The 144,179-nt window shown below is 37.6% G+C and overlaps 1 protein-coding gene and 3 long non-coding RNA genes across 7 annotated transcripts; 2 read left to right on the top strand and 2 right to left on the bottom strand.

Annotated features, from left to right (window-relative positions):
- Positions 1 to 25,913: 25,913 nt before the first annotated feature.
- Positions 25,914 to 78,574, top strand: PIK3C3 (phosphatidylinositol 3-kinase catalytic subunit type 3). Of its 2 annotated transcripts, XM_015848239.2 has the most exons (26): positions 25,914 to 26,088; positions 27,667 to 27,855; positions 28,378 to 28,521; positions 30,494 to 30,623; positions 35,187 to 35,273; positions 36,678 to 36,773; positions 39,662 to 39,733; positions 40,167 to 40,256; positions 40,856 to 40,960; positions 41,447 to 41,539; positions 42,131 to 42,316; positions 43,499 to 43,653; positions 44,381 to 44,468; positions 45,595 to 45,662; positions 47,512 to 47,617; positions 48,399 to 48,515; positions 50,204 to 50,335; positions 52,016 to 52,144; positions 52,494 to 52,563; positions 53,183 to 53,247; positions 54,782 to 54,866; positions 56,361 to 56,435; positions 61,585 to 61,753; positions 65,463 to 65,553; positions 74,311 to 74,436; positions 77,797 to 78,574. In XM_015848239.2, the coding sequence occupies exons 1-26, from the start codon at positions 26,021 to 26,023 to the stop codon at positions 77,809 to 77,811; spliced, it is 2,751 nt and encodes a 916-aa protein (XP_015703725.1). In that variant the 5' UTR covers positions 25,914 to 26,020; the 3' UTR covers positions 77,812 to 78,574. The 2 variants fall into 2 exon arrangements, with proteins under 2 accessions (XP_015703725.1, XP_015703726.1); XM_015848240.2 differs by lacking the exon at positions 40,167 to 40,256 and having other exon boundaries at positions 25,915 to 26,088.
- Positions 27,484 to 41,430, bottom strand: LOC107305729. Of its 2 annotated transcripts, none has more exons than XR_001551878.2 (3): positions 41,225 to 41,430; positions 28,371 to 28,481; positions 27,484 to 27,568 (listed from the first exon to the last, which is right to left on the bottom strand). It is a non-coding gene; the product is annotated as an uncharacterized LOC107305729 (long non-coding RNA). The 2 variants fall into 2 exon arrangements; XR_001551879.2 differs by having other exon boundaries at positions 41,150 to 41,234.
- A 3,649-nt stretch (positions 78,575 to 82,223) lies between the features above and the next one.
- On the bottom strand, positions 82,224 to 87,670 carry LOC107305726. 2 transcript variants are annotated; one of them, XR_004305566.1, is made up of 3 exons: positions 87,270 to 87,670; positions 83,693 to 83,799; positions 82,224 to 83,007 (listed from the first exon to the last, which is right to left on the bottom strand). It is a non-coding gene; the product is annotated as an uncharacterized LOC107305726 (long non-coding RNA). The 2 variants fall into 2 exon arrangements; XR_001551876.2 differs by having other exon boundaries at positions 83,732 to 83,799.
- A 25,515-nt stretch (positions 87,671 to 113,185) lies between these two features.
- On the top strand, positions 113,186 to 126,850 carry LOC107305727. Its single transcript, XR_001551877.2, has 4 exons — positions 113,186 to 113,407; positions 121,689 to 121,774; positions 124,082 to 124,198; positions 126,672 to 126,850. It is a non-coding gene; the product is annotated as an uncharacterized LOC107305727 (long non-coding RNA).
- Positions 126,851 to 144,179: the final 17,329 nt, after the last annotated feature.

Below are 144,179 nucleotides of genomic sequence, written 5' to 3'. Positions count from 1 at the left end.
ACTTCACCTTGCAGTTGTGAACTGAATCTCTGCTCTCTGTCTGCTGCAGCCCCACATAAAATGAAAATTGTTTCTCATAAATTACTTTGGAAGTGCACATTGCATGTTAATTGTAAAATAAACAGTTTAAATTCATTTCATTGAGCACAACATCAGAAAGAAAATGAGCCAACTGCAGTAGATTATTTTTGTTGGATAGGTTTCAATCATCTTTACTGATGCCCTTCATTCTTCTCCTGATTACCATCACTAAAAACCCCCATAGCAAATTTCATCTGAGTATCTAAAAATAGAGATATTTATAACTTGGCTGTTTTTGTCTCGCATCTCTCCTCCCCCTTTCCTCTTTGCATTTCTGATCAGACTTATTTCAGACCCTGGTGAAATATGTAAAGCATCCATACAAGGACTATATATGGAGGAGAATCTGGGGGCTTCAAAAAAAGAGGTCTGTACCATAGTTGGCCAAAGGAGTAGCCACAGTCATCCCATGACAATTGCCACCTCAGCTGCTTGTGTGAATTCTATCATCCTGACTCAGCCAGGTGAGCAAAGCTTCCTTAATTAGCCTAGCTAAAATAACCTCCTTTTTCTCTAAGGAGAGGTGGAAGTGTCCACCCAGCAGGCCAGACAGGGCCGAAGTGAATAGAAAGGGCTGTAACAGTAACTTCCTCAGCAGAAGGAAATAAAGTCACCAACAATGCACGATCTAGGCCTCAGTCCTCATATGGAAGAGAAGCGGCATATTTCTACTGCTGGAGTGCCAGCTGAAAAGTTGGATACAAAACCAGCAAGTTTCATAAATCTCAAAAAGATGAGTTGAATGTCACCCTTCTGACTTTCTCCTTGACCTCTGAGTTGACATTTTAAACAACTAACACTTAAGCCAGGAGTCTACATGCTGGGCCTACACAGTCATTTCTTAGGTTGTAAGTACTACCTCTAAGCAAAATATAACTTGAAACATAGCCAAGGCTTGTTTAAAATTCAGCTCATGTTCAACAAAACTATGAATCACAGAGAACCTTATGTGAACTTGGCTCACTTTTAGGGTTTGAGTAGTCCAGTTCAGATCACAATGCATTTAAAATAAATACGCACAAATTTATTTTTTATTTTATTTCATTTTATTTCATTTATTTATTTATTTACTTATTTCCAAGAGGAGCCTGGGCAACAACTGAAAGCCTTGGGAAAAGTTCCCCTGCATTGGAAAATAGCTAATGCATCAAGTTATGGTTTCTTAATGGCATTCAATTAACACATCACCGTTGTTAGTTGATTAAAAATTAACTGTGAATACACATTTAACATTTAGTACTTACAAATGTTCCTTGATTTATTAAAATTGTCAGGAGTTAAGGAGTCTTGGGATAAGCAAGGAATATTTTCTTTGCCTATTTTGGTAGCTCTGTAATGAAGCAAGCAGCTTTTAATGGAGAATTCAGACTTGCTGAAAACTTTTCTGCAAAGCACGCTATAAATCATTCTTCACATATTAAATACTCACTTAGCTCAACTCACGTTGTTTGTGAAAGTCTGTATCAGCTAGAAGCAATTGCAATGGAAGAAATTTCCTTTTCCAGGACTGCAGCCGACTTTTCACTTCTCCTAAAGGGGAATCATCAGAACAGTACCCTTGGAATAACTTGATGCCTAATTCCTGGGTCAACATCAGCGGAGTGGCACTGTGGAGGTTTTCCACAGTGGCTTCTTAGGCTTCAGTGTGCCACTAAATGCCACCTTGAGCCCTTTTCTTCTCAGCACACCACTACCACTGCTGTCAGCAGGGTTAAAGATGCCACCCACAGCCAGCAGTTGAAGAGTGGGCAGAAAGCTCTGCTCAGGAGAAGCACAGACACATGCCAGACTGTGATGTGCATCTTCTTTGTGGAGGATTTTCAAGGGACTGGTGGTCGCAACCAACATCTGCTGTTATTTGCAGGACCATCTCAGACAGACCTGTTGATGTAGGCAGACAGTATTTCCTATTCCCTCTGTAGTTCCTCCTCTCATGCATGATCTGCCTAAATTTGGACATGTCAGCACTGATGTATACAGGGCTGATTCTGACTGCACATGTGGTTACTGCAGTCACGTGTTCAAATAGACATTTAAGCCTCTGAAGAAATATTTGTACTCTCAGATGTGGCTAATGTGTTTATTGAACCAGGTCCAAGCAATGACAGGCATGAGGACACTGCGGAAATAGAAACAGCCCAACCAAGAACTAGCAGTATGAGTGTAAGTGCTCAACATTTCAGCTAAAGAAGGCAGGAGAAAGAGGGCTTTCTACCTGAGTACTGACATTTCAGATCTGCCTGCTTTATCCCACAACTATGCCTCCCTGATTAAGTGTGTGACATATGGATGCAGATCATGACAACAAGACCCCTACAATGTGAGCATTTGATTACCCTGCTCATGTGATGCTGGCAAAAATCTTTTAACCATAGAAGCTGGTTTCCAGCACTATTATTTTTATGCCACTACCCTCTCAAATTGCTCTGTTCTCATTATAACATAAACACATACACACACAAAGAAAAAAAAAGACAAATGAGGAAAAAAGCTTGGGAACACTTCATGTCACATCCTTCTCTGACTCACTCCTGGGGACTGCAGCAGTGCTTTTCCTTATTTCTACACTTAACATAAGTCTTGTTGTGATGGAGGGATTATTCTGTTTATTTATTATTTGCCTTAGGACGGTACCATCTGCCCAACCCTTTCCTCTCTCCTTCCCTGCGTGATTAGGGATCTGTTGTGTTGAGCAAGGCAGGTACCATGTTAGAAAAGGTTGTTATCCCTATTTCAAGGAATGGAATTGAGGTGGGGAGAACTTCATAACTTAGGAGGAGGTTGCTGAAGCATTGCATCCTGTTTGTTTCTGGGTGCTCTGGACCAACCTTTCAGCATAAACCTGTTCTGTGTAAGACAGCACTGTGTGAGTTTTAAATTGGCTCCAGAATAGCTGGGTGTCTGCACTGCAGCACTGCTGTCAGAAGTAGTGCTAGCCCATGCTGCAGAGAAAGAATGGTGATCCCAACTTTTTATTGGTAAACTGAGGTTCTTTGGCCTCCTCATTCAGAGATGGCTCAGTGTAAAGTGCTACAAGGTGTACTGGGAAAATATGAGCAGAGATGCCCAGGATAACCTGCTTAAAACCACCTAGGAGGTAGTAAAATAAACAAAACAAAACAAATTTTTCCATTCATAAGCTCTTTATTTTACCACCGTGTGTTTAAGCACATCTGCCACACAGGTGACACAGTGCTCAGGATGAATCCAAAAGCAAGACACAGCTTTTGCTTTTTTTGCTTCTCATATCTTCTGTCATGTTTAATGTGTCCTCCATCATACCCAAGAATCTAGTTTAGCCAGTAAGTCAGTGACTAACCATTCCCCGGAGAAAGGATAAGCATTGCATTATGATACTGACAGCATAACACCTAAACACTCTGGCAGAAATATTACTTTGTGCTCACTTTTAAAACGAAGAAGTTTCTATCTGAAAGTTCCCAGGGAAGTTTCTAAAGACATCTAGATACTTAAGGATATTCATAGGTGGCAGCTGAAGTTAGAAAATAACGCTTATCTTCTGCTGAAGTTAATAGGAATGAAATTCATAACAACTTTTGAAAACCCCCCTCACATCTGCTGATCTTTAATCTAAGCATCCTTGAAAATCTGTCTTGTGTGCACTTAAAAATGAGGTTTCAATATTACTGGTGGCTTGCATGTCTGGCACTAACAGCGTAAGTATTTTGCTAGCATTACTTACAACCTCTGATGTCACAAGAGAAAGCTAGCAGTAATATCCCCTTTTGTTAAAAGGGGATGCTGACTTTCATCTGGTGTGAAGTCCATGAGCTGATGACAGGACTCCCAGGGCTCCTCCAGATACACCCTGCTGTATTTACTAGACCTGTCTTGTCTCACCATCTTCCCGCAAGAACCACATTTCTGCTACTACCAGCATTCACTGCTTAAGTCTGAACCTGACATTTTTCAAGAAAATGAAGGGAAAGGGTTTACTCACCCTGATGCTCTTCATGTAATGAGTATGACAGAGCTTATGCGCCTCTGAGACAGAGCAGGACTGAGGCAGGCAACAAAAAATCTCACAGAAAGCAGATATTTGTCAGCTATTGAGATAAAAGGCTCATCTCCATGCACACAGAGGAGCAGATAACCCAGCAGTGGGGGGTGGAGGGAGACAAAATAACCTGAGGAACCAAAATCCTCCTTCATTCAGATTACTTAACCCTTTAGGTTTTGCTTGCAACAAGGCTGGGACCCAGGAGCAGCAGCTACTGGGCACACTGAACTTTTGAGTCTAGCTACTAGTAGCTATCTATATTTTATATACATGTGCCTGCAGATACATAGGTTGCTCCAAAAGTAATGCCTCCTCTTTATTTCCATGGAAACTACAACAGCTACAAAGAGCACAATAATGCTATTTGATAGAGTAGATTCTCAGATACAAAATACTAATTTTTTTTTCAATGTAGTCACCACCATTAGCTCTGCATTTTCACCAGCAATGAACAAGAGCTTGCATGCTGCACTCATAAAAATCTGCAGCACCTGAGCTGGACCACTCTCACTGTTACTTCTGCTGAAGCACACCACTCACGTCCTTGCCATGATGATACCCATTGGTTGGTCTCCATAAACATTCAGAAAATTTCAGTGAATGTGCAGGTTTTCCAGATGATGGAATTCAGTGGCAAAACTTTGCTTCACACACACTTCCATGTCAGACACCATTCTGTCAGACTGTCCTTTTGCTGCAATCTGTCACACAGCAACAAAATGTAGTGGAAGGCTCAGTCTCTGGTGAGATACCACCAACATCCACCTCTGGCATCATGGGCCAACACAATAAAATAGGAGCTATTACTTGTGTAGAAGCCCTTGTATACATACTTACATACATGCATACACATATATATTTGTATTTTTATTATTATGCACTGACAGACTTTCAGTCTCATCAGCCAGATAGAGGACAGGATGAAGTGGTTTGTACAGGCTGTTTGTATGAGTGCTCTCTGTGTCTACTTGTGACCTATGTGGATGTGTATATATATTCCTAAATGCATATATGCTGCATATGAGTGCCTGTGTGTGTATCTATAGGCAGGATACTTCCAGCATCAATAGTGGTTGGATATAAGGCACAGAGCTAGCTACAACACACTTGGATCTGTCAGACTGTCGGATTCAGTCTTTCACTAACAGTGCTCTCAAACAAGTGCCATATGCTAACCTGCAACAGATTCAGTGATCTCTGTATTTGGGGTCAGACTTTGGAGACTTAGAGAGGCTATGACGTTAACGCTCTGTTTGATAAGCTTTGCCAGCCAGATCCAAGAAAGGGAATGAAAAAAGGAGGTACCTTTGAACACGTTTGCCAGGAAGATGGACAGGGGAGCCTTTCTTTTCAGTTGAACGATTCCAAGCACAATTGCATGGAACAGTTGATGGTGCAAAAGGAAAGATAATAAGAACCTAATGTGGGGGAAATTTTTAGATAACAACTGCCTTCTCTCTCTCTAAAGACAGATATTGCTTGATACTTTCATTTTCTGATGCTCTTTACAGCCAAGTTGACTTTAAGCTCTGTTAATATATGTGGTGGGACAAACAGAAGTTGGGTGCCAAAATATCCGCGGGTCTAAATATCTCAGTGGATCTAGCTCTGAAGACCCTGAACACCTGAAATTCAAAATGGAGTGAAGTTGCTCCAGCTGCAGAACAATGACTCTCACAGTGTTTCTCCAGATTGACTAAAAGTCTACAATTTGAGACCTTAAAGGAAAGCTTAGAGTAATTGAGGTATCTTGTTTCATACTCTTTTGAATGCCTATAGCCTGGAACTTAGGAAATCTCATCTTTTGGTTATATCTAGAGTTGTTTTTTCTTTGAAGGAAGACAGAAACAAGGCCATGCATTGATCCTGAAGACAGTGAAGATTGTTCAGCTTGTACTTATCAGATTTAGAGGCTTAACTTTGCCTAATTCCAGGATCTCGCAGAGATTAATGTCGGAGTTAGCCACTTGCTTTCAAATTGAGGGTTCCCTAGGGTATATTTTCAGGGTAAAAACTTACATATCCAGAGAGTATTTGCTTCCCTTGGATCAAGAAGTTAAGAGTAGGTGTGGTTTGGATGACAATCTAAGGCTACTTTCAAAGCCAAAGTCCGTCTTTTAGATTGCTCTTAAGATGCACTTGTCTTCATTTCACGTTGTTTTGGTTTTTTTCCCCCCCCCCATTTCATTGGCTAGAACTGATCCTAAAGTCACCTGGGACACCTGGAGTCCCTGCAGTGATAGAAGTAAGCAGTAGTGCCTCCCTTCTATTAAATCTATGCAGGCGACCTTCATAGTTCTGCCTCTCTCTTTTGCCTGTGAAAATGAATCTGGTAATTTAGTGAAGGCAGCACTTGACTTCATGTAACAAAGCATAACACCTGAATCTTGCCCTACACGATGCTCCTTCCTCCCCGTATGTTTTCTGGATCCAACACTGAGTGTGAATCAGGAAGAACTTTGGGAATTGACTACTCTCTTCAAAATCGTACTGAATAAGTGGAAGATGTTCAGTAGAGTAGTACAGCTTGTTCATTATGAACTATTAAACACACAAGATCACATTTTGATATCTTGACAGTGGTGGCAATCTTGTATACTAATAGTCCCGCAACACAAAATTGCCCATTAGTGCAATGAGTCCTACCCAAGACTGCGAGTGACTCAGTGTGAATCCAAATCTGACGACTGATATTTATAACAGGAGACTAGATGACTCAGAGCTTTGTAACAAAAGAGAGTCTTTCAGCCTCTGGCTACCTGCTTTAATCTCACCACTGTCAGCTGTGACAAAAAGTCAGCACCACATGACAGCTGTTCAGAGACATCCTAATGAGCGGGTGATGTTGGAGGCCCTGGTGGACATCACCCAGGCAAGCAGCACCATGCCCAGACCTCCATGCTGACAGCCGCTGGGCAGCCAGGTTGGGATCAGAGCATGTCGAGTGGTACAAAGAATCCAGCACTGCCTCCGCTTGAGGCTGCTGGAGGAGAAAGGCACATCCTGAGGACAGCACTCCCCATCAGCATGCATGACAAACAAAAAATCCCCCCCCACACACACACACAGCTTTGGCTCACCAGTGAGGCCTAAACTGTGTGTTCTTCAGGGAGCACAGCAAACCCAGAGACCATAATTAAAATATGTTAATCTACACTGGGCACTTACCCATGGATAAATACTTCAATTTGGCACCATTTCGTGCAGTCTTCTTCTGAGATTTGAGACTGATCTCAGAACCCCACTCCTTTCCCTTTTGACATTATTTTTGGTCTTACTTTTGATCCGAAAAAGAAAGAAATAGGGAAAAACAAGTAAAAAGAAAAGAAAAAGATAGAGGGAAAAACAAAACAAACCAAAACCAAAACAAAAAACAAAAAACCAACAAACGACACTTGTTTTCTTCATAAGCTTTGTAATTCCAGTTCATTTTACTGGGGGTGGGAGACTGCTGTAGCTAAGCTGTGTGTTCATTACAGCCAGGGGGAAAAAATGAGGTTGGCTCCCAGTTTTGCTTATGTTGTTAAAAGAGCCTCTGAAGCTGCAGTTCTGGAACAGGTCTCCTCTTTCTTTGAAAGCATGCTGTTTGATAGACTGTCATTTGTCCCCTCCTTTCAGAAGAGCCAGCTGGCAGCTAAGTGCTAAAGCCAGTGACTTGCATGTGTTTTTCTGACATTTAACAAATGGGAACAGCTTGCAAATCTGCATTAACTCACTCTGTCTCACAAATAATCATCAGCTACGCGGTGTAGACATTCGGAACATTAGCACAAACACAAAAGGGAGCGGGAATCTGTGGGAAAAACAAGTTGGCAAATAAAAGATGTTTTACTAAGGGACAGATACAGCTTTTTTTTTGTTCAGATGCAGGGTTTGGATATAGATGCTGAAGGAGGGGGTGGGAGGGGTGGAGACAGGAGAAATGTGTGGCAAAGGGACCTAATCCTCTCCCTCAAACTGCGGGGGAAGATGTTGGATTTGAACTTGAAATGAGAGCCTCTTTCACCTACCTCACAAGTGTTTATCAGTCGAGCATTTTCATTTTGCAGCCACCACCTGAGATAGTCTGAGAAAAATAGAGAAAGCACACCCAATGCTAAGTTGTTTCCTTATCATTGCTTCTATGTGAGAGCTTATGGATGTCCCTGAGATTTTCTTCTTGTGAATTAACATAGAGTCTGTTACCAGGAAAACAATTATCACGGGATGGTTAAGGTAATAGAGGAGCATGGATAGCATAACATGTAATTGGTTCTGAGGCTAAAATACAGAAAACAAAACATTTACCCTATCGGCTCAGGTCAGAGATTTTGGACTTTTCACTCGAAAAAGGAATGGATATTTAATTCCCCTAGCCTTTCTGAAAACCACAGCCACAGCCTTTAGAAAACAAAAGAAAAATTCAATTGGTATTTCACCTTAAACAATCTTTTTTCCTCCTCTGGGGAATGAGATTGACACATCCACTGGTAACAATGGGCACATTTTCCCCTGCTCTAAAAAAACCTTTCTTTGTAGGCTCATGCTCTTATAGGTCATGTGTGGATGCAAAACATATGCAAAACAAATGATGGGAAAGCCTCACATACAGGCCATGTGAGTTTGGGGTTCCCTTTGTAATTGCACCCAGCCAGCAGGAACACCTAAATGCCTCTCTTGGTCAAGTTGAGGAACAAGTCCTGTCCCCGAGAGGGCCTAGTATCACCTGCAGGCACAGCTCCTGCAGGAAGGAACGATGAGTTGTAATAGACTTGGACCCCAGTTAGGGCAGAAGAAAATAATCACAACACTGGAATACCTGAGTGGAAGCTGAAGCAGGCCATGTGGTTTTCAGGCAGTACCTGATGGGTTCGAGTCCCATTAAAAGCTGTTTTGCAGAGCAGTGCTTCCTATTTCTGGTGCCTCAGTAGCCTCTGTGCAGTACACTAACATTTCAGAAAGCATCACTCAGTGTGAATGCAGTCATATTTCTGAGATTATATGATCAAGAGGACATAAACTGTACACTGCATCACTTTGCCCCTGAGTTGCTCTACCCAGCACTAATTAGCATTTAAAATATAGACTACATGCATGTTTTTAGCTTGTCTCACTAATGCCAAAAGCTCTGAATCAAAGTTTTTGCCAGCTTTCCCCTGAGGTGTTACTCAGCAGCCCCAAACACCATTTGAAGACACAGCCCTTCAGGGATATGTCCCTGTACATTTGCAGCCACAAAGGAATGGGTCTACTGCTGCTGTTTGGATCAGATAGCACCTAGTGAACACTCTTTCCACCAGCACCAGTATCTATCCTGCTCCGAGCTGGAAAGCTCCAAAGGCTTTCCAGTGCAAGGTGTCATCCTCTCCTGGCACAGCAATGTGTAGGCAAAACTTCAGTTCATACCTGAAATTGTAGGTGTCCGGGCTGTCCTTCCATCAGCAGTAAAGCAGCCTCGGTACTTCTTGCAGTGTGAAATCTGTCTCAAAAGAATTTCCCCCATATCAGGACAACTCCAGGCATGTCTTTTGTATTTTATGGGTTAAAAACAGAGGATCCTGGGTAAATTAGTTATTTTTTTAATGCTCTTCTCTGTTCAAACCACACTCCCCACCTCAAGCACTTAGTCTACATGTACAAGTCATCTGGTCATCCAAATCAGCTGCACGAAGTTCAAGACTACGAATGATAAATTATATGCACCATCTCTAATTACTCTGTCAGCTGTTTTCCCATAAGTATTGGGCAATTTCAGCGAAGCCTTAAGTAGGGAACGCAAGTCACACTTTCTTATCACGTGTGTTTGCATTATCACTGTAGTGTTTGCATTTCTGAAATATAAGAGATGCCATTTTTCCTGCAGCACCTACACTCCTTTTCTCTGCATCCCTCCACCTCTTTTTCTCTCTCTTTCCCTCTCTCCCTCACAGCACTTGGCAAATTTCTCCCTGACAAAATGTCCATCTGTAAAAAATAAACAAAACAATAACACCTTGTAGATATGATGTAAGTGTTGCTTGGGTTTTATTTTTGTATGGATATTTATATATTTAATTAAATACAGTCCTGGCAGCTTTGTAATTGCTTAAGAGTATTCTAACAAAAGCTTAACTGCTGAAGTGGGCAGAATTGCATGTTCCTTCATTTTTCTTGTTCTCCTTTAGCACATTCTGTGCATTGCAGCAATGAGTGCATGATTTTCTTTTGTCCTGGAACAATCTCTGCAAAACCTTAACTAGGATTCCCCTCCCCAGCTATGGCTGTTCATATGCAAAGACACACATTTTGCAACTGGAGTGGCCCTCAAGGAAGGCTGTGGATCAAAATCATCACTTATTAAATACTTATACGTATATGTATGAAATTCTTAAAGTTAATGAAGTTTCCCCATCACAGATGAATTTGGCCCCCTCAGGAAAAGCTTTGTAGATGTTATATGAACATCTACAAAGAGGTATACGAAACAACCTAAAAGGCAGTGCCTTCCAAACTGCAGAGCATCAGAACAGACAGATGGAGCAACAGACAGACAGAGTTAGATAAGATTTGCTCAGAGAAGAAAGGAAATAAGAGAATACTACCACAGCTAAGTTTGGAGTTGTGCAGTTCAGGATGTAGTTCTGAAAAGAAATTGCAGAGGTTTGGAGACAACTTGCAACTACTACAGCAGAAATTACCAACTGGAACAGAGAACAAAACATCCTGACCCTGGTTGGGTCACATACTTGGACATCCTCCATGCCATAGGACACATCTGGCCAACACATACAACCAGTGTGTGACTTTTGAAGATGCCTGGACAGCTTTTTTTTTTTTCTGAAAAATGCAAAATGAAACCTGCCCAGAAGTTTATTTCCCAGCAACTGAAAAGAGAAAATAAGTATCTCCTATCCAGAAACTACTCAGGAACTGCGCGGTAAACTGTACGTTCAAAGCTTTCACACATAGACTCATTACCAAATCCAGGTCATCTGTTGCAAAGCTATTACTCAAGAGTAAATCTCAGTGATGAGATCAATGTTACAGCTATTCCTAAAGCAGTTGTAGTGAAAGAGAAAAAAATAAAAAAATAAAAAAAATTACTGCTCACAGGGGCTGCCATGAAGCTAACAAATGGACTTTGTCCTCAGGGAGAACTTGTCCCATATCAAGTAGTTTTGTATCAGGCTCATGGAAGTTGCTTTTCTGTGGTCACACTTGTCTTGGACCAGCAAAGAATTATGGAAATGCAGACAAGGCTTCATCTTTTTCCTAAAGAATATTTAGGCCTGGGTAACCAAGCCATTCTCTATTAACTAACTGGGCTTTCTAATACTTAATAATGTTTTTAGACTCGTCTTTCCAACCTTGATCTCATTCACAGCTATTTGTAGAAAGATGCTGTAGAATTGCTTATTCTTTTTGTTTTTATTATTATTTTTAATAGTCAGTGATGCCAATCAAATATTTGGAGGTTTTTGAACTCGATGACACAGAACACCTCAGAGACACATCCCTGAGATAACTTTAGAAATGATCCAGTGTCGTTTTTTCAAAGAATAAGTACCAGACTAACCTTTTCATGTACATTAAGCAATAGTATTGATCTGCATACCTCCAGGCACAATTTATTGGCAGAAGAGGCTAAGACGAAGTGCTCCAAGTTGCACAGCAGGGTGTTTGATAGGAGGAACTCCAGGAAAATATTTGCTATTCCCAATTTTCTGGAAAATCTTATTGATCTTCCCAGTGTTCTTCCCTGCTGTAAATATTTAGATGGAGAATGAACCCAAAACAAAGCATTAGAATAAGCTGTTGAGGCTGGGAATGGGAGAGGTCACTCACCACAGAAGTGAATAACAGTTTTGAGTGCTAATGTTTTGATGTTGGGAACGAATGTTCAAAATATGAAGTCAAAGTACATTTTCAAATTTCTAGGTGTCCATTGAAATACTTTTCTTTTGGAAGGAAACATCTTCCCTAGTCAACTTTTGAAATAGATTGCCCTCCCTGGAAATAGGAGATGGGAAAAAAAAATGAACACCTGTTATTGAGCTATCATTTCTTTAGATCCTGTACCCTATTTCTTCCAGCCTTTCTCCCTGAAAATATAAATACTGCAAGAGGTCAAAAAGTAACCCATAGACAATTATGGGCATGAGAGCATGTGGTTGCATGCATGTCAAAGAGAAAGATGGGGAGAGGATTCTTGCCCAAATGTGTGATTAAAACCGAAGAAGGTTGATAAAGGATCTAATGTAGTAGAATTTATTAAAAAAAGAGAGTTATTGTATCTTCTGAACTGATCAAGGTGATAAAGTAACTGATCACAGAGAGGAACTGCTGGAACTGCACCCAATTCTACTATATGAGTAAACAGAGTCCTGTGGATCATTCAAGAGGCTATAAATTTAAGCTTAGTATTTCAGGTCTATATCTAAAGCGTGACAGAACCTCATATCTCCTGATTCATCCAGAAAGAATGCATCATCTTTTTGTACCAATCTAATCAGGAACACTTTTGCCATGTCCATTTTTCTTTTTAAGTCAAAAAAGGCACAGAAGAGATTTAGACTTCCCCCATCACTTCCCCCCCATCCCACCCCCCCTCCACTCCCCCACCCCTTCTTTCCTTTCTTTATTATTTATTTATTTATTTATTTATTTTCCTTCTACGTGGATACTGGGAAAATAAAACCAACCTTGACTTCGCTAAGCCTCTGACATAGGCACCCTGACTATACGTTTCACAGAGCAGCAATTCATTTCAACGCCGTGCTTTAAGTACCATCTAGTGGTTGGAAATATATTTGCAGTTCTGCCGGAGGATTTATTACTATTATTATTATATAATTTTTTTTAATTCGGATTTTGGTATCTTTCAGGCACAAAGCAGTCTCATCATTTTCTAAAATAAAGAAAAAGAGACACGTTTCTGCTTATTAATCTCCATTTATTTTACAGCGAAAATATTGATGTCTTTTTAACTGCTTTGCTTGTTTTATCAGGAAAACTGCAACATTTAGCAATTAGACAGAAAAAAGGGCTCAAGAGAAAAATGTAGCTGCATTTCTTTTTTTTTTTTTTTTCTTTTCTTCTTCTTCTTCTTTTTTTTTTTTTTTTTTTTTTTTTTTCCCTCTTTGTTTCTTTCTTATTTTGAGGATGGATATCAATCTAAATGCATGATCCTTCTTTTACTTATATTTTTCAAAATAGCTGATTTTTTCATTAAGCACTGAACACATAACTCTCTGAATACACATTTGAGAATTGGCCTTCAATTTGATCCACTTATTACTTTTTGAAAGTATTGCTCCATCTATCTGTCTGTCTTAAATTAATATCTCTCTTTGTGTGTTCCCCTTTCCATATTGTCTGCCATCTGTTATGCGATCACTGAGAGATTATGCTTGTTGATTATTTATCTTGCTTTCTGTTTCAGTGGACATTGTTCAAGAATACCCTCAGCATTTCTCTCCTGGTATTAAGTTACACCACTGCCAGGTAAAGGTGACTCCCTCCTTTTCACCAATTCTATGTGATTCTTCTCTAGCATGAGGATCTCATTGTTAGTTACGTAAGACTCAGCTTGGCACATTCAAATAATCATTTGGAAGAAATTAGATTTTGTGTAGACATTTTAGGTAGATTAAACAAAAACCCTGCTGAAAGCTCCTGCCTTCTCACTGCTTACAAAAGCAGCTTACAGGTGCAGTCTGGGTGATCATCATTCCATTCGTTTCCTCAATATCAATGGGCTGTGCAGGATGTGTGGGGCATGGGTGAGCATGAAACACACTGCGAGAGATCTGGCCTCTCCCTGACCAGCAGTCCAGGCTGGGCACGTCTAAATGAGACAGTTTGGAGAGGGTCCCTGTGGGCCTCGACTCCCCTGATGTGCAGGGGAAAGTGGTCAGAGCAGATCATGGTGCCTGGGGATGATGCTGCTAACACAACAGTGGGCACCAAGACAGATGGCATAGCAACCTAGGTGGCCTCAGCAGCACTGAATGCCTCTGTGCCAGCTGTAATAAATACCCACCTGAACATCAGCATCCCTAGGTGTCTAAATTCATGTTTCTCTTGTGTACACCATCTCACTCAATGTTTTATTCAGCTAAAATTTGGCAAGACAAATTCCACCTCGGAAGGTTACTAATTTCACCTTGTAAGTCTAACTGGCAAGCGATGTGAGAAAAATAAAGACAATAAAACATTTATCATTCTCAAACTGCCTCAACACGGGTTATTACCCTCTTGGAGTTTGTCCCCACAAACATTCAATTTGGCGTTTGTCACAAGTGATGGAGCAGGATCCCATAAAGAAGGTACCGCCACTGATGGAAAATGTTTCTGTCCCTGGTTTTTGGTCCCTGAAGCTCATTCCCTCTCCCTTGCACTGGAGATTTCCAGCTGTATGTGGTCACGGTCTGACTCTGGAGACAGCAAGAATGTGTGCATAGGAGAAATTCTTACATGACAGCTAAAAAAAAGTCAATTAAGTTCCAATTGGGAAAAGCAAGAATCATTTAACTACTTCCAATTTGACAAAATTTAGATTACCTCTTTTCCTGTTAGAATACTGCTCATGCTGCCTGGATCATATATCATCAATTGCTGCCTAATGTTGAGCTGCGAAGTTTCATCCTAGAAATTCTGCTGGAGACGTTTTGACACAAGCACAAGATTTATTGCTGGGCAGCTAGTGGATTTGAAGTCTGTGATGATAGATATTCTTTTTCTTTCTTTCTTTTTTTTTTTTTCTCTCTCTCTCTTTTTTTTTTTTTTTTTTTTTTTTTCTCCTTCCAATTGAGTATAATGATGCTGAAAGGAACAGGATTAACCTTAAAGTCTCTGAAACCTTTTTCTGCTATGCGCTGTGGGTGTACATACATGCAGATTTCTGAGGAATCCCCATCAGCAGAAGCACTGCATGTGGAGCAAGAAAAAATACATGTTTCTGTTCTATACAGCGAACACATTCTGCCTTCAGGACTGGGGGGCATGTGGGAGGGATATGAGATAGCCAAGTGGGGAGATGCTATCTTGCTCTTAGACTGGAAGATACTGCACATGTGGGCACTAAAACACATTTCTGTTACGTTACCTAGAGCGAATAGTTTATTACGTATCATTACCTCTGAACAACAGATAATCAATTTGGATGTGTCCTTATTTACCTGGACAAACACTGGAAGGCTTTGCAATTTAATGGCCTAACTGTTTGTTAGAACAAATAGACCTATTCAATTCTGAGATCACAGTCAATCTGACGGTTTATAGCTGGTTGGTTTCTGCTTTCGAACTGTGAAACCCTGATTTGTTTTCAGTGTGTAAAATTAGCGGTAACATTTTCACTTGCTAACGGATAAGTCCCTTATTGAAACATATGACTGCACTTGCTCACTGCAGAGTGAAAATATCCCTGCTCAAAAACCCGGCACAAAGCCTGTGGCCCGTCTGAATTTCACATAAGCCCTGGTGTGATGCCAGGTGTGAACTGGCCCAGACACTGTCTGTCTGCACAAGAGTACATTTCAGCTATTAATTTACAGGTTGAAGCAGGAGGGTTTTGATTCATTATTAAGTTGTACTATTTGTATACACTCTGTAGAACAGCAATGAGGTGCTCAAACTGAACATGGGCATTTAAAACCATAATTCTTCATTTCATCTCCGAAATGACTAGCCTTGTTTAATCATTCCAACACTGAAAATGAATGTCAAATTATGTTCTCTTCATTTATGTATTTCACCTTGTAATCATACTGGTGTAAACAAGAGTGAGGTTAGAAGATGAAAGGAAATCTGGTCCCAAATCCCCGCCTCCAGATGTGAGAAGATGAATGAGACAGAACAATATATAAAGAAAAGCTACAAGAGGAGAAAGCACATTCTACAGCATTAATGGTTTGGTTTTGTTGTTGTTGTTCTTTTGTTCTGTAACCAAAATTAAACACTCAGAATCCGACAGCCAAGGTAAATTTTGGTAATCAGTGAGCATCAGTGAGCGGTTTCAAGATGGAGAAGAAAAGAATGGCAAATGGGAGAGGCTGCAAAAGCAGCAGCTCCACTGGAAAGCATTAACCCTATAAAACTGCTTTTCGGCCAGTGTGGGATGAGTAGCTGTTTCCAGCTCAAACAGAAATATCCTAGCACTAATCTCCTTGGAAAACTTGCTGAGTTTGGTCTTCTAAAGAAGAAATGTATTAGGACGCACAGATGTACATTTGCAGAGTGCATGTTAGAAGGTGATACTCTAGTACACACAGTGGTGTTACATGTGGTATGTGAATTTTCCAGCACTTCCCACCCAGAGGATAGATATATCCAGCCATCCTGTTTATATTAATTTCTCTTCATTTTCTGTTGCTTTTCTTTAACTTCAATAAATTATCCTCTTTCCAGGGATTTGCTCCCATGAGGAAAGGCAATTGTACAGTAAGAGTATTACTTCCCGGTTTCCTTCCCTTCCTTTGGTTTAAAAACCTATTTTCTTTAAATCCTTCCTCATAAAACAGCTTCTCTGTTTCGTTCTTCATTCTTCCTGCTCTGTGCCTGCACTTTGGATTATTCTGTTTTCTGTTGGTGTCTCACGGTTTGTCTCGGAAGTTACTTGTCTTTCTGGTAGTTGCAGCTTTTTAAAGTCCAGGTCATTGCCCTGGTAATAAAACAGAGAAACTTCTGGGTTAAAATGTCACCAAAGCTCATAGATGATAACACAGTACTGTTTCAAAAGTGGTCCTGTCAGCAGGTCTAAAGTATGTCTCACAAAAAGCCAGGTACAGCATGCTTTGACAAAGTCCATGTACAGTATGATCACCTTACGCTTGTCCACACAAAAATGGATTCTTTATCCAATAAAAGTTCCCAATCGAGTCATCTAGAATGTAAATGTTTAATGAACCGGGTGTTACTTCAAAGGTACAATTCACCAATCTGCAGAGAGTGGATATCTTATTAGAGACCTGACAAGCGTCTCAGGAAAGTGAAAAGCAAAACTGCAAGGAACATGGAGTGCGCAGCTATACCAGCAGCTCAAAGTCAGACAGAGGCATTAATGAATTTAGGACTGTCTTACTGCCAAATAATAACAACTGTCTTATTACTGAGTTACATCTAGTAATACCATTAACACCTCTGTTTAAAGGGTCCACCCACAGATGGTGGATGCACACTTCGATTTCCCCATCATGGAGCTTCAAAAGCACCCTGAATAAATGGTATTCTGCTTACACTTTAGAAGTTATCATATTTGACAACCTTTAATTTACAATTGAAGGTTTTCATCAAACTGAAGAAAAAAAGAAATTTCAATGTGAAAACTTCTCCCTCTTACAACCAGTATTGCTGGTATTATCCTTGTGAATACCAGTTGCAGGCATAAGATCTTTAGCTTCTTTTACTAAGACTTGTTTCCTCAGAATATCTGCAAGTGCCATTAAAAGGCCGTTATTGGAGGTCCTGAATAAACTTCCAGAAATATTTTTTGGCCAGCGTGCTATGAGGATTTATTTAGTTATTGCAATGGATTCATCTTTAAATTAACTGTGCCTTTATGGTACTAAAATCCTCCTTTTTCATTAGTGACATAGCTTAATTGCTTCACAATCAGAGATTAAAAAAAAAAAAAAATAGAAAGGAGAAGAATGAAAAAAAAAAAAAAAAAAAAAAAAGAGTAGCAAATACCTGGCTGACTTAACCACATTAAGCAGCATGGTGCAGAATATAACTTAACAGTCCAGTGAACTGTCAGCGGCAGAAGTAATTGGAAATTGGTGGGATAGTTCTTCATGTGATGGGGATGGGAGTTTTTCATGCCTATTTTTAATAGGCAAATAGCTCTCAGGGCAGCTTCATATTCTTTCATTAATTTGTGAAGATCCTTTATAATGTAGAAAAGTTGAGATAGGAAAAAAAAAATTCCAATTACATGTTTAATGACTTGGCATTTGTGGTAATGCTATCTAGCACTAATTCACCTGTTAGGAAACAGTCTATCTTTTAGCCCCTGGGGTTAATAGAGTGCAAAAGCCTAGCCTTATCAGAGGGTGGGAAAAAAGTGATTAATTTTTTCCTACAAATAGGAAAGAAAAGCAAGAATGACAAAATTGATTATGAGTTTTTAACTTGCTTTTTGAGCTTTGACTATTTATTAAATATCTTTTTAAAGAAAGTAACAAACTTTTAGCTGCTGGTGTCTGTCTAACCTTCTTCTTTTCAGGGAGTCCTGGGGGACTTCAGTCCCTTTGTACCCAGCGTAAGCACCCACTGCTTTGAGCCATATATCCATACTGTATTTGCAGCCATGACGCTGTATAGCCTGGGCCTGAGATCAAGCCCAGCCATGCCTCTCTATGGAGATGGGATTTGTGAAAGAATATGTAGTCCGACCAGTCAGTAAGTGGATGGATGGGTTTATCCTGTCCTTAGATGGCTGCTTATAGCTACACTGAAATCAATAGGAGAAGCTTAAATGCAAGTGCAAAAATTCTTCCACAACAACAAATAAACACAATTTAGGCAAACATCCTATTCGTTCACATGTCTGTTGTTATCAGTCACTGTTGGATTTGCATCTCACTCTGGACAAAAAAGTTAGCAAAGATATTTGTAATGAAATCTTACACTTAAAATATATAGATAGTCCATAGCATAAACCACATTGCAATTGGCTGCCCAATTTGTGAATTTCTGTATCTGCTTAAAGGAGAGGCAGCATTTACTGTGTTTATGCAACACCTTCCCTTGCTTAAAGTCACATTTGTCTGTGTCAAGGCTAAATCAAGATTAGCAACAGAAATATAAAACTACGATAGAATTCATCCTGTTTCGGCCATTCCAGGCAGAAACACAGAGATACAAGCAATATTAAAAACAAAACAAAAGAAGCAAAACAAAACAAAAGAAGCAAAACAAAATGAAAAAGAGCAAACAAACAAGCAAACAAAACCAAATGATTGCCATCAGTCCAATCTATAAAACTAGAAGTTTCACATTAAAGGTAAGTGTTGTCTAATGGCTGGAAAACAAGCCTAGAAATCAAGGCTTATCTCCCCTGTTCCTAACTCAGCTCTTGGTTCATCTGTCAGATGCTAATGAAGGCTGAATACTGAGCACCCAGTATGCTGAAATCCTGTGATGTCATCCAAAATTGTATAAACTTGGATTTCCTGAGCAGTCAGTCCATCAGATTTGTTACTAACCTCTGTAGGGTCAATAACAGTTTTGTCATTAAGTTCAGATGGGAAAAAAAACACTGAACATTATATTTCCTGTATCTCAGTATCTTCCATCTGTGGCACAGAAGCAACAGGATGGAAGCTCATCCTGAAAGCCCTGGATGGGTCTGGTGCTGAGAAAATTATCACTTGTAATATACCATTTAGTCATCTATTGGTTACAGAGAAAACACATGAATCACAACCCTAAGGGTAATATTATTTTAAAAATCTTATAAAAGCAATGTTTAAAACAAGTAGGTAATCTAGGCCCCCTTTTAAATTTTTGGAAGAAAAAAAAGAAAACAAAACTGTTTTGGAAATTGTGGTGCATCCTACATTCACAAAATTATTGAAGGTAAATGTGATTATATTGATCTTAAATGTTACTGTCTCCTTCCACTGACTCTAAAGCAAGGTGAGGTTAACGTAGATGAGATAAAATGATGCACCATGCACTTGCAATCTAATTTAAAAGAAATGAACAATCTTTTGTTGATGACCTAAAGTTTTATTTGGATTCAAATGCAATGAAAATGTATGCCAATATTAGTGGATGGATGAATGGAAGAATACGTAGGTTAAAATTTGCCATTGTACAATCACAATTAAATTCATTTTAATTGTTTTAAAAGTTACTATTCTTGTTTCTTGTATTGGGCAATACTAAAAGAGATGTTCAGCTACTTTTGGAAAACCAGAGGTCCAAGTTAAAATACAAAAGAGTTAAACTTGTTTTCCCTAAGTTAGTTGAAAGTGATATGCCTTCATTCTCATGGCAAGAAACATTTCCTTTAGTGCAGCTGACGAGGTTTTCAAGGTGTTTCTGCACATCATGTAGGGAAAGCAAATTGTCATCAAAATTGAAAATTCAGAATATGTTAGGTTTTTTTTTCCCCTGAAGGTCCTTAGGGCTCTTGAAATGCTAAATAGAAAACTGAGCTCAATGCATATGGAGGAGATTTTCATATTTTAAAAGACAGACAGTGTCAGCCGGCAGACACAGCAACTCCAAGAATCTTCAAAAAGGCAGAAGCAGAAAAGTTTACTGCTTGTTCGGTGGACATGTTATTTTAGCCTGTGTTCTGCAGATTGAGAGGCAGATTGCCTAGGGTCAGAGGGTGAGTCTGCCCTGCAGCATGAGCATTATTCCTCCTTTTTTTCCTTAAAGTGTAAATTTACATTTGTCTGCAACCTGCCTCCTTAATGATGGATCAGCCTTTTGTGCAGGTAGAAGCTCTGATTGATGGGGCACAGGGATAGGAGAGGAGAATGGAGAAAACAAGTTTATAAATTTGACATAAGATTTGAATCGCAGCAGGAACTCTGCCAGTCTCCTTATGCATAAAATTGGACTGGCTGGAGATATGTACTGCATGTGTGATGTTTCAGCACTTATTGCTTTCATTATATCTTTACTTACTCAGTTAACAGACTACTGAACTTGCAAAATCTAGCAGCCTGGATTTTTATTTATTTATTTTTTAAACAACTTTTGTGATATAAGAGGAGGATGGGGGACTTGGGGAAAAAAATAAAATACATGGAAGATCGTCATCTGGCATAATCCAATATCATTTACTGAAGTTACACTGATCTTCTCTACCTGATGATCTGATTAGTAGTTTCGTTCTGCTCTAGCATTTATTTATTTACTTGTTTATCTTCTGAATGGGCTTCACTAACATTTCATGTTTCCTTTTACTATTATTCCTTTCCCTTCTTTTTTCGAGAAATTATACGGTTTATTCATTAAACACTATTAGACAATTAAAGGCAGTGGGCCAAACTCTAACCCTAACCCTGCCGCAACTTTACTGACTTCAAGTTATACAGGGATGAATGAGTTTAGAGACTCCTACAGAGAAGGTTACTGTAGAGGCTGACTCCATAATAAAGGGGAAGTCTACAGCTTTGTTGTCATTTCAATGGAAATTATATGTTGTAAGAAGTCTATTGCTTTCAGCTTCAACTAATATAACAAAACCTGAGGATAATGCCCCCCCGAAAAGTTAACATATATGTGATTTTAATGGATTAAAATCTAAGAAGGTACCTAACAATACTGCTTTTCATTTCTACCCATACAGTTACCCCAGGGCTCAGTGCTGGAACCACTTCTGTTTAACATCTTCATTGGTGATCCTGATGAGAGGATTGAGGGCACCCTCAGTAAGTTCACAGACGACACTAAGCTGGGAGGGAGTGTTGATCTGCCTGAGGAGAGAAGAGCACTACACAGGGATCTGGATAGACTGGATTGATGGGCCAAGGTTAACGGCATGAGTTTCAATAGAACCAAGTGTTGGGTCCTGCATTTTGGTCACAACAACCCCAGACAACCCTGAACGTGTGGAGGTGTGGCTGCAAAGCTGCCAGATGGAAAGGGACCTTGGTGTGCTGATGGACGGTTGGCTGAATATGAGCCAGCAGTGTGCACAGGTGGCCAAAAAGGCCAATGGCATCCTGTCTTGTATCAGGAATGGTGTGGTGAGCAGGACTAGGGAAGTCATCCTGCCCCTGTACTCGGCATTGGTAAGGCCTGACCTCAAGTACTGTGTTCAGTTTTGGGCACCTCAGTACAAAAAAGACATGGAGGTACTGGAGCAGGTCCAGAGAAGGGCAACGAGGCTCATGAAGGGCTTGGAGAATCAGCCCTATGAGGAGAGGCTGAGGGAGCTGGGGTTGTTTAGCCTGGGGAAAAGGAGGCTGAGGGGAGACTTTATTGCTCTCTTCCACTATCTGAAGGGTCCTTACAGTGAGAGTGGGGCAAGTCTCTTCTCACTAGTGACACATGACAGGATGAGGGGAAATGGCCTCTAGTTGGGACAGGGTAAGCTTAGGTTGAATGTTAGGAAACACTTCTTTACAGAAAGGGTAGTTAGGCACTGCAATAGGCTCCCCAGGGATGTAGTTGAGTCACCGTCCCTGGATGTGTTTGAGAGCCGTTTGGATGTGGTGCTCCGAGATATGATTTAGCAGAGGGTTGTTAGAGTTAGGGTACTATGGTTAGTCTGTAGTTTGACTTGGGGATCTTTGATGTCTTTTCAACCTGGGTAATTCTATGATTCTATGATTCTATAATTCTATACCTTAGAGTACTCTGATTCCTATGGTCAAGCAGAACGGCTATCTTCTATACCATATTTACATCAGTAGTAATAGAAAGAAAGGGTAATGGACACGTTCCATAAGCAAAGCTTTTGCAATTTAGGACAAGAGGAAATAGTTTCAAGCTGTGGCAGGGGAGATTCAGGCTGGACAATAGGAAGTATTACTTCTCAGAAATTGAGAAGTAATACTTCCTAATTGAGGTCAGGCATTGGAATGGGCTGCCCAGGGAGGTGGTGGAGACACTGACCCTGGAGGTGTTCAAGCAACAACTGGGTGTTGTGTTGAGGGACATGGTTCAGGAGAGCTATTGGTAATAGCTGAACAGTTGGACTGGATGATCTTCTAGGTATTTTCCAACCTTGGTGATTCTATGATTCTATAAATACCGTGAGGTTTTGGCTACTGAAGATTGTAGAAATGCAGCTCCAGTCTGGATTGGGCACATGGATTGGGCACATGGATGGGAAGGAAAAAAAAAAGTTTTCAAACCAGGAGAGTTCTGGAACATCATTCTCATTAACTCAGTGGAGACAAAACACTGTTTTGCTTGTAAAATGGAACTTGAAGTGACAGATTTGAACAGTTGAGGTTGGCAGTAGTAAATGACAGAACTGAACTTGCAAAGAATATTGTAAGTCCAGTGTTTCTCTAAGCACAAGGAATGGTGCTGTTGTGCTTGGGCAGAAAGCTGAGAAAAGAAGATTTGGAAAAGTTGTTCAGTGGCAGTGTCACTGATCAGGGCCAGCACAATTTTTAGTGATTGAGGGCTGTAAGGGTAGATAACTTCTTCAAAAAACTCCAACCTAAATCTAATAGTCTTAAATTATGGAATGATGTATAGTCATCTGGAAAGATAACCACTTTAAGTAGAATATCATTTCATAAATGTAACCTATTGGTGCACAAAGAGCTTTATATCTGGCTTTGTGCTATGTAGATGACAATCCACAGAACCATGTTTGTAAAAGCCTCAGCTATCTACAAAGGTACATATAAGCTTACTGTCCAGACAGCGTCTGTTATAAGTTGGGCAGCTGCTGTCTGCTCTACATGTTCCCTGAGTACATTACAGGCATACTTTTATCCCAAGGCTAGAATTGTGAGAAGGGTCCAGAATGACACTCCTAAATTTGAATTTAATTCAGAATTATACATACATACATACTTATATATATATATATATATATATATATATATTTAACACATAACTATGTTTCTGCACAGATTCTCACAATTACTCATTATCTACAGTATATGAATCACTGACATTTTAATGCATCTATAAATAAATGTAAAGCATATGTTTAAGGAAAAGAAAGATATGTTCTTTTCTTAAACCCCATTCTTACCAGTTTTTAAAGGATATCTGATAACTGTTATGATAGCCACTACCCCACTGTGTATCTGCAGACCTGTCCATCATAGTGGTATCTGAACAGAAAAAAACTCTGTCACATACATATTCAGTATGTAAAGTCTTTCTCAGGATATTACTAGAGGGAAAAAGGCTGTTGCCTGTTCAATTTTGTTCCAGTTCATTAGTGACTGAAAGTCATTACTATCTGACAGATGTATAAAGGTTTATGTACAGCTTTTAGTTGTCTCAGTTTGGTTTCTAGTGGACAGATGTCCACATTTAGAAAGGACAAAACAAAGTAAGACTGAAAACATAGATAAATTTAGGAACTTTGATAAAAGTCTTTGCCAAGAATGTGAGACCTGGCTGAAAATCTGAACTGATCAGTCGCCATGCTTATCATAGTAGTCCTAGTAGTAGAAGATGGATGGTATATATAGAAGCATGATTTTCCCTCACAGTTGGAATGCATTTCTTACTAGGCCTGAGAGATGACATATTTATCTATGGCTATTGATAGAATATGGACTGCAAGTGACACTTTTGCTTCAAAACAAGGAAATAGAACCATCCCCTCTAAAGAGAATCATGTTAGCAGCAGTGCTCTCTACTGTTCCCCATATTTTCTTGATGCTTCACCTCAACATGCCTCAGGGACTTGACAAACCATCAGGCTGAGAAACAGAAAAGGGTTGAGGAACATTTTAATGCATGAGCAAAGCAATGAAGAATGTCACTCTTGTTATTTTACATACTTTGCTACAGTTCTTCCAACAGAAAGTTTGCACAGTGCTATGGCAGAAAGCCAAGGCCTGTCCAACCACTCAGCCATCAGGCAGGACAGGCTGGGGCAGCCAGAGGAGCTATGGCCACCCTCTATGGAGACAAGTCTGAGATATCAGCCCATGTGAGGCACCCTGCAGGACCCTATGGCAGTATCAGGGATCCCTTAAAATTGGCCAGAAGAGCAGTCCCTGAAGCCTGGAGGAGGATACATGCTGTTACAGTTGAGATACAGAGGATCCAGTCTGCATGGGCCAGGTACATATATGGTAGATGTAAGCCACACACGCTACCTGACTTCACAGGCTTGTAGGTAACATCATTCCTAAACATTTTTTTTTTCCCCCTTTTCTTCCATCAAACAGACGTAGTTCACTTATCTACTTATACACAACAGGATCTGAGAAAACTGAGAAATACACCACTTCAAAAACTCTTTTTTTTTTTTATTAAAACTCTTTTTTTTAAATGAATGCCTGTTCCAGAGGTCTTTTATATATATATATATATATATATATATATATATATATATATATATATATATTTTTTTTTTTGAAAGCAACAAAACCTGAACAGTGACCTAAAAATATCTCTGTAGTGGTGAAATCGATGGTGAGATTACTTAACCGATAGTACTAATGAGGTTAAATTGAAAATGGATCAAATTCTTCCTGAGATAAAATCATATGGTAAGGATATGTGGATGTCTGAATACTTTTAGTTTGCACACACACAGAATTGACCAATTGCTTAGCTTTAAAATTATGAAATTGATGCATCTTTTAAATTTTTGCAGGTCTTTTTTAATGCTTAGGTTTAGTATTCCCCCAGAACTAAGCAGAGTGATAAGTTTATTTATATTTCTTCTGGCAAGCTGAATTTTTATGTAAATAACTTTCCAGGAACTAAACTAATAACTGTCCAGGAACTGCCCAGGGAGGTGGTGGAGTCACCGACCACGGGAGTGTTCAAGAAACGCTTGGATGTTGTGCTGAGGAATATGATTTAGCTTGGAAGTATTGGTAATGGTTGGACTAGATGATCTTCTAGGTCTTTTCCAACCTTGATAATTCTGTGATTCTGTGTAAACAGGGACTCCTGCTGGAAAACTGCACGGGATTCCCTCAGGGATATAGCTTCAGAAGTGGGACAGGTAGCCATCTCGCAGACAGCAAGCAGCCATCTTGCCTTCCCTCCTATGGAAGCGGCCATCTTGAGTGCCGTACACACGGGGGCCGCCATGCTGTTGAGAGGACCATGGGCGCAGCCATCTTGGGACCGCCTCCAGGTTAGCGTCATGTCGGCGGCCATTTTGGTGTAGGGTAGGGTGGATGTATCCCTTCTCTTTCCTCCCTTAAGCAAAATGGCGGCTCGGGCGCATGCGCGGAAGCAGGGGGGGCCCAAGCGGCGGGCTCGTCATCTGCCCCGCGGGGTGTTGCGGTGCGGGTGTCGCTGAGGGGCGGGGGCACCGCGTTTGTGGTCGTCATGGGCGAGACCGAGAAGCTGTATTATGTGTATAGCTGCGACCTGGACATGAACGTGCAGCTGAAGATGTGAGTGAGAGGGGCGGGGGTTTCAGTGCTCCCCTGCTCCGCTCCGGATGGCCGGGGGTGTGTGCGGGGTGGTTGTATGCGGGAAGGAGCCGGGTCCCCGCTGTGTTGGAGGTGGCTGGGCCGCCCGCTCGAGTCTGTGTGAGCTGGGGGTCGATGTGACGCCGCGCCTGGAGCTCCGCGGGGTCCTGGAGCCGGACGGAGGGGCCGGGGCCTGCTGCAGGCTGCTCTGAGTGCTGACAGATCCGTGTCCTTACGTCCTGTCGTGCTGTAAGGCACAGGTTAATTCACTTCAGCCTTAATGTCTTAATTCAGCCGCTGGTAGCACAGCTTTCTTCTTAGCTCTTATCTCAGGATAGAGAGAAGCTGAAGGTGCTTCTTCCCACTTGCTTGCATGCATGTTGCTCATAGGATCTTCCCAGGCAGGCCCATCTGCTGCAGCACATAATTGTGTTTTGGGGAAGGTCAGGCACTCTGTTCAGCCTCACGTTTGCACATGCTGATGTATTTGCTGGTTCATATTTTTTGAAGTTTTTATTTCCTTTTTTCCCTGTCACATCACAATATAAATTCATGTGGGATGGATGTGATTTGTCCTAAAATTTATAGCTAATGTAGCTACATTGAGGTATGTTGCACTGATTTTCAAAAGTAACTAAGGGAAGCCTAATAACGGGCTTATTTATGTTTTATCTGAGTAGAGTATAGCAAGTAAATTCAAGTATGTGTCTGACCTCTTTGCTAACATACCAAAAATACAAACAAAAGTACAGGTTTTTTAAGTTCAGTTTGTATCTTCCTAGAATGTGCTGTGCTTCTTTCTTGCAAGAAACCCCTTTTTCCTATTTCTGAAAGATTCTTGTTTGCTGAAAGGTGCATCATTCCTGTCTGCACAAATGCTGTGATTCTTTTTTTGTTTTTATATGTCAAGCATTTAACATTGCAGTATCACAGAATCATTAGGGTTGGAAAAGACCTCTGAAATATGTGCAGGTTTGTCTTTCACCACTGTATCTCTAAGGCCTATTAAATCTGGCACTAGAATTCTACACATTATTACAGGGCTTTAATCAAGTTTGGTTCGAATATTTTGATTTTTGGCATCCAAAGCCAATTATACACTTCAGATTTCACACAGTTCTAAAATAAGACTCATCTTTTTTTCTTTATTTTCCTTTTTCAGGCAAGTTTATGCTAATGCTTTAATGTTTATAGTTGGTATTTCTTTTAATTAAGATTGCAGTGTGTATCATCTCACTGTTGCCTTGTTTAGCGTACCTTATTTGATGCATTCTATGAATCTACAAGTTTTACTCGAAGTTTTCTCAAGTGAGTAATTCTTCCATTTCCTGCTTCTCTTTTGCCCCTGGATCAGTATTTCAGTGAGTTCTGTTATTCTTTTCAAATATAGAATTTATTTTGGATGTTTGGATTTCACTGCTTGCTGGTTATTCACAACAGAGGTATCTGCGTTCCATGTTGTCTAAATATAAGAAATGGAAATAAAATTCTCAGTGTGGATTAAAAAAATCAACTTTTCTCTCTCTCTCCTTTTTTTTTTTTTTTTTTTTCTTAATGCAGAGGAAGTCTGGAAGGGAAAAGAGAACAGAAGAGTTACAAAGCTCTCTTGGAAGACCCAATGCTGAAGTTCTCAGGACTGTATCAAGAGACTTGCTCTGACTTGTATGTAACTTGTCAGGTGTTTGCAGAAGGGAAGCCTCTTGCTCTTCCAGTTAGAACTTCCTACAAAGCGTTTAGCACTAGGTGGAAGTAAGTCACTGCCTTTTATTCAATTTATCTGTTAGCTATTGAGGCTTTTAGTTAAAGAAGTAATTTTGTTTGTTTTTTGTTTGCATAAAAAAAACAAAAACTCCTATAGCATCTTTTCTGTTGTTTTATTCAAGTAGCTTATGTTTCTGTGAGTCTCTGTGTAGTTAAGTTTTTCCCTGTCAAGCACAATACCAGTCTTTCTGTGTACAGATTAAGTAATAATGCAATTATTTGTATTTTTGCGCATGGCTCGGTATTTAAGTAATTTTCACAGCCTAAAACAGCACTCTTTTTTTTGCTGTGTACTGGACAGTGATTTTTTTTCTTTTGCTGGCCTTTTAATTGTACGTTCATGTAATGACTCAAAGCAGCACTTAAATGTTTGAATAATTAAAGCCCATAGGTAGATAGTTAATGTGCCCTTCAAAGTGCATAATTTAAGGAGAACTTAGATTCTGTAAACTACTATAGGGTAACTTGAATTCTGAGGTTTCATGACTAATATAAAGTATTACCTTGCAGCTGGAATGAGTGGCTGAAACTGCCTGTGAAGTATCCAGACTTGCCTCGCAATGCTCAGGTGGCTCTAACCATTTGGGATGTGTATGGGCCTGGTAAAGCAGTTCCTGTTGGAGGAACAACAGTCTCACTCTTTGGGAAATATGGGTATACTGCTTTTTCTTTTGTGATGCTGACATGAAACTCACTTGTGAATCGTAAAGTTCAATAGGATGTACATAGAGGAAATCAAACCACAGGGTTTTTTTGTTGTTGTTTTTGTTTTGTTTTGTAATATAAGCTTACATTTTTACATAGCAAATTCTGAAATAACTTTCTTCTTTACTTTTGTAATGTATGAATTCCAGTGTCAGTTTATTTAAGCTAACTTGCAGTTGGACCCTTAAGACAGCATTATCCATAAGGATTAAAGGGTAATTCAAGGAACAAGAAATCTTTAGGATTAATAATCTGTCTGATCCAGTAGAGAGTGGAATCAGTAAATTACAGTAGGTAACAGGGAGCTGGGAAGAATTACAAGTTAACTGGAAGGTGGCAATGCATGAAAGGATCTTAACCAAGTAAAAAGGAGACTGAAAAAAAACACAGGATACAGTTTAAGTATGAGGTAGTGATACTCTGTATAACTGTACACTCTATGTGATTGTAGTCAAATCCAGAAGAGGGAGGACCTACCCACGAAACCTGATGAAGTGATTTAGGTTTTAGAGTGTATCTTAAATTTTGCATGAGTTCAAATATTCAAAAAACTGTGAATATCCAAACAGTCTCCAAGTATATACATCAGGGACAATACTATATCCTGCTGCTCATTTGAGATGTGTCCCAGAGCTACTTTTCTGCTCCTCTGGGATGTGTCCAGTTCTATACAAGTAATTTCAGATAAGTTTCTCACAATTGAGAGTCCAGGGGAGTAGGCATTGAATGTCTAGCAAATAGGTGTAGTGGAGGAGAAGTAAGTATAAGTGGGGCTGAAGAAAAGACCATGAGAATATTTTTTCTAGTATGTAGGCAGTGTTTAAAAATGGTGAAAATCCCTTTGTCAGTGAATGTGGAATAATAAGGCTAAGCTGAGCCAGGCTAAGCTTAGGTTAGCTTTCGGAAGTTTGTCTTAGTGATACTGAACGTGGAAGATATCTGTAAAGAGAGGTTAATTTTCTGTCATTAAAGATCTTGCTTTGACAAAGAGATGGATGTTGTCTTAGATTAGAAAATTGTATTGGACAATATTTGCTTTTATTTCTAGTGTTTTGGGGAGGGGTTCAGTCAGAAATAAGTATTTCAGATTTTTCTATTGGTTTGTAAACTGATAATCTACTTGCAGGGTAGTACCATACTTTCTACAAAACTATCTGATTTTAAGTTTAGTTGACCCTTCTATAGTTAGTGTCTTTTATTCTTAGTTGTGTGACTTCTGAGTGTTCCTTCTGGTTGTATTTGCCCAAAGTTCTTGGTTGATCCCCTCTTATTTGCAGAAATAATGCATTTGATTTCCTGCAGCTTTTTTACAGATGGATGAATGAAAATATGCAAGGGACACAAGGGTCTGCAGTAGAGAGGTGTAGTGAGTTTTGTTGCAAAGTTCTGCTCACTGCACAGTGAGCAATTACCAATTCAATTTCAGGCATAGATGGAGAAAATGGTAAGGTGAGACTTGTGGGGTTTTTTTTCGGCTGAGAAAGCTGCTTTTTATCAGTTGACCTTCACATGAAACTTACACCGTTTTGTAGTTAAATTTTTTGTCAGGCAGATCTAAAGTCAATACTGTAATTTGCAAGTCAAGAGGAATTTTTTCTGCTTCATTACAAATAATAAGAAAGTGTGAAGGTCAAGCTCTTTCCTCAGTTCACGTTTGTGCCACCCCATTGACTTTGGGAATTATCCATTTTTCTTCCATTTGCCAAGTAAGTTATCTCAGATTTGTTTCTTTTAAACCCCGTGTGCTAGTAAAAATGAAGGCCAGAGAGGGCATAAGGCTCTAGACACTTCTACAGTTCAGTTATGTTGTGAATGGCAATGTATGTTTGTAAGTTTGGCAAGAGAAACTTTTTCATTTTCTTGCAGCTGCTTTGATTCCTGATTTCAGTTTGCTGAAACAATACTGCATTTTTCCCTACAGTATGTTTCGTCAAGGAATGCATGATTTGAAAGTCTGGCCCAATGTAGAAGCTGATGGCTCGGAACCCACCAGAACTCCTGGGAGAACCAGCAGCACAGTCTCTGAAGATCAAATGAGCCGCTTGGCAAAGGTAATGGAATACCAACCTTTAAGATGTTCATGGGAAGCTTGCACTGTCATTGAAGTGAAGTGGGGCTTTAATGAAAACAAGCTTTCTGTGGTGTTTTTTCCCATGAAAATTAACTGCCTTTAATTGCCTTGGTAAGTCAGAGAATTTACTCAAGGAAACAAACTCATTTGCCAAATGTATATTCCTTGATATAGGACATAAATACCTATAGTGGTGTAAGAAACTTTTATTAAATCTGACGTTCTGTTATAGCAGCTTAAAATCCTAATTCTTTATAAATAATGAAAATTACAGTGTAACTTGATGCTTGGAGCCAAAACTCTTACATGGTTCATTTCATGCATTAGAGTTTTAGTAGATCTACCAAAAATTAAACCGATTTGCTTTAACTTTAGATCACATGTAGCTGTCCATATAAATATTTTCTCCTACTAGCTTGTTGGCAGATTGTATTTTTGCTGTGAAAACTACTCCTGGAATTCAGTAGATGTTGTTGAACTGCTGAAGTAGGTGATCATGCTCTTCTGATGAGCTTATACTAAGCTTCTGAGATGTCTCAACTCCTCTTTATCAGCCTGCTTTCATCTTAATTTTGGTTCCCTGGTTTTCATCGTCAGCTTTTTTAAAGCTCTGAATGAAAGAGATCCGGTGCCATAAATATGTCCGTTCTTCTTGTAGAGATTTATAATAGCAATAAACTAACTTGCATTTATGGTCTATTTTAGTCTATATCACCTTGAATTTATAATACAAGACTCATTATAAATACTTCCAAGACTTGTAGGAAGTAGGTTGCTATAAACATTCAAGGATGCCTTTGAACCACAAGAACCTTTTGATGCAAAGGAGCAGCTTTTTGAGGAAGATACAGAAGTAGCGTACTTGTGTAACTAAATAATTATTTTTGTTGAGAGTTCAAACTAATAACTTGTGTTTCAAATAACATTCTAAACAAAAGAAACACTGTAGGTTTGTGTTTGAAAAGAGTAAGGGTAGGAGAAGATCTTAAGGTTTTGATACACTCCGCAGGCACAAACTTAAGTTTCTCTTGTGTTAGTGTGATTGTATATTCTTTTGCTGCTTAAATGTATCTGTGCAAAGCTTTCTGCAAGCCTAATTTCTTGTGGTAGTTGAATAAAACTCCTCTAGGGGAAAGAGGCTTTGTAGACAGGCCCTACAGATCAGGACTTGTAGTTTATTACATGGATATGTGATGTAGGTAGTGGGAAAGATATTGGTGTAGGTCTTAATTTTCATGTTAGTTTGTTGTGCATAAGTGACCATACCATACCAGTGCTTCACTCTTTCCTGCTCCCTAGCTCAAGAAACATAAGTACTTCAGTCTCCAAAATACATGTGTCTGTTTTAGCTTGTTTTTTTGGCAGCTGGGAGTTGAGGGCCTAAAGCCTTCAAGGAGGATGACAGAATTCTCCTTTCACAGATGAGAATTCTAATTAATGGCTATCGCCACTTCTGTAAGCTGTTTTTTGAAGATAGTAATTGCGAAAAGATTCAGAAACTGTTGTTTTCAGTGGAATTTTGTCCCTTTTAAAAAGTATTTTATCCATACATGCTCACAGATTGAACAAAGTTTCTTGGTACTGTCTGCAAGAGTTTTCATTTTCACAGCTGTTTTCCATAGCAGATGAGATGCTTGTGATGTGTTGTTCCTAAAAAGTTGTTGTTTTAATATAATCTGTTTCAGTTTTTTCTTTCACTTGTTCATCAGTTTCTGAATGCCAGCTGTTGATGCTGTGTAATAAGGTATATTAAATATACTTAAGAATAGTAGGACAAATTAAATGCAAGATGAGATTGCATGAGCTTTTTTGCTCTTGATTACTTTTTGGGGGTGGTTTTTCATGTTTATCTATTGGAAAGACTTATGATTTGTAACTCTGTCATGGTACTTTTTAACGTCTGATACCAGATGCTAAATTGGTCTTACAGATAGTAGTAAATAACTTCAGAGAAGAGCTTTGTTAAGGACGTTTATCTAGAAGGTAACTTCTTTTTCCTTCTTCTTGACATCCTTCTGAGTTTTGTATATATCTGTGGGTGGCATTTGTTATTACAGGAAATTAATCTTTCATATGTGATGGATTATTTTATTCCACATAAACAAAAGGAACTTCTTTTTGATCCATGAATTTCCTTTACTCCTTCTGCTGGCTGAAATAAAGTATTTAATTATGACAGTGAGATAGCATTTAAAGGGGTACATCTTATTTAGTAGCAAAAGATTGAAAGTATATATTAACCTACAGATTTTCAGAGTCTTGCTTTCTGGCATAGCTCTGTAGTGTTTTGACTTTTTTTCTTGTTGAAAGAGAATTCTGTGGAGATTTGAGACTAATACTTTTCTAGTAAAATGTACAGAATTACTTTTTTTTCTTAGTGCAGTGAAACTAAAACTTGACAAAGGTATTTAAATTACTTATTTGGATCTTTTTAACGAAGGTTTTGTCAAGTGCTGTCATAAACCAACGTGAGTGCTGGATGTGAATATGTGATATTCAGAAGTGCTGGTATAGGGTGATAAACATGGGGCTACGTTGGATAAGAAGAGTTCTTTTGTTAGTTAAGGGATAAAAAATGAATGTTATTTAGGAGTGGTTGCAGTAAGGGATTTGTGACTGTAAGGAGCTTCTTCTGTAATTGAGGATGAGTAGAACTTTTTTGTGAGCTAGATAATGACTTTCTAAAAGTCCTAAATGATGATATTCAGCCTGCCTCAAATGATTTCGTTTGCATATATTATGAAATTCTATGAAATATGTTCTGAAATGTATCTATAAATCAAAGGCAAACTTTGAGTACAGTTCTGGTACACATTGACATCATACTGTCAAGAATCAAGGTGAACCCCTTCTGGAGCAGGAGAAATGGACTGAGTGAATAACCTCCTGAGAGTTCTGTTTTTTCAGTGGTTCTATGAGCTTCATTGGCTTTTAAGGAAAGTATAATTACTGCTTTCCTGAAAAAGTGGAGAGCTGTGGATGTCTTGACTTTAACAAGTATTTTGATACATTCTTCTGTAACAAATTATTGCATTAGAAACTAAATAGATACAGATAATAGATACATAGTAATGAGGAAGGAAAGCTGGCAGAAATGTCAGGAGTAGGGGTTTAACAGTAGCAGCATGAAGCAACATGATGCCAGACATCAACAATATACTATAGAGACCAGTGCTGGTCCCAGTGCTTTTTAACATGTCCTTGATGACGTTGGTGGTGTGGCTGAGTGCATCTTCTGCGGATTTGGAGGTAATACAAAACTCCCAAGCAGCTGATAGACTGGGTAGTTGAACCACTGTTCAGAGGTACATCGGGCTGGAGAAATAGGCCTGTGGTTATCTAATTGAATTTGTATTAGTTGATGCATGCTGTAAAGGAATTTTGAAGAGGCTTCGAAAATGTTTTGCATGGTCTTCTGCCTTTGCAGCAAAGCAGGGAAGCAGCAATGTCCTGGACTGTATTAGGCAGAAGTGGTAGCAGGTGAAGGGATTGTGGCACTGATTAGATGTATCTGAAATGCAGAGTCCAGTGATGGCCTTCCAGTGAGAAAAAGAGATGACCATACTGGGGTGAGTACAGAGAAGGGCTGCATAGATAACTTGGAGCTTCGAGCCTCTGTCATTCAAGGAAGGCTTAGGAACTACAGTTGTTTAGAGAAGACAAGGCACAAGCAATTGGTACGTACAAATCCCTTACAGGAGGAAGCAGAGGCAAAGCCAAGCTTCTGGGTACAAGTTGAAACACAGGAAATTCCATTTTAAATATATGAGAAACTTTTTTTGCTGCGATGATGAAAAAAACTGGAACAGATTGATGAAGGACATGGTGAAATTTGTCATTGTTGATGCTCATAAACTGACTGAACAATGTCTTGTGCAGCCTGCAGTCAGTTAACCTGCTTTGAGACTGTACAATTTCCAGAGTTCTTCCAACTCTGTTCTGAGTAGAAGATTTTGGCGGGTGAGAATGTTTTTGGAGAGACAAAGAAGTGGAGTGTTTATGAATAGCTGGGTAGAGTGGCAGCTTCCTTGTACCTCAGGAAATAGCAACTAAACAGACTTCTCCCTTCCCCCTTCTTACTAGACTTTCTGGGATACTGGTTTCAGATCTTCTAAAAAGAAGGGGAAAACAAACTCTGTAACTTCACTGACCTTTATATATAAATCTCAGTTTATGAACTTGCTTTTGTGAAACTAACAAAGACATGATTCATTTTGTTTGGAATGAAATAGCTTTGTTTTGTTTGATTTGGTAAATTATACTATATGAAAACTAGTAACTCAGGAAAACAATGTTTTTGTTATGTTACTGCTTAAAAAACAGGTTCCTACTTTTTAATGTTTAATGTGTTTAAAGATCTCATGCTTGTAATGTGCTTTTGTCTTTGCTATGATTTTTGAGACATTAGAAGCATTATGTCACTGCTTAGGTGATCACAGAGATCTACTGTATGCACAGGCATTTCATGTATTAATACCTCTGCAAAATTGATATTCTTTTTGTTACTGCCAACAATTTAATAGTGTTGTGTTCTTCTATGCAGCTCACAAAATCTCATAGACAAGGTCACATGGTGAAAGTGGACTGGCTGGACAGACTGACCTTTAGAGAAATAGAAATGATCAATGAGGTAGGTCATTTTATATCAGAGTTGCACTTTTTTTTGGTGGTTTTTTTGTTTGTTTTTTTAGATTTTGCTGATATGGACTCCTTACTTAGGAGACTAACTTGTCCTGTTTTTCTTAACTGATTAGATGGTGCATGTCATAAACGAAAAAACGATTCTTTACACTTCTAATTTAAACTTGATTTGGACAATTAATAAGTAGAAAGCTATTTAGTTGTCAACTTCAAGTAACTTGTATTTATTAATAATTTGTGATAGCTTCAAACAAGTTTTGATGGATTTGGCTAACTTAATTCTAGGATTTAGATTGTGATGGGAAGCTTGTTTGGCCAGACAGGCTGTTCCTTGAATTTTGACCTACTCAGCTTTATTTTCAGGTGTTGAGGAAAAACACTTTTAAGATTTAAGTGAATTTAAAATACAATAACAAACAAAATAGACCTCAGAATAACTCCAGCACTTGAATGTGATGTTAACACTTGCTGAGTAAAATAACTGATTATTTTCATCCTGCACAGTAAAACTTCCTTTGTTTTCTGTTTTGTGTTCTGAGACTGTCGTTCTTACAGTAAGATCTTTAGGACTCAGGTTCTTTTGTTCGATATATATACGTATATATATCTCCACTTACTAGTCTTTCTGAGAATTCAACTCATCCTACATTAGAAATGGGTATTGTTTTGCTCCCTCTCTTTTACGGTACATAAAATTCAGCATCCTTTACTCCTAGACATATGCCTTACATATAGAACAGCTTAGCCTGTGTTGGCAAATCCAACTCAATACTGATACATTAAATGAGCCCGAGTTGCTTGCTGTTAAAAGTTATACTTTTTTGAAATTAAATATATGATGAAGTTTACGTATAATTTGTTTCCCATCAACATTTTGAAATTTTCAGCATTTAATAAAGGTTTGAAAAATATGCATATTAGCAAATCGTCTTCTGAAAGTGAATGAGCAGCAAATCTAGCCTTAGTCCAAGTTTTATTTGTTCCTTTCATTCTTTCATCTAAAATGTTTTGTTTTTTTTTTGTCTTCTTGGTTTTGACTGACATGCATCATTCTGTTTAAGTATTAAAAAAAGTAAAACAACAAAAAGAAACCAACTGGTTGTTATTTGTTGCTTTTTTGCTGATGTTTAGGTCCACAATTGGGAGCCACTGATGTAATAAAAGCCACAGTGTAATGTATTTACTTCTGAATGTTCATTGTGAAGTAGGGGTATGAAGAAGTAAGAATGTCACCAAAAGTCTCATAGTGTGATGAAATGATTAACCAAATAATTGTTTCGGCAACTGATAATGTAATTAGTTATGACACGAAGAAAGAGTAATTGCTGTGCTGAGAATGCTGAAGATTGATTATCTTTAATATGATACACATCTGTGGTGGTTCTCTTCTCAGAGGGAGAAACGAAGTTCTAATTTTATGTACCTGATGATTGAATTCCGTTGCGTCAAGAGTGATGATAAAGAATATGGAATAGTTTACTACGAAAAGGTATGTGCCTTGCAGACTTTATGGTTGTCTTTAAAAAGCAGCATGTGCACCTTAAATGGAATTTTTTTTCCCACTGAGTTGAAATATTCTGCTGCAGGATAGCAGCAGGCATCTGTCAGTAGCAGCTGTTTATGTATATACAAATCAAATGGTATAGATGCAATGAGATTACAGAAGTCAATCATTCATGCAACAGTTGAAGATTACAGGATTTTCTAAGTGTGAGTGATTAAAAACTTTTTGATTTATTGTTCCTTCAGTCATCCAGTGGTACTTTCAGTGTAGCTGTAGGTAAAATTGTCTCTCATCAGGAAGAGATGTACCTGTGTTGGTAATTTTATAAAAGATAAGTTATTAAAAAACTTGGCACAGATGCTCTGCTTGTGAACATTTCCTTGAAAATGAACAAATAAGTTTACACTTTAATGCTGAAGATGTTTTGAAAGTGAACTTCTGTATTGAAATATCTTTCATCTTTTCTTTCTGTTTACAAAACAGAGCTCCAATGTAGTATCTGATGCTGGTGACTATATTCTCATTCTTGCAAAGAAAGATTATGTGTAGGAATAGATACCAATGTAATGTTTTCAAAACAGTATCCCTGTGTACTTTCAGTTTACATGGAGAAATTATTCAGTGTCATTAATTTCTTGCTTTTCAGGTTTTTTTTATTCTGAAGTATCCAGAAAAATAGTATCTTTAAAAGTAGATGTTTAAAAAGTTCAAGACATAAGATCATAGTGAGACACTTAAGGAGTGATATCAGCATTGTTAGTTCAAATTTAGGGGAACAAAAGATTGATAGTGAGTTTAATAAGCAGCCTTGGCCTATTGCTACAAGGGCTGGAGTATCTCCCCTATGAGCACAGGCTGAGAGAGCTGAGTCTCTTCAGCCTCCAGAGGAGAAGGCTCTGAAGGGACCTCTAGTGGCCTGGATCTGGGGAGGGACATTTTAGAAAGGCATATGACAGGATGAGAGGAAATAGCTTTAAACTGAAAGAGTAGACTCAGAGCAGGTAGTAGGAAGAAGTTCTTTACTGTGAGGGTGGTGATACACTGGAGCAGGTTGCCCAGGGAGGCAGTGGATGCCCCCTCCCTGGATGGGGCTGTGAGCAACCTGGTCTAGAGGGGGGTGTCCCTGCCTATATCAGAGGCATGGAACTACATGATCTTAAAGGTCCCTTCCAATCCAAGCCCTTGTATATGATTCTGTTGTGGCTTTGGCAGACATTACCAACACTGCCATGGTTTTGTTCATTGTGGGCAGATCCATTGGAAAAAAACAAAAACAAAACAAAAACAGTATTTCTTAACGTTTTCAGTATGTTTGCACTCATAAGAATTAAGAAAATTTCTGATGCATCTGTATGGAAAAGAGAAAGTAGAAAATAATAAACTGGAATTCCAGTGGGATCAGGGGTACTAACTTAAAAGCATGTTCTGTTCTGAGAATTAAAAAATAAAAATAAAAAAATGTAATATAGAAAATGTTAAAACAGAGTAAAATAGATGTGGCAAAATTACTTTGTCAAAACAAAATAGTTATTTACGTCATTGGAAATGGATGAATTTATTTATTTTTTGGAGAGCACAGTGGAACCATAATCAAAACACTGAAACACTACTAACAATTGTTCTTGCACTGGGCTAAAATCCTAAATCAGGATGTTCTGTACTTGTCATTGGTACAAAATAATAAGCATCGTTAACATACAGCTTTGTACTGTCTTGGATTTTTTAGTTTTGCAGTTGAATGTGATGTTCCTAAAAATGGTTTCTTTCTCTACATCCAGAAATGTACTGTTACAGTTTATTTATGTGTTGGCTTTTTTTTCAGTCATTGTTACGATTTTACAGATATCAAGAGGGAAGAAAGACTCAGACTTTAAAAGTGCATCTGTTTCTTTGCAGATTTTTTATGAATTATGTTAGAATTGCCTGGAACTAAATAACTATAGATTATCTGTTTTTTGGAAATGAAGTAATTGATTGCATAGTGTGTACATATATATATATGAAAGCTCGAACTGCAGTTACATGTAGGAATTTGTTGTTATGAAGTAGCTTTTCAACACGTTCTTGACCTTTTTTCTGGCAGCAGTAGGAAACAGTACATAAATTAGTGCCTGTCTTCTCAGTTTTTTCACACCTTCAATTACAGTGTATAGTATACATATCCAATATATTGAAACTAGGTTCTGTTGTCACCTGTCTGTGACCGATAGGCAAAGTGGAGATTACTTGTCAGAGTTTTGTTGATAAATTTGTTTTCAGCTGTTTATAAAGAACTGCACTGTTAAAGAATCTCAATTCTATCATCCTCTGCTTGACTCAACCTTCAATTACAGCGGAGTAAGGTAGTGGTGACTGTTCTCATGTTCTCTGTTAATTACAAATGGCATTTTTGATGGGAAGGTTAGCAGTCTGTTAGTAACAAGAGCATCACTTCTGATTCTCCGTTTAGGCAAAGTTCAGTGTGATTTTTCCAAATGCAAATAACAACAAGGTTCTTCTTTATTATGTGTAACCTTGTGGTGGTTTGAAGTGAAACCTTTGAATAAGTTGATTGCACAACAGCATGCGATTTAGAAAAAAAAAAAAAAAAAAAAAAAAAAGGACATTATTCTCAGTGAAAACCATTTTCATTGCTTGAAAGAAAATGGTAGTATAGAATAAGACAAATAGACGTTACCTATTGGTAATTAGTACAACATCAACTTTTCTCCTGCAAGTCCATCAAAACTGCAGGGTGTAGTTGGATCATTTTTTCACTTAAATATAGTGTGCTATATGTTAATAGAAAAGTTAATAGAAAAGCACTATGCTAAAATGACATCACTTTAGTTTTAGAATTATAAATATTAAATAAGCTTTTAAATGTCTTTCAGGATGGTGATGAGTCATCCCCAGTTTTAACAAGTTCTGAAATTGTTAAGATTCCAGATCCACAAATGTCTATGGTAAGCAGTATTCTGTGTAATATAGTCTGTAGCACAGTATTTTTGCTGAGAGGTTTTCACAGATGGAGATGGAAGCTTATCTATATTCCTATCTGCAGTAGTCCAGAGTCCCATGGGAAAGACGTAATTGACTAGTTGAAAAGTACTGTGGTGTGATTTGTAGTAAATTTTTATTACTTCTGCTAGATTTAATATATGGCAACTTATTTAATGCTTATGATGAATTTCTTACTTTCTATACTTAATGTACTTTCTTCTGAAATGGGGGAAAGCAGTTTGGGGGTACTCTTGGTAGAAGAGAGGGTGGGAATATTGTACAAGAAGGAGCTGAAGAAGACGCAAGAAGTTTTGAAGAAGGTAACTCTTGGTCAATTCATCTGTTAAAATGTTTTTTTTTTTCCCTACACTCTCTTGTATGTCGTTTTTCGTGTAGACAGTGCCTAAGTACAGTTCTAGAAAAGATTTCCATTATTGTGGATGCCAATTCAGTGGGACTGGTATTGGCAGCTTTGGGAACCTTAATGTAAGTGGGCTTCTACTGGCAACACTGTTTGAGCACCGTGTAATCTAACACTGCAAGAGCAAGTCTGACAATGCTGAAAACTGCCTTGGCTGCTGAAATCTTGTTGACACTGTGGCTCTTATTGTGGCTCCTACTGTTGCTAACATGGTATTAACAGTGGGAAAAGTTTTTGAGAATGTTTTTGTTGCATACAAAGCTTCATGCTGCAAACATCCTACATATGTTTAGAAAGCAGCTAGCACGTTTGCGTGCTGTCTAAGTCACGGGTGTGTTGACTGGAACACTTGCATTTTGCAGCAATTCACCAAATGGCAAAATAGGGTTTGTATGTTGTATGAAGTACAATAAATGCGTAAAATAAATTCAAATCCCTACAGCCTTCCTCTCTTTTACGGGGTAAAAGAGCACATTGTTGAAGGAGTATCTGGTAAAACAGCAGTAATGATCACAAACAGTCCAGAAGATGCTGTGTTTTTAGATATGAATTTTAAATGTCATGCGTTATTCAACATAGTGGTGAGTTTTTGTTAGATGGCTTCAATACTGGTTTTCACTAGAGTTTAAGTATTTATGTATATTGACTTATCCTCTGCATTTAGGAAAACTTAGTAGAAAGCAAACATCACAAGCTTGCTCGAAGCTTAAGAAGTGGACCTTCTGACCATGATCTGAAGCCTAATGCAGCAACTCGAGATCAGCTTAATGTAAGTCAATCATGTGAAGACTAAATTCAAAGTTATTTTAGTATGTTCACTATTAATATGTATTGACAATTTAAATAAAATGTCACTTTGAGCAAAGTCATTAATCAAGAAAAATCAGTGTGTCTCACAGGTAATTAGGTGAGTCCAATTCAGGGGAAAAAAAAAAGAAAAAAACAGAAATGCATTTACCTTTGTTATTTTATCTTTTTCGAAAAACATGTTACTTCTGTTTTGAGGATTTAATAATGCATGTTGTGCGCATACCTTGGTGTTGATGGTAGTCTTATCTGCTTATGTGTTGCCAGCTTCTTCAACCTTGTAACTCAGAAGTTTCACCATGACAACATGAGAACTATATTGTAAACATTTTTTGCTACCTATTTTTATGTCATCAGTGCTTTGTTTCATCACAGTATATTCCGTTAGCTTCATTGTTATGCATGCTCATGTTTTTTTAAACTGACTTTCTGACTATGTGTCTAATAGATCATTGTGAGTTATCCGCCAACAAAACAGCTAACATATGAGGAACAAGATCTAGTTTGGAAATTCAGATATTACCTTACTAACCAGGAGAAGGTAAGCTTAAGTATTTGGAAGGGTTATTAGTGCAAGAAACACTTGATCTAGCACTGATTTTAGTGTTGTTCAGTTGCAGATACAGAGTTTCAGTGCCTCAGTAGCTAATTAACGTGATTTTAACTTTTTTTACGGAAACTTGATGTTAAAAATTAAAATCTCTGTAAATCATAGAATCTAGCTATTATTGCAGTAGTTTTTTATAAAGCCAGAATGACAGCTAAAAGTACTAGTGGTGATGAAGAAAAATAAATAGAAATTACTTGTCCATCCTGTTTTAGTCAAGAGTTAATATTACGTATTACCAGAATATATAGCAGCATACCAAAAAAATGAATTGCATTATGTAAGTAGCAATCCAGTGGTGGCTACCACCATTGATGATGGTGGTAGAGCAGTAACCTTTGACTTCACTTTTTACTTAGAGATAGCTACAGATTTTTAAAGATGCATTAAAAAATTCTGTGCTGTATTGTCACATGTCAGTTAGTCTTCTCAGATCTATGCTTATGTCAATATAGTTCAAATCTAGTTTTGCCTTAATGTGAAACATTAATTTCTTAAGTAGATTTGTTTGATCTTTCTTTCCAGGCCTTGACAAAATTCTTAAAATGTGTTAACTGGGACCTACCGCAAGAGGCAAAGCAAGCACTGGAGCTACTGGGCAAGTGGAAACCAATGGATGTGGAGGACTCCTTAGAACTTCTGTCATCTCACTTCACAAATCCAACAGTACGACGATATGCTGTTGCTAGACTTCAGCAGGCTGATGATGAGGTATTCATTGTTCTGTCATCTCAGAACTTGGAACACAGTGTTTTTAGCAAGTGCTTCTTACCTTCAAAGGCATTTAAATAAATAATAGCAATGGACATGTTGTTGCTTGGCTTTTTTTGGAAGGAAGTCATATTGGTATATGGTATTCACCATATTGGTAATTGTATTACTGTGAACAGTCGGTGTTTGTTTTTGTTTGTTTGGTTTTTTTTGTTTTTTTGTCTGTTTAAAACGAGTGTTCTCCCCCCAAACTCATCATGTATTTTGAATGTTAACATTCATAGAAGTACGCCAAACTAAAATATTTCCAGCTGCCTTGTACGTTAAAGCAGTACATCATCATATACTTCATGAAGAAAATGAGTAGGTGAACATCTACAGAAATAAGCTGATTCCAATTTTATACTGATTAGAATGTGATGAGCTGTGAACTGCATGTGTAGTCAACTTAATAGATGCTAATCAGTTTAGATTGTGATTATTTATTTTCAACAGTTAGAAAAAAAAAAGCCAACAAAACTGTGAATAGACTACTGTAGATCTTGAATTCTTGGCAATTAGTTGGAATTCAAATAGGGACTGCAGTCCTCTCCAATCTTAGAAAGCACTCTTCAGTGGCCAAGGTCCTACTGCCTTACCTTTGAAGGGCCCATTTCACAAAACTTTTGAATCCTGCTCAGAAATTTTAATAGTAGAGGAAACGAATTATAAAGAACTAGTGATTAAAATTCTTTCAGTAATACATCAGATGTGCTTATTGCTAAGGATAAAATTAAAAACAAAACAAAAAAACTGTACAGAAGAGATGGGGAAAGATTGTTTCTTGGTACTGTGGTCCAATTTTTTGTATCATTCCTAGAAGCTGTAAACTGAAATTATTTTGTGAACACGAGAAGCAAATAGTGCAGCTTAACTAAAGTATACTTTAAAAGCATATTTTCTCTGAAAGAATTAATTGATTAACACTTTGAGTAACAAAGAAGTAATGATGTAATAACTCTTTTGGGAGTCTAACTCCATCCTAGACCATTTCTTTCATTGTAAATTATTTGCTGGTGAGGTGCTATTCCATTTCTTTATATTCTGACCAAGTTTTTCTATTATTACAAATTCTGAAATCTAGGCAGCTTTGACATATCCTATGAATTAATTTTCTTTTATTTTTTTCATTCCCTCCATGAGGATTTACTGATGTACCTGCTGCAGCTCGTCCAGGCATTGAAATACGAAAACTTTGATGACATAAAAAATGGACTGGAACCTAGCAAGAGGGATAGTCAAGGTTCAATGTCAGAAAGCATGACAACATCTGGAACTAATGGTACAGAAATAGACAGGTAAAAAGCTGTTAAGACTCAAACTAATTTGGTTAACAGAAGTCTCCTGAAGTTCCTGTGAGTATGTATAACAGATTTCCAAGTCTTAAGCTTCAGTGTCTTAATTACTTGTGCCACTAGTGTGTACTTTCCATATTCCAAGTATTCTCCTTTTCACTGATTCTACTGCTGATCCGCAGTGTAGATATACTGCGATGCATGCTGCAGTGACACTTAGACATTAATAGAGGTCTTTGATTACTTCCTTTTACTTACGTAAATTTACTGTATAATAATTTGACCTAACAAACACTGGATTTGTCTACTGTATGTGATTGCATTCCATATTTGAGTGTTTGCAGGTGTTCTGTTTTAGAAACTTAGTCAAAAACATTTTTAAAAAGCATGAATGTAAAGAAATCTGCTAAATTCCCCTGTATGTCTGCATATTTTCTGTGGAAGCTGAAACAAAACCATAAAATGGATGTGACTAAATGTCCTGCACAGCCATAAGTTCTGTAACTTACTGGGCACAGATTTTTGATGTTTTCAGGAGCAGTAGTGATTAAAGCTGCCACTCTGTTCTGGAACAGTGTTGAGATTATTTATTTACTAGTTCTGTAAAAATACTTCCTTTACAATTTTCTGAGTTTATTGTTCTATATTGCATTGTTATTTCCTTGCATGCTTCTTGTCCCCTATGAAAGAAGTTCGAATCATGGCAATTACATGCTCTCCTTTTTTACAGTTCCCAGATCATGACTCCTATTCCATCTGTCTCCTCACCACCTCTAACTTCAAAAACGAAGGAACCTGCAGACAATGAGAACCTTGATGTAAGACAAGTGATTTACACTGCAGTTGTGATGATTGAGGCTTTTTAGTGTGTTCTTTTGTGTGTGTGTTTTGGGATTTTTCTGTTGTAGTGTGCAGAATATTTAAATGCTGTAACAATATAAATGCAAATTTAAAAACAAAATCAAACAAAGCAGTAGCTTATGTGAATTTCTAGTTACATTATTCAAAGGGGGGGACTGAGCATTGAATTGGTCAGGATAGCAGATGACTATTAAATACAAGACAACTGCAAAGACAATACATGCTGATTAGATACTGACAATCGTGTGATTGTGTTTGAGCTGTATTAAAGCTCCTTTTAAAATGGAAAACAGTTATCGAAATATTTTTAATATCTGCAGTGTGTTCTTCCTTTAGCCAAATTGGCATTTTTTTCTTGTTTATTAACCTAAGGACACTGTGAATTTATATCCACCAAGGACTTTGCTCTTCTGTTTAAAGTAGAAACTGATCAATAAAAGTCGGACTACAGGGAGGGAAAAATACAAAGTAAAGACAATTTGGAGAAGTTTAATTTTTATCTGATATATAGATGATTGGTGTCTGAACAAAAAGTCCATTCCTTTTTACAAATTTGTCTTTTTGGGTATTAGAACTGAGTAGCAAATAATCCTCAAATGAAGCATACGAACAAGGATATGCAGATTTCTTCTTATTATGCCTTGGATAAGTAGCTAAATGCTCTGTGGACTCTACAGATTCATTCATTAGAATGGAGATGTAGAACATCATAATAAGTGTTAGTTTTTCTGGATGCAAACTAGGTAGTGAATACATTATAGGCTTGAATGTCACACTTGGAAAATTGCATAGTAGGCAAGTGTGAAGTATTGTACGTAGAAAATTAATGCTGAAGATCTATAGTTGGTAAATGTGTTACTTTAGTAGGAATTTTTTACTTACAGCTTACTGCTGGGATTGTCCAAGTAAAAATTAAAGATAATAACTTAACTGTAGGGTGAGTTGGGTTCAACCTCTAGAAGGGAATGTATCTTTTAAATGTCTGTGCATTGTTTGCTGTTTTTCCTTAACTCCTTAACTAAATTTTACTGACGTGTTCAGATTTCTTGTTAAGTAATTTTGCTTTTCTTAAATCCCTCACAGCAAGACCTTTGCACTTTCTTGATATCACGAGCATGCAAAAATTCTACGTTGGCAAACTACTTATACTGGTACGTAGTAAACTATTTTTCAATGTATAATTTAAACCAAAGCTCTAATGCCCAGAAGATGCACAGGAAAACATGTTTTCAGCTTGAGAGCCCCCCACTTCTGTCAGGATGTAGTAGTCTATTTAAAACAATATACATTTGAACAGAGTACTCAGTGAATGAGCGACATGTACATGAATGTGGTTGACTATGTACATAGTGTACACCTAAAATAATGGAAAAGTTTGACAACTCTTGAAAATTAAACCTCCATCGTCGTTCACTTGCTCTGAAGCTCTCCTATCACTGTACTTAAACTGTGCCTACAGTTAATCCTACCCAAGTGTTGTTTTAACATAGATTTGGGAAATTGTATAATTTGTTTTTTTTGTTTTACCAAATGAAGATGATAATAACATATTTATTGCACCCGGTTTTCCTATTAAGTTTTAGTGTTCAGACTAAAGATCTTTGTCTTCGTGATCATACCACTGCAATCTAATTTTATCACTTTAGGAATGTAATGGTGTTAACCACTGTAAGAAACTGTTTTGGAAGTGGTTTACAATGAATTTCAGAGAAAATGCATAGAATGCTTTACACATCCCTTAATATTTGTATGTCTTTGTAAATAAGACTAGTCGAGTTTAACACATACAATTTTTAAATACTTCTAGTAGAGTTCTCATGTCAGTGTGAACAAGAAAATTAAACATTTCTTTAAGCAGATAGAACTTAAGGAAAATAAACTGAATCTGCAATGAAAATCTTCTATCTGTGCAACTTTTTGTACAGCTGAGAAATGTGGATGCCTGTAACTGCTTTTGAACTGGTGATATACATTTCTGACTCTGCTCCTTCTTTTCAGGAGGAAAGAAGAGAAGTTTGATTTGTAGAAAAAGGGAGTTGTTTTTGACTTGAGCTTTTGACAGGCAAATTCCTTTCTTTTCTTTTTTAGTTACAGCAGCAGTTTCCAGATCATCATCTAACATAGATGTCCAGGGTGTTTTGTAATTTATGTTATACCATATTAAAGGTGATCTGAAATCAGTGTAAAACTGAAGTGTGTAACAACGACAAAAACAACCCCATGTAGTGTGCGTAGCATTCTTGAACTCTAGCTGAAGAGGACTCTGAGAATAGTGTTGCTCATTCACAGAAAGCCCCCTAACCATATGAAAAGGTAAATATAGAGGAAAAGAAACATGACAAATACATGTAGTCGCTTCAAACACTGCAGTGTTTGAAAAGAGACTTTCATCTCTACTTTTTTTTTTTTTTCCAGATAAAACTTGAGATATTAAATAGAAAAAAAATCTTTTGTGCACAGCTATGCTTGCTTGTCAGTGCTATGAGTAGAAAGAAACACAGTCTTCCATATTAGTAATTACTACACTGAAGTAAAATACTGATAGTTACAATACAACCGTCTGAAATTATCCTATTTAATTTTGTTCCGACATAATAATTTCAGAAGTGAGAACTTGATTTGAAATGTAGAGTTTGCTATGTTGGTATCAATATACTTTCTGTTACTGTTGCTGGATTTTTTAATGTGTACTTGAGTTGGAAGTTTGCATGATGCCTGGGCTGTAGATGTTGGCAGCACTTTACAGTGATTGTCTGGAGTGTTATCATTTCTTAATTTTGCTGTTTAAGTGACAAGATGTTTGCTGTAGTGAAGCACCTCAAAAGTGTTGGTAGGCTGTCTTAATCCAGGTAGGCGTTTGTAATTATGAATTGGAGAGCACACCTGCAATCTCATTCAAGAATGAATTTGTTTTCAGATCCATACAGTACAGGGCTTTGGCTTCACTAAAATATGTTGTAGACTGATGCTTCTTTAACTTGAGTTCTCTTTATACTGCAGGTATGTAATTGTGGAATGCGAAGACCAAGACACTCAGCAGAGGGACCCAAAGACTCATGAAATGTACTTAAATGTTATGAGAAGATTCAGTCAAGCTTTGCTAAAGGTAATGCCTTTACATAGTGTTTTTTATTAGTCATTCTGTAAAAAGACATGTGTCTAGAAAGAAGACACTTTGTCATGTCAATTATTGAAATGTAGAAAACTTCCACTTTTGCTTGAACTTTCAGTGTTTGTGGTAAACTAAAAGGGCTACCTAAATATTTCTTGCTTCCGTTAGTAACATGCTGATTCTAAAATCTTCTGTCTTTTATGAGCAGTCACTATAGTCTTTCAAAATTTAAATTGAGTCAAGAAGCCTGTCCTTCAAAGTCAGAAAAATGGTTGTTCTGTTTGCCTTCAGCAGAGGGTTATGTAGGGCAAAAAACAAAACCAAAAGTTTTTATGAACTGCAGTCTCTATATATATATGCATATATATATGTATATAATTTTTTTTTAGCAGGTATGTGGTCTTTCCTGATTTCAATGTCTTATGCTTTGTATTCTCATTTTAAAAATGCTTTTTGAATCTGAGTCTTAGGCTTTAAAGAATGTTCTGTGTGCTTGCTCTTACTAACTTCAGTTGCATGAATATAAGTTTGTCATGCATGACTGCTCACAAGTAAAGTTATTGATACAACTTAAAATACACCTGTAGGTCAAATAATTAATTGCCAGTTGCAGTGATTTTGATTGTATTTTACAGAAAATATGTTCTGAATGGAAAGGAAATAGATCTTTATTCGCTTACTTCTTCAAGTCCAAAAGTGTAAGACCACAGGAATAATTTCTAGGTAAGATAATTATGGAACAAAAAACTAATTTTGTTTCTTTTAATTCGCTTAGGGTGATAAGTCTGTCAGGGTTATGCGTTCATTATTGGCAGCTCAGCAGACATTTGTGGATCGGCTGGTTCATGTAATGAAAGCAGTGCAGCGTGAAAGCGGGAATCGTAAGAAAAAGGTAAATAAAGAGATTAGAAAACTTATCTCTGGGTAAGAATTAACAGCATGAATGTTAGCTTTTCATGAAAAATTCTTAGCACTGAGATGTAACAGTTTTCCAACTGTCTGTTAACACAATTTCAGCTAATTTCAGGCAAACCCAGAGGATTATTAGATGGGTCAAAGTTATAAAGTGCTATGAAAAAGTGGGGGGAAAAAAGCCCCTTCAGAAAAGTCTCGGGGTACTATGGCAAAAGTAAAGAAAGTATTGGAATAATAAGAGTTGGTATGGGAGTCACAAGTCACAGAAGACATAAGAAGGGAGCAGATGTTGTGCTGGTTTTGTGATGATGTGAACTGTTGTGTGGTTGTTGTGAAATGTCAAATTACGCAATGACTGACTTTGCATGGCACCTCAGTAAGTCATCTTGTCTTACCCATTTCTCAAACGTACCCCCTTTAATAGCTTGTTCAGGGCTATGTCTGTATAGCTTTTTGATCTTATCAAGATTAGAGGGCTCTAAACAGTATTATCTGTTTTTCAGTCACCCTCACAGCGGGCAGCTGTTTCCTGACATTCAGATATATGCTCCCTATGCTTGTATATTTGTCTCTTCTCCCTCTTATTGTGGCAGGGGGCATCACTGAAGAGAGGAGCAGCCAAGATAGCTAGACTCATTTCATGTGTTTCTGTATGTGAATAATATCCATTCTGAGGCCTTCCCTCCTGGCTTAGCAGCCCTAATTCTCAAAGCTTTTTCTCTTAGAGGTGATCCACTCTGTTAATTTTTTTGTGGCCAGGCGCTATGACTCTCTCCAAGACTATCTTGTGATCTGGGTCCCAGAACTGGATGCAGCACTCCAAGTGTGGCCTCATCAATACTGAGAAAAGAGGAAGGATTATCTCCCTTGAGCTTTGGGTCAATGTGCCTAATACATCCCAGAATACCATTAACATTCTTAGCTTCAAAGTGTCTACCAGGCCCTCAGTTTTTTTTGTGTGCAAGGGAATTTATGCCAGTGTAACAAAATCAAGAAATTCAACTAACAAGATTTACTTTGTTCTGGGAGCAAAAATCAAAAAGCTATTCCTTTGTAAGATGAGTGTATAACTGAAAGGGAACTGATAGCCTTGAGTTAAAGGATTTCTGTCATAAGTACCTTCTTAGATACTTCACCCTTTTTAGTTAAAAATACTGTGTGTATTGACAGGTATGGGGAGGGAGCAGGATCTCCAATGTGATTTCTGTACATTTATTTTCTTTTTCTCTGGTGTATACCATTATTCTTTAACATGAGTTTTATTCTTTAACATGAGTTTTCAGTGTAAATGTCCACTATCTTCTTTATCTGCAGGGTATGTTTGTGCAGGAAAATGAAACGTTTATGCCTTGTATCACTTCTGTGAAATTTCTGGTTGTGCTATGTACATGTATACATACTATATAAGAAAGGTATAATCACTAAAAGAGTGAGGGTTTTTCACATAGGAATGTGTTGTCTGCTCATACTGTGCTTTGGTAGTGTTCTGTGAGATGTTCTTTTTTCAAACTAAACGACAGGGCTTTGATTTTCAAAACATAAGGAATTTTAAAAGTCAGTGATTTATTAGTAGCTAGTATTTGTTAAAAGACTTCAGTTGTTTATGTGTACCTAGTAAGTGTGCTTTGAGTAAAACAAACAAGCATTTGATTCTTTTTCTTCTAGAATGAGAGGCTTCAGGCATTGTTAGCAGATAACGAGAAGATGAATTTAGCAGATATGGAACTTATTCCTCTTCCTCTGGAACCTCAGGTGAAAATTAAAGGAATAATCCCTGAAAAAGCCACACTCTTCAAGGTAAATGTCATCTAATCAGCTGAAATAGAAGCTATGACCAGCACACTTAGAAATATCAGTTGTAATGTTGAAATGGTCTGATCTAGTCAAGGCAAGGTATAACTGTAACACTTTCTTAGAGTGGTTGAATAATGTTTTTTGTTTGTTTGTTTGTTTTTCTGGAAGTATTCTCAGGCACCAAGTTCAAGCAGCTTCTTTAAAACTGATAATGTTTATTAAGTAACACTGTTCTCCTTTAGAAATGGGTAAAATTTTATGTACAAAACTTCAATAGTGGTTAAATCAGCAAGTGGTTCGCTGGCCAGATTGCGGTACCTCCCTGTAAATTTAACTTCAAACCATATACTTGACCAGAATATGTTTTACTAGACAGGCTTCTAACCAGCAGTTTGAGTGCTAATTTTAAAGATGAGAGAAAAGATGCAAAGCTGTTCTTGCAGCCAGTGTTGCCAGCCTATGTTGTAGGCTGTAGATTTATTTGTACCAGTAAATTTCAAGGATTGTGGAATGCATTACTTTCTGTCAACTTAAAGAAACATCCTTCCATAATTATTTGCTAACTTTGATTCCCCATCAGCCTGTTGTTTTTTTTTAATGTACCTATTCCTTTGAAGAGTCCTCATCTTCCACTACATGCTCTAGTAACTTGTTGTCAAATTAGAGATAGCTTTGATTGTCCTGATTCTGAATGGTTACCGATTTCCATTTAATCAGTAATCTTGTGCTTTGAGGAAAAAAATCAGACTCATAGATGAATGACTAATTTTGGTGCTTTTGGACATCACATGGCAGATTTATGGAACTTTGCCTTAAGATTAAAAAAAAAGTTTCACATGTGGAAAATATAATATAACTGCTTAAATATTAAACAGTGTCCTGGATTTTTATTGTTTCTTCTTTGAGGAAAGTGACTTATTCAATTGCAGTAGGTGAAATTATTCATGTAGGAAATTGATCCCTTTCAATCCATTTTATTTGAAGAAACAGCAAACAATTAAATTGATTTTCACTAACGACAATGTAAAATGGCATTTTTGCTTTTACTAAATAGATTAAGGAAGCAGTTAATTTTTAAAGATGACTTGCCTGTAGCATTTCTTTGATGTTTATCCTATAATTGTCTCTTTTTGATCCGGTCAGTTAAAATTTGTTTTGTTGTGACCTTTTTGTTCAGTGCTTTCATGCTGATTGGAATTAAATGCATGCAAACAATTTGAATCCTTCTGTCCTTTCATCTTCAGTGGCATGGGTTGGGGGGTGGCATTTAGGGAAGGAGTGTATCTTTTATATTTTGTTCATTTTTCTTGTTTAGCAATGAAGATCTGGAGGGGATTTAATTTATTTATTTATTTCAAACATACTGAGATGAGAGTTCTGGTAACTGAGACTGACGTGGTCTAATTGATTCCTAAACAGTAGTTAACTACTTTAAGAAGATTTTGAATTTGCTTATTTTATGCCAGGTTTGTGGAACATTGAGTAACTTCTGGTCCTTGCTGCCATACTACTAATAACCAAGGAGAATTTTATGTAAATCAGTTTTGTACCTTATGCCTTATTCTTGCCTATTTCACTTACTTATAGTGGTGTAAACAAGGATTTACATTTTAGAAATGTGCTGTACTAAGATGTTAATGTGAATGCTGCTTTGAGCCAGCTCAGTAGATTTTTCTGTTCCAGAGTGCCTTAATGCCTGCTCAGTTATTCTTCAAGACAGAAGATGGCGGCAAATATCCTGTAATTTTTAAGCATGGAGATGATCTACGTCAAGATCAACTTATTCTTCAGATTATTTCACTTATGGATAAGGTGAGGGTTACCATCCTGTGTTGCATTTCTGAGTTCTAGATTGTTCTCAACAGCAAGACTAGTAAAAACTGTTAGTGCAGCTAATATGGATATTGATGTAGGTAATGTTTCAGGGTTTTTATGACCTCAGATTCCTTTTTTTTTTTTTTTTTTAATATATATAGATCTTTTTAGATTCTATTAGTATTAAAAATTTTAAATTCTCTGACCAGCCTTTATTCATTACTGATTTCAGTGAAGAACTTCAGAAATCAATGATTTTTGAAAATCATTGAAAATAAATATTATTTTTGAAACATAGCTGATTTTTGTTGTTCTTACTTTAATATTTCTTTCTACTCCATCCCAGCTGCTAAGGAAAGAAAACCTGGATTTGAAGCTGACGCCATATAAAGTGCTGGCAACTAGTACAAAACATGGTATGAGTTTTCTTTGTTTTCTTAAAATACAGTATTGTGAAGAGTTTTTCTTTCCCTCCCACATTGACTGTTGGTGACATAGATATCTTACTTAGTGTACAGCATTCTGTAAAAAAGAGCTCAAGTGTGTCAGATAATGTTTATAAATTACTGAAGTAACTAAATTAAGTGATGACAGTATTCCATAATTTGTGATATGTGAAACGTTAGACTATTTCCAGATACCATTTTCATGCTAGCTTACTGCATGATCTTGGACAAATCAAGTGAATACTCCCACTGATCTTTGCAAGAACAGGAGGGGTGAAAAAAAACAACAAAATAAATCAGACTTGGCTGTGCTTTCAGATCCATTGTGGATAAGCACTGATGGTGTTATTAAGTTCTCTTCAAAGTTTGAAACAGGCTTTTTCCATCCTGACTTGGAGTTAGGATAAGTGGTTATATTATTGAGGCCTGAAAATTGGGGGGGGGGGGAGTAAGTGTTCTGTTTTTGTTTTGCTCTGCCAGTGAAAAGCAGTTGAATTAATTTGTTAGTGATGCTTTTCAACCAAAATGCTTTAGAAAGTGTCTTCAGATGTCTATGCACTCAAATTTTTTGATGTTTGTTTTTTCACAGGCTTCATGCAGTTTATTCAGTCAGTGCCAGTTGCAGAAGTTCTTGCTACTGAGGAAAGTATACAGGTATGTGATGTAGTACTTCTTAAGTCTTCTACTTGCTCATCAGGCAGTGTAAATTGCAGCCTTAGATCTTATGCATCAGTCTTCACAGTCTCTCCACTGATTTTTGTCTGCCATTTAGAAGACCGATGCAGACTTCAAATGCACCAGACTTTTTTTTTTTCTTTTTGCTTTAGAAAAACACACTTTAATCACCACTAGTGTCTCATGACCTAAGAGTAACACCATATATATAATTAAACTCTATCTTAGCTGAGATACTGAAGTTGTAGGTTTCCTGTATTTATGTATTCTTCTATTCTGAGATATTTCTGTTGCTTACTCAGTTGTTTTGATGCCTTGTTAAAGCATGTAGTAATGTTTTTTAGATTGAACAATGAAGCATTTTGTCCATTTAATTTTTGACATCTATTTCCATTCATGGTGGATGTATAGATACTGCACGATATGCTTTGGAGCAAATTTTCTGTAACATTCATCAGATTAAGTGGAGACATGTAATTGAATAGTGTCAGACAAAAAATCAGTGCAGTTCCAAGCATAGCATAAGCTGTAAAGGACCTCTAAGATCGTCTAGCCCAATTGTGAACTTCTTGCCACTATACCCATTAACCATGTCCCAGGTGCCACATCTCCATGTTTCTTTAACTCCTCCAGGGATAATGACTCCATGACCTCCTTAAGCAGCCTGTGCCAGTGCCTGACCACTCTTCTGAGAATTTTTTTTCCTATAATCTGTTTTTTTCCCTATAATCTTCTGTGGCACAGTTTAAGGCTGTTCCCTCTCATTCTGTCACCAGTTACCTGAGAGTAGTGGCTGACCCCCATGTTGCTACAACTTGCTGTCAGGTAGTTATAAAGAAGGGTAAGGTCTCCTCTAAGACTCCTCTTCTTCAGACTAAACAATCCCAGTTATCTCAGCTGTTCATTGTAAAATTTGTGTTCCAGACCCCAAGCCAGCTTTGCTGTTGAAAGCAGAGTTTTCAAGGTGCAGCCTCAGCAGAGTTGAGAACAGTGGTTGATCACCTCCCTCCTGCAGAGAACACTTTTTTTACAAGTGAAAATGCCATTGGCCTCCTTGGCCACCTGGGCACACTGCTGGCTCATGTTCAGCTAGTTAACTAGCTGTCCCAGACTGTTTTTTCACAGAATTTGGTTCAGTATGATTTTTTTTTTTTTCTGATCTGTCACAAACCTATCCCTGTGGAAATACTTTTGGATTCATGGTTATTAAGAAGTATATCCTTATTGTGCTATTTATTTTCTGAGACTATTTTAAAGATCTGCATTTCAGTTTAAACTTCAGATCTATTTCTGCTGAGGGTACAATTATGATTATTAAGATAAAAAGCAAAGATAGCAATATTGAATTAAATTGTATCTTGCTAGTTTTGATGAGAAGTGGGAGGTGGCTGTTAGCTTAAGATGTCAACTACTGGCTACTTGTGGTCTTGTTTTGTATCTTGAATTATTAATTATAAAGATCATGTTATGGGTCCTACAGCATAGCTAAGTGTGTTTATGACTTCCCTTCTAGAACTTCTTTAGGAAGCATGCACCCAGTGAGACTGGACCTCATGGGATAAGTGCAGAGGTGATGGACACATATGTTAAGAGTTGTGGTAAGTGACAGTACTACAACTGGCAATTTTCTGTCTAAAATATAATGGTTGGGGTTGATGAGTTACTGAGGCACTTCAATTTAGATGTCAGCAGCTGGACGACTATACATCTGCTTGCTTCCAGAGCCTCTGTTGTAGCAAGGGTAGACCTTGTTTATATAGCCAATGAGATCTGAAGTCTATTCAGCAGACCAGTCATTAAGTGCTTTGCTATTAAAGTTAGCATCCATTTTTAATTGAAAGATTCTAATGGACAAAAAGCTAGTCATTGATTTGTCAGGAATACAGCAATGTTCAGGGTTCCTGCAGCTTTCTGGGTAGAATTAGAAGCCAGGAGTTTTTCTAGTAATTAGCATCAGTGCATAGATTTTTGAGATAATGTAAGGGAATTTGGATTTTCTTTTCACCTAGTGCCTTTTTTGGGGTTGGGGAGGGGGGGTACACAAGAGAAGTATTGCAAAATATTTCCTCTTGTTTCCTGTTATGATCAAGGAGTCTGCAAAGCCCTCAAAAGGGAATGCCATTGACTAATGAAAAAAGCAGTTTTGAGTTAGACATGCAATATATGTTTCACTCCTCTGCCATCTCTCCTTCTCCTTGAAGGGATTAGAAATTAAAAATGCCTTTCTTTCTAGCAGTACTCTTACCTTTGGTCCCCCTATTTCATCAGTTAGATTTTTCATAGTTCAGGGAGCTGTAAAACATTTGTACAGTAATTAATCATGTGTATTTGTGGTAGAAGGTTCTAATTTCTGAGTAAAGCAAGTGATTTTTTTTTTTCTTTCTTGAGTGACACTGCTTAATTTCTTATTCCATTTGCATAAAAAGAAAACGTGGTAGTGTATTTTTTGTTCAGTAAATGGATGTGTAAAAGAAGTGTGAAAGCATGTTTGCTGTCCATTAAATTAGACAGAGTTTTCCTACAAAAAATGTCATCCAATTGTTACTCCACAGTGTTGTCTTTTTTATTTTTCCTGAAGCAGTCATTAGAACTTCTTAAAATGGTTCTGGTTAGTTAGTGGAAGAAATGAGTTTGAATTCAATTATAATTTATTTATCACATTCTATCTTTCTGCCTAACTTGTAAATACTACTGACATATGCAATCCTATTCATTTCAATATCTAATGCTTGTTTACAGTTTGATAAATATCTTTAAAAGGTTGAAGTGTGGGCATTTATTTTGCCCAGAGTGCTTTGAAGTATCTTTATCCAAGTATTGAAAGAAATAGTTTTTTTATATATATATTATGCCTGTAATTGGGTAACAAAAGTTTAATTTGGGCTTCAGAGTAAGTCTGAATTTTAGTTTATTACTATGTGTTATTCATATTATTGATAATCTTGATTATTCTTCCATGTCTTCTAATCCTCTGTGGCGTACTGGTTGTGAGTAAAAATTAAGAATGCATTATATGCTGTTGTTATTTGTTTAGAACTTGTTGCTCTCCAGAACAGGTGCTTGTATTGATACTTACAATTTATTTGTTGCAGCTGGTTATTGTGTAATTACTTATATCCTTGGAGTTGGAGACAGACATCTGGATAATCTTTTACTAACAAAAACAGGTAAATTCCTTTTAGTCGTATATTTTTATGACATTTGTTTAATTTCAGGTATGTGGGTAACGTTCAAATGTATTGGCTCAAATTTCCTTGTGGACTGAACCCTCTGAGTGTTGGAGGTCAAAATATATTCTTGTACTTTCAGTAGTCTCATCTAAGGTAGCATTTGATTCATTAAGTCTTAAGTTTAAATTTAAAGTGCTAGTAGTATAGAACCATCAAAGAGTTTGCAGGGGACATAAACGATCATCTAGTTCTAACCCCCTAATGAAAATCATGTGACAGATGAATAGTAAGGAAACAAGTAGATTAAGCAGGTTCTAATCCAATTAGGCAAGAAATAACTTTTAGCTGGTATGTGGTATTATTGTTTGTGTAACCACAACTTCTGTGTCTGAAGTCTGAATTCTTCTAAACACAAAAATGTTTGCAAACACTGGATTTCTGTACAGATTTCACTTGGTTTATTTTACCGTCTTGTATTCTACTTTGGCATTTTTTATACTCACTCACAAAAAGTGACACCTTTTTGAAAGTATTGTGGCCATAGGATAGGGTAAAACTTGTCTGCCTTTCCCTAAGGAACTAACCTAACCTGTTGCTGTTATCTTAAACTTGTACAAAAATCATACTTCATTTAAAAAAAAAAAAAAAACTTATTCAAAGCTGAAAAAAGGAATGCTGGAGTAGGTAGCTGTTCTGACTCGGAGTATCAAAATTGATCTTTATCAAACAATTGTCATTAAATTGTTAAATTGCATGTTAGGATATCTGAAAAATAGGAATTGAAAGCTATTTCAACATTTACTAATTTCATGCCAGATGCATTGTAGTATTTTATGTACACAGTTGCTAATACAGTAGATGTTAAGGCAAGTGTTATGAGTAGTCATGTGGAATTAGACATAATCTTCATAATTTCCCTGAGATATCCCTGATAATTCTCTCTAATTTGACTTGCTTATAAAAGAAATGGTTCTGTGAACTTTTCAGATGTTTTTCTAAGAAACTGGAAACATAATGCAACCCTGAACTGGGAATGCCACATGAAACCTGGCAGAGCAGTGTTCACTTTAAAGTTTTTTCTTGCCTATGAACTTTTTATTTATTTGTGTTTGTTTGTTTGTTTTGTTTTTTTATTTATTTATTTTTAGAAAACCAAGCCTCTGAAAAGTAAAAGTCCAAGTATTTTATCAGACTAACTGATGGTTAGGATCAATCCAGAGCCTTGCTGAAGCTGGGTTTTTATTTTTCCCAGCTATTCATAGAAGGGATTAAAGCCTCAATGTCCTACCTCTTACAAATTCATGGTTGAGGGAGCAATAGTCATTCAGTGAGATATATCACAGAATCATAGAATGGGTTAGTTTGGAAGGGACATTAAAAAATCTGATAGTTTCAGTCCCCTGTCACTAGACTAGGTTGCTTAAAGCCCCATCCAGCCTGGCCTTTCAGGTGGAATTCTAGGTTGATCAGATAGGTTGATCAACACGGCAAACTATCTCCTGGAATTTCTGTTTCAGTGCTTAGTAAGCATGCTTACTTTTGAAACATAGCTTCTGTTGGTGTTTTGATACCTTAAATATATTCATTTACTAATGAAGAAGACTTAGATGTTGTTTATAGTAAAGTAAAACATCTTTTGAATGAGAAAAGTATAAATATCTTATTTGTGGAAAAGAGACATATCCACATGAATGGCTTTATAGTATGCCTGAAGCATATGTTACAGTGACTCAGAGTACTTCATATGAAAGTGCTGGAAATTAATTCTGGTAGAATATCTTGAAGTAAGCTTGTGGGAAAACAACTAAAGCAAATATATTTTCCCTTATTTGATTACGATTGTGCAAATGAGCATTTAAAAATCTGTCAAGAAGTCCCAATCATTTATATGAATATGGATAGAAAATACTTTTTATTACAGTTACTGTTTGCATAGTCAGACTGATAATAATTTAGCTTTTTTAGAGGAAAAGCTGCGTTAGGAAGAAACTACTCTGTAGCTCACTTTGTCATAATGGAAGAATTTAAACAGAACAGCAGAGGGCAGTGCACATCCACAGTAAATTCAGAGCTTGCAGTTTTCATTTGCTACCTTTGTTCTCGCACGAATCAAGACATTGTAAGTTGGGAAAGCTAACTTCTCAGCTTGAGGAATGTAAGCTGAAAACACCTTTATTAAATGGTATGGTCATATGTACATACCTACTTGTCTGTATTTAAACAGTTGAATTTTTTGAGTATCTCTGAACTATAAATCCATGTCTTTTATTTCTAGCACTACAGAAATGTGTCTCAGGGGATCAGATCTGTTTCACCTCTTATTTTAAGTAACTTCCCTTTCTGTTTGTTTGTTTGTTTTTATTTTTGAAAGGCTTAATATCATAGGTTTGGTAACAGTCATTCAGGAGCTGTAATAAATCAATTTACAGATAATTGTATAGAAACACCTTGCTATGTAGTATGAAATATTAATCATAGTGAAGGTGTCTGCGCCCTGGCAGAGTTTGCTGAGAAGTTTCCATCCTTGTGGATATATTGAAATGCTTTTTAGATGTGGTCCTGAAGAAACTGATCTAGGTGGCATTACTTGAGCAGTGAAATTGAATGAGATGTGCTTTAGAAGATCCGTTGCAATTTGATCTATTCTGTGGCATAAAATTTGAAGAGCAATTCTTGAAATCAAGTTAGCTTTTGTTTTGTTTTTGTTTTCTTTTTAACCAATCGAGTTATGTAACTCCAGAGACTCTCAAGTGATGACGACGCAAATTTTTTTAAGGTATTTCAGGACTGAAAAACCTTACTCAGTAGTTATTAAAATATCATGAAATCTTAGAATGACTTGGTTTGGAAAGGACCTCAGATATAGATGTAGTTCCAACGTCCTACAGCAGACAGGGCTACCAACCGCTAAATTTGGCATTTGATCAGGTTGCCCAGGGCCCCATGTGACCTGGCCTCCAGGGATGGATCATCCATAGATTCCCTGAGTAGCCTGTTCCAACACCTCTCCACCCTTTCGATGAAAAATGCCAAACATCTGACCTAAATCTCCCCTTTTTTACTTTTAAACAATTCTGTCTTGTCCTATCACATCTATCTGTGTAAAAAATACAATTTTCCTCCTTTTGATAAGCTCACTTATAAAGGTCTCCCTTCTTCTGGTGCAGCCCTGAATACTGTTGGCCCTCTCAGCTCCACCTATGTGCTGCTGGCTCATGTCATTTACCAGGACCTTTACTGTCTTTTCCACAGCTTTTTCATGTACTAAATATATTGGATGTATTCAGATTAAAACTTTTGGTATATATTCTTAGTCATAGCCTAAAAATTTGCTGAATATTGAACCATAACTAGAGAAACTATGACAATAATAAAATATGGCCTCAACTTATACTTTATTTTTATTTATATACCTCGTGTTTAGGACTGAGGTATAAGTTGATGATCTTCTGAAGTTCCTTCCAACCCCTACAATTCTGTTTGTGATTCTCTGTATGAACTGATGTATGCTCACAAACATTCATGTTAATGTTTTTGAGTGGTTCAGATACACCTTAGTTACTAATTTGTTATTAATTAGTGCCTCTTATTCCTTATCTCCAGAGCAAACTAAGAAGAGATTTAATTACTGCTGGAAGAGTTATTCTTTTATTCAGCTGTTGTCCCTTGACTCCTCAGCTCTTCATTATGACAGATTTGGACAAGTGAAGTGAAAACAGACCCTCCCCCAGACTCCTTAATGAAACAGTTTTTATAATGCAGTGGAGATGTGTCTGTATATATCAATGTCTACTTCAGAAAACTTCTAATATTTCTTTTTGTGAACTAACTTCTGTAACAGTGTGGAAACACTATTCATGGATGTTTTTAGCAAAATTAGATATGCCAAAAAAAAGTTTGCTAATTAAGAATCCTCATGATCTCTCTTAGAAAACTGAACATGATGGACTTTGTTTCTTGAGTTGAAGAGTGCTTATGACAGAACTCGAGCAGTTTTCTCTCATGATGGAGTCCGTTATTCAGTGATGTGGACAGACAGATGTCTTTCTTGTAATGGTGGGCTCAAAACTGAACACAGAGCTCAAGATGCAGCCTCAACAGAGCTGTTTTCAGAGAGATGAAAACATCTCCCCGCTCCTGCTAACAGCACTATTCCTCATACAAACTAGGATGCCATTGGCCTTCTTGAGCACACTTCTGGCTTATGTTTAGCCAGGCATGAACCAACACCTCCAGCCAGGTCCATTTCTTCCAGACAGTCTTCCACCCACTCCATCCTAAGTTTTTAGTATTTCCTGGGGTTGTTGTGGCCAAAGTGAAGGACCTAGCACGCAGTCTTGTACTTTACCCATTTGGCCTCAGCCCAGCAATCCTGTATGTCCAGATTGCTCTGTAGGGTCTTCCTATTCCCTTGCCCTTCAGCCTTTTACTAACATTGCTAACACCTGTTTGTTGCTAAGTACACATAAGCTAAGTAGGTACAAAAGTTGCCTCCTGGATTTGGAATGAGATGTATCTAATTTTTTTTGTCAAGATAGTGCTGTAGTAATGTTGTAGGCATAGTTGATCTGAGAAGGGTAGAGCTCAAATGCAGTAATTTGTATTTTACTATTAGGAAAATGCAGGAGAAACTTCAGCATATTCAAAACAAGCTTGATATGGTAGTCATGTTAACTAAAATATGAAAAATGCTAAAAAAAATAAAAATATTAATAATCTTAACCTCATTCAAAGAAGGGATTTTAGGACCATAATTCTTATTTCCCTGTGGTAAAATTAACATATGACTGAGGTAACATATTGTACGCCACAGCAGCCAAATGGAATACTAAAAACAATTTAGTATGTATATTAATATTTTTATTTGATAACAAGTTCTTAAGAAGCAAAGTGTTTTTTTGTTTGTTTGTTTTTAACTGTTATGAATGAATTAGATGTTAGCTTTAAGTCTGTTAGCTTCAACTTGTTAGCTGAAGGTACAATCCATATAAACCTTCGAGAAAGCAGTGAATTGTGTTTATTAAAAACACTTTATCTTCTAGAAATCGTACCTGGGATTTATTTGTTTTTTATTACTGTTTGTTATCAATATTTGATATGATAAGAATTGCTGAAGTAAGCAATTACTTCACCTTTTGTCTTATAGGGAAACTATTCCATATTGACTTTGGGTATATTTTGGGCCGGGACCCTAAACCTTTACCTCCCCCGATGAAGCTGAATAAGGAGATGGTGGAAGGCATGGGAGGCACACAGAGTGAACAGTACCAGGAGTTCCGTAAGCAATGCTACACAGCCTTTCTCCATCTCCGCAGGTATCAATATTATTTCAATGCTAAGTTATGTGAGCTAACATAAAGCAGAAGAGTAAGCAAATAGGGGAAGATATTTATGTTGAAAAATCAAAACCTGTCTACATTCCTAATTCAAACAGGAATTAATATGAAATATAGGAATGAAAATAGCTCGTATAATGGGGAGCTTGAATGTGGTTGTCTTAAGATCCACTGTTTTGCTTGTTTAGTAATCTCAACAGCTGTATCATAAATTCTGTGGGGTATGAAGTTGTATCTTGTATTTTGGATGTTGTTTTGCCCTTAGGCAGTCTTTTTCTGTAATTACTCCTTATCAAGTAACTACCCACTTAAATCGTTTGCTGCTTTGCTTCTTTTCCCTGCTTCAGTTTAGATCAGTGTGATCACAATCAAATTCTTTCCCCTGAGAATGTCATACATATACTTAACTGGATGAAGGTCCTGCAGGACAACTATAAGCTGCTGTGCACAGTAGTCAAGTCAGTTAGTAGCTTCTGTAGATACCTGCAACAAGTTTAATCTTTTTAGTTTTTTTACTTACAAGCAAGCAAATCACTCTTTTAGATTTGTTTCAGCAGAACGCAGGTGAGCACACTTGTGGCCAAAGATTGACTCAGTGGTTAAAGTACATCTTCCGTCAATATCCAGATGAACCTCCAAATATGTGGGAAAAAATAACTTGTATGAAAAGAATGTAAAAGTGCATGAAATCCCACAAAAAAAAAAAAAAAAAAAAAAAAAAAAAAAAAAGATGCAGGTAGTTTTCCTGCTAATAGTGAAATGAAGTAAAAATAAGGATTTTTTTTTGTACCCTATTAATAGGTTAAAAGTAGTGCAGCAGAAAGAAAAATAATGATGCAATATTGGCAAATGATACATATAAGTTAAGAGAACAGTCAGAATAGCTGACATGTATTCCAGGTTCTAAATGCTACTCAAAATTCTTTGATAATACTGTATTTGTTAGTTTTCTGACAATTCAGAGTTGTTTTTGATGATTAAACCTAACTGTTTAAGTAGAAGGGTCTGTTATATTGGTGAAGGATTATTCATTGCATTAACTAGTTTTTGTAGCTATTTGCTACAGAGATCATAGTTAAGCATGAAATATAACGGTGATTTTTTAATAAAACTAAACTGCAAATTAGTATGTTTTCATTTTAATTTTGTAATTGTAGTTGTAATTATTCTCTCCAATGTTTGTTCAAGATAATAGGAAAGTATTTTTAAATTGTTCTATATATACATTTTCAAGGCTTTTAACATAGAAGGATAACATTGGTATTAGAATAAGTATGATATTCAACAGCTAGAATTAAAAATGATCATAATCACTTGCTTAATGGGTTAGGAAAATAATTGGTAGAGAGGAATGGCTTACCTCTTAACTGTTCTGTATGCTGATGCCAACCTATTCAGATATGCCTTCTGGCGAAGTATGGTGAAATCATAACCTCTTTGCTAAGTTAAATTTCACATACTTGTGTTTGTCATCTTTTTCAGTTTGTATTATTCTTAATTTCCCTGGGTTATAGACAATCCTCTGCATTATTCAAGTTCTGCATCTCAGTCTTCTAGTGTTTCTGGTAGGATGTGTTTCAAAAATAGTTTGAAACTTGTAAGAGGGAAATTTTTCTCTTTGTTTTAGAAAGGAAGTAGTTTGTTACATGATCATTGTTGAGGGCTTTTTGTGGTTCTTTTGTTTGTGTTTTTATTTATTTATTTTCCCCCAGGAGTTGCATCTTTCTACTTTATTGAATGCTGATCAGTTCTGTGTGTTTGTCAGCAATACTCTAATGAAGTAGCAGCCTCTCTATGCTAACTCTGCTGCAGGGCAGACTATGGCTGGAGAATTTTCATTCTCAATTGATGTGTAGCAGCATGTTACGCTCACTGTACATGTTGAGCTTACGAAAAAATATTCAAGTCCTGTTGTGTCAGCTTTTCCCTTCCCCAGTGAATTCCTAGTCTTAGGATCCAGTAGGATCCAGTAGGAAGGAATTTAACATCAGCATCTGGTTTTGTTTTTTTGTTTTTTTTTTGTTGGGGGGTGTGAGAGATTCTAGTTTCTGTTACTCCACACCAGGTTTGATGTTCAGTTTGAATAAGTGGTTATGGGTAGGAAAAAAAGAGTAGTTAGTAACTGTGGGCCAAATCTATAACTTGAACTGATATTTGTTCAGTCTCAACAAAAAAATCCTTCTGAGGAGACCAGTATGTTCTTCCCAGACTATTCATGGTGGTATCATGGACAGAAGAGGGGTAGTAACATAACACAGAAACTGTAGGTAACAAATGTAAAGGTGTGTAGGAAGGACTGACTCTGAAAAGGCTGTAGCTGGGCAATGTAACCACTATAGCCTTCTAGAAGAAGGGGGTTGACTGTTAAGAAGGGGGGTTGATTGTTAAGAGGGAATATGAAACAAGTGGGGTCAAATCAGTATTTATTAAGATTTCACTATAAAGAACAGCTGTAGGAAGAATATGTGCCATAGTATGTTATAGCTGGTTGGGACACAGTAGTGAATATAAATATGCATGTCTGGAAGAGACAAAATGAGTTTTAGAGGGTCCCAGACAAGACTGCAGGAAAGATTATCCTGTTTTAAAATTTAAGAATTTATGAGTCAATTTAAGTAAGGAGAACTTTGTTTTTGGACCACAAATAACTGTGCTTTCTCTGTACTTTCTGTCCCATCTTTCTAATGGAACTTGGCTGCAAGATTTATTCACCCAGTGTTGGTTTTTGTTTTTGTTTTTTGTTTTTTTGTTTTTTGGGGGGGTGAGGGGTGGGAAGACGGAAAGCTGAGTAAGTTTTATTTCTTTTTATTTTAATCTGTACTAAAAGTAATTTGAAACTTCTTAGAAGAATTTTCTCCAAACAGTTCAAAATAATTGCTTGTGTGCTAAAGAGTTAAACCATATATTGGAATGGCCTAGGAAATACTAGTTCCTGTTAATAATTAAGTGTGAGAGATTTTGTGGGTTAGAATTCTGTGTTCCATACAGTTGCCAGCTTTTATATATTCTGAAATTTTCTAATAGGTTTTGCTGCTATGAATTCATTTTCTATCATCTTAAAACCTCCTAGTGCTTTTAGGAAAGTAAAATTACAGGTTTTGAAGATCGTTGCATACATTTTTGTCTATAAGGAAACTATTATCTCTTTAGAGAGTGTAAAGGAAGTTTCAGTTCATGTTGTACGGCTTCAAAATTATCCTTTCAGAAAGCAAACTACAGTTAATTTCCTGTGAGGGCAAAATGATGTTCCTTAGAAGATTTGGAGCCTTGTTAAAGTTGAAAACTGCTGTCTTTTCTCTTCAAATGGTTCTAAATGATAGCTGCTCTATCAAAGTTATTTCAGCTTAACTAGGCAACTACAGACGTGGTTAAACCACTTACCTTCAACCTGTTATGGCTAGAACCCCTGCGGCAACATGAAAAACTACTCCTTCTTATTGCGAAGACTTCATCTGTTGGTCAATTTATATAATACTACTACATCCTTGTTTATATGGAAAACCTTTGAATTGATATTCTAGCATATGTTTATTCAAATGTGTGAGAATAACATATTATGTATGAATTCTCTGAAACATTACCAACTCATACTAGGATGATTTAATTCTTTCTATATTAAATTGTTTACAAAATGTTTTCTTTTGTTCAGTCTGCAAAGTGCATTTACCTGATTTGCTCCTCTACTCAGGTACTCCAACTTGATCTTGAACTTATTTTCCCTTATGGTGGATGCCAACATTCCAGATATTGCTCTTGAGCCTGACAAGACTGTAAAAAAGGTAACTGGAAAGCTTTCCTTGTCCTTCAGTGACTAGACTCATAACATCATTATATGTTTGATCACTTACAGTGACTTGCATATTACCTGTGAACTGAGACTACATCATCCTATTTTTTTTGTGGACTGAAATTGCCCAGCATGTGCTCCCTTGTACACAGAACTGATCTTTATTGTCCTCTGAGCCCATGCGTAAGTCTGTTCTAGCACTCTGTTCTGAGTGATATTTCAACATTCTTCTAAGAAAATCTTCTGATAGGTGAAGTGGTCAATGCTCACTGTATCATGGAAGTCTGCAGGGTTCTAAACTTTACAGAACAGTCACAGAGGGTTTTATAAAAGAAATCTTCATTACCAAGAAATTTTTGTTGTGTAAACAAGCTGATCAATGAAAGATATCTCCTAATTCTAAACTTACTGCTTTTTTTACCTTTCTGAATCATTCTTCTCCATTTAAATTTCAACAATAGCTGGCATTAAAAATACTAGATCAACATTCACATAATCGTCATTACATTTACATTTAAAGCAAATGTTGTGGGTGTTCATTTGTTTGTTGTTTGTTTTTTTTTAATAAAATGATTTATAGAGGAAGGCTGTTTTAATACCAGTAGAGACTTTGTGGAGCCTGTGAGTCCCGTGGAAATCACTTACGTGTAATTTTGATTCAAGCAGTCTGTTTTCTCTAAAATAGATTGATCTTCAGGTTGGTTGGTTTGTTTCAGTAAGCTACAAATGCAGATTCAAAAATATTTAATATTTCATGTTCCAATACACTTCTTTTCAAGAAAACTGTATTGTGATGACAACCAAATTTTTCCTCCAGCCTGTATGAGTTTGTGCATTTCTTTTTAATGTTTCTTAGTTTCAAATTGATACAAAGAGTTTGCGTAGTCATTTGATTTCATTTCTAGGGAGGATGACATTTTATGTTTGTTTGTTATTTTTTTTTTCTTTCTGTTGTTGCTAAATTTATTGTGATATCTATCTCTGACAATTCTGGAGCTTCCAGATTTCATTACCCTGATGAAGTCCATTGTTTTCTTAGAGGCATGAAGAGCTAGAAGAGAAGCAAAGAGGCATGTATTTCTCATAAGGAATGCAAATCACTTGCACATCTTAGAATAGTATACATAGCCTTTACCATTAGCTATACATTTTCAGTAGCGGTGAACTGTGTTCTGTGCTTTTAGAAATATGCACCAGTTTCATATCCACTGTTTCATAGCTGCATCATATGTCAACAGCATTTCTAGGAAGATGCTGTCAAATTATACAGTCAGTGTGGTAGAACAGTCCAGTCAAAATTGGCAGTGTGCACCATGGACTTTGAACTGGTAAGGGGCCGTAAATATTCCATGAGCATCAATAAATATCAGTGGATTCAGTTCCACATGGAGTAATTCCACCTGTTCCACCCCTTTACTTCCTACACTTTCATTTTAAATGACATTTTGTCAAACTGTCTCTCTCTCTGCTTCCATCTGTCACACAGCAACAAAATCTAATGGAGTATTGGTGAGAAAGCTCAACCTCTTCTTCCCTACCATCAGTATCCACCTGTGACATTATGAGCCAACATCATAAAATTAGAAGTATTTCTTTCAGAGCAGTCCTCATATTTATTCAAGTTTGGTCTATTCCTTTTTCTCATTAGTCCTTTTGTCTAAATATCTACTTTTGTCATTTGAATACTTCCGGATTCGTGCAAAAATGGTACTTTATGATGAGATCTATAAAGAGCAAGTAAATAGAGCAAAAAAGGGGGACAGTCACCTCCCTCTCCCTGCTGGCCACCTCTCCTTTGATGAGCCGAGGTACAGTTATCCTTCCAGACTGCAGGCACAAACTGCTATCTCATGTCCAGCCTTTTGTCCACCAGTAACCCCAAGTTCTTCCTCGCAGGGTTGCACTCAATGAGGTCTTCTCCTAGTCTGTACCCATATCTATTATCTCTTCTCATTTGTCCCAGGAGATACACTGTCCTTTATCTGCCTCTTCTGTCCAGTGTATGTAAAGTTACCTTTGTGTTGATTTTCATATCCTTTGCCAAGTTCAATTTCATTTGCTGCTAGATCTTGTTCTTGTTGTCAACGGAGCTATGTTCATAGCAATTACATAAGTGCTTTTTTTGTGTGTGTTTTTCTGTTTTTTTTTTTTTAAGAAGAAATATTAGGAAATCAGCTATAAAATGGCTGAGCAGCAGAATCATCTTAAATCATCTTAATCCATTGTAGAAAGGTGAACAGGTAGTTCTTCAGGTAATGTATTTGGAAATTTTTTTTGGATATTTAATGTCCATTAATCTGACTGAAAGTAGTTGTGAGTTTTATTAGTGCTTTTAAGAAAAGTCACTTAGAAAATAAAAGATCATTTTTGTTTGTTGGTAAATCAAGAGTACTTTTAATCATTAAACTACCAGGAAACTTGTATGTTGTTCAAATTGTTCAGCATTCATTAATATAATAATTTTTCATTAGATGCAACTATACACCTTTTATGTTGTAAGACAAACCAGTTCCTTCTGTTTGGCTTAATAAGATGAAAAAGAAGGCAGTTTATAACATTCTTAATGTATTCTAAACAAATTCTTCTGCTGAACTGATCGTGTGTCACAGGTTTCTGTTACTACTGAAGCAGATACATCAGAGTGCATTGCATAGAGTTGTAGCAATGAGAAAGATTTTTCATGAATGACCACCATGTGATTCCTCAAAGTTAAAGCATTATGTTAGGCATTACCCGGGGTTGCAGTCTAATCCGTCACTTCACAAAGCAGCATAATGTGTCCTCCTTTCTTCTAATATGCAGGAAGTACTGCATGTTGCACAAAGTATCTGCATGCTCATGAACAACATGACGAGATGTAAAACACACTGGCAAGTAAAATGTTGCATTAAAAATATCTTAGTGTTATTCTTTTATAAACTTTCAGAAAATAGTATACAGCCTGAATACATGTTTAAGTTTTTTAATCATATAATTCTACATGAAAATAAAATTTCATGTACATGCACTACATCCATTTTGTGTGGCTTCCTTTCTTGTGCTTTTTTTTGTCACCTCCTGTGGTGTAAGTTGATATAGCACGATACTAACTTATCAGGCTGTAAAGGTCATTGAAAGTTTGCCTTTCCTAGGTTTAGACAAATTAGATAACAAAAGAATACAGTGGGGAAAAAAAGTATTATGTATTTTCCCTTTAATGTGTCACTGGGTGACCTTAGTCTTTTTAAAACAATTTCATTCTGCGGTGTTGAGACTTTTTAGAAATATTTGAGTGCAAAAGACACTATTAAGGAAAGTAATACCCTGAAGAACAAGGGAAGGTGCAGAGTCTTTAGAGTTGAAAGCTGTTTTTGATGAAGAGTAATCTGCATTCCAGTAACACGTTATATCCTGAGGAACTGTCAGAATGTAATTTTATAATCAAGCTTAATATCTATGAGAAAGCATATTGTCTGGGTGTCATTTCTGTCCAATGTTTGTGATACATCTTGGGAGAAATATGTGTTGAGTTAAGGCTTGACATGCTTTGTGGCATTGGATGATGTAAGTTGAGCTGGGCTCTCTGTTCCTGTCATTTTTGAAAGTACTTTTTCATTCCTCTTCAAAAGAGAGCAAGATCTGCACAGACTGATTTTGCTTATCAGGGTGATAAAGACAATGTGTCTGTTTTCTTACAGTTAGCACAAAATGTACCAGAAACTTCCAGTGACTTGAGCTGGAGATGTGGATTTGGAACACACTAAAATTGGACAGAACCTTCTTACTTTGCGTAACATCTATATTCAGAAATTAAACCAGTGTAGACCTTGATGATTCATTCTCACACATAAGAGTGGACTGAAAAATAAATGTCCACGTTGGCTTTGGTAGAGAAGACATTTGCAGTCTTAATTTTCATGGTTATTCTTTCAGAATGCATAGAATATTATTTTTCAACCAAATATCCTCCTTCACCGTTTGTACCCTGTTAATAATTTTTAAATTGAAATAAAAAAATTGTTTCTGTAATTCATTTCCTTCAATCCAGTTTCATTTGGTGCTTTTCCCAATGGGGGGAAAAAGGAAAGAACAGAAATGGTTACTACTAGGCATACAAGTTGTCTCCACTCCATAAAACCATAGGAGCCCTTCTCAGACTTTTTTCTTTTGTTTTGTTTAGTTGTTGTTTTTTTGTTTTTGGTTTTTTATTTTTTTGGTTTTTTTTTTTTTTTGTAATGCTTTGTATACCAATAAAGCATTTGTGAATTTTTGACTGAGAAAAAGTAGCAGCAAAGCATAAAATTTGTTTTCTTCTTTAAACTTTTGTATCCTTTAGGTACTCACTGTACTACTCTGAAGGAAAAATGTCAGTCTACTGTGCTTCAGTTCGTGGTTAATGATACCATTTCCTACTGCTATTCTCTGATTCAGTCTTCTCTGAAAACCTGCCTTGGCTCAAAAATGTCAAAAATGAAGTTAAACTGAAAAGTAGTAGAAGATCCTCCCCAGTATATTTTCACTTTCTCTAGCTTCTGAAGTAATCGCCTTTAAATTTTCCAGTGCTTAAATTTGCTTAGTCTTTCACTCTTCTCATTTTTCTGGAAAAGAACTGGACCATAAATTGTTTAGGTTGATTTGTCAATGAATATCTGATGGTACAGTACAGATCCACCCCTGCAGTTTTTCTAATGCTGATATTAACTAGCCTTTTTATTTTCTGTGCAGCTGTAATGCTTATTGTTAATAGTTTATTTACAAAATTGAATAATGCTTTAATTTTAAGCAGAGATAACTAAAATATGCAGTAAATTACGTAACCAGCTTTGCCTAAGGAGGAAGTAGGCTACCACTCGTCAGACATAATAAATGTATTCAGTATTATCACCTTTAAACAAAACAGTACAAAAATAATTTTAAAAAATGTTTTAATTTTTTTCTGCAGGAAAGCCAGATGGCTTCTGTCTGTCCTTCATAGCAGATTTGACCTTTGAATTAGAAAACATCAGGGGCCAGTGATTCATTGTTGCACAAAGAACTCGGCAGGCATTAAAGGACAGTGTTATAATTGATTGAACTGTGTTTCAGATGCCCATTGATTAAAGAATGTGCTGTAAAGATGCTGCAACAGGAGTGTTTACAGGTGAAGGTGAAGGGAACATAGATGGCATAAATATTGCCTTCCAGTAAGCAGAAGGTAACTGCTGTTTGTGAAAGTAGCTCCATGTTTCTTTTATATTAAACTCATCAAGGTGAAATGATTCTTGTTCTACAGATAGAGAATCTGAAACAAATACACTGGAATGTATGGTGCAGACGGGTTTTCTTTGTTTTCAAACCTGAGTTTATTTATGTGGTTTTTCTGCTTTTTTTTTTTTTTTTTTTTTTTTCTCACCTGCTTTATAATAAAACACTTTGTCCTCTTTCTCTCTCTTTATCACAGTGGACACATGAGTGTTTAGTTTGTTGGTCAGTGGAAAGACTTCTAATTTGTTGACTTATATGCCATCACAGTGAGCAATTCTGTTTTAGAGTGATGAAATTAGCTAACAGCTAGCTATGTAGCTAGTTGTTGCAGTAAACATCAGCAGAGATGCTTTATGTTGCTGTGAGAATACATGCTAGAGTGGCCATCAATCTTTGGAGCAGCCAGGTTGCAGTTTGAGAGTGAAACAGAAGAGGGTTTTCTTATGTATATGCAGTAAGTTAGCTCAAAATATGTTGCTGCTTTCTTCATACATTATATACATTCTTCATGTTATATCTGCAAATGTTCATGAAATGTGGATTTGGTTAGCTGCACTAGTACTAATTCTAAACTGAGTTTGAGTGTGTTAGCAGTTGTGCAGTGTGTGAGGACTTGAGGTATTTGTAGGAAGCAAAACAAACCAAGCACTGTAATTTTGTTACTTTTTTGTGTTTTCAACTAGTGCTCGACATTTAATTTGAGGAAGATGAAGAGGCTGGCACTTAACTAGTTTCTCCTCTTGTAGTTTTTTTGGTTTTGTTTTTTTTTTCACTTGAGTTTATTTCAGCAAGAGTTGATAAGCCTAAGCCTACAGTTTTACATGTGATGATCATGATGCAAAGCAGTATTTACTCATGATTATACTATAGAACTTATTTTGGTTGTTTTGGCTTGCCACCTGCAGGAGTTTCAATCTTCTTCTATATGATTCCGCAGCAAGTGTTAGTCAGCTTTTGTATTCCCTTCATAAATTCATTTTAAACTAATTAGTACTTAAAAACTTAAACTTCCACGCCCCCATATTGTTGTCTGAGCACTTCTGCTTATTTCAAATGCATTATATCTTTTCCTTCTGAGTTTCTAAGTCTTGCAAGTCCATGTAACTGTTCTAATAAAACTATCCAGTGTGCAGGTTTATAGAAAGTGGGCAATTTAAGATGCTGAAGTTCAATATTAGTGTTTTCATGGATGCTGTAGTTTATAGTGTCTTGTCACCCATGACAGTTGAAGTTCTAATAATGAAACGTGATGAAATATGTTTAAAATTATTGTATTTATACAGCGTGGGTTTTAAAACTTTCTTCTCTGGAAACAAAGCAAACATAAATATCTTCATCAAATGTATTTATTTTCTCTTTGATTAAAGCTAATAGCAAGCTAGTAAGAGCTGTTTTAATTTAAGTGCCAAAATGAGAACTCTTAGTAAATAATTCAGGTTGAATATTTTTTAATGTATTTGTGGTGACAGTATTACTTAAGTGTATAAAATAAGGCAGTTGTATAACTCATCAGAACGTGACCTTCACATTTCCATAATATCATGCAAAAATATTTTGCTAGTTGCACGTCTTCTGTGAGAAGCTGCTGGCTTTCAGAATATATGGTTTACTTTGGAGCTGAGAGAATACAAATAGCAGTTACTATTGGTTTTGTTACAAGAACCATAAGTCAATGTATATTAAACTTGTTGGTGCTGTTACTGCTCTAGAGGTAATTTGTCATCATGCCATGCTTCTTCTCAGATAGGTTGCAGCAGTTGTATTTAATTGCTCTGCTGAAAAACTTTCAGGTAAAGATCTCACGCTTGGCAGCATTTGATCCTGCTGTTACTAGCAGGCTGATTTTAGAGTCCAACTGTGGGTAAATCTTTCCATGTAGATAAGCGTGCCAGTCTGCTCCTGGGGACAGTGGGAAGTAGCTGAGTCATTAATCCCATAGAGTAAAGCAACATCATAACATCAGTAACTGCGTGACTTTGAGTTCTTCTGCGAGCAGATGAGAAAACAGCTGAAGTGCTTGATGACTGGAGTTAAAAAGTGGTAGTGCTTGTGAGTTTGTTTCGGGTTTTTTTGTTTGTTTGTTTTTTGTTTTTTTTCCTAAAATCTCATATCACCATTCCAATATACACAAAAATAATTAAGATAGAAGACAGTGGTCTCAACTGGGGGAAGTGTTTAAGCTTGTGCATAGTTGCAAGCATGTGAAAAGACCATTAAGTTCAATTGGATTCTGTCTCACATCTTATCAAACTTCTAACATGTATGTGGGAGATAATGACCACTTACTATGAAAATAGAAGTTCTACAGCATTAGCCTGAAGTGTTCCCTAACTCCCTCCCTACTGTTTGCTTTCCTGAGATTCTGAACGTTTCCAGCTTAATCTTTCCTTCCATACTGATCATACTTCTTTTTGAGAGAAGATGGCTGAAGAATTTATTTTTTTACTGAGATGTTGAAAGCAAGAATAGAATTATAACTGCATTTTGAGTGCAGCAGGATCATCTTTCCACACTTGGCCCATTAACGTAGGCTTTTACTGTATTGCTGAAGGATAGTTCTCTAGAATGCTTTGCTTTTAGAAAGAATGCAGAGTAATAATTTACTTGAATCTTAGATGGGTTTGCTGTTAGAAAGAAAAGGGTGGCTGCATATATGGTATCCTCGATACATAAAAAGGTTACAAGCAGGGGAAAGAATCACAGAATCACAGAATGACCCGGGTTGGAAGGGACCTCAAGGATCATGTAGTTCCAACCCCCCTGCCTGGCAGGGCCACCAAACATACACCTTTACTAGATCAGGTTGCCCAGGGCCCCGTCCAACCTGGTCTTGAACACCTCCAAGGACGGGGCATCCACAACCTCAGTAATAAGGCTATATTAAGAACATTGCTAAAGTGATTTGACATTTTTGTCAATGCTTAAAGGTAAATGAATAGAAAATGTTCAAAGGAAACTTCATTTTAGCATACAGTCTGTACATAAATGTAGAGTTTATGTTTTGATATTTGTAGTACTGTATCACTTCTTTGCATCAGATTATTTGAATTCATCCAAAATGCTTACTTATGTACCTGACTCTCATAGCATGTTCTTGAGGGATAAGAAGTGATGTCTGCAAAACTTACTTGGCTCCCGAGAAGCAAATTTTTTCTTTTGTCTACATCTATTTCAGCTCTTGCTAGTTGTATGTAAAGTAGTTTTAAATACTAAAGGAAAAACCTGTAAGTCTGTAGTATTGTTGCTTATGAGATGTTGCCATCTGGAGCAGTCCTGAACAGTTGCCTTGAAATTAGGTTGTTTATTTAAATACACATTGTAATGAAACAGATTACAGATTTGGCATTTTACATAAAAGTTGCTAATCACCAATGATCTGCTGTAATTTAGGAGTAAGTAGATTATTTACTAAAATTCTACAGCTTTAATCCAAATGTCTGCTACTGTGTGGTTCGGAAACCACAGTGTATTCTGCATCTGTTGAATTAAATTCATATTTGACATAGTTTTACCCATCCCATTTCAGGTACAGGACAAGTTCCGTTTGGATCTTTCTGATGAAGAAGCTGTCCATTATATGCAGAGCCTAATTGATGAGAGCGTCCATGCCCTCTTTGCAGCTGTGGTGGAACAAATTCATAAGTTTGCACAGGTGAGATAGCTCATGTGGCATTTTCTCTGAAAGCTGAGTAAAGTGAGATTCAGAGTGGTAAGCTCAAGCTCATCGTTACCAATGTTTTAGGTCATTATTCAGCAAGTTCAAAATGTGTTCCTGCTGGCAGGACTGCACAGCAAGCTCTCACTGTTCCTAGCACATTCTTTATAGCACTTAGCAAGCATGCTAGATGGGATGTAACCAGCTGCCTTATCAAGGGTAAGAATGGTGAATTGGAAGGGTGAAGGTCTGAAAGAGAAAGATGAAGAACTCTTGTATCTTTCATTTCCAAAGTAAATGTGTGATGATAGATTTTCTTCCTTTCCTCTGTTTGTGATAATTCCTGAACTGTAATTAAGGCAGCAGCTTGCACAGCAAGGTGCATAGGAGGGGCCAGGATCTCTGCTCAGAAAGCATCCACATTCTCTTCAGTAGAGATAGTGCCCTACAAGATGGGGTCCTCAGCAGCTGTGTAAGCAGCTATCCCTGTTTTATTAGGTGCCTCAGAACAGGTGTAGTTTATTCATGAATGCAGCTTGGTCTGAGACCTCATACTGGGGCAATGGGGAAAGGGCTCCTTGTCAAAAGGAGCTTTACTTGTCAAGTAAAGGAGTGAAATGTTTTCTCTTAATAAAGAAATATATTTCTGCTAGAGTATATAAACTAAAGTTGTTAATCGTATGTATGACTGCTATCCTACTGTAATTCTCAGTCATTAAGAAAAAGTTAATTATGTTGAATGAACTTGTGTTATCAAAAAATGCTTTTTCCTTACAGCTATTAAAGTTTGTGCTTATCAGAGATTTAAGATATTGCAGTACTTGAATATATTAGGCTCATGAGAAGAAAGAGATTTGAGAGGAAAGATGAAAGTGGTCTCAAAAGCCAGACATTATACTGATACTTTTCTTGTCCTTCAGAAAAGTGATCAAAAACTGATAAAATCAGATCTCAGTTTCTATGGCTATTCATATTGCCAGAGGAGTTCCAAAGAATTTATTGTTCTGCAAGTTAATTTTTTTTATTTTGAAGAACTTCATTACAGAGCAGGGGAGAAAGTAGAAATGTCAATTCCATCTACCTATGTATTTTATAAAGGTGATTTTACATTTTCAGGGAGGGGGGAAGGGAATGTTGAAAAATGAAATGCTTCAACATTTGTTATTTATTATGGATTATTTTGATCATAGGTTGTGGAATGGTAATATCATAAAGTGAAAAATGCCTAATGCTTACCACAGGTTCTTATAAATAAATAAGGCCTTTACAAAGATCCAAGATTAAAATTTTAAAGTGCCTCCGATATATGTGTAGACCTTTCTTTTAATCACATACCAACAGTGACTTTTTAAGACATATCTTTTTACTTCGTTGGTATTAGGTGACGGCCGGTCTGCACTACATAATTGTTATTGCATTTGTGAAGCTGTATTAGTAAGTCAGAGTTTGTGGATTTGATTTAGTTGACCTTTTCTTTTTCCACTCAGACTTATTCTAGCTTGACCTTTCTTCAACCCTTACAACTGCTTTTAAAATCACTAGACAGATTTGTTCAGAATACATAAAGTAACCAAGAATTTGAACCTGAGGCTTCTAGATCTAGAGTGGTGTTTTAAGCAACAAGCTATTTTTCATGTAGCTTTGAACTTTGTGTGTAGAGTTTGTGCTGCTGCACTGTTTGACATCTATGTCCTTCAGCTTTTTTATTTCCTGAGATTATGGATGCAAAAAGAATAGTCACAGATGAATTGGCAGTTGATAAGTGTTAACATTCTGGAGACTGAATTTAAAAAAATTAAAAAAAAAAAAAAAATCACAAATAAGAACAAAATGAAATGTGTAAGTTTATTCTCTTTATCTTACAAGTGAGTTAGTACACTTCATACTGATGCTTACTACTTCAATAGTCAAAATTTTCTGAAGCTGTCCTCCTTTAAAGTATTTGCTGGTGAAGTTTTCAGTGTCTGTAAATCGCTGAACAAATGAACAACGAATGCATAACTGACTTTACTGCGAAGTAGTCACCTTACAAAATGGCTAGTTGAAGCTTTCAGTTTGTTTGTGTTCAATACTGCATTGAATTGCTGATGACCTTTCTCTAAATAGTCATAAAAATTGTCTTTAAAAAAAAAAAAAAAAGCCAAAAAACCTAGCAACTTACGCAGGTGTAATGATACTCACTTAAATAGTGAATTAGGTCCTAAAACAACACAATCTTCCATTTTTGAAATGCCCTCAAGTATTTTATTTATTTATTTTTAATTTATCAATAGGTATTTATTCTCCTGCTGCCTCCAAAATAGCCCTTTAGGGAATCTGTGCTACAGCTAAGAGCTTTTTAATAAGGTTGGTTGTAGCAATAACCATCGTGTATGAACACTCTATATGTCACTCTGAAGGTAGTAGTGTTCTTCTGTAAAATAGACTCTGTACTTTGGCATCAGCGTGGTAGGGTTCTCTTGTAATAATATTGTGAATTGGATTCAGTTCACAGCTCTGCTGAGATGCCTTTTGTTTCTAATACGTTATTAGATATTTTACAGACCTTTTTATGTGATATTTATTCATAATGGTTATCAACAAACTGTTGTATTGATGTAAATAAATTTAATATTTAGAATAAGTAAATGGTGCTTTACTGCACTGCTTGAGATGAGGAAAAAGTGCATACTAATCTCATCTGATACTAATAAAGATGGGATAACTATTTCTCCCCGGAAACCAGCTTTCATTTTAGCATTATTTTTGCAGAAGGAGAAACAATCTCCAGCTGGAGTAACTAACTTCACATTTGTTCCTTCTGAATTTACAGCTCAGATCAGTTGCATTCTGGGCTTATATTAAGCAATGATTTTTAAAAAGGGGAAACATAGAAGATGAAGAGTGTCCCAACTAAAATGTGTTTCTGCAGCTGGGATTGTACTATTGGCTGTTCTCTGTTAAGGAGCAAAATCAATTTAGACTGTAAATGTGAAGAGGCTTTAGGATATCCCCAAGCTGTGTTCTCAGTACTGCTACATCCCAGAATGTAGTTGTGTTTCCTTTTACTCAAGACAATGCTTCTGGTTTTATCCTTTTGGTGGAGCCAATCTTGTTTGTCAAAATAAAGCATGGAATATCTATTGCCAGGACTGTGTACATTGTATGATACTATTTGTCTAGTGCCAGATAGAGTTGGTTTCTAAGCTGTCTGTTCGCTTGAAGGATTGTGAACATCACCTGCCTTTTTAGGCACTGATTTTCAGTGTCTTTCAAACCTGGAGTTCATTTTACAATTAACTTTGGTTTCTGAGAGTAAGCAAAGGTTGAAATAATTATTTTGTTTTCTTGGTTTTTTTTTTTCCCCTTCTCTTTTAGTACTGGAGAAAATAATCCTTTTGTGGGTGGAAACAAGCCTCAGCAAACATCCAAGTATAAAGTTCTCAAGCCTTTATGGATTTCACCAAACAGTTTTGGATGGCAGAAGTTTAAGACTTTGGAGAGTGGAGAACTGGGAGCTCAGGAGAAGCTTTTTGAGTCTTTGTTCTTTGAAGGTTTAAAAATAACTCTTTTTTTTAATTTTTTTTTTTTTTTTTTTTTTATGAGGAGTGTTTGTTTATACCATCCATCAGGCATGGGTACTCTGGAATTTCTTTCTGGTGTAATGTATGAACCTCAAAGGTTGAGGTACACAACTTCCTCCCAGTTTACCTGGAAGAGGCTGGGTTTGATGGCAATATTTTCTTATTTAAAAACTGAAATAGATACTGTGCTGGTTATGTGTATGTACAAAGTGCAGCAGTCAAGGTAACTGTTCTTCACTGCAGAGAAAAACGGGATTGTAAACCACTCTCCTCCTCCTCCTACCAACTTTGTTCCAGGAGTAAGTTTGAAATATGATTTGTATGATCCTTTCTTTCCAACCTTGGGCAACGTTATCATTTAGAAAGGACAATCATTTCTTCCCTGCTTACAAAAATGTTTTTATCTGCTGATAAGTTAGCCAGCTGTAGGCAGTCAATTAAATGATCACTAACCGGCTCAGCAACCGTAATGCACTGTAAGCAGTTCAGTATTTCACACTTTAACTCTGAATGTTTTCTGTGCAGTGATTACCTATTCTTGACTCTAATAAACTCTTTGCTATTACAGTCTTGAGGTGTTCTGTATTGTCTTTTTTATCTTACCTGCTGAGACATGTCATGGTAGAGGATTATGTTTTTAACTCTTAGCTTTCTGCAAGGGTTTTCACTACTGAGTTTTCTCAATTCAGTAATAAATTGACTTTTGTGCCACATATTGAGTCCTTAATGAATCTGTTTTGAATGGTCAACAGAGTAAATAAGCTGTTCATAAGTACACCTATCTTTGCAAAGAGTGCTGTTTTATTCCTTTTTCAGTAACTGTCAGGAGGAAATCCTTCCCAATTATAAGAAGGACTGATTTGGTTATGAATATGATATATGCGAAACAGGTCTTGCTCTTTGCTGCTTTTACTAACAGGTTTTGCAGTTTAACAGGTTTTCTATGTCTCTGTCCCCACATAATCTGGTACTGTGGGAACACTGTGTTCATCTTCAGGAAGTTCCGAACACATCTAGTGGAGCATGATGCTGTAGTTGGTGGGAAACAAGGCTCTACCAGCTGTGTCACTGTGTAACTTGTCATGCCATCAGCCTCTCCATCAGCAATTACAGCGAAGATAAATACAGAAGATGAAAAGCTGTTTCTATTTTGTATATCAGGAGACAGAGTATGAGGAAGCCATCTTGTAAGTTCTTTCCTTTGTCTTTCAGCATTCGTCTTGGTCTTGTTTTAGCTTTTTTTTCTTGTCATCTCTGTTGTTTCTGTTGGGTTTGAGAGTGAGGGAAGCAAAATAAATGATTCCATGTATTCTTTTTTTTTTTTTTTTCCTACTCTGCTATTCAGTCATGGTTTCATTTCAGTTGCCAGTGCTTCAAGAGCAGGAAGTGACACAAAGTGTACGCGTATGTATGCGTATACATGTATGTATTTAGATATGAGTGTGTATACATACATATATATATGTATATGTATGTATATATATATGGAGTGGGGATGTGTGAGTAAAGCAGTAATGGGCAAAAATAAGTATTTCACATTGAGGGAAAACAAGATTGCTTTGATATAAAGAGTTGTGCATCCTTTCAGCAGGAATTGTCCCTGTTCTTATAGACAGTTGTGTGACTTTTCTTTTTGTGTGCAATCTAAAATAAGCATTTATGCAAGAGCTTGGGGGAATGATAGCTTTGGAAAAGAGGCGGAGGAGCAGAAAATGGGTATCTTAACACCTCACAGTGTCCTGGTAGCAGCAAAGAGAGGTGATGTTGCTGAATGGCCTGTCCTTTGTAGTCAGCAGAGGTTTTACTTACATGACCCAGTATCATCAGTCGATGATAAAATATAGTGGTTATTATGAAGTAGCTGAGTGTGTACATTTATGGTATCTTAAGGGAGTCATTGAAAACAGATTGCTGTTGGATTGTGTTAAAATAGATTTTTGTAATCCCTTCAGTTGATGTGATGATTCTTTGTAATAGTGAAACTGCTTGAAGTACAATATTTGTTTCTTCCTGTCTTTCCAAACTTCCATGATTTAGAAGAGATTGTGTCTTGAGGGGAGTAATCTTGCATTGGAAAGGAAACTACTGAACCCTCACTTATTTCTAACGTACCAAGCAGTGAATGGGCTCACTTGCATAGATTCTAACCTGAGACAGCAGGAATGCTGCTTGGAGAGGAAATTGTAGCTCATCTGTGCACAAAAATCAGTAAATTAAGCTGGTGTGATCCTTTCTGAAGTGGGTTAAGCTGTACAGCAGTGAGGCGTGAAACATCTCCACAATTAGGGGTTGTGCTAAATGTAGCAATACCAGTTTGAATTCTTTCATTTGAGAGAAGTGTGGTAATTGTCATTTTTTCCTCATTCCCCTCTTTATGCTTTAGGAAGAAGAAGGTGATTTTGCAGTGTTGTTGAAGACGATCAATTCATATATTGCAATATACAGAAAGTAAAGTAATAATGAGGACTGAGTCAACATGGGATGCTCTGGGGAGCTCTGAGATTGCTTCTTCCATGGGCAGGCTGTTCAGTATTCTTCAATATACAGTCCTACAGTAGTGCCCAAGAATGGCACTTTTTCTGTGCTGTCAGGTGTTTAAACATTAATTGGAAAATATAACTGTTGGATCACACAGATGCACATTCCACAGTGTCAAAAAAGAAAAGTTTATTTTGTCCTTGATCAATAAAATAGGAAGTTTATTTCGTGCAGTCCTTTCCCTAGTATTCTCTTTCACTGGGAAATGGACTGTAAAGTTAATTGTCACTTAAGGCTTTTTTCCTGCCATGCCTGTTCAATATAACATCTCTGGCTGATTAGAGACTGAAGGACCCATAATGTAATATGAAAGAAAAATGGCTTTTTAAAATAGGTTTATGTTCTGGCAAAGTCGCATGTAAACAGCTTCCTAGCTGAGAATATGGAATTTAATTAGCAAATCCAACATGCTGCACCGCGATCAGTGCAGTTCTCAGTATGTGAATAGACTGGGAGAATGCCTGGACAGCAGCCCTGTGGAAAAGGACTTGAGGGTTCTGATGGATGAAAAGCCTTTCAGCCCAGGCCAATGGTAAGCTGGGCTGCATCTAAAGAAGGGTGACTGACAGAGAGAGGGGGTGTCATTCTCTACTCTGCCATTCTGAGGTCCCACCTGGAGTACTGGGTCCAGTTCTGGGACCTCAGCACAATAAAGATGCAAAGCTCATGGAGCAGGTCCAGAGGATGTTATGATGTGGAATATTGACAGCAACACCACAAAACCATGACAGCAGTGTTTGAAAGGAGCTTATAAACAGGAGGAGAGACCAAATTGTTACCTGGGTGGACAGTGATAGAATGTGGCTGGATGATTTTAAACTAAAAGGGGAGAGAATTAGGTTAAATGTTAGTAAGAAAATTTTCTCTCAGGTGATGGTGAGACACCAGAATGGGGTTCCCGTAGGAATTATGGATACCCCATTCCTGGAGGCAATGAAAGACATGCGCTATGAGATTTTCCAAGAGAATACTGTGAGAGATGGTGTCAAAGGTTTTACTGAAATGCAGGTACATTACATCTGCAGCCTTTCCCCCACCCATCAGGCTGATCACCTGTTCACACAGGGAGATCAAATTGGTCAAGCAGGACGTGCCTTTCATCAACCCACACTGGTGGGGTCTGATCCCCTGTTTGTCCTGTGTATGCTGTGTGATCTCACTCAAGCTCATCATCTCCATTAACTTCCCTGATACCAAGCAGGCTGTCTTAGCCTATCTTAGAAAAGTCTCTGCTCTTGTTATTCATAAACTTCTTCCCTTTGATCTTCAGTTAGAATGACCCAAATGCTCCATGCCTACATCCAGGTACAGAGAGGTGCCTATGTGTCCTACCCAGTGAGTCGCAGCTCCCGAGGACAAGGGGTACTTTGTCACCGGTGCAGGGACAGTGCTTCTTTTTTCTAGTGCACAGTGGATTGTTTTTCTTTTTTCCCTTTTTCCAGTAATGTCAACTGTGCTCATTCAGTCCTGTCTGTCACCTTTCTAATGCAGTATCACTGTCAGCTGGCATAACTGGAACTCAAGAGGTTTCTGATGAGAGCACAACAGCTCCAATACCAGCCTGCATTCCCAGAGGTAGGCTTCTGTTTCACTTTTTCCCTTTGGCTGCCCCTTTTGAGAGCCATTCTAATGAGGGTAATTTTCACTTCTGATGCTCACCCCTATATGCAGTAACTGTCTCTGATACTAATTTTTCTGACCTAGGAGTGGGGACAGTTGATGCTGTAATGAATCTGATCCATTCACTGGCCCAAAGGGTGAGGACAGCAGTGTGCATAGCAGGAGACTTTCCTTGTACGAGTAATTCAGCTGAGGTTTCTGACCAGATTCCGGCAAGGCTTTAGACTGCAATTAAATTCAGTTTCTTCTTCCAAGGGAAAGCACAGCAACAATGAAAAGTTTGGTATGAAAAATGAGATCTTTTCAGAAATAAAATATATGGCAGAGAACTGTCTACCACAAGAGCAGCACCTGTTGAAATAATGAAACAAGGGAAAAATAGTGGTGTCATGTAGTGTGGAGGTGTTATGTCTTAATCACAAAAGAAAAGATGATGGCTTTTACCTCCAGATTTGCTTCACATTTGGTGGATGCTCCTTTTGAAATGAGAACCAGAGAACGGTTGCAATTCTGTCTGTGGCTTTCATTGTCCATTGGCCTCGAAGACTTTTCACTTTATGAACTCCAGTTTCCCTCTGAGCTCTGTAAACTTGGTGGTGCAAACCCATTTTTAGCTTCTCACACTAAAGTACTATAGCTTGGGGCTCTAATTACAGACAGATCTGAGAAGTGCCATTATAATCTGCCAAGCAGCAAATCGTTTTGATTGTGTTTTACATTCAGCCTTGGTTTCCTAGCTTGTTATTTGTTCCATACTTTAGAGTTGAATGATGCCTGAAGAAATGTACTTACTGGAACTCATGTTCCTGTCAAATATTGTTTTGCTGGTTCTCTCCATCTTAGAAAGCTGTAATAAAAAAAGTATAGGGAGAGTGGAGCTATTTCTTTGCTTTTCTTAGCTAATCCTAAAGTTCTAAATCCTAAATTGTTTATACAGCAAACTAAGATGATTGTGTTTTTCAGCTTAAGCAAGCAAGAGCCGTAAGACACATTGCCAGACCTTTTTATCAGGGTCCAGCTTTTCTGCACGCACATCATCCAGCTTAATGGGTACCCGATCCTGATTTAATATGCAGCAATAGATAAATTGTTATTCAATAATGAGATATAGCCAGAAGGATGGCTTAAGGCTGTGCAGTTTTTATAGCTTAGCACTACATGGATTGTAAATGGGTGTGAACAAGGACAGCTGAGAATTATAAGTTCCAAGGTTCTCATTTACAGTCAAAGCTGTGCGATAAGCTTTAAGACTTGTAAATCAACATACCCACAGTTTAGTCTTAAATCTTCATTATGTAGGTGTGCAAAAGGCTTAGCATATGTTGTTCTGCTATTTCATAACTTTATGTAGCACACGTTAATATCCCTAGTCGTATACCAAGTAATATTCCCACAACAGCAGTTTTGCATTTGCTAAGTCGTAAGAATTCTTCTCTTTGCTTCTCAGGTTTTTGGGTTTTTTTTGTTTTTTGTTTTTTAAATTATTTTTATTTTTATTTTTGTTTCTTAATATATTTAATGAGCTTTTGTACATTACTGTTGTAGCTTGCTGCCAGGGCCCAATCCAACACCTGCAAGTGTTCATGTGAAGAGGTGTGGCATCCATAACCTCTCTGGGAAACCTGTTCCATGATTGAGCCTAGAAAGAAAATTACTTTAGTTTTTGGATTTTCAATCTAAAGAAATTAAGAAAGGACCTTTACTTGAAATGACTTTGAAATCATTACAGCGAATTTCTGCTGACACAATAAAGGAAGAGTTGATCACAGCGCTCTGTGGATATCAAGCAGCTGATTACTGTTTCATATCCAGTCTCCTTGAAATCCTTTATATCTGGCATCTGGGATCCAAGTGGTTTTTTCTTTCATCTCTTGCATCCATTTGTGTTGTCTTCTCTTTATCATTTTAAATCTGTAAGCTGATATGAGCAAGCATCACATCACTATGTTTGCAAAGTGTTCTCATTTGTATGCCTGGAAGATCAGAGCAACTCTGTATTAGAAATAATTATGGTGAGAACCATTAGTCCAGGCTCAAATTAGAAAGCATGTGTACATGGGTGCAAATAGCACGTGTAAAAATAGATGTTTACAGTTAATTTGTTGTGAAAAGTAGAAAGACCCAGACTCTTTTTCATTAGTGCCCAGTGACAGGATAAGAGGCAATGGGCACAAATGGAAACACAGAAAAATCAATCTGAACTCAAGAAAACATCTTTTATTGTGATGCTAGCCAGACATGGGGACAGGTTGTCCATAGAAATTGGAAATCTCTGTAAGTAGAAGTATGTAAAACCCAGCCATCTTTGACAATGTGCTTTATGTGACCCTACTTGAGCAGCTGGGTTGGACTAGTTGGGCTCAAGAGGCCTTTTCTGTCCAAGATGATTCTGTGAAAATTTGAAGTAATGCAACAAAAAGTGAAACAGAATGGATTTTTTCTTCTCTTACTTAATGAACAGATGGTATCCACAAGAAATTAGTGAGAGAAAGGTTTGAAATAAATAAAAGAAAATGCTTTTCACGCAGCGTGTGATTGAACTGTGTAATTATTGTAGTGTTTTGTGGACGCTAAATGTCAGTTAGATAAATGTGTGGAAGAAACATTCATCAAGGCCAGTTAAGCATTATATTACAAACACTTCTTGAATTTCCTGAATCTGCAAGCCACTGGAAACCAAAAGACTACAATGGAGATATGTTAACATATTACCATTCTTCCCCTCTCTCTTCTCTTGGCATTTGTCACTGGTTGGTGATGAAGATGTGGCACAGGAGGAACTTTGGGGTACTTACATGGAAAAATAGGTTATGTTTGAATAGGAGGAGCCCCATGGGATATCACCATCTGTTATTTCCTCCAGGTTCATTTAGGGTAGTTCAGCTAATTTTTTTCAGTTTTTATCTTGCATTTCTGCCCTGGGTGAGAACTGACCTGCTACGCTGGCAGCTGAACCTGCTGCTTTTTGTTCCTTAAAGCTGTCATGGGCTTTGTCTGGAGAGCCGAATGCAGCTGTAAGTGTTCTAAATCCCTTTGTCTACAGTTTGATTACTTTCTTTTTTTTTTTTTGGATGATTCTTCCATCATATGTGATGGCAGAACACTTACAAGCGTCAGACACAAAATAAACACTAGAGAACAGTGCTGGATTCAGGAGGGGGGAGAAATGCTTTATTTTAAGTAATGAAATCTTAAAAGGGAAAAGAGGAGAAAGGAAGGAAGGAAGGAAGGAAGGAAGGAAGGAAGGAAGGAAGGAAGGAAGGAAGGAAGGAAGGGAAGGAAGGAAGGAAGGAAGGAAGGAAGGAAGGAAGGAAGGAAGAAGAAGGAAGAGGAAGGAGGCGGAAGGCAAGGAGGAAGAAGGTAAGAAGGAAGGAGGCAAGGAAGGAAGGAGAAGGAAAGGAAAGGGCAAGGAGGGAAGGAGGGAAGGAGGGAAAGGAGGAAGGAGGGAAGGAGGAAGAGGGGAAGGAGGGAAGGAGGGAGGAGGGAAGGAGGGAAGGGAGGGACAGGAGGAAGGAAGGAAGGAAGGAAGGAAGGAAGGAAGGAAGGAAGGAAGGAAGGAAGGAAGGAAGGAAGGAAGGAAGGAAGGAAAGGAAGAGGAAAGAAAAAAAAATGTGAAAAAGGAAAAGAAAAAAAAGAAAAGAAAAAAGATGTACCTGATTTATTTTTGAAAACTCTGAGAGATTTCTTGATGGTTATTTTTTTCACCTTAAAGTTTGTGCCTCAGGGTAAGCACAACATTATAACTCTTTTTGTAGGATTAAGCCAGAGAAAAACTTAAATTAGGAATCAAGATCCTATGGCATGCTGTCAGACAGCTCTGCTCTCGAATTGTAAAGTCCTTCAGGAAACTCAGACATCACACGTGGTCGCATCGGCTGTATCAGACTGGCTGTCTGCTGCCTATAAAGCTTCTTTAGCTGAAGCCCTTTTTCCTGAGCACTGCTCATTTCCATTGACTGTTCTGTGATTTCTGTCAGAACTCTGTTTTTTTGTTTTTTTGGTTTTGTTTGGTTTTTTTTTTTTTTTTGCACAACATGGCAAAGTGAAAGTCCAATGTTAGTCCAGGACATAGAGGAAGGGAATGACCAGTAACCCCATGGAACATGAACAGTGAAGCTGTTGTCCTTCTTGGGTATTAAAGTTCCCCAACACAGCTAGTTTTGATGACTGACTGATATTAATTGGATTTCAATTATAAACCTTCCCATCTCAGGCTAATCAAATACTCTCCTGAAATGTGAAAAGAGAAAAGAAGAAAAATCCCCTCTTGGAAACAGTTTTTATATTCATTTTTTTTAACCCACTGGGTCCTAATTATCAGATGTCAGTGAGCTTGACATAATTGCCCAGTGCAGAACAGGCAGTGTGAACACTGACTGGTGGAAGATGCAGTAGATAGCATTGATGGAGACAACAAGCATTGAAAAAGTACTTTTAGTCCATAAGACAGCGTAGCCTCTGCTCCAGTGAGTCAATGCCTCTCATACAGATTGCAGACTTTTCTAAAACTAAGCCTATACTGATTTTGTTCTCTTTAATCACATAGTGATTCTTTAATCACATAGTGACTTGCTATGAAAGGAAATCCTGCCACACTGACAAATGAGATCGTGCGTGTTTAGAATTTTCTCCCGTTCCTCATAGTAGTAAGATCTATAGCTAAGTTTCCACATATATACTTAGCTCAATCTTCTTTTCAGTGCTGCATTTCCAACTAGTGAAGCTATCTTGTTCAAAAAAATTAGCATTAGAAATTGGAATTAGCATTTGCTGCAGGAAGGACAGAAAAAGAAAAAAAAAAAAAAAGATCCTGAGCAAAAAAGCAATGCATTAGTCTACTCTAGATTCTCTCTAGTCTATTAGCTTACATTAGTCTACTCCAGTTTCTCACCAAAGGTCTAGGATTCCTCTTTAGGTTGTGTCATTGCCTCTAAGAACATAAAAGAGACCTCTGTCAAAAGGAAATTACTGGCTACCAGTCACATAGTCAAAGTGACATGAAAAATGGGATACTGTTTTGAGGGAGGATGATTTAATGGCTCAGCACAGGGATCAAAGTGAAAGCTCTTATTTAATTCTGTTACTACCTGAAGGACCAGGAAAGCTCACCTGTTCTGTGGCTCAGGATTCCTGTTTCAGATCTTACTCAGTAACTGTCACAGAATCATAGAGCCATAGAATGGTTTGGGTTAGAAGGGAACTTTGTGACCATCTAGTTCCAACCCCCTGTCATAGGCAGGGACACCTCCCTCCAGACCAGGTGCTCACCGCCCGATCCAGCCTGGTCTTCCATGCTATAAGGAAGGAGGAACAAATTGTCTTGAGGGAGATCACGAGGCAGGTGTGGGATGACCAAGAGATCAGACCTACCCAGCATGGGTTCATGAAGGGCAGGTCCTGCTTGACCAATCTGATCTCCTTCCACGATCCTGTGACCCGTCAAATAGATGAAGGAAAGGCTGTTGATGTGGTCTTCTTAGACCTCAGCAAAGCCTTTGACACTGTCTCCCATGCTGCTCGCCTACAAAAGCTGAGAGCCCTTGGCTTGGATGGGTACACTCTCAGCTAGGTAAGGAGCTGGCTGGAGGGCCGGGCCCAGAGAGTGGTGGTAAATGGAGTTAAATCCAGTTGGAGACCAGTCATGAGTGGTGTTCCCCAGGGGTTACTAGCTAGTTACTAGTGTTACTAGCAGGAACAGGGAGGTAACTGTCCCCCTGTACTCGGCATTGGTGTGACCGCACCTCGAGTACTGTGTTCAGTTTTGGGCCCCTCACTTCAAGAAAGACACTGAGGCCCTGGAACATGTTCAGATGAGGGCTACGAAGCTGGTGAGGGGTCTGGAGCACAGGCCTTATGAGGAGAGGCTGAGGGAGCTGGGATTATTCAGTCTGGAGAAGAGGAGGCTCAGGGGAGACCTTATAGCTCTCTATAACTTCCTGAAGGGGGGTTGTAGTGAGCTGGGGGTTGGTCTCTTCTCTCGTGTAATTGGTGATAGAACTAGAGGGAATGGTTTTAAGCTGCGTCAGGGGAGATTCAGGCTGGACATTAGGAAGTATTACTTTTCAGAAAGAGTAGTCAGGCATTGGAATGCACTGCACAGGAAGGTGGTGGAGTCACCAACCATGGGAGTGTTCAAGAAATGCTTGGATGTGGTGCTGAGGAATATGATTTAGCTGGGAAGTATTGGTAATGGTTGGACTAAATGATCTTCTAGGTCTTTTCCAAACTTGATAATTCTGTGATTCTGTGAACCTACTTCTTATGAACCCCAAATTTTGGATACATCAGAAAAGGAGCTCAACTCAGAGATTCATCATTAACTAAGTGGATGGGTAAGCTGACACCAACACATTTCATGCAGAACACTGATTGTTTTCTTACACTGCTTTATTCTAAACATGAACTCAATCCAATGGGTCCTCTGTTGGGCGCCCAAAATAATGTACTGTAGCCATTTGTTCTTTGACCCTTAGAAGTACTGAAATGGATATGGGTCTCTTACATATGGTCTCATAGCTGAATGTTATTGTGCTTGCTGTACTGCAAACATTGAATAGGGTTGTTTGGTTTTGTTTTACCTAAAACTAGGCATTCTGTAAGAACTTCTGGTGCGGCTACTCTGATTAAGAATTCTCACTGTTTTAATCTGCAGAAAACTTAATAATCTCTCACTTCTTGCTTTAAGATTAATTTCCATTAAACATAGCATGCCTTTGAGACTCCCCTGATCTTCCACACATAGTTGAAATGGGCTAACAACTTCAACAGTTGTACTATGAAGAGTGGACAGGCAGATGAAAAGCTCCTAGCATTAGGATAAATCTCCTAGCATATTATCATTAGAAATGTTTGTCCATAGTTTTTATATCAGACAAATAGAGTTATATTAGCCTATTTCTTTGCTGGTAATCTCCAGAATGAGTTCTAATATTAGCTTGAATTTAATGAAAGTCTAATTTATGAACCCAGTTCAGCAACTTGCTGAAACGTACTATTTAATCTTGCCAGATCTAGGAAGCAAGATTTCATCTTTGCTAGGAAGCCTTAGCCCTCCCTTCTCCTTCACTGCTCTGAACAAACTATTTTGTTACACCTTTTATTAGTATTTACATTGCGTTTTAAATCATTCAGTGTTGTCAGTGCAGTTTCAGCTTCTGAGGATGCCCTTTGGACTGTGCTTCAACAACCTTCCAAAGAGCAGGGGGCAAATTCCTCCAGCAGCTAATAGATGTAAAGTTTCTGTGATAGCTTGGACCAATTTATGGCAAACAACTTGAGCAATCTGAGCCTAATAAAGTCCTGCTATGCAGGTTTGGGAGACCCTCAAGCTTATAGCCAGCCCAAACAAGGCAAAAAGCTGCACTTTGCTGGGATTAGATCAGCGTTCAATCAAGGTGCAACTGTTATAACAGCTCTACCCAGTTTTGCAATTCTGGCTCCAAGCATTCCAGTAAATTACTGTTTCCAAAGCCTTGATGGTTTGTGATTTCACCTTTCTCACAGTGGACTCATTTTTTTCCAAGATTCAACATCTGCAATGAGGCAGAGTGGCTGCATGTGAAACAAGGAGACAGAGAATGATCCCCCTGGCTAAGGCAGGGATGCAGTTAAGGGCACAGTAATCTCTTTCTCCCTGAGAAGTGACGGAAAAGCTCCATAATGGAGCAGACATTCCCTGTGCTGTACAGATGTCATATTAATGCCGTTACCCCGCTGCCCAATGGAAGCTAATTGAGGCAATTGAGCAAAAGGCTGGTACATCACAAAGAGTGTCAGTCCTGCACAGAGAACCCAGGTGTTCTGTGAGAACTAATTAGATCAGGAGTGACAGCAAGATGAGGCTTTGACAGGGGAGGCAGGAGGCTTGGGAAGGAGAAAAAAAAAAAAATGAAGGAATAATTAAATTAAAGAGTTCTGTTCAGCAAGGAGAAGGAATAGTGCTGGAAAAAAATTGCACAGAAAATGGCAGAGCTGTGGGGCCATCAGTAAGGTGTGGTGAAAGTCCCACAGCAATGTGCAAGGAGGGCTTTTCCATGCTGTTGGTTCTTCTGTGCAGGTGCCCGGTGGCAATGCAAACTAGCAGTGTTTGCAAGGGACTTTGTACAAATAAACTTGTCTGAAGGAAGAACTGAGCTTCTTCTGGGGCACAGGCATTGGTCAGTGGTAGATGTGGAGACATGAGCCCACTGGGAGCCAGATTTTCCCACCTCCAGTGCTGACCTAAGGACACATTCAGCACACAGCTCTCTTTCTTTCTGGATGACAGAAAGACACAAAAAACCCTTACTTAGATAAGATGCCTCGGTTTTAAACTTTACAGCTTCAGGAATGGCTTTTGTTTCTAACGCTACTCCAGCAGTGACCTGAAAGCTTTGCTGCATAAAGATGTTTGTTCGCAGTCCAATGCAGTTGCTTGCTATTGTTTTCATCTGTTTGCAGGCTGAGTATTCATTTTCTGCATATTAAGACAATTTACTGCTTATTCTTACTGGAATCATACAGTAGTAATGCAAATGATAATAATCATTTAAAATATATATATGAATTCCCTTGGAATTTGGATTGTTCTGCATTACCGCCCATCAGAACTGTAGGTGTGGGGATAGACTGTATCAACAATTCTCAAGTGATAGTTTTATCCAGCCATCTCACTGGTGTTCAGCATTTGTAGTAAAACATGTAATGAACCCTAATGATTATAGAATCATAAAATGTCTTTGGCTGGAAAGGACCTTAAAACTCATCTAGTTCCAACCCTGTGCCATGGGCAGGGTTGCCAAATGCTAGATCAGTATGCCTGGGATCCCATCCAGACTGGCCTTTCGTGTCACCAGTGAACAGGCACCCACAGCTTTTCTGGGCAGCCTATACCAATGCCTCACCACCTCTGAGTAAAGAATTTCTTCCTAGCATCTAACAGAAATGTTCCCTCTTTTAGTTTAAAGTTATTCTCTCTTGTCTTGTCACCAGACTGTTCAATTTCAATCCCCTTCCTGCTTGTAAGCTGACTAAATGTACTGGAAGGTCACAACAAAGTCTCCCTGGAGTCACCTTTTCTCCAAACAAAACAAGCTCAACTCTTTCAGATGTGCTTCATATAAGAGGCTCTCCAGCATTTGATCATCTTGGTGGCCCTCTCCAACAACTCCATATTCTTGCTCCGTACTACCAGGTGTGGGGCCTGGATGTGGTACTCCAGACGGGGCCTCACAGCATCAGAGTAGAGGAGGACATCCACCTCTGTCAACCTGCTGGCCATCCCTCTGTTAATGCAGCCTGGAAAACTGTTGGTCATCTGGGCTGCAAGAGCACACTGCAGGCTTTATGTCCATATTTCATCCAAACGATAGCTACTCTGTAGTGCTCTATTAAAAGTGCATGGGGACAGGAATAGGGGTAATGGGATGAAACTACAGCATAGGAAGTTCCGCACGAATGTGTGGAAGAACTTCTTTACAGGGAAGATGACGGAGCACTGGAACAGGCTGCCCAGGGGGGTGGTGGAGTCTCCTTCTCTGGAGATATTTAAGACCCGCCTGGACGCCTACCTGTGCGACGTGGTGTAGGGAGCTGCTTTGGCAGGGGGGTTGGACTCAATGATCTCTAGAGGTCCCTTCCAACCCCTACAATTCTGTGATTCTGTGAAAAGCTAATGAAGCTCTTTGGACCTCTGTGTGGCTGCACTTATATACCTCTTAGCATTCGTCAGAGAAGTTAAGAAGAAATAATAGTAAAAGAAAAAAGAAAAAAAATCCAAAATTTCATGGGGGTGTGTTTTATTTCTTTAAACAGCGGTTTGTTTTGGAAAAAATAAAAATAAAATTAGGTTTGTAGAGAATCTGATGGGATGCAATTTTCCAATAATTCCTGACACCAAAACGCCAATAAATGCTTTCAGCTTATTCATTTCAGGCATATAAGGATGCTAGAATCTCTGCAGCCCCACAAAGTGGTTGGGGGTGTAATTTAAAGTTGGGATTTCTAACCTACTTTCTACACTGTTGTTCAGGGAGATGCAATATCTTATTTTATTTTATTTTATTTTATTTTATTTTATTATTTTATTTTCTCTTTTCAGAGTGTTTAAAATTGAGAGTTTATCTAATTCACCGAAATTTTAGAGGCATGATTTTAAAGGCTCTTTGGATGACTCCTTGTATTTCCATTTTTTTTCATGTGTAATTTCCTCTTAGTCTCATTTGGAGTCTGTAAAGTCAAAATTAGGTTAGTGACTTAGTTTAAAAAGATCATTTATGTACATTAAGTCAGGAAAAAAACCATTACACAACAGTTTGGCATTGAGCAAGGTCCCAGCGGCAGAGCAATCACATTGAACTGAATCCATCCTAAAGTTTGTTCTCCCCAGGCAGAATGAGCATGGTCAACCATTTGACTGAATGTGTCCTGCGGGAGTAGTTATATGCTACATTTTCTTTGGCAGTGAAGCCAACTAGCAAAGTTCCCTGCTGTCCCTTCGGCTGTGTTGTTGCAACTATGTATGAGGTTCTAATGTAAAACAGGACTATGAAATTATCAGGGTCAAAACAGGAAACACAACCTTGTACTGCTGTATTCTTTTATCATTGTTTCTACATTTTTCTTTGCAGAGCAGCATCACAAACACTGTAGTGCTGATACAGAAAGGCAGGGAGGTACAAAGGCAGGGAATGAAAGGCTGAAACAGAAGACAAAAGGATGAGGGCAGTGAGATAGTGGGAAGGAAACAAAAGAAATGTGTGCAGTGTCATTCTTGCTTGTTGTGCGGTTTGCTTTCTTGATAGGCAATTGTTTGAGGTGGTACGTCAGTAACAGTTCACTTTTAAAGGGAAAAAAGAGAGATAGTGACCTCAACTTAGAAGGGAAGGACTAATGCAAGAATGTTTTATATTGCATGCATTATTTTGGCACTGATGATGGATTCATTTTTAATACTTCCATCACTTTGTAATTTGATCTCCTGGCTGCAGTTTACTTTGATCTGTATCATTTCTCTGTGTTTTGTTGTTTGTTTTGTTTTGTTTATCTTCCTGCCCAGTGCCCCTCAAGTTTTGAATTTCTAGCCATATTTCCATGATATTAGGAAGTCTTCTCTGGATATGGGGGCTGGGCTTGTGGGGAGGGAAAAGCTCAGTAAATTATACACACAATTTGTAACTGTCAGAGTACAAAATACAAAGTACTTTAAAAATTAAAAAATAGAAACTAAGAAATAAAGCAAATGTTTGAATTTACATTCCATACTGGGAACTAGTATTTTAAACTGAAAGTAAAGCCTTTATCTGAACTGTCAGTGTTATAGATGGTGCCTTTATATATATATATAAACATTTGCATAGCTTTTATCAGCACTTAGTTGATTTAACATTCTAGCCTTTTATTTAGGAAGGAGGAAAAGATAATATTTCAAAGGAATATGAAAAATGCATCGCTTGTATTCAGGCCAGTCCATCAATCTGTCTCACACTAGTACACTTAGAACACAGAAGCCTTTCTTGTTGGCTGTTCAGGACATGCTGTCTGTGAGAAGGATTCTGGGTCTGGCCTCCCATCTTGGTTTTCATACTGTATCTATAAAGTGTCACCTCTTTTTGCTCCAGTAGTCCTGGATGTGATGATGAACTCTTTGGCCAGTGCTGAAGATTAATCGTGAGTCCATCACAGCCCAACACAGCCTGTCAGAGCTGCTTCCCCTGTCCCAGTGCCGGGAAGCTATGTGATGACCCATTTCAGGGAACAAGCCAGCAAAAACCTGATCCGTGTCTTTTGTGGTATTGGATTTCTTATAGTTGAACTCCCTAAATTGATTTACTTAACAATCTCAGGAACATGAGTGCTGGTGCAGGTGGGGCAGAGCATCTGGCTATGACATTCTTGTTATAGCTTATCTGGCCATGGAGCAACACCCTTGAACTATCACAAACTACTGACGTGGAAGATTTTAACACAGAAATATTTGTTACAGTGCCTGGTGCCACATGTATGGTGGGCGGTATAACAGTTCTAACCAGGGAAATGATATTAAGTGTTATTCAATCCAGTGTGCTAAAGCATAATAGAACTGGATAGCAGGAAGTTTAGGTCAAATAAATTCAAATGGAAAAGAATGAATTCTGTCAAGGTGTATAAGCTCGTTCTAAGCATACCAAAGAAGGTGATAAATTCACAGTGGAGCATTTATGCCGAGACTGGATGTCTTACTTAACAATAAGCTATAGTTCAGCCACCAGCAAGTTATTGGACTTAATAGTGTTCAGTTAGGAAGAAAGAAAGAAGAATTTCCTCTACTACAGTGGGTGAAATTCCATGGCCTGTGTTAAACAGAAGGTCATGCCTGCAGAGGGCTGTGATCAATTCTTTTCAAAATCTATGTACCTCTGCTAGTAAATGCTTTAAAGTTATTCAGTAAAACACATAGCCATTTGCTATATGTTTCACTGAATAAGTGAAGTCTTAGACCTCCCATACGTGAAATTGGTTGCAGAAGTATTTGGCTGTCAAAAAGTATCCACCATTTGAATACACGTTTCTGAGCTCATGTAGCCAGGAACTCCAGGGTCATCCATGCATTCTTAGGTCCCTAAAATTAGTTATCGTTTCTATGGATTAAATTGTATTTCCAAGAAGGCAATGGAAATTGGAGGAAGGCTCTTATTTAAGCCTTAGGCCTCTGTCATCAGAATGGACCCTACCACCTAGGTATTTGGTAGCTTAAATTCCCACAGCAGAATCCTGTTGTGGGGAAAGATGGAACAAACTCCTGCAAAGACACCAGAGAGGATTACACATTAAGCACTCAGAAGCACTGAGGTGAGATGAGTCTGAACAAAGTGAGGAAATATACCATTGGCAAGTCTTTTATCTGGGGTGCTCAAGATAGAGAAGGCACCCTTTTTCCCCCCTCAATACTGCAATTTCAATCTTTTATAAATTATTTATTATTATTATTATTATTATTATTATTATTATTATTATTATTATTATTATTATTATTATTATTATTATTATTATTATTTTCTAATGTTCTGTAATGCAGTGCTTAGTCAGGATTGTGAATTCACATTCCACCCAGCTAGACTGGTGGAGTTTCACCCTAGAACCAAGATCTTCTGGAGGCTGATCAAAACATCAGATAATAGCTATCCCTCCTGATGAATGTCTAAATCTGAACAAACAAGAGAGCAACAAAATAAACAAAAGCCAACAACCATGATTCCCATTACAAAGTTCACCTCTCCATGATCTTTCCTCTCCACTGATGTCTATACTTTCCCTGAAGCTTCTTCAGAAATAAATAATGCACTCTTCTTCCAGTCTTTCTAGACCATACTTACAGCTTCCTACAGACATGAGTAAATTGGAGAGACTTCTAAACAATGTGTTTTCCACAGAAATATGACAGAAATGGTATGAAGTCCCATGTCCTTTGGTCTCAGTTTATAAAGCCCTGACAGTTGAATTCAGCTTATTCTCATAAGAATTACTGATTATTATTATTTTTTTAAAGATAAAAATCTCTCTCTCTCTCAGTTATGGAGAGTTTACAGTCTCCGCCTGAGAAAAAGCTGAAAGCTGTAAATCAAACCCTAAGGGTTTATTTTCTTCTTCTTGAATATTATGATTCTTAAGCATCATCTCAATTTTTGGGGTGGGGAAGGTCAGGCTGGCATTGTTATCCTGCTTTCTCTGATTCCAATATCTCCTCTTTATTGCTGCTCTGGAGAAAAGTGAGTTTTACTGCTTGTCAAGTTGATGTGAATCCAAGGCAATGAAATACAATGTGTAATGCCAGCTCTGTGTATAGGGCTGTAGTTCTAATGTGGACAAAATCCCCCACTGCCGTCTCTTCCTAAGAAGCACACATCTCATCCATTTTCATTGTTTCCTCTCTTTGATGTTCTTAGTGAAATTAATCATTTGACAGCAGCAAAGGCTTGCTATTGGCCTCCTGTGACTTAGCTATCTATCATGGATTTTATTTAATATAATAGTGCAAAGCCTTCTTGCATTCAAATCTGTTTTGATGTTTGTTTAGGAAGTGCATGAGTTATTGTCTCCTTTCCCCACCCTGCCAAGACATGCAGAGCTTAGGAATTGCTGGTTGTCACTCCACAGCCACTGTAGCCATTTGAAGTGTTTGTGGTATTAAGCTTCTCCTGCTCTTTATGCATAGGTTCTCACTTTCTTATCTCTCATTGTAGATAAAAGAGAATCTCTTCTGCATTTCTGCACAGGGTCTGAGGCATTCCAAGACCATAGCCACTCTGTAAGACAGCACACCTTTGGGTTGGAATAGCTCTCTGATCTGCATGTTTGTTAGGCTAGGATATGTGAATGAAAAACTAAAGCACAAACTCCAAAAAAGCACCGAAAAATAGGGATACATTGGAGGGAGACATGTGGGGAACCTATGTGAATTCTAATAGGCTTAAGTGCTATCAGTTACATCAGAGATAATCTCACTGCGCAAGCAGACATTTATTCTTGAAATAGTTGTCACACAGAGCTGATTCAGCTGTCTTGGACCAAATCTTGATGAGGTGAGCTGCAATTTGTGTGATCTAAGAAACTTCACACACAATAAATGCATGTCACACTGGAGGAATATGAGTTCCTATCCAATGCTATCAACGCTGTTTTAAGTCCTTAGGAGAATTTTATGTTACACTGCAAAAACAGATGGTTGAAATTAAGAATAACCACAGCAATGTGTTAACAGTGGTGAGAGCTGAGAAGGGGCTGTTAAATTCACACAACGGGAGCTGTGTTTTTTTAGTCTAAGTCAAGACTCCATTATTGTCTGCTAGATTTTTCCCAGGAAGAACAGCCAAGAGACTAGGAGATACATATATACAGATACTTGGTTCCTTTACCTGCCAGATCAACCCCATCTTGGTATGTGGTGGAGACTTACTGTAAGAAAAAAGCATCTCTTTGTTAAATTCAGCCAAAGCCAGAGACCATCATATAGTAATTTCATCAGCTATCAACCACATAATACAATTCCATTATGTATTGTATTAATGCAGTGGCTTGATCATCGTGAGACTCTTGATTTACTGATTTAATTTTAATTGTGATCTCAATGTGACCATTGCATTGTTCAGTCTTTAATTATCCTAGTAAAAATGCAGTATATTAGCTCACTAATAGGTGCTTTTAAGTGAACATTTGCTTGCTCATCCTTTTAAATAAATCCATTAAACATATACAGAACTGTTTTATTCTGTCTGCCTCCAATGTAGGTCACACACTTTGAAGATACAATTAACCTCAAGTGAGAAATTTGCAAGCCACTACGTTATTGTAGTGGATAGTAAAACTGAGGTCTTTTCACCTTTTAATGTAAGATAGTATAGAGACTAAAGTTTCTTGCTGGAGAGAGAACTCCAGAGCACAGATGAAAAGATAGGATAAAATGAGCAGAAGTGCTGAAGTTTGAGGTTTTCTTTTTCTTTTCTTTCCATTGACATATCACTGAGGAAATACAGTACCATGAAGAGCCCATCTGGTAGCACTGTTAGCTGAAGGCTTTTACAAATGGACAGGCAAATCTTATACATGGAAAAAATAAAAAGGAATAAAGAAGAAAAGAAAAAGAAAAAGGAGAAGAAAAAAAAAATAAAGAAAAAGAAAAAAGGACAATTCTTTCTAATGTTGTTATTTGTGCTGCAGTGTTCAAGTAAGAAGTTTAAGCCTCGTTTTATGTGCTAGTAATGTTGCACTCCTTTCAGTGCCATTCTCAGGATTCTTTCTGGTGGGAGTACAAGAATATTTTATCCCTTTAATTCCAGCTAAAATAAACTTCAGAGAATGAGAAAATAAATAAATAAATAAATAAATAAATAAATAAATAGATAGATAAATTAATATTTTTTAAAAAAAATCTCTTAAGAAACATTAAATAAATGCCCAAATGTTCAGTTATTTATGAAGGAGGGAGAGGTGCCTATATTTTTTTTCCAGTAGTGTCAGGAATTTTGTAACATCTATCCTGCTGAGCTTATTAACATTCATAAATAGAAATTCTGAAATTTGAAATTTCAGATGTGCAGATCACATCAATGCATGAAGAAGATCTTTAATCTTTCCACTTATTTTACATCCAAAAGCATTCAATGCACTTCTTCTTGAAACTATTTATAGGGACACTCATGTTCTTTCATTCTTTCTGTGTAAATGATGAGTTAATATATTCACTTTTCTTGGACTAAATATTCATCTTTAAAGTCACCGTGATTACTAAATTTTTAGTGTTAGTGACTTTGGGTCACCAATAGAAAGAGGTGTCTAAAGGTAGTTGTCCTGGGCCATCTTAGCTACTGTCAAGTATCTAAGACGCCCATGGTGATGTAGGTAAGATACAGAAGATCTGGAGTGCCAACATCCCCCTGGGGATCATATGAGAACCAGAGAAGAATCCACTTGGGTCACATCTCACCAAGTGCTGTAAGAACTTTCTAAATTCTGGATGCCTCAGTTCTTAATGGACTGAATCACAGAATCATAGAATGGCCTGGGTTGAAAAGGACAACAATGATCGCCTGGTTTCAACTTCCCTGCCATGTGCAGGGTCACCAACCACCAGAACAGGCTGCCCAGACACATCCAGCCTGGCCTTGAATGCCTCCAGGGATGAGACATCCACAGCCTCCTTGGGCAACCTGTGCCAGTGCATCACGACCCTCTGTGTGAAAAACTTCCTCCTAATACCTAACCTCCGCTGTCTCAGTTTAAAACCATTCCCCTTGGTCCTATCACTATCCATTCTCGTAAACATCTATTCCCCATCCTGTTTATATGCTCCCTTCAATTACTGGAAGACCACAATGAGGTCCCCCCAGAGCCTTCTCTTCTCCAAGCTTCCTCTTTCTTTTTACCTTCAGTCTTCCAAGATTCTTCTTCCTTCTTCTTCTACAAGAATGGAAAGGGAGTTCAAAGACACTACCCAGGGCATGGAGTGTTTGAACCTGCTGGTGGCATGTAGGTGAGATGTTTGAAAACTTGCTTGCTAAGATCAGCATCTACATGTGACATTGATTTGGAGCTCTTTCTATCTTCTACTTCTGGGTGTCTACACCTCCCACATGTCTGTTGCTGGCTTTGGCATTCTCAGAACTTTTGCATGAGCTAATCTACCTCACTAAAATGAGCGAAAATATCTTGAGGGAGGGGAGAATGGATGGTTTTCTGCTAATTTAATAGCACAGTGTCCGACAGCAGTGAAAGTAATTTTATAGGAGTGTGGGACCTCAAGGCTGTGAAAGATGCATCGGGATCTCTTCCAACAGTGGAAGACCATTATGGCATTTTCCTGCATTTGAAGCCACATCTCTAGTATCCCACCTTGGCAGCACTAGCTAAGCTCACCTGTGGAGCTATGCATCTGACTTTGTGTCCCATGCCTTTTGAAGATGGTGTTTGGCCACTATAAGTAGAAAAACATTCCATACCTCAGAATGTGAGTGGTCTTCTTTCCTTGGGGCATTTCTGAAAACAGCAGCAAGGAGGACATCAAACTTCAGATGAACACCTTTGAAAGTCTTACTGTTATCTGCAATTTCTGTTTCAAAAAAAGGACGGCTCATCTCAGAACTACACAGTTACCCCTCCTCAGTAACTTAAGTACTTATCCCTCTGAAATAGTTCTAATTAGTCTGGTAGGGGTGGACTGCAATTGTGGTTACTGTGGAATTTTCATTGAATTTAGATCCCTTTCTTAATCAAGCCATTAACTTTTAAAGAAGCGATAGAGATGAGCATAATGTAGCAGCAATAAAAATAATTAAGGTTGCAAATGGGTCTTTGTTACTGTCTGGGAATTTGCAGAGGAAATCTAAGTTTTGACATATACTGTTATTGTCATGCTGCATTGATATTCAGTCTGATAGTTGCACAATGAATCTCTATTTTTTTCTCAGCATAATGTGAGACAAATTTACACAAGATGAGAAATTCACACAAGATGAGAACATCTACGTGTTCAAAATGCAGACTTTTAGCCTGATACAGTGAAGAGGGAAGTCTGTAACTGAAAATTAATTCATACTGGAAAGTGCAGTCAATAGACAATTACTAAGATACAGCTTGTGTATATTGCTTGAGGAATTTTACACAAGATTTATAACATCTAAAAGCAATTACCTTTACATGTAAAGAACAGTCTAAAAAGATGAAACTTAATTACTCTAGAAGCCTTCAAATATTCTCTATCTCCTATAAATAACCATCAACCAGACAGCAATTAAAAAAATAAAAAATAAAAAGAAAGAAAAAAAAAAGAAAAATAGCTTGAAAGTCGACGTGTTATCCATGTCAAAAGATTACAAAACAAAGTCCCCACTTTGTTCACACTTCTTCCTCTACTCAATTTGCAGTGATAGAACTACTGTTCTGCTCCAAATGTAAGAAATGAAAATCCAGCGTAATGTTTGGGAACTGGAAATCAAATAGGCATAAGGTCTTCAGAGTGGTCAGGTGCATAACTGCATCTTTCATCTGGTATGCTGACTCTTTCTACTACACTGATAACCTTAAGAATGTGGGGGATGTATTCTTCCTGCAGGTACATGCAGTGTGTGATGCAGCTTCCCTGTGAGAATGTGAGAATGCAACAAAAAATGTTGGAGTGTTGACTCATTCAGAAACAGTGAAATGCTCAGACACACTCAGAGCTCTGCCTTGTTTGTTTATGTATGTACGTGCTTTTAGGAGTGTAAGAGAGGAAGGTTTGTTTTATTTAATTCATGTTTTTGTTAAAACATGACTCAGATACTGCACAGATCTTGGTCCTGTAAACCAACTTTAGACTCTTAAGTGATGAAATGCCTAAGAAAGGGGGTGTGGGATCTGCATTAACCTTCCAAACACATAGCTAATAGGATACCAAAGGTCCAGTGGGACAGGATAAAGTAATAGTTCCTTTTAAGTCCGTAGAATTTAACCTATGTACCTTGATCTTTGGTTGAGTTAGTATTTTTGTAAAATTTTCCCCATTGTACCAAGTTTAGAATGGGATATTCAAAACAAGGACTGTGAAAATTCACTTTCTCATTACAGTGACCATTATTTTAAGCTATGCTCTTTTTTCTTCCTTCCTTCCTTTTAAGACTGGTATGTGAATAAATGCTTAATGATTCACAGTTAAAATAATGAAGAACTCCAGTCTGTAGCTTTGTGAATTCATTGTGATGGTTGCAGGGGAGTTCTGACTCTATGCACAGTTGCACAGAAGCGATGAGAGTTTCAGTACATTTTCACCCTGGAGTGAAAAGAAGCTACAAATTGGTTACAGAAAGCAAGCGTGTGTGTGAATGGAATTCTGTCTCAGATATTCCCTCTTCAAATTACTTTAGAGATTAAAGGAGTAATTTAAAAAAAAAAAAAAAAAAAAAAAAGTCACAAGAAGATTTATTGGCCTGTGCTTCTAGAGCTGTGGTTTTCTGCTTTTGTTAGAGCTGCAGCAATCTCTTGGTTTATTTTAGATGCTGGGAAGGCATCTCTGGCAGCTGCTTAGAAACAGCAGGTAGTGCTGGAGTGATTCGGGAGAGGGAGAAATGTGCTCAGGGAACATGCAAACGCCTTTGATTTCCTGAGTAGCAGTATGGACTCAAAGCAGGGAGTTTTCCTTTGCAAGAAGACTCAAACAGCAACCCCGGGTCTTCTTCGTGTCTGTTCCATGTTTGGAATTACCAAGTTAAGTTAGCTGTCACAGTATTTAGTGTCAGAAAGACAGACAGACAGATATTCTTAAACCACAGCCCCTTCCCTGAGCTTTAAATCTGAAAGCAGACTGTACTCATGCTCAGGATACAGATGAACAAGGGAAGATTTTTCTGCAAAGCTGATGGAGTGTTATCAGGGATAGTTCAAGATGGAGTCACAGCTGGAGGTCTGGCAGTGGTGTCAGACCCCTGGTGACAGCGCAGAGCTGCCATGCCTTGGTCCGGCTGCTCCTTCATCACATGTGATGGGGGAATCAGGACTTGATGGCAGAACAGATTTTGTCCTTTGTGAGCTGCTTTGGTACAAAAGGCAAAATGTATGTGTGGGCTATTATGCACAGACCTCCTGGGTGACTTCTCAGTACTTGATTACATTTTAATTATTTTTGTAATGTAAAAGTGAACCCACTCTCCTGAGAAGAAATAGCTGTTTCTATTAATCTACCAGGTTGTAACTGCAGATCAGCAATTAGCTCTATGCTTTTTTATTTCGCTGTAATTATTAATAACAAGGGGACTACATGAAGCACTATTTTCCACAGCAAAACCCATTTGATCAAGCAGTCAGATGTTTTATTTTGGTCAGAATTTGACAGATGGGCCAAAGGGGTTGTGAACTGCACTGAACTGAGAGAAGCCTGAGGTAGGGGGAAAGGGAATGTCTCCAGGTTAGGTAGGCCACATAACATTGCATCACCAAGAGCACCAGTTCTAGGTTTTACACAGAAATGTTTCAAGCAAAAAACAGCAAGCAACCTGCTCAACCTACCATCATTGCTGTTGTATTTCATAACAGCACAAATTAACTCTCCAGGATTTCAGGCTATTTCTACTGGCTGTTGAGCTGAAGGTTGACAGAGGGTATTTGTGGACTGTATGTTAAATGCTTGTCCTGTTCTTTTGTGTCTCTCATCATCCGGAAACAGGCACTTCTGGGAACAAGACTGTAATATAGACAAAAGTAGATATTACAGCATCATGTTCCAGGCTACCTATGCATTGTCCAAATTTCATGTTTTCCAGGTTATATGTCTGCAGACATATATCAGAACAAATTCAGGGAAAATTATTTTTGCATATTTCCTCTCTACACAGGCAAAAACCATTCTTAATGTCATTTTACTGAAAACACAGTTAGTGAGCATGCGTGCAAAAGTATCATAAAATCTCAGAATTGTGTGGGTTGGAAGGGACCTTTAAAAGACACCTAATCCAATTTTTTCCTGCAATGAACAGGGATACTTATAACTAGATCAGGTTACTCCGAAGCCTGCTCAGCCTAACCTCAAATGTGCCAAGGGACAGAGCATCCACCACCTCTCTGGGCAACCTAGTCCGGCGCTTCACTGCACTTATCATGAAAAACTCTTTTCTTATATCCAGTCTAAATCTCCCCCCATGATATAAACATATAGAAAGGACTGTGAACTAAAAGCTCAGTTCTACTCTTATACATTTTTCAAACCTTGGTAATGTGATTAGATTATTCTTACAGAAATGGGTTTGGTTACTGTTTCTGGACATAGTAACTTCCCAGCAAAACAGAGATTTTAACAACTAAAATTTTATTAAGGAGTCCTGCTCCTATTTGATAGCTTCTGATAGGAAAAGAGCTTTACAAGATTAGTGTCCCTCTGAGCAATTAAGTAGCAGGGTCCCCTATTCTCTGAAGTCATACACAAAACAAATAGAAAAGTAGATATTGCTTCTCTGGGATCATAACAATTATTTATAGCTTTTAATACATGTGAGCTTACTTGGATCTGTCAGGATATCATTCTGTGCTAGTGTCAATAGGAGTAATTCTATCTGTCACTGGAGTTGAGGAGGTGAAATTGGAATAATGACTAATATATCTTGATTTTCATGCCTGTTGAGGGAAAGAAAAAAAAAAAGAGAGCTTAGAGAAACTTTGAAGAACTTCAAATTATGTAGTTTATTTGACTCCATAAAAATGCAAATAATCAAAAACTCTGCATTCTCATGTTTATAAAGCTTCTCAACTCTTACAGATCTTGTAAAACTGTTTTATAATGCACTTTTGAAAGTATTATAGGACAGAAAAGCCCTCATGTTGATCTGCTGTCATGTTTATTATTACTATTATTATTTTAATCAGTTGTGACATAGTTCAGGGTGCAGCCACTATCAGGGCCATGTCAAGGCTGCTTCCCTCTCACATGAAGCACTCTGGGTGCCCTAATGAAATATGACTATGGACTATAACTTCTGTAGCCTACCCTACACCTTTAGCAATACCTAGCACTGCACCTGCCACAAGGAGGGCAGGACCAGATCCAGCAGGATCTGAGACAAGAGGATTTATGAAGCTGTAAAACATTCAAGCCCCAAACTAAGACATGGATTCTGAATCTGTTTTTCCCTTGGAAATGCCATGACTGAGGAGATTTCATTATCTATGGATTTAATTATCTATGGGACCATGCCATTCTGCAGCCATTTTGAATTTCCTTCTGCAAATGTGAGATCACAGAATCATAGAATGGCTTCGGTTGGAAGGGATTCAAGGATCATCAATCTCCAACCCCCTCTGCCACAGGCAGGGCCACCAACCTCTATATCTCATACTAGACCAGGGCCCCAGCCAACCTGGCCTTGAACACCTCCTGACAGGGCATCCAAGCTTCTCTGAGCAGACTATTCCAGTACCTCACCACTCTCTTGGTAAAGAAAGATCTTTGAACATTGCAGCTAAGTCCTTATCTCAATCTAAACAGAAAATCCTGACCGTGACTGAAAAATTAAGCTTTCCTGAGGCCTGGTCTATCAACAATGCCAAGACATTTCCCCTTGGCAATGCTCCTGGACTAGAAAACAACAGAAAATGCTGTGTCTTTGTTTAACACCATTCATTTATCACATAGTGCTGTATTAGGTCAGAATAAGTGTGTTCTATGACAAGAATCCCAAACAGGGGCAATCAAATAGTTGTTAAAAGTTTAAATAGAAAAAGTGCAGTCATGGGTATAAATTTTGGAAACTAATGACCTTGCCCCTGTGTTTTCGAGGATACTGTGATGCTATACAGCTTTGGTTCTTTCGTTGCTTTTCTCTTTGTCTCCTCTTTCTCTCCTTACTTTTTTCTTTTTTCTTTTTTTTTTCTTCTTTTTTTCCCATTATTATTATTATTATTATTATTATTATTATTATTATTATTATTATTATTATTATTATTATTATTATTATTTTCTTCCCCTGGGCAGTCACACTAGTATCTCTAGCCAGTTTTATTTGATAACATTACTTGTCCACCTCACCTGTTTGAGCTTGAGGAGCGCTTGCAGTTTTGACTCGACTGCATTTGCCTCTCAGAGCCACTTGATGGCAGTCATTAATGTGACAAAAATCTCATGTACACCCATATGTGTTTGCCTGTGTTTATAGTACACAGTGTGAATCACTTCTTAGGATCAACTACATTGTGTTATTTGCCGCATTGTGCATAGTGTGATAATTGTCTTTCTTGCACAATGATTTTCTATGTTTATTTTAATTTATTTCATTTTATTTTTATAGCCTTTGCAAAACCTTCACCAGCTTACAAAGCTCTTCATCAAAAATAAATTCAGTATGACGATGTGCTCTGGATGAAACCAGGCTGTTCCCAAAGACTGCAAGTAAAGTTTGCCAATGTATTTTCACTGCCAGCATGATAAATTACATCCACAAAACAGCCTTCAAAATGTGTTGGTTTTATACATATTATACTTGGATAATTTTTTGATATCATGTACATCCTGCCATTCAAAATGTCAATTCCCAGTAGCTGTGTATGTAGAAGTAGACCACTGCTGTGCACCAGCTCACATATCTAAGGAGATATGTGAGGATGAGGGACAGAAACCTCAGGTTATCAGCTAAAGGAGTTATCATATTGAGTAACTATCCAAACTGTGATCTTCTAACTTCCCTAGGAGATTCTGAACAAATCTACATCCCTCTCCTTCCAAAGGAAAAACAACCCCAAACCAAAAACACTTCCCCGACCCCTCTGAAGATCTCTGAGTTGTGAACTGGAATTCATAACTGTGCGTGGTAAGACACAGATTCAGGAGAGATGCTGGCTTAAAGTTTGTTTCCTCTTCCCTCCCCTTGCTGCCTCTACCTCTCCCAGAGGTGATAAATCACCTGGCTTTGCTCTCCCCATAGGAGATAATCACCTCATCACCTTTTTTCCCTGTGAATCCTTATTTTTGCTTTACAGATACCAGCAACTTTTTCTCTCCAGTGATTTAACTAATTACCATATCAAGTTTAGCTCAGAACAATTGTTCTCAACCTGAATTTAACACTGACAGTTGCTGCTTTTCTTTCAAAGGGAAAGAAGAGTCTGCGTGTCAGAAAGCGTGACAATTTTTACATTTCTACCAGTGGGGTTTAAAAAGATTTTATTTTTCCCCAGAACCTCACAAGCTTTTAGAAACGTGCAAGAGCTCTAGGACCAAGGCCTATGTTTCATGCCTTGAGGACCATGGCAAATATTTTAAATGCAATTATTTGATACTGCAGTTTCAAACGAATAAATTATCTTTCCATATTCAAATCTGGACTGAATCTTGGTGAATGATATAACGGTTATTGCTCCAAGGTAACTCTACTCCAGAGAGTTCAGAGTTGATAGGCTGAGCAGTTGAATAGTGACCAGGGTAGCAGACAGGAGATATGAGTCACTCCTGTCTGAACACTAGCTTGCTTTCAGCTGTGCAGAGACTGAACTCACTGCCCATGCTACAAATACTTTCTTTCCACTGCACTCTCTTTCCAAGTAAGTAGGTTGCTCTGAAGGTAATGTCTCCTATTTATTTCCATGGAAACTGCAACAGATACAAAAAAGCACTATAGCACTGTTTGACTGAGCAAATTCTTAGCTGCAAAACACTTTTTCATTGTCACCACCATTGTTTATGCATTTTTGCTAGCAGTGAACAAGAGCTGCATGCCATGAAGCTGCAACAGCAGAGGTGACACAGTTCACAGATGCTATGATGGTGTAATGGCTGAGAAAATGTTGCCCATACAGTCATACTTTCACTGATCTGAAAAGATGGAATTCAGAAGGTGTCAAACCTGGACTATAGGATAGATGTGATCAGCAATATGCTCCATGGTCTGCAAATTGATGTGGGACCTGGTGCTATGGTTTTGTTCAGACTGGGGCTTGGTCTTAGAGAGTAGTGGGGTTCAAGACAGCTGGTTGCTCTTCAAGAAGGAAGTACTAAAGTTGCAGGAGCAGGCTGTCCACGTGAGCTGCAAAAGGTGCCAGCAGGGAAGAAGACCGGCCTGGATGAATAGGGAGCTATTCGTGAGACTCTGAGACGAAAAGAGAATCTACGTCCTGTGGAAGGAGGGAAGGGCAACTCAGAAAGAGTACAGTGAAGTTTTTAAGATGTGTAGAGAGAAAATCATAAAGGCAAAAGCCCAGCTGGAACTCAACCTGGCTGCTGGGGTAAAAAGTAACAAGAAACTCTTTTACGAATACATGAACAGTATGAGGAGGACTAAGGAGAGTCTCCACTCTTTATCAGATGACGCTGAGAATGTGACCACTGAGGATTAGGAAAAGGCAGAGGTTCTGAATGCCTTCTTTATGTCTGTCTTTAAAGATCAGATTAGTTATCCTCAGGGTACTCCACTCTGACCTGGTATTTTTATCTTCAGTATTTTTATTGATGACCTGGATGAGGGCATTGAGTGCACCCTCAGTAAGTTTGCAGATGACACCAAATTGGCTGGAATTGTTAATCTGCCTGGGGGTAGCGAGGCCCTAGAGAGGGATCTGGACATGCTGGAGAGCTGGGCTGAAGCCAATGGGATGAGGTTCAGCAAGACCAAATGCCGTGTCCTGCACTTTGGCCACAACCCCAGGCATTATACAGGCCTGGGGCAGAGTGGCTGGAAAACCATGTAGAGGAAATGGATTGGGGAGTATTGACTGATGCTCGGCTGAACATGAGCCAGCAGTGTGCACAGGTGGACAAGAAGGCCAATGGCATCCTGGCTTGCATCAGAAACAGCGTTGCCAGCAGGAACAGGAAAGTGTTTGTCCCCTGTACTCAACTCTGGTGAGGCCACACCTTGAGTACTGTGTTCAGTTTTGGGCCCTTCACTGCAAGAAAGACATTGAGGCCCTGGAGCATGTTCAAAGAAGGGCAACTAAACTGGTGAGGGGTCTGCAGTACAGACCTTATGAGGAGTGGCTGAGGGAACTGGGATTGTTCAGTCTGGACAAGAGGAGGCTCAGGGGAGGCCTTATTGCTCTCTATAAACCTGAAGGCAGGTTGTAGTGAGCTGGGGGTCGGCCTCTTCTCTCATATAACTGGTGATAGCACTAGAAGGAATGGCTTTAAGCTGCGCCAGGGGAAGTTCAGGCTGGATGTTAGGAAATACTACTTCTCTGAAAGAGAGATCAGGCAGTGGAATGGGCTGCCAGGGAGGTGGTGGAGTCACCAACCCTGGAGATGTTCAACGAACATTTGGACGTTGTGTTGAAGAACTCGGTCTAGTGAGAACTATTGGTGGTTGGTGGATGGTTGGACTGGATGATCTTGTAGGTTTTTTCCAACTTTTGTGATTCTGTGATTTTCTGATTCTGTGTTGCAAGAGAAATGCTTTCTTCTTCTCTTGCCTGACTCTGGAAGTTCGTACCTTCAACTTATTGTCACATTGAAGTAGTCAGATGTGATGATATGTCCACTTTCCACCAAATGCATAAGGTTCCCATCTTTCCTATCCCAAAATACAGTACACATCATTTTACCTACTGAGGGCTGTATCTTGAACATTTTCCTTGATGTCAAATTCACGTCACTAGTATAATAGAATAAGAGCCATTACCTTCTGAACAAACCTCATCTGCAGTAGGAAGAAAATTGTCAGGTTATTTGATTAAAGACAAATGATAATAATAAGCACAGATCAGGAGAGGATCAGAGGAATAACAAGTGAAGGAGCTCAAGAAGCTTTGATAATCAGTGAAAATGAAGCACATTGAACTGTTTGCTCTTAAGGCATCTAGAGGAAGGCCTGAAGCCAGAGAAACTGAAGTGTGAAAATCACTTTTTTGACCAATCCCCGAATTTGTTTGCTGTGGCCTGTTCTCTGTCCATACCAACTTCTGATTCTGACTGAGATTTGTATGGGTGTGCTCTAAATAAGACATCTTGGCTAGGTATGGAGCCATGGCAAAATGGTTCTCTGGGAATGGGATGGTAGAATCTTCATTCTGTGCCCCCAAACCCAGTAAGTCTTCAACTTCAAACTGAAGTACTCAGCAGAATCCACGCAGGAGGGCAAATTACAGGAGCAGTCTTTACAATAAAGCACATTTTCTCTGTTGCTTGGGAAAGTAAGAGTTTGCTTAGAAATGTTTGACACAGTGGTTCCCTTTCTGAAATTTCACAGAATCACAGAGTCATAAGAGTTGGGAAGAACCCCTGTAGATTATTGGAAGATTTTTAATCTTTTTTCTATTTTCCTGTGGCTTGCAATGTCAGCAGCGCTCAAAGGTGTAAAATTAAGAGCACCATACCCAGACAAATAAGCTACTTCTCTGTATAAGACATGAAATCAGTTCAGCCTTCTCTGTTAGTCTGATGCTATATGCAGCTGTTTTCTTGCTGAGCCTAAGACAGAGGTGTTATAGGTTTTTGTTGTTGTTGTTTTTTCCCCCAGGCTTAGTTAATTTCTCTGTTGTAGTCCCCTCCCTGCTTTTTAATAAAGAAATTACAAGGGAGAACAGCTACTTGAAAAATGATGTCTTTCAGGCTGAATGGCTTTATTAACTGTGAGACAGCCTCTCTGAAACCATGCTGTTATGTCTGTCCCACACATCCTGAAGAACTATTTGCCTCTGCAAATACAAAGCTTACTGAAAGGTTTATGTGAGAATTTGCACTGTGATTTCTGTCAAGTTTAATGGTGTTTAAAATATAACCATTCCAAAACCAAGATGCTGCTCAATGATTTTTATGCTGAGGGTTTCTATTTAATTTCTATCAACAGAAGTATCTGGAATTGCTTTGTCTGTCTTTTATGTCAACATCTTAAATACAGCAAGTTAAAAATGCTCCAGACCTGAAGAATTGCTAAAATCCATGTAATATCATGTAAATGTCTAGTTCAAGCTCCACAAAGGGACTTGGACAATTCAACTCAAATCTCTTTTGATGTAAGGCTGTGCCTGTTGCACTGAAGACTGGACACTGAACTGCTATGAACAGCAGCTACTTTCATTTGGAGAAATCCCAACTTCATGAGAACTGTCTGGAGGAACTGCCTGTTCAGGAGGGTGACATGATGTATGAGCTGCATGAGGTGTTCCACCACCACAACTCCTGGTAGATGTTTTTGCATGCTCTCCGTTTATCTCAGCACACTGGACAGCATCCTGGCCACATAAATAATGTCTGGAGAATTGACTTGAGCTCATTAATTTGGCCAAACTGAGCACTGTTTCATACCAGAAAAATCACATTTCCCAGTACAAATATTTCAGTCTGGATGAATTGTGTCCCTTAACACTTTTGTTTTTGTTTTTGTTTTGTTTTGTTTTTCTGAAAATTTACACATATCTTACTCTCATTCACATTTCCAAGCACAACAGCAGACAATTCTCCACCAAGGATGAAGGTTTACAGTGTACCTTCTTCATAATGATTTTGAGAAATTATCTGTTTCAGAGGGCTCCAACTTGTATTGCCAAAAGAAATGGACATGAAGGTAGTTCTATGCAAAACAAACACTATTCAACACATTCTGATTGAGATCTTCACTTTCTTCAGAGAGAATTTCTCTATATAAATATCTAGGTACCGATTACAAATTCAAAGCTGTGAGTAATTTTAAGGGAGAATCTAAACTACAGTCCTGAATTCTCCACTTAAAAAGAAGAGCATTTCAAACATGCTGAACATGGTCCATCTCCTATAAATACCAGCAATCTACAGCTCTGAAAATCTTCTCTACACAGCCCCACAGTTCTTTCCTCTGATCCCCTTTTTTTTCAGACAGAAAAAAAGTAGGCTGTTTATACGAACACCACCACACATGCATCCTACAATAGCCTACAACTATAAACTATGGGACCCTCTTTCTTGTAACACTCTAAACCAGGCCTTATTCCTGTTTGAAGACTGTGGAGCACTTTGCCAGTCTTGGCTGGATAGGCCTACCACACTCACTATGTACTCTGGATTTATTGCTTTTCAAATTTCAAGGCTGACAGAAGATAGACTGCACTGAAAAATAGTGTTCTTTAACCGAGTGTGTAGTCTATCAGTCACTATTATTGTGCTCTTTGTATCTGTTGTTGTTTCCATGGAAATAGACAGGAGGCATTACTTCCAGGGAAACTTATGTATATAAGATTTTGACTTAACGCTGCATAGTCCTCCTTCCTGACCAGTTACATTTTGTGTTGCCATCTTTGACTCTTTGACACTTTTTTCTCTTTACTGTCTGTTTTTATTTATTTATTTATTTTATTTTATTTTATTTTATTTTATTTTATTTTATTTTATTTTATTTTATTTTATTTTATTTTATTTTATTTTTTTCCAGTGGAAATTTAAATGGTAAATACTGAGATCATTGGATATATACAAACTGAGTCTAATATTGTTTTTTTAGCTATACTGCAGACAAACAACTTTAAAGTTAGTGTTCAGGATACCCGAGTCCTGAGAAGGCTGCTTTATTTCGTTCTCTTGATGACATGCCAGGTTTGCACAGCAGCATGTTTCTTTTATTTCTCTTTGGAATAGTTAGAGCAGACAAAATGGAGAATGATTCATAGCCACAGTGTTCATCTCTCTAACCAAGGCAGAAGCTTCCACCACTGGTACTTTGCATGCACAATGCAGGAAACTAGTGATCCAGGAGATACATCTTAACTGATCTTTGAAATGATGATAAGCACACACTACTCCTCTAGTATGATTTTCAGATAAAATCTAGTATTAACATGTGATGTTCCAGAAGATGTGTTGAATGTCAGTCCTGACCAGTAGCTCTGGTAAAGCTGCCTGTGCCTCAGCACAAACTGAGGGCTGTTATGTGTATGAAAGACATTCAGTTGAAATCCTTTTACTAGCCTAATTCAGAAAACATATGTGTGGAAAGAGCCACGTGAAATTCTTTCAAAAATTCATTTTAGTTGGAAAATTGCATATTTTATAATTTTCCATTAGAAACACCGAGAGCTTCAAAAACATTTCTGTTGCAGATATTCAGGCAGTGTGTGTGTGTATGTGTATGTACTTTTTTTTCTCCCCATCTATAAAATACTTCAGGAGTGGGAGAACAGACTGCTATTAAAAAACATCCACTTGAGAGGCCTGAAGTAAAGTTAAGAAAAAGAACCCTGAAGCCTGAATCTTTTTAAAATGATTGAAATGGTTTGTAAAAAATGTGTACTTATCTTCTCCTTTTTTTTTTTTTTTTTAATTTTTATTTTTATTTTTATTTTTTAACCCTACAATTGAATTAAGTTTATTCTGTTTATCTCAAATAGTAAACCTGGGGTCATAACAGCTGGGAAAAAAAAAAAAAAGTATACTAAAATCAAACCAAATGCAAATCTGATGGCTAATATGATTTGATCTACCAAGCTGTATCTACAAGCTCCATGTCCTTCCAGTGTGCAATGATTTCAACATTACTCAGAGTCTGGATTAATTTTGTCCATTTCTGTATTTTTTGGTAATTAGCCATGCTGTTTGTAGCAGGGTGGTTTCCGTCTCACACTGTTGTTGGTATATACACTTCGGATGCTGATAACACAGTCTTACTTCCAGGATGATCTGCATCTCTTTTAAGGGGGTTATTCTGATTTAATTACAGACTATGACTGTGCACATTCGCTGGAAGATTATGTCAAAAACCACAAAGCTGTGAGCCTCCCTAGCTCCCCTCAGATAGAAACAAATTGTTTTCCAAGTTTACCAGTTGAAGTGGAGTTGCTGGTTGTTTGCCTTAATTTGCAGTTGTCTTTTTTTCAGGTGCTCAACTCCGAGCAGGTGTGAGGCAACACCGCATCGGTGCATCCGTGCAGCACATCAGCAGAAGGGCTGGAGGGCTTCTGCTGGTGTCTGGGAGCCACGCAAAATGTGACATTTCCCTCTTGGGAAAGAAAGAAAAAAAGAAAATGGGAAAAAAAAAAATAGGGAGGGGGAAGGAGTTGTAGTGGGGAAATCAATATATAGGTATTAATGTGCCTGTGTGAAGATTCAAAACAGATGGGGAAAAGGTCAAGGATTCTTTGTTGCTAAGTGCGTTTCTATGACAACTTCAATATGTACGTTATGCGTGAGCAATCATTTGTTCCAGCTGCAGTATCATTAAAGGGCCAGCATTTCCCTGAACACTGGGAATGTTATTTGTGGATTATATAGTTTTTCTTTACCCCCCTTTATGCTCAGGTTCAACAGGTAAGACTCATGAATACATGAAAATCTCAGTCGATCGCAGCGTGCTACACCATAGGACTGGTTGAGTCTGGATTACATGGTGAGTGCCTTAGAGGATGCTGAGGAGCTTAGTAAGGAGATTAGGGAGATTAGTTTAGATCCAATCATGCAGTTAAATCTGTACACCCATGACGGTTGGCTGTGCTGGATGCATTTTCTGTAGAAATTATGACATGAGACACATGCGTGACTGGTCTATCTTGAGTCATCTGAAACATGATAATAATGGTATGCACAAAGACTTATAAAACCTTTGGACATCAACTTATAAAAAATAATTAACATTAATGCTGATAGAAAGTGATACTTAATTTTTCACATATTTGAAATAAGAGGACAAAGCCTTTTTCAGCACAGCATGGGAATCTGGACCAAGAAGCACCAAGTTTTTTATTCACTAGAATCAGATTTGTGGATATGTTACAGTTATCTAATTCTAACTTTCTAATGTTTTCATTTAAATAAAACAACTACTAACAACACCATAAAGTTCCCAGCCAAGTAAACAAAAGCAAAGTTCTGGAATAGGGATACTATCCTGGAACCTCAATGCAGATCAGTATCTGCTGCCAGTGACATGGAAGTTCAAGCTGTGTACTAGGTAACATTTCTGTTCTTTTTGCACCTTGAAAAAGTTAATCATAGTAGAATCTCTATCAGACACGTGTGCTTCTCTTTCAGTACTCCAGCAGATATCTAGAAAAGCTTCTCTGACTTTCAGTATAACAACTTTTCTGCTTCTGACTGCTTGTGAAGTTTTGGCACACTTCAGTAAGGAGATATGTATTTATGTATATATATCTTTATATATATCTTTATATATATGTTTATTTATTTATTTATTTGTTTGTTGCATGTGTCAATGCAACTACTACCTATTGGTTTAAATGATATAGGAAAAGAAACATGACTGCATGATTTAGAAGTTTGCAGTGCCTCCAGTGGAAGAGGAGTTGGAAGTAGATGATCTTTAAGCAGCCATCCAATCCAGGTCATGCAATGATATCTGATTCTTGATCTTGTTTAGAAATTAAAATGTTCACTGTTTGTGACTGCATTAGATTTTCATTGGCAAGCTCACTGTGCAAGCCCATCACTCCTTAAAATAAATAAATAAATAAATAAATAAAAATTGAGAGTGATACATGTAGAGGAAGTTTTATGCAATAAAAATCCATATCTTAAATTGTAGCAGAGACGACAGTCTAGATTTGCCATCACAACACTTTTCTTTACCAAGCAGGAGGGAAACTGTTATACTGCCATGACTTGCATTGGCCAGGCAGCAAAGTAAGCATTATTTAGCACTTGGAAGTTGTATTAAAATGAAGACTTCAGTATTGAAAGCCGGTTAATAACATAGTCCTGATTAACGTCTCTTTTGTCTACTTCCTGACAAATTACCTTACTCTTCTGTTCAGATTTTTTCCCCTCCGTTTTTCTTTGTTGCTGCTGGTGGAAGAGAACAAAGCAAAGTGTCTGCTCTGCGTTCTGGATCCTGTCCATCTTGCTTCACCATATGGAGTGATAATGGACTCTGCTATTCAGATATTATTTTGTTCTTTGAGAAATATATAAAGGATGGTATTTATTAAATTCAGTGGAGGGTGTCAGGAACAAGGCTAAGCATCCTGCAGACTGAACATCCTTCAGTGATTTTACATCTGTGTAGCTGACTTTCTGGAAGACTAGGCTCAGCAGCCCTCTGCGTTACATAGTGCTTTATCCTACAGTTTAAGCATTTCACAGTTGGCCATACCGTGAGTTTCTTCATACTGCCTTGCAATTTTTCTTGGTAAAAGAAGAGTTTATTCTCCATTTTCCAGATACAGCCTGGTGAATTATTAATTAAGTCAACTGTTTCAGCTTGGTGTCTGTGCTGATAGATATAGAGGTCCAGACTCACATCTGTTCCAAACTGGGTACAGACAGCACAAGTTAACAGTTATGATTGGAGTGAAATGTCATAAGGGTTGTTCCCGTACTGGATCACTTGCATTTGTAGAATAGTAACTAGGAAACTTGAGAAAAACAAATCTGATGGTGAGCATGTCTGCTGATAGAGCAGCTGAAGGAGAACAGAAATAACTTGTGCAAAGATGTGGAGATGTGATGAAAGCCCATGCTCTGATATTTCAGTGTATCTTAGCTTGAATAACTCAGGTTAGCAGCATCTTATGTTTTCCAGAAAATGGTGATTTCTGGAGTCTTGAAAGTCAGCTGTTCCTGAGTTTCAGAATGCACTATCAGGAAAAAAAAAGTGTCCTCACTGAGGTACATCTTCATTCAAGTATATGCAAAAAGTTAAGCTGCAGTGTTCTTACTTTTTACAACATTACTTACTACATTTATCCCTCAGCCTCAAGTACACAGAGCCCAGCCCTGTAAAAGATATCAGCCATGTCCCATTTTGAAGCTACGGTATTTAATGGTTGGCATTCATTAGAAAGTCTTGGAAACACTCATAATTCTACTTTTGTAAATATCAGTCTCTTCAAACTTTGACTACAATGTACAGAAATTTCCTCTCAGTATAAAATTCATCATAGGTAGTAATCTTCAGCGCTTTGTGAATCAAAATGGTGAAGAATTGATCTTCTTGTGTCATTGGGGAAAAAAGTCACATTTGTTACGTTCTCTGAGTAGACACATTTGAGCTAGCTGGATATGAGTTGCATTCACCAAGTCTACTCATAGTACTGTAAGACAGTGCTGAAGCTGTTAAACCTTATTTCTGCACACATAAGAAGGGCAGGGAAATGGGGATGTAACTTTTGAAATTCTATTTCTTATGGTAAGTTAAACCTTAGTAAAATCTCCATTTTCATTCTTTTACTGAACACCTAAGTTTCTACCAGTTCTGAGTATTGAGAAAATCACCACTGAGAACTGCTGATGTTCCTACAGACTCTCCTATCCCATCACATTTTTGGGGACAAAGCAGCTTCTTATTGTTTGTCAGCCTGACCACATGTGAGGTATAGGACTGTTAACATTTCTCTGCATTCCTCTCCGTTTCCTGACTTCCTACAGACTTTTAATGTCTGCATTTGCCAAGAAATAGAAAAGATACCCAGGTCTTGTGTTGTTTTTGTAGTTCTTCTTCCTCTCTTCCTAGTCAGTTAGGGATTTAGGCTCTGAGCTTCCCATGCATCAGTGATTCTCAAAGTCTTTTGTTCAAATATAAGCATACACTGCACCATATTGGAGGTGCGCTGTTGCTCACAGATTAACACATTCGTGAGTCCCTTTGGCGCAAAGGAAAAAAAAAAAAGAAAAAAAAAAACCCAACATAGTAAAATTTGTCTTCATTTACAAGACTGTTAGCTATTTACAAGACTATTAACTACGAAGAGAGCAGAAAAAATGAAGTGCTATTTAGAATAATAATCAACATGTCTGAGGATAGAGCAGAACACAGTATTCACAAGTGTAAATAATAAGGCTGTAAGAAAAAAAAACCAAACTTGTTTTACAAGGCATATGCTGAAAAAAGAGTATTCTGACAGAAACAAATGAACAAACAAATCAACACAAGTACATTAATTAAAAAGATGTTCTAATTTTTTAATTAATTATTTTGTTTTCCCCTTCTTACCCTCTGCAAACCTCCATGAAACAGATAGAAATATCCAATGGAAGTCAAAGCTAAAAGAACCAACCTACCAACCCAAACAGTGAATGAAGTCTATCAAGTCTAGGAAGCTGTGTTTGAAGCACTGACAGACAGCCTTGCTGTTGGAAAAAAAAAGTGCCCAGCAGTGGGTGCAGGCATACAGAGAGTAATATCAAGCTTCCAGAATCTTAGGCAGTTCTTCAAAAAGCCCCCAGAGCAAGCTACCTAAGGATTGCACTGACAGCCTAGGAAATTGCAAGATGTCAGCTCAACTGACAGGTAGCCTCAGGCGGCAAGCACAGTTTAAGTGTCATAAACACTGCTCATGCTATATGGCCATAGTCAGTTTTTGTTCATTTTTTAAGTAGAGACATATCAAAGTTGAAGAGATTTGCAATATTTATTTTGTTAATTGCCCAAAAATTTTGCTGGTATTTAGCCCCAGGGTGTAACTTTTGTGATTTATTGTGTATCATAGTTGTGAAATACTTTTCTTAAATTGAATAATTTCAAAATAGCTCTCTAATGGCAGGGTGATTTCATTGCAATCAGTAATAAAACTCTCCTTAATTCAAGAGAACTGATAAGCAAACACTCTGTGGGTTTCTGATAGATTCTTTGAATAATTATTTAATTATACTTCCAAGCTTGCCTTTTTAAAATATATATATATATGATTTATTGCTTTAAGAAGCCCTAGTAAAATTTCTGTGTTTTAGGACTGCCGTCAGAGAATTCAAATAGGCATAAACCGAAACAGCAGGCAGGAAAATATCCCTATGAAATTAAGGACGAAATCTTAGTCTTCAAATTTAAAAACTGAATTTATTTACATCTATGTTGCTAATAATTTTTCCATTAATCCAAACTTAAAAAAAATGAATTATAATATGTAATACACACACACACACATATATATGTAAACATATATGTATATGTTTATCTCCTCAAGACATACTGAAGATAACTGTGGACTTCTGTGCTAGAATATATTAGAGAAAGTACAAGCTGGCATAATAATTAACCATTTAGTCCCTGTGTGTCCAACCTTTTGGCTATTCTGGACTTCAATGAGTGAAGAGGAATTGTCTTGGGCCACATATATGTAGGTTGCTCTGAAAGTAATGTCTCATTTATTTCCATGTAAATGATGACAGATAAAGAGAGCACAATAACACAGCTTGATTGAGAAAATTCTCGGCTACTAAATACTATTTCCCCACATAATCTTAACCACGAGCTATGCATTCTTGTCAGCAATGAACAAGTGCCTGTTTGTAAAAATCTGTACCAGCAGAGGTGACTCAGTGTTGCTGTTGTCACTGCTGAAGTGTCCCACTCACTGCCTCACTGCACTCACATCCACTGTTTAGTCTCCACAACTGTTCAGCAAGAGTCAATGAACATCACCAGGTGCAATTTTTTCCACATGGAGGAATTAAATGCCACACCTTTGCTTCATAAGCACTTCCATGTCATTAAAGATCTGGGAGGAAAGAGTGCGAGTTTCAGGATCAGAGAAAATAGTAATGAATAATAGAACACTGATTGAATTCAGATAGCACCAACCGGGAAGAAAGATATTACAAGCAAGCACTAAGTCTCTTAAAAAGGCCCAAGAACTACTTTTGTTTTCATATACATGTGTAACATATATGAAAATATATGTTTTATACTATAAGCTCATAGTTTTAAATGATATGAGTTGAAAACTGTATTTCTTTAAGAGTGATGAAAGAATGGAAAAAAAATACCCATGAACATCATTACAATACTGGATACCCAAACTGCTGGGGAGCAATTTAATGTGTAAAATATAAAGATGATGCTAACAAGTCTTGGCAGTAAAGCAGAATTGTCAAGAAAATATGATGATTTTAATAATTGCATTTTTTCTAAACTTGTATCAGAATGTTGCAATAGATTTGATAGTTCGTAGGGTTACATGCTGATACTGAGTGCACATAGAAATCAATATTAATGGAAGTAATGATTTTCTGCGTTTAATATGTCATTATAATATGGTTTTTTCACTGACAAGTAATGCACATTCCAGAGGCAATGGTAAGATGGTATTAAGCCACATAGTTCACCATCTGACTGTCAGAAGAGCAAGCACTCCATTAACTGCTGCTTAAATATCTTCAACATGTTTAAAGTGATAGCTTATTAACCATCCAGCATCCTTCTACTTTCAATATAGAACAGGCGCTAATGACTTCTCAAGTGTCAGTTGCTGAAATCTTGAAGATTTAATGGGATGCATGCTTCATAATTTTTAGAAGGTTTGATAAATTCAGGGGAAATGGCTATTCCTGGAGTTGTGTTTCTGTGATAACCAGGATACAGGCTGTTACCCACTGGCAGGAGGTGGTCTATCACTGCCAACGTGACCAGCAGTTTTAATAAGAGGTGGAATTACACTAAGACAGTGGGAGGAAATTTCACAAGAAAGCATGTTTGTAAAAATGTCAAGCTTAGACTTGATCAACTGTTTGTTAATGTGATTAAACCGAGAGGAAGATCAGTAGTCAGAAATATTTAAATGTGAAGAAAACTCTAGGAGAGTGTGAGAAAGAAGGTTAATAGTTATAACAGTGCAAGTGGTAAATAGGTCCTTGGAAGGGAGTGAAAAAGGTAGAATATGCATGTTCTTGACTTGATGGGCATGTTGATTCCTTGAAAAATTATATCACTTTATAACTTTGTATGTGTAAAAGCATGGTTCCCACATGCTACACTCAGTATTTGAGTATTAGCAGTCTTGTCTTCTTATGTACTATCAGCTTGTGACTGTATCTAAAACCAGCTCTAAAATTAATATCTTGAGTCATCAGAGATTTCACTGTGTGAATCACAAAAGCACAGAATGTGAAGGAGAACAGAAGTCACCTGTGGGGCACACCCCTGTCTCATAAGTTATAGCATGTTTTCCATCTCTTTTCTCTCACTCCTTAATAACACTCCAGGGTGAAATTCTACCTTTTCTGAAGCTATTGGGAGTTTTCTTTTCCACGCCACTCAGACAGAATTCATCCTTCATGCTCTGTATTGCCTTTTGATGAGTAGGCTTCCTTCCTTCCAATTTTATCACAGCGGAATCTATGCATTAAATTCTGTCAACTTAATCACAAATAAAAGATGGCTTAATATTTTATACTGTGTGTTTGATGTAAGGAACTCCCAGATGATGTTTGTGCTCTTTACCTGAATATAAAATGAAAAAGCAGATACGATAGCTGTTCTACTTGGGGTTGAATCTTCGGAACAAGATTCTCAATTACAATAAACTTCTTTGCAAGTGGGTCCAAAAGACAACATCTATTAGCGTGAAGGAAATTGACTATCTCTTAGAATAGTTCAGATCCCCATTTGGTAGAAACTGTCAATTCACTCCACTGACTGAAATTATATATATATTTTAAGATAAGTTTGAACTTTGTCCCTGGTTCAGCTGGCATTATGGGGAAGTCTAAGAATTTAATTATATGTCTGTTAATTTCTGCAAGGCCTTTTGCTATTTTATTTCTATCCAGAATAAAATAAAATAAAATAAAATATAAAAAAAATAAAAATAAATAAATAAAATAAAATAAAATAAATAGAGCCCTAAAGTTACAAATATTTGTGTTTCTATTATCCAGATGAATACCTTTTCATTGATGATTCAGTAACCCTTAAAATATGTGGTTCATTATATTGACATCTGTAAGAATACCTGTGTGAGTAAAGCTTCTTTATAAGAAGACTGAAGCTCTGAACTGTTATCTGTGTAAATAGTTTGCTGCCAGCATTCACGGTTTTATCTTGAATATCAGTGATATTCAAGGTCACTTTTAAATGCCCGTAGTTCATGGTTAATGAAGTAACTTGGGAGTTTTGTCTTTAAAAATAAAATAAATAAATAAATAAAAATGGACCGAAAGTAAAAAATTAAAGGCAAAAAAATATACAGTTTCAAAGCAAAGACAGAAGCCTGAGCCGTAAATAGGATCTCAGAGGAAACAGCTGCTGATGCAGGTTTAATTCAAAATAAGTTACTGTTGAATAAAGAATTCTATCATTTGACTCAGTAGGTTAACAGTGCTTATCAGTGTTGTTTACTAATGGATTAGATTTTTATATAAAGACAGTTTCCAATGTAGTTGGTATCATTGTTATCACTGTGATAACCCATCAAGAAGCCCCACTGTACCATAAATACAGGGGAATTATCTTAACTTTTTTTTTTTTTTAATGTTTTGTTTTGTTGTTTTTTTCCCCCATTTGTTTTTGATTTTTATTTTCTTCTGATTATTTTTTTTTTAATATTAGTTGGGGATATTGTAATACTTTTAGAGTTTATTCCACTGAAACAAATATGAACATAGCCTTGGCTTATTTTTCCAATAGAAAATATCATTACCATGTGTTAAGAAGTGCACAGAAAACTGATATACCCAGCTATTCCATTTCTGCTTTGTACATAAGCCACTATGTGCAAAAATGTTGCTCTTGTTAATGCTTGCTTTAGTACAAAGCACAGCCAGCTTCCATTAACCCATTAAATAGGCTGATAGCTGATTCTGATGCCTGCGGGACTCTTCAAAGAACATCTAGCAGTTCATTGCTGTACTAATACAAGCAAACAAGATAACACCTTTTATGATTTCAGATACAGCTGAAAGGCACAATTAACTTTGTCTTCTTTAAATGTCTTCCCCAGCCCTGGCTGGAGAAATAGCTTAGGACCTGTTTTTCTACTGAATGCTGTTTAATGACTGAGGCATTACTAACACAGTGAGATGCCAGGTAAGTGTGAAAGTACTATGCCATTTTACTTACTGCCCATTCCTGATTTTTAAGAAAAATAATCTAGAAATGTTTTCCTATAATAAACCCAACAAAGTATTTTACTGCTGTTGCCATCTATAGATTTTCTTATTATCACAGTATTGCAGAGATAAGTTAATCTTTCTATCAACATGCACAGAAATGCAAAGCAGTCTGAAATCTGAATGTAACTCATTCTACTGCAAGTGTTAGAAACACAGACCTTTGGAAAAGCTGGCACAGAAAGACAATTGTCCTTTGGAATGAAATGTCACCAACAGTTTTGTGTACCAGCAAAGTGACGATGAGCAAAAAAAGGCACATTCTGTCAACCGGGAAAGTAAGGACAGTTCTCTGCAATGTTAGCCAGCTGATTTAGCTAGTTTTATCTCACTCATTTAACTTCCATGAACCATCTATCATCAGACTTAACTGAAGATTTTAAAAAGCTATGTATATATGTCTATACGCAGAGCTCCACTAATGGTCAATAGAGATTTAGGGTTTAGATTTTCTGACATCCAGAACTAACTGAAATGTCTTCAAGTGTTGTCTACCTGACTTTAAACTGCTACTCATAGATGGTCCCATGTAGTTAGCTGCCATTCACTACACATATTTCATAGAGCCTCTTAAATTACAGCAGAGTCTGCATACAGGTAAATAAAGCCTGACCCCAGTGACTGGCTTGCAGAATATCTCGTGTTCCATTGACTTTATTCAACAGATCTCAATTGAACTGGGAACATCTGGATTTAGCTGTCTGAAACATGAAAAGCTTATGCAGATTAGAATAAATTTATTAAAAACAATAAATTTAAAAAAAATAAACAATTTATTAAAAAAAATAGATTGAGAAGTCATTACCATCTTAAAGAAAAATATTTTTGAAACTTGGAATGTCTTTTTTATCGTTTCATAAACCAAGATGCATTTGATACATTTAATTTCTCAGGCGAATTTTAGCCTCTGAGAATCATTCCTAGAGACATTATGACAAAAATTATCCTCTGTAGGGAACTGCTTTTGTCTTCTTTATAAAATGATAGCATAAGTTTACACCTTCGCTGTTTTAGAAGCAGCCCTGAGGTCTAGTTTGCCAGCTGTCTTCAGTGCCTACAGTAACTTGGGCTGCAGTGGTTATCATCCAGATGACCACCTGGCGCAAGTGGAGGAAAAGCCTTAAATTTTCCCTTTGAGTTGCACTGCTCCCTAGTGTACAATTATTTGCGGTATGTATGAAGCTTCAAAATTTAAAATTATCAAAGACTGTTAGTTCCCTAAATCCCTACATTTAGGAATCTGTTTCCATACCAAATGAAGAGATGCTGGAGAGAAAGGACTTGATTCTGGCTCTCAAGCTACCTTTTATTTCTTTAATTTAAACTGTGAATAGACTCATAAGAGAACTGCAAGGTAAATAAAGCAACACTTACTATTTATATTATTTTTTTTAGTAAATAATTCACCATCACAGCTAGCCACAAATGAATGTTTTGTGTCTATAAGAGATGACACACAGCATAAAGAATTCTCTGTTTAACAGTAATACTGATCAAAATGTTAAAAGCTCATTTCTATGGTGTGTCAGACCCCCAAAATAATTGGTGTATGCGATGAGAAAGACACAGAACTGTGGTTGCCTGGGTGATTTCAGTGTCAACTATCACCACCTCTGTGGAGTTGAAATGGCTTTTCTTTAAAAACAGATGACAATTTGCCATGTTAGTCCACTGTTCCAATAAGCTAAATTTTTGTTCTTGTCAACTCATTGCCAAGGCACTCCCCAAAGCAGAAGAAATTTTTGCTTTTTTACCCTGCATGGCTGGCATGTTAATGGCTGTATCCTCAGGGAAGTAGCACAGATATCACAGAGAAGAGGAATGCACAGTGTATCCCAAATATTTACACGCTGAGGAGAAGATAGCACAGTAAGGTAGCCTCACCCCATCCCTCTTTTCATACATCCTTCTTCCAGTCATATAATCTCCAATCCAATTGCAAAGGCGTGAACATGAGGTCTGCACTTCTTCTCCCGGGGTAACTTTTGCATTAATTACATTGCTGGGACAGCAGGAGAAGATATAATTGAAGTTCAGTATGATGGGTAATCAGAAAAGATGAAAAAATCTGCTGTTTTGCTTTTTCACCATACTCAACTCTCCTGTGAATATATAAATTTGTTAAAGGGAAATAGAAGTTAAAATTCTATACACCTTATTTATTTAAACAAAACATTACTAATTCTTTTTTTTTTTTTCTTTTTTTTTTCTTTTTTTTCTTCAGTCTCTTGACACTAACATACAGATAGATATGAGAATGTCAAGGATGCTAAAGTGATTGTAAGAATTTGCATTGACAAGAAAAGATTGTGTTCAGGTCCTCACCTGCATGAACCACCAGGTGAGAGATGGATGAGAAAAAAAGATAACAATATCAACTGTTTAGAATAAATGCTACCAGAAATTCTTTTTTGGGAGAAAAAAACAAAATATGGGAAGAAGATAATAGTAAAATGTCTGAATGAACACCAAGCTTCAGAACTGAAAAAGAGATTGAGGGGGGAGAAGAGCTAGTAATAGTTTTTCAGGAATGGGTCATTGAAGCAACAGAAAATAAATATTCATTTCAGAGGGAGAACTGTAGCAATGACATCAGAAGAGCTCACTGATACAGAGAAGCTTGAATTATCATAAACAGTGTTTTTGATGAATTTAAAGGTGAGAGAAGTAGAGAGACTTTGGGAGAAAGAGCACAATTCCCATAAGGCTGGGAAAAAAATAATTTAATTAAAGAGAAATGTTGTAACTGCAGCCCACTAAATCTAGAATACCAGAATAACAGGGCTCATTGGAGACATTGGAAGTCAAGAAAAAATATGTACAATAAAGGGGAAGACAAGGAAGATATGCACTTGACAGAAACCCTTCTGAGGATGCTGTGACTGGTGTTGCCTATATGTCATACACAATGTCCAGGCACTCTGAGAGATTCTTCAATATGTCTGATTTGATTCTTGGGCTTGAAATGATATGCTGAGTGAAACCAAGAATTAACTGTTTGAAGAAATATTTAATGACACTTTGTTCCTGCACTGCTTGACATGAGCAATTGTCAAACCTTTTCCTCGTAAAGAAAATTAGTGGTGTAGAGGTCAACCCTCATGAAATAATAGACACTTTTGCAAAGTTAAAAGAATGCATTGATCTTGATCCCACTACCATCCAGACAGCAGCAAAAAGTCAAGTTGTGGTCTATACTGTCTAGCCTGACAGAGATCTTGATTTGCATTATTATCCATTTTGAAATAATAATTCCTGTTGGAATTCTGTCTTACTGTAGAAGGTGAGACAGTTCAATTATTTAATCATACCATCACTTTCAATTTGAGAGACCAGTGCTAGAGCAAATGTGCTTTTTGTTTAATTTATACCAACACTTCACCTCATAGGTCTGTTCCCTGTTTGTGAGTCTTCAGTTACACACCAAGAATATCAGGGATCTTTTTTCTGGTTTTATATCTGTTAAATTTTGTGAGTCTCGCATTCAGTGGGTGGCTTTGAATATAAAAGTTTTGTTCATCTATACATACATTTCTACAAATTCATGAAATCTGGAAATCAGTAGGGATGCAGAGATCTCTTTAAGTCTATCCTCCATTTTACAAAACCAGATAAGCAAGTTGAGCATTTTTCTGCAAGTAAGTTACAGTTTCCCCTACCAGCTGATTATTTCTGTATTCACTTGTTTCATTTTATTTGGGATCTTTTTGGTAGGTATTTTAGCTTTCTGTCAGAATAGTATTTATTACACATTTTTCACATTCTTATACAGTATAACAAAATTTTCTGCTTCTGCTGTAGCCATTATAGGAGTTGTTCTGAGGATCACTTAGAGTTCATCTATTCCCATAGATGACAAAAATATTAAAACCTGAATTCAGGACAAGAAAACTCAAGCTCTGTTTCCCTATTTATTTATTTATTTATTTATTTATTTATTTATTTATTTATTACCATTTTCTCCTGATCAAATCTGACATTCTTGTATTTATTGTATGCATCAGTAGAAAGTAGGGTGTTGGCTTGCTGGAACTCTTCAGAAAAAGTACCTGGGGGTCCTGGTGGACAACAGGTTGACCATGAGCCAGCAGTGTGCCCTTTTGTACAAGGCCAAAGATGTTCTGGGGTGCATTAAAAAGAATGTGGCCAGCAGGTCAAGGGAGATTATCCTTCCTCTTCTATTCTGCCCTGATGAGGTCACATTCAGAATGCTGCATCTGGTTCTAGGCTCCCAAGCTCAAGAATGACTCCTATAAGGAGTCCAGCAGAGGACCACAGATGATAGACAGCCTTGAATATTTCCACTATGAGGAAAGATTGAGCAATCTGAGTCTGTTTAGCCTGGGGAAAAGAAAACTGAGAAGGAATCTGATAAAAGTATATAAATATCTAATGGGAGGTGGGAAGTAAGTGGATGAGGCCAGTTTCTTCTTGGTAGTCTGTAGTGATAAAACAAGGAGTAATGGCCTAAAAAATGAAAATAAGAAATGCATAAAAACTTCTTGGTTTACCACAGAGCATGGCAGAGCACTGGAACACGTTGCTCCGATAGGTTGTGGAATCTCCTTCTATGAAGATATTCAAGACCTGACCTATTGTAGGGTATCTTCTTTTGCAGGAGAGTTGGACTAGACGATCTCTTGAGGTCCCTTCTTACCCATGTGATTCTTTGATTCTGATTCTGAATTTTGTGTTGAGTTAACCATTTAATTTTAAAGGTTATTCTTTGTTATTATTGTTGTTGTTCAAGTGACAACCATATACTCTTCCTAACTTCTGTGAAGATAATAGAGGCATCATGTTTTCTCATTCAGTGACAACAGCGTACCTCACACAATGGACCAAGTGCTATGCAGTTCACATGAATAGAAATGTTGTTCAGCGTATTAGCATGGGAAGAAAGGCAGAAAGACTTGAATAAAATTAGTATATCTGTTTGTGTTTGAACCAGCTACATAGTTCTATACCTGTATCTCATGATGAAAAAAATAAAAAAATAAAAAAAGCAATATGTTGTGAGTGCAGCAGTCATACTTGTACAGTGTTAGTTCAAAATAATTGAAATAATATTTGCTATGAGATACTGAATAGAAGCTGCAGCTGTTTGCCCAATAAGACAAGTTCAATATCTGAGTGAAATTGGAACATATAATCAATATTGATCTAGTGAGAAAAGTAACAATAATCTTATAACTCATTGGAAAAGGCCTAGCTTTGTTAACCTTCTGGTCATACTGCAAGACCATCTGTTTTTTGGGTTTTTTTTCTTCTTTTTTTTTTTTTCTTTTTTCTTTTCTTTTTTTCCTTTTTTTTTTTCTTTTTTTCTCTGATGATTTGCTAAAGATTTTAAGGGTACAGACTGCAATTGCTCTCCTACAGAACTGACTTGTTATTATTGTTTTTCTCTGTATTGGTACTAGTATCTAATGAAATATGTTACAGGATGCCCCGTCCCTGGAGGTGTTCAAGTCCATGTTGGATGGGGCCCTGGGCAACCTGAACTAGTAAACGTGGAAGTTTGGTGGCCCTGCCAGGCAGGGGGGTTGAAGTTTCATGATCCTTGAGGTCCCTTCCAGGTCAAATTTGGCATAACGCATCATAGTTATGAAAGTTTATTTCTTACTTCTGGCCCTTCTGTGTATCTTGAATCATCCTGAGTTGTTTTGAGATAAAACTGCCCATCCAAATAGATGTATCTATCAAACATGGATTGAAAGCTCCTGCTGGAAGCTCTCCATCTTCTGAGAGCTCTTGCTTTGAAGAACAGCATGAGTGAATGAGGCAGTGTGAGTAGCCTAAAAAATTGAAATTTGAGAAGAGAAACATCATCAACTTCCTCGAGAACAAGAAGCAAATCTTTTTCTGTGGTGCTTGAATGGATATGGGAACAAGAAGAGTGGTGGAATGGAGAGCTAAGGATGTGAAAGACCACAGAAAGCATAGGAAACAATGAGAAATACTGGCTGGGGTAGAGTGGATGAGGTGAAGTAGAAGTGATATGCGGTAACACACATTAACAATGACTATTTACAAATCTGAAATAAGAATAAAAATGATAATCTTTTCCCGTATCGAGATGTGTTGAAGTTCTCTCAGTCTTCTGAAATGGAAATGACAAAGAGGTTCCAAATTCCTACTCTGTTCCAAAAAGAGAAGAAAATGAGGATAAACTTCAGTTGCATTTGAATCAATTTCTGGCTAAAGCACAAGTGTCACTAAATTAGTTAAGAAAAATGAGAATTTTTAGACAGATGAACAAACCTTATTTTATTATCCATTTTGTTTAGATATCACATATGTAATTTTATCTCTTAAAAGGTAAGCCAGCTTAGGTTACGAGCTTTTATTTGGTTGTATGAGATATTTGTCTATTCTGAGAGTGACAACTATATTGCCTAATTATTAATGTCCTTCTGCACAGTATCTATTATTCTTTACGTTTTACCATTGTGTTTTCTCAAAAATCTAAGTGTCAATATGCAAAGTGTTGAACTTTTGTTCTGGGGTATTTTACATGCTAATAGTGGAGCAGGAAATGATGCATTTCAGTCCTGAGGATGGCATGCATAAGAGATTGTAAGAACATCAAAATACAAAATATTCAGTTTGAAATAATGTTTTCAGAGTTATGGCGGCACCCATAGGTAGAAATGTAGAAGAGGTAATATATCTTTTCCAGCGCAATATGAATTCAGCAAATGTAGACTCACAGCAAAATAGAGAATGTTTAAAGAAAAAGTATAAATCAAGCCAATTATATTGCTAATATATCTTAAGGGGGGGGGGGGGGGGGGGGAATAAGCAAAGAAACAAAAAATAAACAAGTAAAGCCACTGATTTTATAAGTTCATCTCTATCAGAAATTGTACAGAAATGTTCAGATAATCCATCTGTTCTCTCAACTCAAAATTTCAGTGCAGTAGACAGAAGGAGCTTTGAAGCTATCAATAATCATAAGTATCTCCTCTGTGTTTTCTGCCCTGCTTGGGTTTCAGTTAGTTAAAACTCTGAAAATACACCAGGCTTCCAAATAAAAGTTTCCAAATGAAGTGTTGAAGAAATCCAAATGTGTCATTTAACATAATACCTCATCTGATGCTGAGCTATCTGCTGTGGATAGGGTAACAGCCTTCCCATCTCTGAATGCTAATGTAATGTGCAGTAGTGCTATTTGGAAATTTAACTTGGAGCCAACTTTCAATAAGCATATCCCCCCCCCCACCCCGTCCCTTCCCCCCCCCTTTCTGATATGAGGGTTTTCTTTTAAAATGGACTCATTTGTGTAAATTGTAGGCAGGTCTGTTTGGAGCCTGACTATTTCATATAGTTGAGGGAAAGCAGGCTAATTTTTATGGAGTGAGCTATCAGGTAGATACACGTTTGACACAGAGTACGCTGAGTTATCAACTTTCTCCAAGGGCAATCATATATCTTCTGTATCCAGAGCCAAATTATATTTGACATTCCATTTAAAGCCAGAAACATCCTGATGCTATAGTAGAGTGTGAGTGGTAACAGTGGGAGGGCATTCATTTCATCTGAATGGATGTCTGCCCTACTTCTCTAGGCTGTAGATGAGGTCTAATCCCCCATCATTATCTTATCCAGATAAAAATCTCAGTTTACTTATTTCTTTCCAATGACATTCCTTCCTATGTTTAGCAAAGTTAAACGGGGCTAATTTGAGCTAGTTTCAGACAACATCATAACCAGCATTGTTTATACAGCCTGTTGTAAATATTTCTTTGCTTATTGCAGGAGTTTTCACATCAAGTCTGGTAGTTTGTAAATAAAATTTCCTGCATTTCGCAGGCTCAGCTTGCTAAAAACCACCATATCTTAACATGGGAGTTCATTGCAGTTTTTCATGCTCTCAACCTCAAATTAAAAAATAAACTTATTTTTTGAGAGTAGTCAAGTAAAAGTCCATGAGTATGGAAAAAGCGGCATTCACTACTTTTATCCTTCAACACAAAAGTGGAAATATTCAGTTCCTGAACTGGTTTGTGACACACTGAAACAAGCTCAAATCTTCTCTGTTTTACACAGACCTTAAGGTCATTGAGAGTGTTCTGTATCTGTGGAACTAGGTTGAAATTCCACATTCATTCCACTTCTATTGGATTATGCTCCAGCGATGGCCCAGCCCACAAAGAAACATTCAGTGCAGGAGGAAGTTTGGGATGTGATTTCCTAAATTTTTCATAGCAAAATCATTTCTGTATTTTGATTCCTCCTAAACCATGAAATTTGGAGTCTATTGTGAATAGCACGGCATGCAGCAAAGTTGTCCTAGTATTTGGATACCTGCTTAGCCACTGTATCCCACATCTGTTGTGAACAACATTGTATACAGCATTATTACTATGAAAGACTATTTTTTCATTAAGAATATTGTTCATGGCAGCAAATCCTATTGCTAAGGGTAAGAAGTCTCCCTTTATACATGCTTGCATTGTTTCCTTCATTATATTTTTATTTCACATGTCATTGAGCAGGCATATCTCATACATCTTAATTATGTGATTATTTTCCAAGATGGAGACAACTTCTCTGTTTCTGAGATGGGGGAAGTGTGGGGGGAGGGTAAACTTGCATATAAATATCAAAAAAATAGAGGAAGTAGCACCTTATATCAAACTGTTTTCACATTTCCTTCCCTATTGATTTTTCAGAAGATAATTATTGTGGTTGTAGTGTGGGCTACTCTCATTAGGAAGCCATTGATTTTTAGCTACTATTATTGCTTCAGAAGTTGGAACTGGGAGGGAATAGATAAAAGGAAAAATTAGGGTCAATATTTTATTGCTTTAATGTTTGTTGATTGCATACTTCGGGCACATCCTTCACCAACTTTTGTTTGTTTGGTTGTTTGTTCTTTTTCTTTTCTTCTTTTTCTTTTTCTTTTGTTTCTGATAAAAGGCCTGGAAAACTATTTATTTATTTATTTATTCATTTATTTAATACAATAATCTCCTTGCTTTTATTGAGGTCAAAGATGGAATATATATGCCTTCATAAAATGCAACCTTGGACTGATGGAAAAGACAAAAACCCATTCAACTCTTTTATTAGGAAATGGCCATTCTTTCTGTAGTGTCCACATTTACATGGGCTGCAAAGAGCAAAAGCACCATTATGCACTCAGCAGCATCACTTAGTATTGTATTTTCTATTGGAAGGTGTGATGTGGTTTAACACAGCAAGCAGGATATGGTGGGCAGAGTGCCAGCTAGTTGTGCAGCTGTCACTTCAGAAGGCTTCCTAGAGAGACCAAAAAAACACTCAAAAATATACTAAAATTACAGATTTTCACTTTCCCTGAATAACAAGGTTTGTCTGAAGCCTTTTTTTTTTTTTTTTTAGTGTCTAGGCAATTTGGTATTGACTCCCTCAGCAAAGCCTTACTGCCTATTATGAAGTGTTTTCCTGAAACTGGAGGTTTCCCTGCCTTTTTTTCTGCTGTCACTGTCAATGACTTGTAGCTGTTGATGCACTGCTTCTACAACAGATCCCAGAGTTAAAACAGAAGTAAAATCTCCAAAGACCACATGATCAACAAAGAGATGCTACTAGGAAATCCAGCAAGACTAGATGTTCTGTGCAGTTTGTGGTTTGAGATAGAGCCTGTTATTCCTATGGAGGTTAAAAGAAGTGTTAAGCTCCTACAATTGTCTTCCTAGCAGCCAGTGCAGTGGTTGTAGATACAAGAACATGTCAGCCAAACATATACTTGTAATCTCTTCCCATGTCTGGATTTGGGGGACAAAACCTGGAGATCTGAATGAGATCAATGCTTTCCTAAAAATATCCAAAATCTTTGTTTCCATTCATGGCTGAGATCTAATAGTGACTTTTCCTTTTCCTTTTTTCTTTTTTTTTTTTTTTTCCCCTTTCCTTTTCTTTTTTTTTTTTTTTTTTTTTTTGTTTTTTCCATCGCCTTGCAGTTCTTAGGTTTAGTGTATCCTAGGAAATAAAACTTATTGGTTAGAAGCCCTTCCACACACACACACACACACACAAAAAAAAAAAAAAAAAAAAAAAAGCATGGAAGCTCATTTCAGTTTAGTTCTTTTCTGTCCTGCAGAGGATAGAACTGTGTCTTGGTGCAAGAGATGGTATTCCCACCAACCATGTAAATGATGGCATTACTGTGCCTGATCAGCTCATTGCTCGCTGTATGCTAGAGGTTCATCTGGAGCCCATTTACTAAGCAATGATTTTCAGCGAATTTAAGAAAAAAGAGGATTTAAATATAAAGATTTAAATATATATATTATTAAGTCTCCTTCTGACTTTCTTTACCTTGGGTGGTCATGACAAGGAGGAATGAAACAACCTCAGCACTTCTATACTCAGGCAATTAAATTCTACATAAAGTCAGACCTCCAGGACTATGTGGTTCAGGTGCTAATAGGTATTTTTCTGAGGCCACAGAGACTACCTGAAATGGATCAAGAGATTTCATCTGGAATTACCTGGCTCCTTGACCTTGGTACAACAAAGCTGCCATTGCCTCTCTGCTGCCTCCCATTTCAGCTGCAACTTGAAAGGTGTCCTGGATTTTCAGGGCATGTCTACATTGTCAGCTACAGACAAGCACAAGCTGTGCTCTGAACTGCTAGACACATGCTACCTTTCCTGGGGTGCTGTGCAGACAGGTAAATGTGAAACTGCTGCCGTGCTAATGAGTCCAGCTGGATGACACTGTGTCCTACCTGGCTTAAAGCACATTCATTTCCATAGAGAGCACTGAGGTAGTGATCAACATGTACCTTAATGTTATATTGTTAGGTGCCAGGAATAAAAAATGTTAGAGGGACAAATAGGTTTTTAAAATAGCAGGCAATAGGATTATATATTTAGTCTTAAGTTTCAATTTGAAATGTGACTGAGTCAGGTTAGATAGGCTTTGATCTCAGACATAGGAATTTTTAATGATTCTACACAGTACTGGTATTCTTACAGAGTGGAGCTTGTCTGTGTTTTTTTATCCTGTATTCTTGCTAACATGAATAAGCTAACACTGAAATCTTTAGGTAAATATCAATAGCATGAAACCTAATATGATTTCAACACCAGACTGAGCAATATTGAGTAAATATTTAGAGCACAGCTGCCATGAACATGAGTCACTATGTAACTGCATCTACAGTATTGCTGCTTATTAAATGCTTGAAAGCAAGGGGCTACCCAGGGATCCTGGGCTTGCTACCATCAGGATCCAAAGTGATTTGATGGTCTGGAGTAGAATAGATTAGAACTACTAAAGCTTCTTACTTGGAGTACAACTCCTAGTAAAAAAGGCACTTTTTAATTTTCTCAGTGAAATTCATCTGACTGCTGCCCAAACTGCTCTCTAGTGTGAACAGTTTGGGGAGAAAATCTATTTATGAAATGCACAGCAATATGCTGACAGCTACCAAAAAGAAGGACTCAAGTTAAGAGACACTTGTCACACTAATGAGCAGTATTCATATTAAGAGTTTGACACTCCTGAATTAACATATTTGATTGGTCTTTTTGTGTTCTTGCTATTTCCCCTGTACTGACCTGTGTTTACAAAGTTGAGGTCATCTGTTAAGCTGCGCCTCAGCATCGCGTCTTGGAGCAGTGTGTGGAAACATCATCTGCAAAGCAAGGCTCAGCTCTGGTTAGCAGGAGGATTGAGCCATTAAACAGTCTGTGAGCATAAAGATCTCTGTACCCACTCACTCATCTGTGCTCCTGCTTTGCTATCAGCAAATATGTGTCGTAAATGCCACATCATATGCCTACGCACTCTTGCCCTGGGTTAGCATAATAGCCATTCTAAATTGTATTACGCTGTGTATCAGTTGCTCAGTATTCAAGGTCTGTTTCTCCCTAACCTAATATTATGATTTATTTGTGCCTTTGATTTTCTCTATTGACTGCGAGCTGTTTCTGTAAGGTTACTGTGGAAACAGGAGGAGTATCCAAAGATAGCAGTTTGTCTGTAGCATGTCTGTGCATCTGTATGTCATATCTACATGGCCTAGAGGCATTGATGTGCAAGAACAAACACTGCAATAGGGACTGTTTGCAAGTTAGGATATTGCAGCAGTCACTGTTCTCTTCATATTAAACACAAGGGCTCACAGTTGCCAAGCTCATGCATGTCTTGAGCTCTGAGATAAATGACAGTTTTTCCTGAAGGATGTTCTGTAATATCTTATTCTGGACTAAGAAAGAATATGTACTTCTGCAAAATGCTGCAAAATAAAGCAGTTTATTCTTTTTCCCTAGAGGAGAGATACAAAGCTTACTTCCTGCCTCATGCTATTATCTTGCCTTTCTATCTTTTGTCTGTCATTCTCAAGAAGTCTGTGTTATCTGTCTTTGTATTATGCATCAGGTGAAAGAGGTTTTAAATGCTGAATGCCCTGGCTTCCTCTTGCCTTGGTTGCATCATTCAGAGATGACCTCAGTGTGTGAGCCATTCCTGTACACATACTTGGCTGAATCCACCAGTTCCTTGATTTCTCATTCATCAAAGGAAATAAGGATGCTATCATAGCCAGGAGGTCTACTCAAACTGCAAAGTCTCTTCAAGGCACTTGAAGAACTTATTTATATTTCTCTATATATTATATACTGAGAATGGACTAATAAATGTGGCTCTGAATACCCGGAACATTTACGGCAGATATATACCTAATAGTTCAGAGCGATTCCAGTCAATAGGCTCATATTACACATATTCAGATGAGTTATTTCGTAATTTCATGGAATCATAGAACCACAGAGTGGATTGGGTTGGACAAAGACCATCAAGCTCCAGCCCATCTGCTGCAGACAGGGTTGCCAACCACCAGATCAGGATGCCCAGAGCTCCATCCAGCCTGACCTTGAACACCTCCATGGATGTTGCACCCACAAGCCATCTGGGCAACCTTCTTCAGTGACTTTGTTAAAACTAGGTGGACTAGATGGATAACTGAAAGCATTCCACTCTTGCCTAGGTTTGCCTCTGCCTGTGTTCTGAGAGTAGGTTTTTCATACCATGAAATAGTTTTCATCACCGATACTTGCTTTTCTGGGAAGGCAACTGCAAATGCTGGTGGCAGGAACTGGAGCTGAGTGCAGACGAGGATTCATATAAGTCTGAAAGGACAGACATAATTTCCCTGCTGATGCTGTATAAAAAGGAGATTTAGCTGCTAATGCCTTAAGGGGGAATGTATGTCTGTGCAGGGCAAAGAATATCAAAAGCCTTAACTTTCTTGTGTTTAGACAGAGATTAAGGATCCTTCAGCATCAGCTTTCTGTCATTCAGTCTTTGTTCATCTGCTCTGCTGTGAATCGTAGCTTCATCCAAAACAGATTTCCCCACATCAGAGACGTTGGGAGATGTGTAATGCAGGTGGCAGAGCTGGGGTGGGGGATGGATTAATTCCCCTGTGCACTGTGTCATTTATGTATGCTTTCACTTCACCAGAAAATGGCAGGCTAGGCCACTTTTGTGACCTCAATACTTCCATATCACCACAGACCCAGACGTGGCAGAACCACTCATGCAAAGGGCTCTCGTACTCCAGGAGAAGAGCTGCAGAGTGCTCCAATACATGCATACAGCATTTAAAATCTGAGAGATATCAGAAGAGACAAAAATTTGTTTGTGGAGAGCAATGTAAGAAGGGAATATTTAGCCCAAAGTAGCTGAGTGATGGCAAATAGCAATGAAGTGGAGAATTTTTCCTGCTTCAGAGCTCCCTTTTCCAGGTAGTGAATTAATTCTCAAGTAACAAACTGACAATCACAAAGAGTACCAATTTCATAATCCAGGTATAATATCATTTCAAAACAGAAATTGGTCTCCTCTCAAGAGAACATTTGAGTCTTATGCATGGGGAAACTGAGTCATGGTGCTGTAGTAGCCCAGACATTATGCTGCAGTGAAACTGCTGGCAGCAAGACATCTAGTACTTGATCTGTCTTCTATAATCAACACACCTTTGGGTAGATTTTGAAGCAGGGGCAACAGAAAACCGTCTCTCATTTGCTGTGACAACACTTGCTGAGAGCTTTGCAATAAATAATAGATTCAGAAAAGAGAGAGCAGTGCCTCAGTGCCAGGGAAATCCATCAGCATCTGTTCACAGGGCTGCAGAATTGTCATATTTATTGAGTTATTTATGAGGTCAAAGGCAGACAGAGGAAAACTACTCTCTTGACATCTCCTCACTGACACCGCAGCCTCTCTCTGTGTGGTCAAAGCAATGACTGATTTTCTTGAATCAGAGCAGGACAGATTTGGGGATTTCTCTTTCCCACTTGTACGGTGAGGTGGAAAGGCTCAATTCAGTTTTCATTTATTTCAAGAAAAGAGGAAAAAAAAAAAAAAGATATAATAGATTAATTGTGTCCTTTGGAAATCCCTTCAGGATACAGATAAGGCTCAGTAAAAAGACACCCAGTTGTCAGTATAATTATCATTAGAATTTATGGCTTTAGGCACTATGGTAATATAGATGATTTATAATGACAAATTATAATAAAAAGTAATAGAACCACTTTCTTCAGAGTGGTTTTATAAATGAAAATATAGACAGGACAGACTTCTGGTCACTTCAAAAAATTAAAGAATTTTAATTGAAAATGTAATCTGTGATTAAAAAAGAAGTCTGAAAAAACTTAGCTTGATGTAATCGTTCTGAATTTTGGTAGAATAGAACAAAATAGAACTGGAACTACTTTTTATCCTTGGCTATTTCTGTATTCATTTTTTTGAAAGAGGTTTGCTGGGTTTCCAGAGCCTCCATTAGATGCTCTTTCTACAGCTTTCCAAGTAGCAAAATCAGGACTTTTCTAAACAGGCCAAGAAGATGTGAATTTACTAAAGTGCTATATGGCTAAATGCAGAACCATTATAAACAATAGTGACCCTTGCACTACAAGCCACTTTTCTGGCATTTTCTGCCTTTTGTCCTCCCAGTGAGTCAGAGAGACTTTGCTGCTTCCAAGTGAGGCCAGCAGAGTGGGACTACATGCCCTCTATGCAGCTTTTGCTCCTGTTTCATGGTACTAGTAGGGGCTGGAAAACCACGTTCCACTGAGGCCCTTGGGAAACACTTTAAGTTTATATTTGCATCACCAGGTTTTGGTATGCCATTGGTTTGTCTCCATGGGTCTGCACGTGCATCTGAAATTCCTCCTGGAGCATTCAGACCGAAAGGTTTCTCCAAGGCTGACTGCATTCATCTATGTTGGTAGTATGCTGAGCAAGTCTTGTTAGGCAAATGTTGTACTGGAAAAGAAGCAAACAAAACCAGCAAAGAGCAGGTAAGCTCTAGCTTCATCATCAGCCTGAAATAACAGCAAATGTCAAAAGTACTTACAAGTTAAGAGTAATTGCTCTGAGTTTAACTTCATTATGTCAATTTGTCAGTTTGATGAAAAAAAAGGTAGCTTGTTTCTTACTAGCAGAGAAAAGCGTTAATAAGAAAAGAAGTGATAAGGAGGCCAGCCCCCATGGGGTGTTGAGAGACAGGCTGTATATTGGTTGCAGAGTATCAGGGAGAGCTTCATCTAATTTAGACATGGCAAAAGCTTCTTTCTATTGATCGTCCAAAAAGAGTTCTAATAGCTTTGTAAGTAGGTGATAGGGATTGCTCATGTTTCCTGAATTCTCCTTCTTGTTTTACTCACAAAGTTCTTCTACTACTTGAAATCTTAACTGTAGAGAGGTGAGTTACTGGTCCAAAGGAGGTGTGATTCACATCCATAGAACTGTATGTAAATACAAATATAGACGTGTTAACACAGCAAATTAGTGAAAGGGATTTTTATGCCTTTCTAAAATTTCAACACTTGATCCTATGACTTATTCAGTTATTTAGAGTCTGTCCAAGTAATTCAAGAATGATGCTTTACACAGCGCCACCCCAAGTTGTGCTCCGAAACAATTTCTGTATGCAAGAAATAAACAAAACAGAAAAATGACCTTGGTATGTATGGAATGTATCATTGTTGTTGTTGTTGTTGTTGTTATTATTATTATTATTAATATATCCAGCAGAAAAATCAAAATAATGATGCATCTTATTTGATTTATAATTGATGTACATATGAAATAAAAGTAGAGTAGATTTGATGATGACTACAGGTATGGAAGGGAGGACTATGGAGTGAACAGTGTGGCTTACCATTAAGGCATCAGTCTGGGAAGCATGACAAATATGTAGCCTGAATGTGCCCATTCCTCCCATTTGTAAAATGGAAATGATGTTGCTAACCTCTTCAGGCAAGTATTTTTTCTTGATGATGAAGTGATCTGGGGATCATGAGTTATACATTTCTTTGAAATAAACAAGGAAATATGGGGTAAGGTTGTAAATATAATGATCTGGCCTTCCTTAAGTAGACAAGATTACTTTACTAGTTTGGGAGAGGGATATCTCATCATCTCAAAGGATGTGTGAAGCTGGACCTTAGTCATGAATCTGTTTCAGGTTCTTCTTTAGACCAATGGCGAAACAGTTAATGCAATGAAAACCAGAGAGACTGCTTTTGTTTCCTGTCCCTAGGAAAATACACTTTTTTTTTTTTTTTTTTTCCTGAACAACTGCCAAGACCCCAAGATTGTTCAAAGCTCAGTAAATATTCTGCAGAGTCTGTTTCTTTTTCTTTCCCCTTACTAACACTTCTTTCATGCACATAGGCAAGGTACCACTGAAGTGGATATGCTGTGGCTTTGTGCATTGTTTCTGTAGTAGGAATGTAAGAAGGAGGTTGCACTTTTTACCACTTCTTTCCAGATCACTGTGTGTGGAATACTGAGTCAGATATCCTGGCTTTATTCCAGGTGTTTTCATGTTTTCATGTCAGTGTGACTTTAGCTATCCCTAAAGTCTTTCTATTTATGTTTATGTGTTGGGTTCTTTTATCTTTTCTTTTCTTTTTTTTTTTTTTTCTCCTTTCTCTCTGCTTAGCTGTTAAACAATTTCTGCCCAGAGAAAGTTTATTTTCTGTAGAGATATAGTGATACTTGTGCAAAAAGACCAAACTTGAAGATGTTTATTGCATCTAACTTCACTTCTATGTGCGATTTTATTGAAAATATTCTATCATTAGGTCTAGAATTGCTGCTCCTGCAAATGATTTCCTATTGTCTTTTGCGGCAATATTTCATATATCACATGCACTTGCAAACAAGTCATGTTAAAAGCACTTTCTTTAGTCTCTGAGTTTTATAAATTGTATTTTGGTGATGAAAATGCTTAGAAGAGTTCACAGTATTTCTTGTTGCTTGCATGGTGCAATAAAGTCTGGATTTTGATTAAAGGATAATGGGATGCTTAAAGACAAGTCAGATCATCACCAGTCCCCTCTGGCTGTCTTTTGATAAATAAAGTGTTCTCATCATCAAATTTTAAAACAATTTCCCAAATAGAAGCCAGCCTCAATAGACTGGTAAAATCTTATTTGTTCCAGACTTTTTACATACAGCCTGTACTACTTAAGTTTCTGTATCAAGTAGGTCTACTGAGTAATATTCTAGCTTCAAGACCAGAAAATTAATATTTTTGGAAATGTATATAGGTAAAGTTGCACTGTTTTAAATAATTTCTTGATTTGTATGTATGAATGATTGAAAGACAATATTTCTGACAAGATGGAAATAATAAAGTACATAATTTTCAGTTAAGAAATTACTTTTTGTTCTTTTGAGTCAAAAATACAGTTTACAAAATTATCTACAGATGTTCCATTTCATAAGCTCAATCCATAGCTTTTAGGTATGTACATTCATACCGTATGCCAGGACAGGAAATCACTGTGAAATATTAACTTTCTTTGTGTTCAATTCCATTAAGTTTAAAATAATAATAATAATAACAATAATAAAAAGATCCTATAGTATATATGTGTTGCTTTTAATTACATGGGAAATAGAGGTGATTAAGTGAGATGTTTCATTTCTGTGTGTTTAAATCCAGATGTGATTAATCCCATGGTAGATTCAACTAAAAAGTGTGAAAATTTCTTTAGTTTGCCTTTGCCATTATCTTATATTCCTGCTCAACATAAAGAATCTTTTGCTGAATGATCAGCTCCAGAAATATTTGAAAAATCTTCATTTTGTGGCATCAGGTTTTGCACTTGCAGCACCTTTTAGCTTGTGCATTTAGCTTGTGCCAGGAGAATCACTTTCTAAAAGGGAATAATGGCAGCTTCACAGAAAACAGCTCAAGAAAAGGATTAGATTTGGCAATTACATTTTCTGTAAGCAGGAGTACAAGTGTGTGTAAATCAGGAGGAAAAACAGCTAGGATGGATTTTATATTTACTTCTAAATTCTCAGTTCTTTTTTTAAAAAGAACAACCCCTGGAGACACATATTTCAAAGGTGTTTTTGTGTGCATGTTTGTGCTTCTTGCCAGTTTCAGGCTTGTAATGAAAAACCAATACTTTCTGTTTCTATCACTTCATAAAGTATCTTGTTGCCAGCTGTGTGGTCCAGGTACTTTCATTTTCCCCCTGCAGAAGGGAATTAAAAAAAATAATAAAAAAAAATCCTTTGAATCCAATCTTTATAGATCTCTGAAATGTTAAATCCAGTAAAGTTATCGTATTCTTTTATTAAGGAGGTCAGTAGTTTCCTGAGGCTTTTTCATTCATCCTCTGAGCTGAATTCTGCCATTTACTAAATCAAGTATCGGTTACAAATTGGAAAAGGAGGAAGCAAAATGAGGTGCAGCCTGAAGTCTCTGCTTGAAGGTTCAAAGTTTAAATGCCATTTCAAGTAAAAGGCCATTGTCAACTCTGTATATCACTGCATTTGCTCTATATCTAGATGTATTTGACCTGCTTGTGTTGGGCACTGGTTACAGACCAGAATACAGCTGCTTCATCTGGAGTCTGCTTTAGTAATGAGCATCTCTCTCACCTGCTATTATTTCATTTAAATAAATGAAACTTCTCAAACTGAAGGGAAGCTGAAAAACTCAGAGGAGAGTAATAGAAAAAAACAGACCTATGATCAGATCAGTGGCTCAAACACAGCCCAGGAGAGCAATCCTCCGTAGCTGTAGCTGTAGTCTCACTGCAGTGAGCCAGAGGGGTGAGGTCAGGTACTCAGGCCAGCTGTTGCAAAGTAGATCTTTGCTGTGCTCTTCAAAGTCCTACAAAGATCCTACAAAGTCCTGTGGAACATTCTTCCCTTTAGGAATTTCCTTTAGGAAATTTCTTGACATCCTTGAAGTTATAGTAATTAATTCTTCTCATATCTCTTTGGCCCTCTAAACACTGTTTTCTTTACATCTGAGACACATAAATTCCATTTCAGATGTGGAGGAACTAAACTTCTAGATTGGCCTGGTCCTAAGGAGCAAGATTCAGCTGCAAAGAGGAGTAGATGGAACACTTAAAGACAGCTCCTGAAGGGGCTAAAGCCACCTATTTTCTTAGGAAACTCTTGGTTTTCAGCTGGCTATCTATGCACAGGCCTATGAGGTACTCCAGGTCTGGAGCACAGCCCTTATGATGTGCAGCATGTTCAGTCTGGAGAAGAGGAGGCTCATGGAAGACCTTAATGCTCTCTATAACTACCTGAATGGAGGTTGTAGTGAGCTGAGGGTTGGCCTCTTCTCTCGTGTAACTGGTGATAGGACTAGAGGGAATGGCTTCAAGCTGTGCCAAGGGAGGTTCAGGCTGGATGTTAGGAAATACTACTTCTCTGAAAGAGTGGTCAGGCAATGGAATGGGCGTGCCATGGAGGTGGTGAAGTCACCAACCCTGGAGGTGTTCAAGGAATATTTGGGCGTTGCATTGAAAGACATGGTCTAGTGAGAACTCTTGGTAGTTGATGGATGGTTGGACTGGATGATCTTGTAGGTCTTTTCCAACCTTGGCGATTCTGTGATTCTGTGATTCTAGCTTGCCTTTCTTGAGTTGCACAGCATTGCATTTTCTGGAAAGATAAAAGTAAATCTCTGATCTATAGACAAGAAATGAAGTTACCTGAATCTCGTCTAAATAATAAAGACAAAAATCGTCTGTTATCACTTCAGTAGGGCCTACAATTCCACTGTTTAATAAATAGAATTGCATTTAGTTTCTTGTTCCTGCCACTGCTGGAGGTGTTTTTGTTGTTGTTGTTGTTGTTGTTGTTGTTTTTGTGTTGCAGTTCCTGGGATAATGCCAAGGCACTGAAGAACTCAAAAAAGCACTTAAAATTCTTTAACTTACGTTATTTTGGCAAATAAGTGTATTCCTGCCTCAATAGAGTCATATGCCGAGTCAGATATTTTCCCTAAGCCCTCTGAGAAAAGTAGATAACTACCTGCTTTACAACCCTTTGTATTCTTTGGGTTTGTCTTTTGCATGTGATAAAGGAAATTTCAGTACTGACTGCAATTAGTATTTTGTTGTTGTCTTTCTTCCTTTCTTCCTTCCTTTCTTTCTTTCTTCCTTTCTTTCTTCTTCCGTCCCTTTCTTTTCTTTCTTCCTTTCTTCTCTTTCTTTCTTGCCTTTCTTTCTTTCTTTCTTTCTTTCTTTCTTTCTTTCTTTCTTTCTTTCTTTCTTTCTTTCTTTCTTTCTTTCTTTCTTTCTGTCTTCTCAGGAAAAAACAGTGAAACTAAGGCTTGTTTTACGGGAAATCTGTACTCTTGCTTGAAATTATTGTCTGTTATCACTATATATGTACAGGTATATATATCTGTATATTCCACTCTCAAAATCAAAATGCAATGTTAGGAGGGTAAACTTAGCTGGTACTCTATAATAAAAACAAACAAACAACCTACAAAATCTTAATTTGTGCTTGATTTTGCACTTTCTCAATGCCAATCAGAATTAGTTTTACTCTCTCTGTGTTTCTGAAAGAGAGTGGCTCATTTAAATTAAGAGGGATATTTATAATACATAGCTCCAGTATTTTAAGCTGAAGAAGGGCAAGTTTTCAGTCTGCTGCTAAACAGGACGTATTTTCCTATCTTTTAAATTATAGGAGATATGAGCTACTCTTTCATTATAAGTCAGTGATGGATCCAATTAGAGAAAATGGTCCCTTTTTTTCATTCTTTACTTTCATACCTACCTAAACCTGAAGTTTAAAATAACTCATCCAAAATGACCTGATGCTTATTATATTCAGATGGCTTCAGATAAATATTTTTATAGAAATATATTTGTAATGGTTTTAGAATGGTATGATATTATTATTATCTGTCCTTTTTATATTCTACATTATATTTTACAGGCAAAAGAACCCTTGGAATCTATAGAAAAAATATTTGCAGTCAACTGAAAATTATAAAAAATGAAGGTAACCATACAAGTGCGTTCATATGTGTGCTTCTCTGTATATGTCTCAGAACGCTCAACAGAGTGTTACTTGTAGCTGAAAACATCAGCCCTGCATTCCCATTCATCCAGCCCTGCTGCTTATCTCATAATGAGGGCTTGATGTCTGAGTTAAAAGAAGAAAAACTAATTGTGCTGTGTTCTTTAAGCAGGAAACAGGTCCACATAGTCCACAGGAGACTTCTCACTGGCAATATGATGGACACTGAAGGCTTTGAGGTGTGATGCCTTCTGTCCCCATACAGCTGCATCTGCACACCAGCTGTCCACTGGGACTGCTATCAATAGCACAGACCAGCCGGCATCCATTCTAATGAAGTGTTTTATTGCTTAGGATGACGCAGCTGCATCTAGATTGGCTTACCAGGAATGATGCTAGGCCATCCTGCCTCCTGAAATGGTGTTCAGACAGTGTTAATTAATTAATCCTGGCCAAAACTATTTTTTAAAAAAAATTAACTGTAAAGAAAATGTTCTGCTGTCTGGAACTGTTGCCTGGCCTTGAATGGCCTGCTGATGTAGACGTCACTGGAGATGTACAGCTGAAATAAACACAGGCAATCATTTAGAAAAATTAGCTTCAAATTAGCAATCTCACTTTTATTAATTTACTACTTTTTAAAACTTTTTTTTTTTTTTTCCCTAAAAATAAAACTCAGGCTCATCAGTGAAGAACAGGCATGAGGCTGCCTATCCAGCCACAAATGCTCTCACAGCTACATACACATTGGTATCCTGCCAAAAAAGCATCACTCCTGACATCTGTGGAGCTGAGAGCAGGCAGACAAGTCAAGAGGGGCCTTGAGGCTTTTATGATTGCTGCTGTCTGGTTCTCAGAGCAAGTGGCATTCCTCCTCCTCTCCTTTTGTATCACCTGTGTCTTCCTTTAATCTCTGCTGTTGAATTAACTGCTTTCAAACTCAAGGCAAGTTTCACACTTGATCACATTAAAAAAATATCCTCACTGACATGAAGGCCAAGTGAAACGTGGATCA

This window comes from Coturnix japonica, chromosome Z, assembly GCF_001577835.2.
Source record: "Coturnix japonica isolate 7356 chromosome Z, Coturnix japonica 2.1, whole genome shotgun sequence".
Lineage (NCBI taxonomy): Eukaryota > Metazoa > Chordata > Aves > Galliformes > Phasianidae > Coturnix > Coturnix japonica.
The sequence above is the reverse complement of the archived record's forward strand: the minus strand, read 5'-3'. Positions and strand labels throughout refer to the sequence as shown.

Bases quoted from the DNA above. Each gene is read 5' to 3' on its own strand.
- PIK3C3 (XM_015848239.2), top strand. From the start codon at position 26,021: ATGGGCGAGACCGAGAAGCTGTATTATGTGTATAGCTGCGACCTGGAC. The intron at 36,774-39,661 runs GTATGTGCCTTG...AATGTCTTTCAG, and splicing joins GAATAGTTTACTACGAAAAG to GATGGTGATGAGTCATCCCC. The intron at 39,734-40,166 runs GTAAGCAGTATT...TTTTTCGTGTAG, and splicing joins CAGATCCACAAATGTCTATG to ACAGTGCCTAAGTACAGTTC.